General features: G+C 40.9%; 1 protein-coding gene across 2 annotated transcripts; it reads right to left on the bottom strand.

The window, feature by feature from the left end:
• Positions 1 to 36,495: 36,495 nt before the first annotated feature.
• Positions 36,496 to 131,776, bottom strand: adrb2 (adrenoceptor beta 2). Of its 2 annotated transcripts, XR_001729957.2 has the most exons (3): positions 130,135 to 131,776; positions 73,203 to 73,307; positions 36,496 to 38,405 (listed from the first exon to the last, which is right to left on the bottom strand). XR_001729957.2 is itself a non-coding variant. In XM_008104682.2 (2 exons), exons 1-2 carry the CDS (start codon positions 131,336 to 131,338, stop codon positions 38,371 to 38,373), a joined length of 1,239 nt encoding a protein of 412 aa, XP_008102889.1. In that variant the 5' UTR covers positions 131,339 to 131,561; the 3' UTR covers positions 36,496 to 38,370. The 2 variants fall into 2 exon arrangements, 1 of the variants encoding a protein (XP_008102889.1); XM_008104682.2 differs by lacking the exon at positions 73,203 to 73,307 and having other exon boundaries at positions 130,135 to 131,561.
• Positions 131,777 to 144,179: the final 12,403 nt, after the last annotated feature.

Here is a 144,179-nt window from a genome sequence, read left to right as displayed (position 1 = left end):
CAGCTTTTCGGAAAAAAGTTAAAAGATAAAATTGATGAACATGAATTAGATGAATTACTGGTCATGGGTGACTTTAATGGTGTCCTAGACCCAGAATGGGACAAGACAGGAAATAGAACTACAAAAAAAGACCACAAACCCAGGCAAACTGCCAATAAATTTTATAAAAACTTTACAAGATTGGGAACTCAAAGATGCCTGAAGAACACATCACAAGGGAGAAAAAGATTACACCTTTTACTCCAATAGGCACAATTCATGGACAAGAATAGATATGGCCTGGATGACCCCCTCATTGATTTTAAAAGTTTCTAAAATAAATTTTTTACCTAGGTACATTTCAGACCATTGCCCGTTAGAGTTTACAATTAATAAAGTACAAAGAAACCTAAATTGGAGATTAAATGGAAATTTAATAAAAACCGAGGAAGATATTCTAAAAAACAAGAAAATTCTGAGAGAATATTTCGAGATGAACGATACAGAGGAAATCCCAACCCAAGTGATCTGGGATGCAAGTAAGGCGGTCATGCGTAGCCACTTCATTCAGCAAAGCACCCAAAAAAAATAAAATAAAATTCAGAATCATAAACAAAATAAATGAAGAAATTAAAATTAAGGAAAATAGATTAAAATTAGAACCAAATAACAAAAATGTCAAACAAGAACTAGATAATCTGAGAGAACAAAAAACTCACGTGGAATTGGAAGAAATAGCAAAAAAGCTAAAATTTATAAAGCAGCAACAATTTCAGAATGCTAATAAACCGGGCAAATGGTTAGCCTGGAAAATCAGGAAGAAAAAACAAGCTCATACTATTACAGAAATCATCTCAGAAAGGGTAAGCGACACGACTGAACAAGGAATAATGGCACAATTTAAGAATTTTTATAGCAAATTGTATTCAAAAGACCAGATTGGGAAAGAAAAAGTATCTCAATTCATAAGTAATCAAAGATTGGCAAAAATATCAGAGAGACAGAGAGAGATATTAAACAAGGAAATAACAGAGAAAGAAATAAAGGCAGCTATAAATAAGATGGACGGAAATAAAGCCCCTGGGCCCAACGGGCTGAGCGGTATATATTATAAAGTTTTTATGGAGGAAACGACACCATACCTCAAAAAAGTGATGAATAAAATTTTAGAGAATCAAAAAATCCCAGACTCTTGGTGTCAAGCAACAATAACTATGATCCCAAAAGAAGGACAGGATATTAAAAATGTTAGAAATTACAGGCTGATATCCCTGCTAAATTCGGATTATAAAATCTTCACAATTATTTTAGCAGAAAGTATGAAAGAATTCCTGAGAGATTGGATAGGAGAGGATCAAACGGGCTTCCTACCTAAAAGGTATATGAAAGACAATGTAAGAGAAATTATAGACATCATTGAATATTATGAATTTACAAAGAAAGACGAATTGGCCTTATTAACTATTGACATGGAAAAAGCTTTTGACAATCTAAATTGGGATTTTTTAAAAATTATTAATTAAGGAATTGGACATGGGCTATAAATTTACAAACGCGATTAATCAAATTTATGACAAACAAGAAGCAAAGATCAAAATTAATTCAAAATATTGAATTAAAATATTAAAATATTGAATTAAAATTGAGTCAAAATATTTTAATATAAGCAAAGGAACTAGACAAGGATGCCCATTGTCCCCGTTGCTGTTCATCTTCTCGCTGGAAATTCTTCTAAATAATATTAGAGAAGATCCCAAATTGAAAGGAGTAAAAATAAAAAAGTACAACTACAAATTCAGGGCCTTTGCCGATGATCTCATCTGCATAGTAGATGATCCAATAAATACAATTCAGCATTGGCTCTCCAAGATAAGAGAATTTGGGGAAACTTTGGGATTAAAAATAAACATGGACAAGACTATGTTACTTCCAAAGAATATGACAAAAAAGGCAAGAAGAATTAACAAAAATCTCAGGTCTACAGATTAGGAAGAAAATAAAATATCTAGGTATAATATTAACAGCGGAAAATTCCCAATTATTAGAAAACAATTATGATCTTAAATGGAAAGAAATACAAAAGGACATAGAAAGATGGAAACATGCAAAACTATCACTAGTAGGTAGAATTTCAGTAATTAAAATGATTATTTTACCGAAGCTATTGTTCCTATTTCAAAATATCCCGATAATCAGAAGTACGCAAAAATTCAAAAGTTGGAATAAGGAATTGAGTAAATTCATTTGGGAGGGGAAAAAATCTAGAATTAAAAGAATTTACATGATTGATGAGAAGAAAAGAGGAGGACTGGGTCTCCCAGACCTCCAACTCTATCACGACGCAAGCGGTCTTATATGGGTGAAAGATTGGTCCACACTGGGAAATGCAAAAATTATAACATTATAAGGAATTGACTTAAGGGCAGGGTGGCACGCATATTTATGGTACAATAAAAAAGCAACGGGAAAAAAAATTTGGTAACCACTTCATTCGTTCTTCATTAATAAAAATTTGGGAAAAATACAAGAAAAAATTATATTTAAAAACCCCAAGATGGGTCTCTCCCTTAGAGGCATGCCAGAGGAGAGAGATGGGAGGAGAAACTTGGCCAAGATATAAAGATATATTAATTAAAGAAAATGGGACATACTTTATGAAAAGTCAAGAAGAGATTAACCACAAATTTGGTAATGTGGGATGGTTTCAGTATATGCAATTAAAAGAATATTTTAATAAAGATATAAAATTGGGTTTCGAAGAAAAAGAGAATTTCTGGGACAAGATAATGAAATTAGAAAAAAAACACAAATATCCATAATCTACTCAAAACTAATTGAATGGGAGACAGAAACAGTTCCAATAAAGGATAGCATGATTAAATGGGCTAAAAACGTTGGGGGGGGGGGGGGAATTATTTAGAAGAATGGGAAAAGGCATGGAACTTTAGATTAAAAGTCACCTATGCTACAGAATTAAAAGAAAATTTGGATCAAAATGTTTTACCGTTGGTATCTGACCCCTCAAAAGCTATCAAATTACTACAAAAAAAAAAAACCTCAAATAAATGCTGGAAATGTGAAGACCAAGTGGGAACATTTTTCCACTGTTGGTGGACGTGTAAAAAGGCAAAGAAATATTGGAAAGAAATCCACCAAACAATACAAAAGATGTTGCAAATTAAAATAGAATTGGACCCGAAATATTTCCTCCTGGGGATGCTTAACATTGAAAATGATAAAAATAAGGAAACTTTTTAACTATCTAATCACAGCGGCAAGATGCTAAATATTGGAAAAAGAAAGAAATTCCCAATTTAAGTTGTTGGTTAAATAAGGTTTTGTAAATAATGAATATGGATAAACTGACGTATCTATTAAGAAATAATTATGGTATTCCAAAGAGGCAAACGAATTGGGACCTGATAAAAAATTATATGGTAGAAATGCAAATGAAGGTGTTAATTTAATCCTAACAGACGGTTTGTAGGTACAAACCGAAGGTAAAGAAGATGCTGACACCAAAGTAGAAAGAAGAGAAACAAAGAAACAAGGAGAAAAAGTAGAAAAGAAATCTTTTATGAAGTATCTGTGCAAAAGATGGAAGTCAACCCCTTTTTTTAAATTATTTGTGTTGTTTTTATTATTATTATTATTATTATTATTATTATTATTATTATTATTATCCCTTGAGTTGTATGTATTTTTTTTATTTTTCTTCTTTCTTCTCTCTCCTTCTCCCTCTGTTTTACGTTTTTTTCCTTTCCTTTAAGTTCATCTTCTTCACTTCTTTTTCTAGAAACTCAGTTGTTCTCACACTTTCGTTGTAAATTTTAGTTGGAAACTTAATAAAAACTATTTTAAAACAAGAATTTTAGCAGAGATGTTTTACCATTGTCAATGGTGGAACTCAAATACTATTTTGTCAATACTGAATGGCAGTATCTCCAACTGGTTTTGGAATGCGAATCAGGGTTAGCCTGATTAGTACTTGAATGGGAAATTACCAATGAATAACAGGCAAATGGCAAGCCCTGGTGGCTACTGGTTCCCATTTCAGTGTAACAGCAGGGCTGTTCAGGGTTTTGATTAAGAGCTATCCAAGGTGCTGAACTCTATTTCCTATAGGAGTTTCAGCACACTGGAGATTCTTTTGAATTCAAACTAAAAACCAGGGGGATTCACTCTCTGAGACTTATATGCCAAAGCTGAAAGATAAGCACCCACCATCTGACACTTAGTAGTCTGAGGAGCTCACTGTTCTGTCTACATGTGAGCATGTCATCATACTTGGATGAACATTTTCCTCAACATAGGGACTGTCTACATTAGTCTATATGCTTAAATGATTATTGGTCTTTGCTGTTGTGGTTTTGTTTCTTTCTCTCTTTTCTCTTTTTATGTATTTACCTATGTGAATATATAAGTATATTAGTATAAGAGCCAGTATGTATCGTATTTTGAACATAGGGCTGTGATTCTGGAGACCAGGACTACAATCCACACTTGGCCATGGAAACCCACTGGATGATCTTAGGCAACTTACACTTTCTCAGCCTCAGAAGAAGTTAGTGGTAGACACCTTTTAAAGAAATCTTGCCAAGAAAACCCTGTGATAGGTTTGCTTTAGGGTTGTTGTAACCCAGAAATGACTTCAAGGCACACGACAATAACAACCATGTATGTTTGTATTACCTGAATTTGGCAGGAGGTGGTAAAGAAGGGAGGTTTACTTCCTTTATACTGCTATTCAAACAGAAACAAACTACCTCTCAATGATGAAATTTTATTCATGGGATATAGCAAGGATGGTGGTTTCCAAAATGCTGGACATATTCTTATGATTGTCATGTTGGTACAGACAGGAGTACAGAACAGGAGTGGATAAATGTGTTGAGTCCTGATTTTTGCTAGCTTTACATGTATTCACATTCAAATTTAAAAAAGGTAAAGGTTTTCCCCTGACGTTAAGTCCACTCATGTCTGACTCTGGGGGTTGGAGCTCATCTCCATTTCTAAGCCGAAGAGCTGGCATTGTCCGTAGACACCTCCAAGGTCATGTGGCCGGCATGACTGCATGGAGCGCCAAATTAATCCAATCCAAATCTTGCGTTAATCTAATTATATTTAAAAGTGTATAAAATATGCATTAATTTTTCTATACAGCTGTGTCAAACACATGTTTGTGTTTAGTTTTCTGAGCTGAAAATTATATTGTAAAATATAAATTGACAAAGATTAGGTAAAGGTAATATTAGTCCAGGAGATGCAAATTAGGTTGGTTTGGTTAGTGATACAAGTCCATACAAATTCTCTCCCATAAAGAAAAGTGGAAGGCAGTTAGTTTTGGGCAGGATTGTGTGAAGAATAACACATGATGTCTGTAAGAGCTGAGTATTAATAAGGTTTCAATGTTGAGGTTTTCCTATAATTGTTTGTTGTAGGCTAAAAATCCACAGCAAACTTAGTTCTTTCTTCTTCACTTTCATTTCTTTAAAAATATTTTCGGTTCCTCAATTTCCACACTACGCCTTAGCTAAAAGGCTCATTTTGGGGGTTTTTTTTTTTTTTTTGCTGAATTTGATTTTTTGGAGGGCAAATAATAAGTATAACAATTTGTTCCTGTGGCTATTTTGGACAAAATCCACATCCTGACTTCTTCCTGCAGATCTGCATTATGGTTTAAAACTGAAGATTTTGATTCCTTAGCAATCTTCCATAAAAATACTTCTATCTAAATTACCATTTCAATGTCCTAGGAATAAATTTTGATAGCTTGGAAAGCTATAGAACTGACCAGAAGGTAAGGGATACTCCCGTATCTGAAGTGCCAGGCCCCACTTAAGGAAAAATACACAGGGACACTTTGGCTAGGATCCTGCATGGTGAGATATAGGTGTATCATGTAGTAATCCTGTTGTTGTAAGCAGTGCACTATTCCCAACACAACAACTTCTGTGTTGTCAAGTGGAGAGAGTTAGTTGAACCTTGTCCTGCTATTACTCTTTACCAGTATGTACTGCAACAAGCATCAGCAGTGAATCCAAGGAGTCCCTAAAATGTTCAGGCAAATATCATTTTGAAGGGTGTCCAGCTACAGGAAAATAAACAGACATTTCCACAACTGATCCTTCTTCTTTCCAAGAACATGGAAATACCAATACTGAGGATGAAGGTGTGTTGTTTACAAGGAGATTGGGAGGGGTTGGCTTTTTGTGGTAATTCAGAATTCTAACTTCCACAACCCTAAAGTTACTTGTGATGGCATCAGTCTGGCTTACACTATTATAATTTACTAACAGTCTCTATTTGGGTTTTGATAAATAAAATTTCCCACTGCTCTCATATTCCTAGAAGCTGTGCAACAATTTTTCTCACATTTGGTTACCTCACTGTATTCATGGACTAGATCACACAAGATTATATTGTATAGGTCACCGATTACTTAAATCTTTTTGTTAGTCCTGAAAAGAAATCCATAGGATTTATGAATATATTGGCTCACATTTAATAAGTAATTGAATGAATCTAATTAAGACTAATCAACTGCATGTAAGCCTAGATTTTTCAGGTTAAAAGAGTGTTTGCTTCTGCCTCAGTAGGAGAAGATTGGAAAAGTACTTAAGTTTCTTTGGATAAGTACTAGAGGTGTTAGAACACATTCAAGAGATTTTGCTAATTAAAGTGAAGAATAAGATGATAGATTCTTCTCTGCCATTTCCATCCATTATTTTATCCTCAGGGACTAATGAGCCTATAGTTTAATGTCATTTTGATATTAGCAACAGAACAAAATTCTGCACAAAATTAGCTCTAAGAAGCAAAGCAAACCACCCAATCCACGGAATCTGTCTCCATCCCCTCACTCTTCCTGGGTCAGAATTTTCCTTATATTGGTACTACAGTCAGCCTTTCTCACTTGCTGGGGTTAGGGGCAAAAAAAAAAAAACCTGTGAAAGTGAAAAACTGTGAAAAAAATAACATTGTTATTTTTTTTTCCTAAGAAGACCCTTCTGTAGGTCTTCCAGCACAACTCTATGGCCAACTTTGACTGGAAGTTAAGAACAGAATTGTACTGGATGACCTACTACCCCATCAGGTGAGGCGCTTTTAGCATCCTAGGATGCTTTCACCCTGTTTGGGGAATGGAGACCGATGCCGGACATCACACGATGCTGTGTGACATCTGGCTGAGGCCCTCCCCACAACTGAGGTAAAAGTGTCGCTGGATGCTTCCACCCCAACATGGGAAGCTTTCTCCGTTCTTCTGGCTCCAGTGAGGCCTCCCCACAAAGGCAACACTTTCGCCATGTGATGGGGAAAACATCACAAAGTGGGAGCTGTGCGCAGGGTGACAGATTTGGCCCGCTGGTCACTCTTTCCTCGCGGAAGCCTGGGGAAGCAAGACATTTTGCCTGGGCTTTCTGACGAGGTCCCTAGAGAGTCATAGAGAGGTGTTCTGCCTTAGAATCTTTAGGCCCTCCAGTATGAGCAGAGCAGGTTAACCAGAGAGTTGCATTCCTTACAGTACACAACATAATCACAAAGAAGACATGTTGCTGCCCCTCCTCCCTCTAAGGCCTCTTGCCAAATTTTAATTTAATTCTGGATCTGATGAGTGTGCCTTTCTGATGACTGGAACAAATAAGAAACATTACACTTTTAGATTGTGTTTTGGTATCACTCACCGATTAGGTAAAACTAAAGTAAAGGTAAAGGTTTCCCCTGACGTTAAGTCCAGTCATGTCTGACTCTGGGGGTTGGTGCTCATCTCCATTTCTAAGCCGAAGAGCCAGCACTGTCCGTAGACACCTCCAAGGTCATATGGCTGGCATGACTGCATGGAGCGCCGTTACCTTCCCACCGGAGCGGTACCTATTGATCTACTCACATTGGCATGTTTTCGAACTGCTAGATTGGCAGGAGCTGGAGCTAACAGCAGCTGCTCACACTGTTCCTGGGGTTTTAACCTGGGACCTTTCGGTCTCCAGCTCAGTGCTTTAACGCACTTCACCACTGCGGCTTCTCAGGTAAAACTAAAGCGAGAGGTAAATAATGGAAACATGCTAACAGCTGAGTCCGTGGGTCTACGCTAGTTGACACTACCCAGTTATTATTAATATTAATAATAAATAAATGAATCATTATTTATATTCCTTTACTTTATTTATAGCCTGCCTTTCTTCCCGTGGGGGCCCCAGGCAGCAAACTATCCTACACTTTAGTCATAGTTTTAAAAGTGCAATACAAAAATTTAAAACAAATAATGCAGTGTGGATTAAGGTAAAATCAGATTAAAATATATTAAATAAACCCAAAAGGGCCCTTAAAACTCACAACCAGTTGAATTTGGTTGTCATTGCTCACTGATGTGTATGTGCCTTAAAGCCACTGTTGGCTTATGGCCAATGAGGGGTTTCTGGTTTCTTTGACAAGAAATACTCAGAGGTGGTTTGCCAGTTCCTTCTTCCAAAAAATCACTCCAAACACCTGGTATTCATCTGAGTATTAAATAGGGCTAACTCTGCCTAGTTTCCAAGATTAGACAAGATCTGATGCCTTTTGGATATTTAGACAACTGATACTGGGAACAAAATAAGAAATGGAGCATATTAAACAGATGTCAAGGGGATTACATTTCTGCCTATTATACTATTGTACATCTATCCCTCTGGTGCTCTGTTCAGAGGTGGTAGTAATGAAAAATCTTTTATAGAAAGATGCTGAAAAGTTAATGTGATGAATTTCAGAACAAAGTTCATGATGAAAATAAAACATGAAACTAGTCACATGTTGAAGGGGTCTTAAAACTTTTTTTAAAAAAATAGCAGTCCATCCAGGTCCTGGACGAAAAACCATTTGACATTAATTGAATAAATTCCTATTTTCTGCAGAACCTATTTCTGATATGATTTTAAAAGGGGACAAGGAGGGAGATAATTAATTTATCTTCATGGAGAGAATCATCCTTTCCTGCTGCCACACCCCAATAGCTGGAATTCACTGTTTATTGCTTCGGGTCAAAATGTATATCTTGTTCTCAATGCAGTATTGTGACTTATAAAATACATCAGGACCACATTAGGCAAGAACACATCCCCTATTAAATTAGCCTCCTGTTTTACTGGACTTATCATGTGTGAAGTGTTACTTTTTTCAGAAAAAAGATAAAGAAAATGTTTATTGTATTTTTGTCATGTGAAAGAAATTAAAAATGCTTTGAAAAGCCCATGTTCTTATATCATGCACCTCACTATACATACAGAGACACTTATTGTTGCTGTTGATATTGCTATATGTCTTCAAGTCATTTCCAATTGTGATGACCATAAGCTGAAGCTAACATGGAACTTTTATGGCAAGTTTTGTTTAGTGGGAGTTGATTTTCCTCTGAGGCTAGAAGATTGTAACTTGCCCAGGGGTCTCTTGATGGGTTTCCATGGCTGAGTAGGGATTTGAATCCCATTCTCTAGAATCATAGTCCAACACTCACGCCATTATGCCATGCTGACCTTCTATCTATCTATGTATTTAAGGATCATCATTCCACAATCAATAGGGGAGTAGGACATTTTTCTCTTCGATTTCTAGGATCTCAGTCTGGTGGTCCTTTTACAAAATTACAATGCTAAAATTCTTCTTTATCCACCATGGTTTCATCCTATGGAATCCTGGGATTGGCAATTGAGTGAAGAACCTTTAGACTTCTTAGCCTGATAGATCGTCTGGTGCAGGCATAGGCAAACTTCAGTCCTCCAGGTGGTTTGGACTTCAACTCCCACAATTCCTAACAGCCTGTCACCACCTAGAGGGCTGAAGTTTGCCCATGCTTGGTCTGGTGCCTCTCACAAAACTACAAACTGCAGGATTCCACAGGACGTAGCCATGACAGATATAATGGAATCATAGCACTCTGAGTGTGTAGTGTAAATGGGTAGACTAAATCTGTTACAAAATAAAAGCAAGCTCAAGCTGAATTCAAATGTTCAACAAGGATATTTTCCCACTAGTGACTTGGATCAAGCTGTTATTTTAAACAAACAGAATCTTTGCTTCACCCACAAGCAAAATTCACCTTCTGCTCATAGCCATCTGGCATCGCCTTGATGACCATATGCTGAGACACTTATTCTAGTATAGCTCAGACTGCAGTGCAAAAGAAGGGCATAAATCCAATGTGACACTGCTTGAACATCTGCTGGCACAGTGGGATTTTCTCACACTTCCTTCTCCTCCTCTTATCTCCTGTCCACTCTTTTTGCTAGTGTCAGGACCCTGGCTGCAGAGCACCAATAACCTTACACAGAGGCCAGTCTCTATCTAATATCTTTATTAAAGAAATATATAAAATCAATAAAAACAAGCGAAGAATATAGTTCAGAAGCAGACCTTTCAGATGAGGTCAAATATAGTCCAGAAATGTATTGTCCAATATAAGATATTAGAGTTCAAAGTTTTAATCCACTTGACCGAAACACACACTTTGCCAAACAATAGTGTGGGGAAATAACAGAGTCTTTAAAGTCCAATGAAGCTTGACAACAAGGCTGGAAATAAACTTGATTCTTGGCTGGATCCGTGACTGAAGACGAGGCAAACATGAAGCATGAAACAGAGTCCGTGGTAAAACCGTGAGACAGGGCAAGGCTTGAAGCTTGATCCGGGAAGCAAGGAACTGGGATTATGAAGTCCACACACGATCTCTCTCCTCAAGCTGATCAATTGACTCCGCAAAGAATCCCTCGCGCTAAACACCTATATTGGGTCTCGTTTTCCCGCCAACAGAACTCTTTCCCTAGAGAACGGGAAACGAAACCCAACTCTGTCCAGATGTGTGACTCCTTAGAATTTCCCAAGGGAAGCAGACCTAATCAGCTTGATGTTTGGCAGCTAAGCGTAAACTCCTCCGTTGGGCCTCTCTGACTCCCCTTTCTCTGGAGTAAGATTCTTTTCTGGGAAACGGTGGGGAGTTCTGCCCAAGGCCTGTTTGGCTGAATTCTTGAGGGCAAACATCAACATCCTGCAGGTGAAGAGACTCCGGCTCTTGCTGAACCGGCGAAAACCCCATGTTTTCCTCTTTGTCTGCCACAATAGTACTAGGAACAGGACTACAAGGCCCATGAGTCATCACAGCTAGCCACAAACTAATTGCAGAAGGTTTCCCAGCCCATTGGTCTAGGGTAGGTTCTGGGGCCACATTGTGTTGCCTATATGGCCATGCTGTTTGTCACTCATCCCACCTCAAAGTATTAGATTAAAGGTGGTGCTATTTAATGCCAGGTCAGTGAATGGGAAGACATCTTTCATCCAAGATCTCATCTTGGATGAGCATGTAGACCTGGCATGTATTACGGAGACCTGGCTGGACGAGTTGGGAGGGGTTAATCTCACCCAGCTCTGCCCACCAGGTTATTCCATACAGCACCAGCCGAGATCTAGAGGGAGGGGAGGTGGGGTCGCGGTGGTCTATAAGGATTCCATTCCCCTGACCAGGTGCCCCGTCCTGCAGTCGACCATGTTTGAATGTGTCCACCTGAGGGTGGGAGACCGGGACAGATTAGGGATTCTGCTAGTGTACCGACCACCCCGCTGCACTACAGTCTCCCTGCCTGAGCTAGCGGAGGTGGTCTCAGGCCTGGTGTTGGAGTTCTGGTGGCTCATAGTGCTGGGGGACTTCAATGTCCATGCCGAGACCAACCTCTCAGACTTCATGGAAACCATGGGGCTGTCCCAATTAGTAACAGGCCTCACCCACAGTGTGGGACACACACTGGACTTGGTCTTCTGTCAGGGATGGGAGGAAGGTGGCGGTGTGGAGGAGCTTACCATCGCTTCGTTGCCATGAACCAACCATCACCTGATCAGGTTTAGACTTACCGTGCCCCCCAACCTCTGCAGGGGTGGTGAACCAATTAAAATGGTCTGCCCCAGGAGGTTCATGGATCCTGAAGGATTCCTGATGGCTCTTGGGGAATTTCCCGCCTCCTCAGCAGATGATCCTGTTGATGCTCTGGTCTCTCTCTGGAATGGAGAGATGACTAGGGCAATAGACACCATCGCTCTGGAGCGTCCCCTCTCAAGTAACCGAGCTAAACCAGCTCCTTGGTTTACTGAGGAGCTGGCAGCGATGAAGCGAAAGAAGAGGGAACTAGAGGGCGTGTGGCAATCAGAGTATAACGAGTCAGACCGAACACGGCTAGGCTCCTATCTTAGGACATATGCTGCGGCAATCAAAGCCGCAAGGAGAGTCCACCTTGCGGCCAACACTGCGTCGAGAGCACCTGCTTGTCCAGTTTTGTTGGATTCATTTCAATTGGTTGAGCTTGAGGATGTGGACAAGACCCTTGGAGAGGCGAGACCAACCACATGCATCCTGGACCCCTGCCCATCCTGGCTGGTGAGAGAAGCCAGATGGTGAAGGTGGTGGTGAATGCCTCCCTTCGGGAGGGCAAGTTTCCAGCGAGCCTAAAAATGGCTGTGATCAAGCCACTGTTGAAAAAGCCATCACTGGATCCCACTCAATTAGGAAACTTTCGGCCTATTTCCAATCTCCCCTATTTGGGCAAGGTCTTGGAACATGTGGTTGCTTCGCAGCTCCAGGGATTCTTAGTTGACACTGATTTTCTGGATCCGGCACAGTCTGGCTTTAGGCCGGGGCATGGTACTGAGACAGCCTTGGTTGCCTTAGTTGATGATCTTGGCCGGGAACTGGACAGGGGGAGTGTGTCCCTGCTGGTCCTGCTGGACCTCTCAGCGGCCTTCGATCTTGTCGATCACAGTATCCTTCTGGGATGCCTCACGGGAATGGGACTTGGAGGTACTGTTCTGCAGTGGCTCCACTCATTCCTGGAGGGTCGGTCCCAGATGGTGTCATTGGAGGACACCTGCTCGGCCCCACAATTGTTGACTTGTGGGGTCCCGCAGGGCTCTGTGTTGTCTCCCATGTTGTTTAACATCTACATGAAGCCGCTGGGAGAGATCATCAGGAGTTTTGGGGTCCGGTGTCATCTGTACGCAGATGATGTCCAGCTCTGTCACTCCTTCCCACCTGTCACTAAGGAGGCTGTTCAGGTCCTGAACTGGTGCTTGGCCGCTGTGTCGGACTGGATGAGGGCCAACAAATTGAATCCAGACAAGACAGAGGTCCTCCTGGTCAGTCGGAAGGCCGAACAAGGTATAGGGTTACAGCCTGTGCTGGATGGGGTCACACTCCCCCTGAAGGTTCGCAGTCTGGGGGTGATCCTAGACTCATGGAACCCCAGGTCTCAGCGGTGGCTAGGGGAGCCTTCGCACAGTTAAAATTTGTGCACCAGCTGTGACCGTACCTTGGGAAGCCAGACTTGGCCACAGTGGTCCACGCTCTTGTTACATCCCGTTTAGACTACTGCAATGCACTCTACGTGGGGCTGCCTTTGAAGACTGCTCGGAAGCTTCAATTAGTCCAACGGGAAGCTGCCAGGGTAATAACAGGAGCGGCGTTCAGGGAGCGTACTACTACTCCTCTGTTACGCCAGCTCCACTGGCTGCTGATTAGCTACCGAGTACAATCCAATGTGCTGGCTTTAGCCTATAAAGCTCTAAACGGTTCCGGCCCAGCTTATCTGTTCGAATGTGTCTCCCGCTACAACCCACCTCGAAGCTTAAGATCATCAGGTGAGGCCTTGCTCGCGGTCCCGTCAGCCTCACAGGTGCAACTGGCGGGGACGAGAGAAAGGGCCTTTTCAGTAGTGGCTCCCTGCCTATGGAACATCCTCCCCAGTGAAGTCAGGCAGGCTCCCTCCCTTCTATCCTTCCGTAGGAAGGTTAAAACTTGGTTGTGGGGCCAGGCTTTCAAATAACAACTAGCAGCGCTAATTATTATTATGTATGCCAGAACTTAATCGACAGACCCAGTCTTTTGAACTTGAACATGCCCATCTGTATTTTAGAATGTGTTTATGAATGTTGATGCAAGCTAATAATTTTTAATCTGATTTATAATGTACTGTACAGTTTTTATATGTGTGTTTTATTGTAAGCCGCCCTGAGTCCCCTGTTGGGTGAGAAGGGTGGGATATAAATGTTGTAATAAATAAATAAATATAAGTAACCAGTAACAGAGAGGGATAAATATTCTGAACCTACAAATGTTCTGGAACATTAGATTCTTGATGCTCAATAAAACATTCTTCTTAGTAAGCAGTCAGATGACTATCCTGATGGTTTGCACAAGAAGAAAAAAACCACATAAATATTATCTATGTTTTTTGTGGGGGGGGGGGTGGAGATGAGATTTTTAAGCAAAGGTGGAATGTCTTCTCTTCATGATGTCTTCCCTAGATGGCAATTAATGTCATTTAATGTCAATAAATCTGGTCCCCTTTCCTTGCATCCCCTCCTTCCATGATTTTTTCTAATGGGTTTGGCAGAACTATTTTTTCTTTAGCATGGTTTTCTTCATGATGCAAGAGGAAGTTATAACTTCTCACATTTTAATTTCCATGGTAACAAACTCCAACCCCACACAAAGACAGACCATGAGGTAGAAATGTATTCCTCCAACCCCATTACCACAAACACCAAGAACTACTGTCTGCCTTAGAAACACAAAATTATAATAAAATATATAATGACTGGGGATAGATTCCATACTGAGTCCACCTTTCACCATAAGATTTATGAATGTAGAAAAATCTCAGTTTTCAAGCAGATAACAGCCATCTGCAATGATAAAAGATGCATCATGAGTAGAAAACTAACATAATTGGAGATTGCTTCTTCCTTGTGCTAGGAAACCAAATGATGACAATTCCAGCACTGTCAATTCCATTGCAATATAGTTTTTAAGGCTTGTAAAAGTGCAAGCCTTACTGAAGATGATGAAGTATATTGGGCCACATTAAAAGAGAAACTCATGAAATCTAATCACAATATATGGTTATAGCCCTTAATCCCACAGAAGAGTCTTAGACTAAATTGAGAAATATTCTATCTTTATGCTGAACTGACATCTTTGTGTTCATAAAGATTATTACTCCAAAACCATGCTGCAGTTTTATATTAGGATTTCCTAAGTGCCCATCAATTTACTGGATGTTATACTGAAGAGGGGGAAGTTTGTTTTCTACTGCTCTAAAGACACAGAACAATGGCTTCAAACTGCAAGGAAAGAGAGTCCATCTAAACTTTGGGAAGAACTTCCTGATGGTAAGAGCTGTTTGATAATGGAAAATACTCGCTTCTGGAGTGAGAGAATTGGCCGTCTGCAAGGACATTGCCCAGGGGACGCCTGGATGTTTTGATGTCTCCAGAAGCAACTCAAGTTGCTCCTGACACACACAAAAAAAAAGGGGGGAAAGGAAAATACTGCCTTGGGTTGTGATGGAGTCTCCTTTTTTGTTAGATGCTGGAGGACCAACTTTTGGGGGTGCTTTGATTATGAATTCTTGTGTAGCAGAAAGGGATTTGACTGGATGGCCCTTGTAGTCTCTTCCAGCTCTGTGATTCTATGGAGATCTATTCCTTGATGACAAAAGTCACAACAATGTCTGTCAAGGACCTTGTAGGGAGGATTAGGTCCCCTTTGTTACACTGTTTTTTTCTATAGTGTTCACTCGCTGCCTAGTTGATTGCCAATGAGGTCAATAGAGAAATAGAGAAGCTTGGAACGGACTTTTCTACAAAGATATACAGTATTCTTAGAAATATACTCAAGGATCCCAACCATATTTTTAGTTCCAAGTGAAGTAGATCTATTGAATTAATTGATCTCTTCAGCTAACCAAGATGGTATACAACAAGTATAGGCAAACTTCAGCTCTCCAAGTGTTTTGGACTTCAACCTCCAGAAATCCCAGCCAGCTTACCGGCTATTAGGAATTATGGGAGTTGAAGTTCAAAATACCTGGAGGGCCAAAATTTGCCTATACCTGGTATACAATGACAATTAAACAGAGCAAAACAATATAAACACATATTGGGGTAGCTGTGTTGGCCATACAATAAAATACACTGTGGTGGAGGCTCCTTCTTTGGATGCTTTTAAGCAGAGGCTGGATGGCCATCTGTCAGGGGTGCTTTGAATGCGATTTCCTGCTTCTTGGCAGGGGGTTGGACTGGATGGATCATGAGGTCTCTTCCAACTCTACTATTCTATGATTCTATGATTCTATAAAACAAATTCTGCAATAGAGTGATACTTATATTGTTCAAACAAAATGCATAATGCTCCTCATGCAAGCTTTTAAAGCTCCACTGGCTTCTTCATCAGGAAGAAATGTTTAGAAATTCAGAAGAAAAGAAAAGTGATGGTGTTGGAGCAACAGGTTTACATTTTGTATCAGACGTTGTTTCTGTTGTCCAGTTGGTTTGGTGGGATCTCAATGTAGACAGTGGGCACTATCCCTTTTTAAGCCATGTTGGGGACTAAGATGAAGGTCAGTAAAATTTAACTCCATCAATAGCAGTAAAAGAAAAAGGTCATCTATGGGTCCAGGGTGTCTTTGTCTTTTGTAAAGTCAAAGGCCTCTTTCTCGAGCAAATAACATTGCTGTTCTCAAGAAGTCTCTATTTTTACACATGGAAAAATGTTTAAGTCTACATAGGTAAAATTCAGGCTATTAGTTTCCTCTTTGCTGAAGGTAGAAACCTCAAAAAATTAACACCTATTATTTAGTTCCCACTTGCTTTGCCATGTTGTGGAAAAGTCCAGTACCTTCAAATTTAGGAAACATGTTCATGGGTTACTGTGTGGCAGTGTGGCAAAACAAAACAAAACCATAAAGCAATATCTTTATTGTCCAATCAAAATGCACAAATCACTGGCCAGGGCAGGGCAGTTGACACAGTTTGAGTGGGGGCTCTCTATGCTGCTAGATTTTTTGAAAGGTTGGATGTGGAAAAAAAGCTTTTGCCCAACACATTTAAAGTGCTGGCATTAGGTAGGCTTTTATGGGAAAAGCATTTCTTATAAGCCGGACAGCCAAGAGCAACAACACTATTTTTCACATTCATCTAACCTGAGATGGAGAGAGGTGCATGTAAAAAGTCTTCTTCAGTTACTCTTAGAATATTAGCATGTTCATCTCTAGGGACCTCTTCACACTGGGTTTTTGGTGCCCTTTTTTTCTTTGAGACAGGATTGCTGAGTGTCATCAGGCAATGTTGGCTTGGTCCTGTCTACATTCTTCCCAAAGTGGAGGAAAGCATTGCAAGACGCTTCCTCCTCCACCACAGGGAGGAAAACGTATTTTGCCCTTTCTCCCATTTGATGGGGGAAAGGCTAATGCAGCAGTACATGTTGCTACTCTTTCACCCATCTGATGGGGACAGGGCACCTTGTTTCATCCCACCATATGATAAGGGAAGGAGAGAGAGCGCATGGGGCACCACGAGCCACCCTGTGCGCCTTGTTCTTTTGCCGGCGACTGCTGGCTAAGTGGCACAGCCCTGGGGGCATGTGAAGTACATCTTTGGACACCTAAGCCTCAACACCAATATCTAGGAATATCAGAATATGTCATCTCACAGATACCATAATAATGGACTTCATTTAGTGGCTTACCAAAACATGGGACTCCCTGAGACCTACAAATCACATGTAATGACACTGGCCATACCAGGCTCTACACTTCCTAAACACAGATCTCAGTGGCAGAGAAGCTAAAACAGTGCTCAGAATTAAGCTCAGTTCCATTTTTCCCCTTCCAACAGTTTGGAAATACTATATATTAATAATTTTATTCTCTCTCTCTCTCTCTCTCTCTCTCTCTCTCTCTCTCTCTCTCTCTCTCTCTCTATATATATATATATATATATATATATATATATATACACATATATATACATACACATATATATACATTCTTTCAGAGATGTTTTCTGATGAATATTAGATTTTTATATATATGGCAAACTAGTTCTGTTTCCAGTTTTGCCCTTCCACCACAAAATGGATGTGTGATTTTAACATAAACACAAAATCAGAAAATCATAAATCATTAACCTAAAATAGAGCCTTTTATTTGTCTCCTTCATACCACCCAAAATAACACATTGCAGGAAGTAATGTTATTTGTGATGTGTCACTTTCAAGCTGTTTTGTTGTTGTTATTTTAAGTCCTGTAAATCTCAAGCTTATTGCCTGTGCGTCCCTCTTGCGGTGTGACTATTGTGAAGCCAGATAAGTAACAGGGCTCAAAGAAAGAAACTGAAATCATGGAACTGGATAATATAATAAAGAGACATTCATAATTGTAACAGGGCAGTTGTGAACAGTTTGTTGAGAACATGTACAGAAGTATCTCCTATCATCAAGGCTGGAAATGTACAGGTACAGGGTAGCAGTGCTGAGCCAGCCATGGGCAAGCAATGTCTTGGAAAATAATAATCACTCAAAATAATAATCACCCTAACCCTAACCCTAAAGATCATCCATCACCTGCAAAGAGTTCAGAGGGTAATCCAGATACAATCATAGAACCACTTTTGAAAGTCCTGAAATGTTTTTATTTAGACTTCCTCTTGGCAGCATTCACTTCAAGCATTAAAGGGAATTTTGCTTTGGGTTATGTTAGGTCAGTGACAGCCAAGGACAGAGAAAAATAAATGCAGATGTGGAAGGAAATGATTATTCATTTACTTTGCATTGTTTCTTTTAAACGGATTGTTGTTTTCCACTCAGAAAAAAACAAAAAAACAAAGATTGGCACATGAGGGCACATATTAGGCCTCCAAAAGGTCCACTGCCATTCACTAGAACCTGCAGCTTCACAGCTGCTGCTACTTGCTCCTGCTACCCATTCACTGTCATCTCTGAGCAGTAAAACAGGAACAAAAGCAAAGAAAGGGTGTAGCCATCACCTTGTTTACATACTACAGGACCCAGTGAAAGAGTGAGGGAATGGTATCAGCATCTTGGAGAGCATGCAGGAGCATATGCACACAAGAGTGGTCCCTAGTGATAGCTCTTTGTCCATATCTGGAATAGGCACTTATACAGTTGGATTAAATAATCAAAGCAGGCTTTGTTTGTAACTATTTGGAAGAAGTGTTAGGATAACACAGATCTATTTATTCAATGTTCTTTGCTATTATTCAATTGGTAAAATTCTATTTTTTTTAAAAAAAATCTCTTTAAATAAGTGGTGTTAAGGCAATTTGGTAGTACAGAAACAGTAGTCTGTCAAGTGGTATCCCCAGTACACCCTCCACTCTTAGAAGCTGCCAATTCTGGTTGCAAATGAAGAAAATTCTGGATTCCAGACTGAAGATTGTGTCCGGCTTTCAAATCAGATTCCCAAAGTTGTCTTTTCTTGTGGAGCACTTTCATTTAAAGGGTCTTATGGAGACCTGAGAGAGACATTGTGGTGTAGCTGTTTGAGCATTAGATGATGCCTCTGGAGACCAGGATTTAAATCCCTTCTTGCCATGGAAACTTGACATTAGGCAGGTCACATTATTTCAGTGTCAAAGAAATGTGAAAAGAACCCCCCTCTGAATAAACCTTGCCAATAAAACCATGTGATAGGCTTGTTTTTAGGTCAGTTGATGCTGGAAACTACAGTACCCCAAGGCATATAGCAACAACAAGAATAACAACAACAACAATAACAACAATGGGTTGGGACAGAAGAGCTTAGAAAAGATGGTGTGCAACTACAATGATTCTGAAAATTGCAATAAAAAACTTTCTCAGACTCAAATCTTGATAAAATTGCACTCTTTTGATACACTCTCATGGTTTTACATTTCTTCTTCCATTCTTTTTCCTTATGCCAGAAAATCAATGGAAAAGGGGGAAATGGAGCATCTACACAACCTTTCTTTTTAGTATTACTTCTCCATCAGTCAGTAGTTTCCATTTCCATCCCTGGTGTCCTTCCTTGCTTCTCATCATTTTAGGTGTCCCATTTTTAACTTGAGACATTGCTTTCTACTCTGTCTAAACAAATGTTCCTCCCTGCAACAACTCCATTAAGAAGAAATGCTGACACTATGCCACCATGTGTGATGCCTGGAGGAAAAAAACCCATGTGATTATCTTCCATTGAGCTGCTTGCCTGAAGAAGAGAAACAGACAATTGTTAGCTCACGTTAATATTGCTTGGCTTATTATAAGACATTGGCCATTGAATCAGTGATAGCTGGTGCCACTTTCTCAGATTTAGTGCTATGCAAGAAGGTTAATCCTATTTCCCATATAGCTTCAGCACCTTGGAAAGCTCCTGTAAAGTTTGAAATAAACCAGATTCACTGGCTCACAGGCATAGAAGTCTATCATTATTGTAATTTTATTGTTTACCATAGTGGCAACCCCCCCCCCCCCAATACCATCCAGCTCCCTGAATTAAAAAGCTGAGGATGAAGGCAAAAGATACCCTTACAAAGCTTAGAGCCCCTTTGGGAAACTATTGAGCAATCCAACCCCATTGTTCTCAGTGTGTAAATGTGTTGTAAAGAGCTAGAGACCTTGTGAAAAATTAGTAGATTTGGCTTCCAAGTGAACACTATTCTAATCTCTACATCTCTTGGGAAGAAGTTCAGCTCAGTTTTGAGCCAATTCATTGTGATTCATGCCTGTTCTCTTTCTTCATTACACCATTTCTTTAGACTTCAGATGGAAACTCCCAAGACCAAAGGCTTCTTCTTCTATACACAATATTCCCGGCACACATTAGCAGCTTATAAGGTATGATTTTGTAGTCAGGATTTTGCCCTGGCTCACATGATGCCCCAAAATATGGCTTTAAAAAAACAAAGCAAGCTTTCTTTTTTTTCTAGAAAATAAGAGGTATTTGTTTACTATCCGGAAAATCCCAAACCGGCACGTACTTAATATTTTACTTTGGGCAGTGCTGTTTTACAGTTTGTCAGTTTGCCTAAGCATTCTGACCAAAGGGTTTTGTAGAGATTAAACAGAATTTCAATATGTCCCAATATTATATTAGTAAATATTGCCAGGAAAGTGAATTCAATACTTTTTGAAGCACCAATAAACACCAAGTTAGAAAAGAACATGAACTATGTTAGCAGGAGAAATAACTGTCCATGTTTGCAGAAATGAACATCTCAGTGGGAGAGATCTGTAAACTCCACACTCTGCTGCGCAAGATAAAATGTGGCCGTAACAGAGGCATAAAGAGCTCCACAGGCTGTTGTTGGTAGATAAATATGTGGGATCTATAGCAACATTTTGCTTCATAGAGCACCTCCTCTTTTGGATTCAGCCTCTCCATTCCATTCTTTCCCACACACATCAGTTTCCTCCCCCAGACCAATAGTCAGTCAGGATTTCATATTCACTAAGGAAGCCCTGTCCTCATTATATCTACTTGTACAGTTACATTACCTTAGTTACAGAATTCAGATAATTGCCTTTAAAAATAATTTATTATGTGATTCATTACAGCCCTGAAATTATTTTTTATCATGAACATTGTGAAAAAAGTAAGTGATTAATTACTTTTGTTGCTGTCATTTGCTGTCAAGTTGACGTCAACTTGTAGTAACCTTATGAATAGCAGAATTCAAAGAGCCCTAGGCACCAACTCCATCACTCAGGTCTAGCAAACACAGAGCTGTGGGTTCTTTGATTGAATCAATCCCTCTCTTTCCTTACTGAATTCCACTTTCCTTAGTGTTATTGTCTTTTCCGATGATATGTCCGAAGTATAGCAACCTCAGTTTTGTCATCTTTGCTTGTAGTGAGGTTTTCAGGCTTGATTTGCTCTTAAGTTGCTTAACTAAGGCCCATTGATTTGTCTTTTTAGCAGTCCATGATATCCATGGAACTCTTCTCCAGTTGTATATTGCATTTTTTCCCTTTTCCTGCCACATTCATGCACAGAAATTAGAAATACTATAGTTTGGTTTATTCTAACTTTGGCAAAATGATATTTGAAATACTAATTTAATTGATTTACTTTTTCTCACCATTTATAGCATGATGTCCCTTGCGCAAAGACATAGTTTTGGCAGTGTAATAAAGTTTTGCCATGTTTTTATAACAGAACCAATTAGGAAATGACATTTATCAACCAGCCACAGAAATCATAGCACACCAGAGAGGGGTTTTGGGAGCGATGGGTGGCACAGTGCTTCGAGGAGGCTGGGGCCAAACAAACCAAACAAACAGAGGGCTTGAACCCAGAGAAGGATTCAGCTAGTATGCAACATTGCAGCCACTCTCCAGACTTAGGGAGGACAACAGAGAGTGGGGTTTTGGGAACAATGGGTGGCACAGTGCTTTGAGGAGGCTCAGGCCAAACAAACAAAGAAACACAACAGGCAGAGAGGGCTTGAACCAGAAGGATTCAGCTATTTAACGGTCCTGCCACTCCCAAAACCAACCCCTTTCCCCACCCACTTCCAACCCAGCACTTTTGTCTAAAAAAAACAACAAACCTTCTCCTTCCTTCACTCCTTTATTTTCAAAGAAACTGCATCACAGTTTTTAAACAAAAACCCGCCCCTTTCCCATCCCACCCCACTCCAAAATAAATGCCTTCTCTTCTTTGTAAAGCGTTGACTCCTTCTTTTTCTCAATGGCTGCCAGTGCCTGCCTTCCTCTTGCAGCAATCCTTAGGTCCCCCTTCAACAACACGCCAGGCAGCAAGACCAACCAACCTCCCTCCTCCCACTTCCAGGCCAGAATGAGGCTCGAGGCATATGGAAGGGGCCTTTAAGGAGGACGTCCTAGACCTCTCCCCTTACATGAACTTCCACACTGATTGGCCAAGGAGGCAAGCCCAGGCTAGGCTGCTCCTCCCTGCAAACAAAGTTTGGTTGCTTTTAAAATGCTTTGTCATATATCCGACAAACTTACGAGCCCATTAAATCAATGGGTTCAAATGCTTCAAAATTGAAAGTGTATTTTGAACACTTCCGGGAGAGCATGGCGGCGTGAAGACAGCGTCCGAAAGAGGCTGTTTGCAAGGTATTTAGTCAGCTGAATACAGGGCTCTGTATTCTCCCAATTTCTCTCTGGGTTAAGAGAGAATCAGAGGGGCTTCGCACAGCTTTCATCTGGTGTCTATATTTACGACCCTTGGCTCCTAAATCAAGGAGTAATCAGTGAAACTGGAGAGGCTGAGAAGCGTCCAGGGCTAATTACCTTGCTGCCTATATGGCAAAAACGCCGACCACATTTCCCTTTTAAAACAACAAAAAACTTAACAATCTAAATTTAGATACTTGTAAAAGCAAAGAGAGATTTGCTTTACCTGTTAAGAAAGAAGAAAAGAAGAGAAGAGATTAATTAAGGTTTAATAGTGAATCCAGGAGGGGGAGAGGAGTGGAACAGAGACAGCAAACTGTGAGCAAGACAGTGACTTATTACTTTATTGCTTTACCCCTCCGCCCTGAGCAAGGACCTTGTGTAAATAAAATAAAATAAGGAAACATGAATGCAATACCACACTGAATGGACTGAGTAGAAAGAACATTATATCAATTAATATACCACACTTTATTATAGAACACTACTGCTGAGTATCTAGGTCTCTGAATGTAAACAAATACAAACAGAAAAGAGAAGACTGAGTAAAGTAAAGGAAGAATACTCTTAGGGAAGGTAACATTACAGGGAATATTATACTTGTGAATAGAACAACAGGACAATGTCAAAGATGGCAACCCGCTCAAAACAGCCCAAAACACAAGAGGATGAGGCTGAAGATACAAACCAAACAATTTTAGATCAATTGAAATTTCTAACAGAAGCAATTACTAAAATGAATCAAAAATTGGGACAGATTGAAGAAAAGATGGAAACAAGCCAAACAGAAGTAAGGGAGGAACTAAGAAAAATCTCCTCATCCATCTTAGAATTAAAAGACAAACAAGAGAATCAGGGGAAAATAATAACAAAATTGGAAGGAAAACAAAAAGAAATACAAGAAGAATTACTAAGTACAAAAACTCAACTCCAGAAATTTGAAAGAAAACAAAAAGATTTTTCCCTTCGGGTCAGAGGCATCCCGGAGGAGATGACGGAGATTGAACAACTAATATTGGAATTAACAGCAGAGACTAGGGAAAACAGAGGAAGAAGCAGAAAAAGAAATTGACCAGGTGTTTAGGGTAAGATCAACCTATGCATCAAAATATAAACTGCCTAGGGACATAACAGTCACATTTACAAGAAAAAAGATCAGAGACCAAATATATCAAAACCATCTGAATACACCTGTACAATTGGAAGATCACAAAGTAACATTAATTAAAGACCTCCCACCATCAGTTATACAGAAAAGAAAACAGTATTATTTTCTAACTGAGAAGCTTAAACAACATAACATAAGATTTAAATGGCTACCATCTGAAGGAGTAATGACTACTTATAAAGAACAGAAACATTGGATTACGTCAGAAATGAAAGCCCAGGACTTTATGAAGACTATAATTCAAGATCTAGAACCGGTTTTGGACAAGGATGAATGTAGCTCATCAAAAGGAAAACTGCAGAAAATCACCAATCAAAATATTCAAGGAAATCGAAACCCTCAAGATAAGAAAATAAATATGAAACCAGCAACAGAACACCTGGACCAAGAAGAGGAAACAGAAGAACCCAGGGAAGACGATGACCAGGTCATCCGCACACTAGAACCTTCACAATGAGGACTTTAAAAATACTATCACTGAATGCCAACGGTCTTAATTCACCAAAGAAAAGGAAAAAAATCGTTCAATACCTAAGATCAACAGAGGCGGACGTAATAGCTATCCAGGAAACTCACATCAAAAAATCAAATATAGATTTGATCACATTTAAGAAATTAGGCCAAGTCCACATTGCATCAGACAATGTTAAGAAAAGAGGGGTAGCTACATATATAAAAGAAAACCTACTACCTGCTGAAATAAAAGCAGATCAAGAAGGGCGCTTTCAGTTGAGCACAATTGAGCTAGACAACAAAAAAATATTATTAGCCAATATATATGCTCCAAACAATGGACAGTCTGTCTTCTTTACCAAATTGCATAAAGAAATAGAAAATATAAACTATGATGAACTGATTATATTAGGTGACTTCAACGCAGTAGTGGAACACAACATAGACAGAAAATACGTATATATATAGATAGATAGAGAGAGAGAGAGAGAGAGAGAGAGGTCGACTTGTAGGACTGAATTAACACACACACACACACACACACACACACACACACACACACACACACATATATATATATATATATATATATATATATATATATATATATATAATGGGGTGGAGGATGGTGATTCTGAAGATTATTCAAGTGCTATGTGTCAGAGACAGAACGCCACTAGATAAGATTCAACACAGTTTATTAAGGATACAGAACCAAAAATGCCCGTAAAAGACAAAGGGCTAGGCAAACACTCGCCTTCAATACGAAAAGATACTAAAAAACAGTTCAAAAGATAAACCGGATTAAACGGGAGTTTAATCCGGGTTAAACCAAAAATGCTTACTTCAGCCTGGCACTTAAAACAAACAAAAACTGGTAAACAAAGATACAATAAAACGTAAATAACTGGCAGCAGATTTCTCTCTGCTACTCAACAGCTGTGGTTGATTAACTAAGTTGCTACTCCTCCGTGTAGCAAGCGAACTCCGGGTTCAAACACATCAATCAGGGCAGAAGCAGTCAGCGGGGTCCCAATCCGGTCCAAGGTCGAAGGCCAGGTACAGACGTCTTAGTTCACCAGTTCCACCGATAATCACAGAAGGGATAGTCCGAGGTCGCAGTCAGTCAGTCAGTCCAGCGTCAATCCAGAGTAGGCAATTAATGTCCGTCAAAAAGACGACGGAGGTCCAAGCTATTAAGATTAAACACAAGTTGCACAGGAAAAGCCCACACAGTTCCTCCCGCCGTCTATGCCCAGTGTCCTTGGTAACTTACGTATTCAGCAAACGAATCACACCCGTCTTCAGGAAATTCCCAATAAGAGCCCAAGCGTTCGTCCAGATTACCTTGCCCAACGCAATTAGCCCTGGATTCTAGACCCCATTTTATGCCAGTTTACAACTCCTCATCGCTGTCAGCTGTTACCCTAATTCCAGGTGCCTCATCATCATCCTCCTCATTAGAGCTAAAACACCTTTGACTAAGCCCCACAGCATCCCCAGCTGTGGATCCTGTCCCATCCCTCCAGCTCGTCCACGGGTCTAATCCTGCAACCCCCCAGTCGCCTCCCATACTATCATTGCCGGTGGCACCCAAATCCTCCCTCACACGAGTCCATTCCATATCATCCTCCTCTGAGCTAACCATCTCTTCCTCCATTCCCTCGGTAAAACCTTCGAAGGAGTCTTCATCAGTTGGTTCTGCAAATAAATCCCGCAGCCGCTTCCTTTCTCGCTCCTCAAGAGAGTCTGACTCCCGAGGAGTCTTACGACCACGTCTCCCAGAATCGGAGCCATAAGGCTCAACCATAACACTATGTGGATGAATAAGAGCTGTTTGCCTTTTGTGAAGATTATATATACAGATTAATATAAGATTAATAAAATAACTCCACTCAAGCAGCATTGTTTCCAAGTGCTGTCTGCTTCATCTACCTAACAAAAGCTACATAAAGTAATTTTACATGCTCCTATCAAGACCATTTAAACTGCTATAACTCACATTTGCACATCTAGCCATGAAAGGATGAAGCTTTATTGCAGCAGTTTGCCTAAGAAAAACTAAGTGCTGCAACTATTTTCAGCGACCAACCCCAAGGAGTGCTTACCATGGTTCCACTTCATCCTGGAAAGAAGTGACTAGTGGAGTGCCGCAGGGTCAGTTCTGGACCCAGTACTGTTCAACATTTTTATTAATGACTCGCATGAAGGTTTAGAGGGCATGCTTATCAAGTGCCACCAAATTGGGAGGCTAATACTCCAGAGGACAGGATCAGAAATAAAAAAATTACCTTAACAGATTAGAGAGCTAGGCCAAAACTAATAAAATGAATTTCAACATGGAGAAATGTAAGATACTACACTTAAGCAGAAAAAAATGAAATTCAAAAGGTACAGACTGGGTAATGCCTGGCTTGACAATAGTCCATGTGAAAAAGATATTGGAGTCTTTGTGGACAAGTTGAACATGAGCCAACATTGTGATGCAGCAACTAAAAAAACCAATGGGATTTCAGGCTGCATCAAAAGGAGTATTGTGTCTAGACTGAGGGGAGTAATGGTGCCTTTCTATTCTGTTTTGGTTAGACCTCACCTGGAATACTATGTCCAGTTCTGGGCACCATCGTTTAAGGACCTCTTCACACGGGGCTTTTTTTGCTCTGTTCTTCCATTTGTTGCTAGGGCCTGCCAAGCGTCATCAGATGATGCTGGTTTGGGCCTGCCCACATTCCTACCAAAGTGGAAGGAGCATCTTGCAATGCTTCTTCCTCCATGATGGAGAGGAAAGTGTTTTTCAGGGAGCTCCAACTGAGCACTTTCCTCTCCATTTCCTCATATGATGGGGGAAAGGATATTGTTTAATTAACATCATAAAATTAGTTCTGAATGTGTAGCTTGGTGTTATGTGTTTGTGGTTGGGAGATTGCTAGTGTAACGAATGAGAGTGGCAACATCAGTCAGTTGCTTCCTGATCAACAGGGGAAGAGACCTCATTGATCACAATGGTGCTGCCTGATAAGTGGAGACTGGTAGGACTGGAAGACAGTGGGGGTTCTGGGAGACATTATGTAGCTATGCAACTACAAGGATTATGCATTCATTAAGTAAGTACTCAAATGAATTCTAGTCCTTTTTTTCTTCAATACCTTCATTCATTCTATAAGGGCTGCTATACCAGTGACTTCTATTATTTTGCTGGCCCTGCAAGAATGAGCATAATTTAAATCTATCTTCTTTCTACCTTAAAGAAAAAAAACCCTGGTTAGGTCTAGTAGGACAGTGAACAAACACTTCATTAATTGGTGTCTGTACACATATTGATTACTGCATGATTTTTTACCAAATGATTATTTGTCTGGCAGACTAGCATTTGTGTTAAGATTGAAAAAAAAACCCATATGGAGCCAGTTTATTCAGGTTATTCCCTCATGAGCCCTCAACTCTTTACTTTATAGTTGTTTCTGTGATTGCCAGTCTCTTACCTTATTTTTAAACTCAATTTTAGACAAAGTAGACAACTGAGAGAAATCAAAGCTGGATGACTGATAGGGCACCATACAAGGAGTTGCCCTTTGTCAAAATCATAGGGAAAGCAGAGGTCCAATTTCTTCATTGGGGTTGTACAGTACAAACCTCTCCTCAGGGTGATATATTAATTGTGCTGTGTAACCTATGTGCTGAATGATGGCTTCATGCAACTGAGGACACAATCAAGTGTGCATGTACACCCATGTGTACCCATAGTCATGTGCATCTAGACCAGGCATGGGCAAACTTTGGCCCTCCAGGCGTTTTGGATTTCAGCTCCCACAATTCCTAACACAATTCCTACCAACTGTTAGGAATTGTGGGAGTTGAAGTCCAAAACACCCGGAGGGCCAAAGTTTGCCCATGCCTGGTCTAGGCATGTACAATCCTATTTCTACAAATGGAAATTTAAAATGGAATTTGCTTGCTGGACAAAAATGTCCTATCACATCGGCAGAAAAATGTTCACAAATGAAAGACATTAACAGAATTCCAGACACATCCGTCTGTCTCTTGCTTGCTTCTTTCCTTCCTATGCTCCTCCTTTTCTCATGTATCTGGCACCATTGTTTCTTTATCATGGAAATAGAAATGTAGTAAATCCTGTTTCCTTGTGAGTGTGTGCACTTGTGCTTTCATATATGATTCACTCCTATCTCTTACAAATGTGCTTTCATGTTTGACTCACTCTTATTTCTTTCAAAAACCTAATTATCCACTGGCAGGAGCTCTTCATCTGAGTTTCTGGAAACAGTCTGTTCTAGATCCTTCTTTTCCTTGGGCATGTCACTGCTTTGCCAAAAGCCTATTTCCTTCTTTGAAATCCTTGCTTGTTTCCTACGAATGGTCCATGAGTTCCTCGTGCTTTTGTTTTCCAAATTAACTTACAGAGATGGCTTGATGTTATAATAGGCATTGCCATTTGCCCTTTGAATGACTTTGTGTGTTTGACTGGAGAAAGGGTGCTTGGTTGGAAGTTATGTTGATGCTACAATACAACTGAAGATCATATTTGCCCAGATATACAGGCTACTGATAGCATTCTTGAATTCAGAAAAGTTACCTTTTGGGATTTGGCCAGTGGCTATGCTAGCTGAGAAAGTCTGGGAAAGGGGAAATGCAGTGAAGTGTCTATTGATGTCTGCCATTAGGCTCTTTTTTCAAATATTATCATTTTACTTTTGAGGTTTGAAAGAAGTTAGATTATGATAAAACTAGTACAATATTAAATTGTGGTTAGTGGGGAACACATCGATTTTTAAATGTTGCATGGCAGTTCTGAAACCATCCTGATACCACCTTGAGGCTGTCGTGGACAGATCATTTTCTGGTCTGGTGAATAGTATCACAACTCTAACCTACTTCTGCAGGGGTGGAGGACCTATTAAAATGGTTAACCTATTTTTTAAAAAAGGCTAATGGATCATTTGAGATTCCAGGAGGCCTTTGAGGGTTCTATGGCTAGTATCATGAATGATCCTGTTGAATCCCTACTCAATAATTGGAATAAAAATCTAACCAGGGCTCTTGACATGATAGCTCCCAGACATCCTCTCCAACCTGTTACTAACCAGGGTCCCTGATATACAAGATTCTCAGGGCAAGGATGACAACTAGAGTGCAGATGGTAGAAAATTTGACTTCTATGCAACCAGACATGACATAGAGGGCATCTTCATTTCAGTAAGGTAGCAATATGTACAGCAAAGAAAACTCTCTTTTTTGCACACATTGCATTTGTAGATTCACAATCATCTGAGCTGTTCGGAGTGGTAAGAGGTTTAACCCAGGTACCCTCCCCTCTGAATCCATTGCTATAACCTTCAGCAGCTCACTATGATGTCTTTAATAACCATTTTACAAATAAAACCTCTCACATAAGAGATACTATCATTGCAGCAGAAGTTGATAATTCTGTGTGTGGGATTATACTGGATCAGTTTCACTGGATGAGTACTATCGATGTGGACAAGCTGCTGAAGCAAGCAAGGAGGACAACCTGCTTTCTTGATCCCTGCTCTTCTTGCCTGGTCATCCAGGGAGGAGATGCAATTAGATTTCAAACAAATCAAATGATTGATGCATCTCTTAAGGAAGGAAAATGTCTATCCTGTTTAAAAGAAGCAGTAGTGAGGCCACTGCTGAAAAAAATGCTTCCCTGGATTCCCTGGACTTGAATAATTACAGACTAGTAATTGGGAGCCCCGGTGGCGAAGTGTGTGAAAGCACTGAGCTGCTGAACTTGCAGACCAAAAGGTTGCAGGTTCAAATCCTGGGAGCGGAGTGAGCACCCGCTGTTAGCTCCAGCTTCTACCAACTTAGCAGTTCAAAAACATGCAAATATGAGTAGATTAATAGGCACCACTCTGGCGGGAAGGTAACGGCGCTCCATGCAGTCATGCCAGCCACATGACCTTGGAGGTGTCTCCGGACAACGCCAGCTCTTCGGCTTAGAAATGGCGATAAGCACCAAGCCTCAGAGTCAGACATGACTGGACTTAACGTCAGGGGAAACCTTTATCTTTAATTGGGCAAAGTAATTGAGAAGGCAGTGTCTCTGCAGTCTCAGGAAGTTTTGGATGAAACACACTTCCTTAACTCATTTCAAACCAGCTTCAGGGCAAGACTTGGAGCTGAGATTGGTATGGTTGCCCAAGTGGATGATTTCCTGTCAAGGGGTGTGTCCCTGTTGGTGCTTCTATACTGCTTAGTGGCTTTCAATACCATCAACCATGGTATCTTTATAGAACACCTGGGGGGTTTGGGAATTGGAGACACTATGCTGCAGTGTTTTCAGTCATACCTGTCAAGCAGGTTCCAGAGGGTGAAGCTTGGGGAATAGCTGCTCCTCAAAAAAGGAGCTGTTATGTGGCATTCCACAAGAAGCTACTCAATCCTGAATGGTTTTTTTTATGTTTACATGGGAGATATCATCTGGAGGCATGGGGCAGGATGTTATCAGTATGCTGATGACACCCAGATATATTTCTCCATGCCTTAAAAAGCCACTTTAGCTAAGGATAGTGTGTCTCCTCTGAATGAGGAGGTAATGGGCTAGATGAAGAAAAAAAATTGAAACTGAATCTATACAAGACAGAGGTGCTTGCCATTAAGGGTCCTAACCTAGGGATGGAGCTGTGTCAACCAGTTCTGGATGATGTTACACTCCCCTGAAAGACTGTTTTCACAGTTTGGGAGTTCTCCTAGATCCATCTCTCCAAATGTCAACCCAGGTATATGTGACAGCCAGGAGTGCTTATTATCAGCTTCAGCTGATACTCCAGCTGCATCCCTTCCCAAAATTGAAGGATTGAAAGATGGCAGTGCACAAGATGGTAATTTCAAGTTTGGGCTTCTGCAATGCACTTTACATTGAGCTGTCTCTGTACCAATTAGTTCAAAACAGTTGCAAGAACATCCAGAAATGAACAAATTACACATATACAAAAGTCAGTCTACTGATTGTAAATTAGTTTCCAGGCAAAGTACAAAGTGTTGACTTTGATCTTTAAAGCCCTACAGTGTTTGAGTCCAGGGTACCTACAGGACTGCCTTATCCCATTCAATCCGTTCTGCACACTTAGGTTCTCTGGTGGACACTTACTCCAACTAGCCAGAACCTGACTGGCAATCATCATCCAGAGGACCTTTCCATAGGTCCTTTCTAAGACTATAGAATGACCTGTCAGAAAAAATCCAACAGCTAAACCAGCTGTCAGAACTTAAGACACAAACCTATCCCTTCTGGCAGGCCTGCCCAGTCAATTTTAACTTGTGAATTTTAATCTGCATTTTATAGGTAAATTTTAATTTGCATTTTCTCCATGTGTATTTGTTAAATGTATTTTAATAGTGCTTTGTCTTACCTTGCTGTTTTAACTATGTTGTACCCCACCTCAAGTTACAAGGAGGGGAAAGAAGTGGGTAAATAAATACATAAATAAATATTATTTTTCTCCTCTCTGAGACCAACTGCTTCTCCTTTGGCAGTTTTAGCTCCACTTTCCTCCCCATTCAGCGAATAAGAAGCACCTGAAGCCATTTCTTCAGTACTTGACAACTATGGGATGGTGGAGGACATGGAACAGCACAAACAAATTAGAAGTGTCTGTCTGCTTGAAGTAGAGCCTTGTCTATCATGTACACACAGCATTTTATACAAATATCAGAAAAGCCATGTGATTGCGACTTCCATAGCATGTGCTCCACAGTATTCGAATGTTGCGTGGATACTTTAATGGTTTCTTCATTAGTGTTCCTAATGACAGCTACATCATGTTCTATGACCTAAAAGCTACTCAGTAGGCACCTGTCTTACCACCTTATCACATTGAGCAATTTCTTAGTTGTAGGACACCTCAGCCTCTATTCAAACATGGAGAGGCACTGAGCTCACCATATGAGTAGAACTACTTGTGGCAGTCATGCATACCCCTCCATGGTTGAAAAGGGGCAGAAGTATCCTGAAAGGAGGGAACTCTGGCAATTAAACTTGGCAGAACCATGGTGAGGAGGACCTTCCAGAGAGAGGACTCTTACAGACTTGATGCCATTAGCACAGAATGTTTGACCTGATTTTTGTGATGATTACATGGTAAGGACTCAATGAAAGAGGTATCCAAATTTAAAAGAGCAAAGGTAGTTTTTAAGGTTCAGAATCCTGAAGAATAATATCTCTTTAGGTAAACACTATTTCCAGTTAAAGTAAACTTTGCACAAACAGTCAAATAGAACCTTTGAACAGGGTAATTGCATTTTTTGTGTTTCAGGGAGAAAAATACTTGATTTGATTTGGGTGCAGCAAAGAAAGATGTATGTTATGCATAAAATGATCATAAGTATGTACAGTCATTGCAAATCAGGGATATTTCTAGTTGTTGCTGGGTCCTTTTCAAATGGGGTTACCATATGTACAAAATTACTGATGTTTCTAAACTTGCATGACAACATTCTTGAGTTATCACTCAGGCAGCTCACTACAGCACAGCAAACAAGATATTTCTAAAAGTGTAGCTTTGCTTTAAGTGTGGTCCATGCTAACTGCTTTGTCTTACCTCAAACAAAAGCTGCATCATAGGATAGATGTAGAATTTTGTCCAGGCAGAACAACTCCCTGTCCCTGTTCTTACTTGCCTTAAAATCCATGTCTCTTGCTGGTCAGGTTGCTGGTCTACTTGGCCATGTTGCAGCTGAAAGTGGTTGGGGGATGAGAAGTGTCTGGCTATGTCTCTACTAGTGTTGTGCTTTTGTATGGAATTACTGTTTGTTTTGTGTAGTTTCATTCGTGTCATCTCATTTTTGTATTTGGTTCCTGCTGATAAAAATGGGCCACCTATATGACACAAATGTTCATTTGACTAACGAAAAACACGAACATGTTTGTGTTATTGGCAGCAATGGGAGGGCTTCCGAGGCTCACCCCCCCCCTCAGGTTTTGGACTAAGGGGGTGAAAATCACCACACACAGAGTGTATTTCAACCCCTTTTAGCCCACTAACTTTAAAAGTGCTTGGGTTTTCCCCAGAGTACTTATTATTATTATTATTATTATTATTATTATTATTATTAACAGCCATTGGCACACATGGGGGGGCAATCCCCTCTCAGACTCAGCTTAGGGTCCCAGAGTAGATATATATATAATCCATAAGACCCATTGGCACACATCAGATGTAATGGAGAGAAACTCCCCTCCCAGACTCAGCTTAGGGTCCCAGAGTAGCTATCTTCATTCATATATATATATATATATATATATATATATATATATATATATATATATATATATATATAAAATCATTAAGACCCATTGGACACATCAGATGTAATGGGGAGGCAGAATAACTATTGTTATTTATATTAACATTATTATTAACAGCTGTAATGGGAAAGCAGCCCTCTGTCAGTACTTGCTTATTGTTACAGGGCCAATACAAAAGGAAAATGAAAGCAAGCACGATGACTGTGTAGCTTTCATTTTTGTCTCACCTTTCATTTCCTACGAAAACATCATCATTCGTTTTGTGTAGACAAATGGTCGAAATGAAACAATAGCATGAAGAAAATGAGGGAAAACATTTTGTGCACATCTCTAGACTCTACAGGCAAATTCACAATGGTGATATAATTCTCCGTGGTCCACACAGACACGATTATTGTTGTGTATCTGTCTATAGACCTATATAGGCTCATCCATTGCACTTCGGGTGTGCTGGCCCCTGCAATTTCTCCAAATGCAAGAAACTCACCTGCTTTTATCCTCTCCCCCTCCACATTCACACACTTCACTAGCTACTACATAGCTGAGTCAGGGAGAGAGAGAGAGCTGTGCCAGCATTATACTATGAAGATCATAGCCAATTTCTCTTGATGGGCATAAGAACAGCCCTTGTTCTGTTTCTCCAACACACAAAAGTGAATTTTTGGTTTTTCCCTTGTTATGTTGTAATCATCATCATACCTCACTCTAGCATTATCAATGTGTTGTGTGTGTGTGTTGTATCTTTATGTGGAAGGAGAAAGTGAAGACAAGGGTGCAAACTCTGCTCCCTCTTTGTTCGTTATTTTTATTCTTCACAAAAGCTGGCATCTGTTTGCAGAAGTTCTTCTGTCCTTGTAGAATCTTGAGATGTTTCAATCCTGCTTTCACAAGGTTCCAAAGTCTTGAAATGTATCTCCACAGATAGGCAAAGCTGTCAGACATAAACCCTATATATGTAAAGGGTGATTAAAAGTGGGGAAAGAGAGAGAATAGTGTGTTTGTCCATTTTTTCCTTGTGTTTGTAGCTTATACTATACATGAGAATGTCTCAGTCAAGCTTCTAAAAGCCATTATCCTATTTTTCTTTAACATGAAAGCTCAATTTGATACAAAGCTTTGAGTTATTTTGGGTTGTGCATTGATGAAGGCATGGTACAGTATGTTTTGTTACAATAATTTTAAATACTTACACAGACCAAAACAAAGAATTCTTGGCATATTGGTTACTTGTGGCACTCCTTCAGAAAATTGCATTTGATAGACCACATGAGTTCTAGTTTCTTAAATATGATCAAGATTTTCTATGTGTGAAAAGTTGATAACTGGAAGATTGCATATGTTTTGTATTTCAAAAACTAGAGCTGATTACGGAAAACTGGTGCCATATTTTTTTGAATTAGCAGGTCAAATATACCCAGAAATAGGGCTAACATTTGAGACACCAAAATGTGTGTTGGCCAGTGTTATCATTTATCCCAAAATAATTTGAACAGAAGCCTTTATTCTGAGTTTTAGTTAAAATCCCATTGTTGAATAAGTGGCCATATTGACTGGTGGTGATGGGAGTTGTATTCTAATACAAGTGGGAGCTACCAGATTGGAGAAGGTTTCTCAAAAGAGAATCATATTGTTTTATTTGTTAATATTGTCTCCACAATACAGGTGCTAATACTGTAGCCAAATTAAAGCAAATGAGATATTCTTTAAGCAGGGTCTCCTGAGCTGTATGCATTTTTATTTAAAAGCTGCCTAAAGTGTGAGTGTAGATTTTGGCTTAGGAAACCTGTACTAGGGCAATGGGATTCACTCTCCTGTGTATATAATTTATCCAAGTTAATTATGCCACATTTACACAGCCTTGATTCTACTAGAAGACAAGCTGAAACAATTTAATTCTGCCTGAGTCTACTAGGGAGGGCAACATTCCACTCACTCCTTTCTTCTCCTCCTTGCCAAGTTAACTTGAGTACACAATACTTCTTCACTTTGAACTAAGTTTGCAGAATGGAAATAAGGGGAAAATGGGAGGGGAAGAGAGAAACTGGGATGTTTTAAAAGCAGCTGTAAAAGTAGGACAGCAGAGGATGAATTGTGATTGTCCCTGACCAAACAGAACTGTTGGAATATATGGCTTGGAATACATGTTATCTGTAAACTGTCATCACTTTTTCAGCTTCTCTCTTTCAGATGGTCCCTATGGATTATTTTTGTCCTGCCTAGTTCTTCCCTAATGGATCATGGCTGAGTGCCAGTGTAGTCAATGGAAATGTTTGCTTGTAGAGCTCCTTCGCAACTGGCTTGTGATGTAAGACAGCAAGGTGCAATGGAAAGCTTCAGCTGGAGAATATATCATAGATAAACATTGCAATGGTAACAAAATCAGCCTGGTTTATATCCTCTTGGCCCACTGATGGTACACAATAGTGGCATTGTAATGGGTTGTTTCTCTCTAAGTGTGGTTTGCATTCCATGCAAGGCATGGCATTATTGAGAAAGCAGGAAATAAGAAAAAAAGAAGAAGAAAAGAAGGCATTTAGCAGGAGGAAGCCAGCTAATTCCCTGTATTTGATCCTGTTTTTGGATCTCTGCAGTAAGAAAGTCCTTCTGTTTCTCTATGAATATTGGACATTGTCATAGAATGTAATAAAGTCTCAATTTTATTTTGATGGAATCAGTGGCTCTGGGAGATTTGTTGTTGCCTCTGCATTAGCAAGGAAGAAACTCTGCAAACACATCTTACATCCTCAGGATTGTTGTCACCATCCTCAACCAATAAATCATAAATAAATACATAAATAACAGTTCCAACTCTAGAGCAACTCTTGATTCCACATCAGAATGCCTTGCAGATGTTTGGATCCTTTCTTCTGTTTTCGCCAATACCCACTGTAACATACAGGGATTCAGGAATTAAAAATGTCCAAGGAACATAAGTTTATACATGTGCATAGTCCATGACAATAAGCAGCCATACAATTATTTCTTGTCCTGAGCAACAAGAACACCAGTTTCTCTGTTGATTGATGAGTTTTCCTGCAGCTGAGAGCTCACGATTCTCCTTTATTGTAGCCACAAATGATGATGGCTGAAAAGTCATTTGATTCTAGGCAATGTTGGATTTCATCACATAGAAGTGATGGGAAATTGTATCTTCATAATTCACGGGAAAGCTCAAGGCATCTTTTATGTTTTACAGGACATTAAAACAAAGGGCCTTTTCTTCTGCATCATAAAGCTCAGTGTTAGCTTCTAGGCTTTAAAAATGTACAACATAAAGCAGTGTTTTAAATGCTTCAGAGTTCTTAGAAGACCAGGCATGCAAGTTTGCTATAAAACCACATCTCTAAAGAGTCTCCCATAACCAGAGCTATTCAACTCCAAATTCCTCCCATAAGCCCCGCATAGCACTTGTCTGTTCCTCCCAGATGTTCTCCCTAGACTCTTTTTCCTTTTAAAAAAGATCTGGAATTGCCAGATTTTATGCTAGCAAAATAATATGCGATATTTTTCAGCACCTGATGTGAGTTGAGTAAACAAGTCAAGGTTTCTCAGCCAGAGAAAGTGTTTGGTCACACCATAATATCTTTAGGCTCCTGCATGTAAACTTACTTCAAGAAATGGATATGAAAGAGGGGTAGTTAGTAGGAGAACGAGAAAAAAACAAGAAGCTGCCTCCAGATTCTGACCTCTTGCCATTTTAAATGAAATTGTACAAAGGTCAACCTCAGGACAAACTGTATCTGAAAAATAACCTAGTAAATACTGAAGAATTGTGTTTTTAAGAGGAAAATACTGAGTATTTTTTTAAAATCCTACTGTAGGACAGTGACTTCTTTTTGTCTGTATGGTGCCACATGACTTCTAGGAGAAGACATCTTTGTTTCAAAAGAGTTGGCCAAAGATAATTAAAAATGATTTTGACAATGTATTGTGAATCCAACTGGTTTTAATACTGCTTCTCAGTGCATTCTTCCCAAGTTTCATTTTACCTCTACATTGCATGGTTTCCATTGTGATCCAGTCCCAAGCTGAATAATCTGCAGGCTTCTCTAGGAAGCCTGATGCTTGGTGTCCTTTCTACTAGTAGACTAACCCTCATATGGGAAAATTTTATTCCCAAACCTTTTTCAGCTCCTTATATCTTCTGGAGACAGTATGGGTAAGAAACATTGTGTTAATGTTTCCCCTGCTGTTGGGAACTCATACTGTTCAGCTCCAAGAACACCTTTCATTCCTGCACTGCAGAGACTCCACCAATCCAATCTCAAACAGCAGAATTACAGGATGAATTTGATCTCTCAAAGTTGGGACCCTGGTGTGATTCATTCACTGCCGATCTCCATGTGCATCACAGTCCACTGTCTCAGCATACTTTCTGCCTTTAAAAAAAATCCTTCCGCAAAGGGACATATCATTTCCCCAATGTGACAGAACTATAGCTGAACTTGATCTCGACTTCCCACAAGCTTCTGGCCAGTTGCAAATGATGAAGAGGACAGCTTTGCCCATTCAGCTTTCAACCATTCCAGGATACCCAGGAATCTCTGTGGAGAGAGATAAAATAGTTTGGTCAAACGTCATAGTCTGGAGTTTAGGTATAGGGGGAAAATGTAATCAGTCCTCTAATCAGAATTCTATCCCCTAGAAATTATAATAATTATTATTTATTCATTTATATCCCACTTTTCTCCCCCATTGGGGATTCAAAGTGACTAACAACAAGGTATAAGACATACAGGTTACATTGGGATAAAAGAAGTAAACATAATTTAAAAATAACAATGGAAACATTATAAAGCAGTTAGACCATAATAGAAAATGAAAATTTCCTTCAATTCCCACATTTCCAGGATTTCAGTTCTGACTTCACCGGGGCATTGAGTAATGCAGTTTAGGCATCCACAGAAAAAGATTAAGCAAAATTCTCAAGGAAATAGGAACAAATAAGTACTGAAGTCGTAAATGTGGATGATTTTCCATTTCCATACTGCTATTGAGATAGTAAAATAACTGAAATAATAACAAAAAATAATAATATTCATCAAGGAATTAAAATAATCTCATTAAACAGCCGATGCCAGTAAATAGCACATAGTGCAGAATTGTGGGTGGGTATGTGAGGTTTCAGCTTCCATACAGTTTTGAACATGATTTTCTGAGAAGCCAACAACCTCTGTTTTAACTTGTGGGTCAATGGCTCAAGCAGGAGGGACCCCATCCCATTACAACTTTTGGTTTTCCATAATATCTATGCAATATAAATAAGCTTGTCACATTTGCATAGGTGATTAAGATATTCCCTGCAGCAGTTCAACAACTCTGCATGTTACATTTTATCTCTGTGTACATTTTAATTAAGAATATTTCTAGGCTGAATCAGTCAAACACAAGTGTAGCTCAGGCCTGAGTCACATAATACAACCACTATCTATAACACTCTTTCCTCCTTGGCCTACTAATAATTCTATAAAGTCTCATAATGAAAGTCACAACATATTACCCTTCTTTGTCAGAATTTCTAAAGGCATTTACAGTTATTATCATCGTCACAGTGTCTACAGCATATTTTGGTGGAAGGATAGGTAGGTAAGAGATGGGGAGATTTTGAGTCACTGAAAACTACTTAATAGGCTTGCTCAAATAATTCGATTTCCCCGTTACCCGTTATTAATTCGTTATTTTCGTTTGTTTTGAAGCAATATACGGCCTTGATTGTCCACACGTCTGGATATCGCGGTTTCGAATCGCGAGAGGCCGTTTTTTCTTATTTCGTCGTTTTTTTCGTTAGGAAAAAAAAGCTTTTGCAAATCACCCAAACTCCCACCATTCAGGCCCTTTCCTTTTGCCCCTCAGCAAAAGGGGCGTCACGGGCTCAGCCAATGGGAGGGGGCGAGGGGGAAGGAGGCCGAGGAGGAGGAGGAGGAAGACGGAGGGGGGAAATGGCCGCCGCCGCCGCCTCGCCTCAGCTCAGGCCTGGTGTCTCTCTGTGAGGCGGGAAGGCGGCGGATGGAGCCGGGAATGGAGAGACCAAGAGAGACAGAGAGGGGCCCGGCGGTGAGGAGGAAGAGGCCCGGGATGTGAGGGGGTGTGGGCCAGGCCCGTCCTCGGCTGCTCCCGGGGAGGGAGGGAGGGAGGACTACGACTCCCAGGGGCCCAGATTCGCACCCTCCCTCCCCCCAATACAGGTCTCTCCATACCACGCTACATGAACTTGAATGGATACTGTGGTTGTGTTGTCGAAAGCTTTCATGGCCGGGATCACACTGTTGTGGTATGTATTCCGGGCTTTATGGCCATGTGCCAGAAGCATTCTCTCCTGACGTTTCACCCACATCTGTGGCAGACATACTCAGAGGTTTTGACGTCTGTGCGAAGCTAGGCAAGTGGGGTTTATATATCTGTGGAAGGTCCAGGGTGGGAGAAAGAACTCTTGTCTGTGGGAGGCAAGTGTGAATGTTGCAATTGGTCACCTTGATTAGCATTGAATAGCCTTGCAGCTTCAAAGCCTGGCTGCTTCCTACCTGGGGGAATCCTTTGTTGGGAGGTATTAGCTGGCCCTGATTGTTTCCTGTCTGGAATTCCCATTTTCTGGGTGTTGTTCTTTTACTGTCCTGATTTTAGCTTTTCTGTAGCTAAAAATGCATATAAAATTGATTCTATAGGGAGGATAAATGATTGGATTTCAACTCCTACAGCTTGGCTTTCTCTGCCAATAATGGTACCATACCAAACTAAACCTCCCAAGATTCTGTAGCAGTGAGCCATCTTGGATATTGTAAGGGATTTATTATTATTATTATTATTATTATTATTATTATTATTATTATTATTATTAGACCTTGCTCCCAGGAAGGTGCCTTCGCTGTGGCTCCCAACTTATCTATCTATCTACCTTTCCACATATTCTCCACATTGTGTGTATGTGTATGTATATTATATATACATGAGCCCCGATGGCGAAGTGTGTTAAAGCACTGAGCTGCTGAACTTGCAGACCAAAAGGTCCCAGGTTCAAATCCCGGGAGCAGAGTGAGTGCCCGCTGTTAGCTCCAGCTTCTGCCAACCTAGCAGCTTGAAAACATGCCAATGTGAGTAGATCAATAGGTACCGCTCTGGCGGGAAGGTAATGGCACTCCATGTAGTCATGCCAGCCACATGACCTTGGAGGTGTCTATGGACAACACAGGCTCTTGGGCTTAGAAATGGAGATGAGCACCAACCCCCAGAGTCAGACATGACTGAACTTAACGTCAAGGGATACCTTTACCTTTACCTATATACACACACACACAAACACACACACACATATGCAGGGACTATATATACACAGTATATATCACACACACACCAATTTAACAAAGTTTCAGCCACAAAAACAAAGTTTCTGAAGTAGAACAATGACTTTCACAGTAAAGACAACCCAATTTAACAGGAAATAAGACTTTCAAACCAGGAACAGATTTCTGCAATTATTAAAAAATGGTTTATTATAAAAGCTATGAAAATTCGCCAAAAATCAGAGGATAAGGGAAACGTTCCAAATTTTGGTGAGCTATCAGTGTTAAATGTGTTCTACCACTGTACCAAGTTTGAAGAAGATCACTCAAAAAATGAGGGTGGGAGAGTCCTGTAAAGTCCTCTCCCTCTGTGCTGTTTTTGGGAATTGCGCATACGCGTCCGCCATTAACGAATTAATTTTGAAGATAACGAATTTTCGTTAATTTCGAATTTTTTGGGGGGCAAAATTTGGAAATACCTTCAGAAACGAAACGCTGCCCCCCTCTAGTTTTGAAACGAGTTTAGAATCAAATTTTTCGTGGATCGATCAAGCCTACTACTTAACCCTATCATTGCTGCTCTCTCATGGGCCCTTCTACACTGCCATATAAACCAGTTCAAAGCAGATAATTGTATATGGCAGTGTAGAAGGGGCCTAAAGCATTTTTAATTCTTTAAGCATGAGCATTGTTGTATTTCTAACACAAGAACATAGATGCAAAATGTGAAATAGTCAGACCTAATACGCATTTTCTCTCACATGGAAAATGAAGTAAGAATCTCTAATGGACAACTATTGGTAATCTCAGCACCTGGAAGATATGAGTGTTAAAAAGATTATAAAGTTATGTAAGTTTGTCATGTAGCTTTCTGTGCCCTCACAGGGAACCTACTTCCACTACAGGAAACCTAGAAACTCCTGGCTACACAGTGAGTGAGAGGATTCGCTTTCATGATCTCTGGCCATCCTTGCTGACAACATGAATTAAAATTAGCCAAATCCATTAATCAAGCTGGAAATAACAGCAAACTCATGAAATAAATTCTCACTAGGCTTAATTGTAGTTCAGCACTGGTTGCCCTAAATGCAAACATGTCTTTGTTCTTGTCCCATTTGATGGTTCTTTATTTTGGGAAGCTATCAGCAGGTTTTATAAAATAGAGATGTTGCATTAAGATAATCAGATGAAGGTAAAAAGGTAAAGATTTCCCCTGACATTAAGTCTAGTCATGTTCGACTCTGGGGGTTGGTGCCCATCTCCATTTCTAAGCCGAAAAGCCGGCGTTGTCTGTAGACACCTCCAAGGTCATGTGGCCGGCATGACTGAATGGAGCGCTGTTAACTTCCTGTCGGAACGGTACCTATTGATCTACTCACATTGGCATGTTTTTGAACTGCTAGGTTGGCAGAAGCTGGGGCTCACAGCAGGAATTCATCCCACTTCCCGGATTCGAACCACCAACCTTTCAGTCAGCAAGTTCAGCAGCTCAGCGGTTTAACCCACTGTGCCACTGGGGGCTCCGGCCAGATGAAACCTTCTGCAAAATATCTAAAAGAGCTTATTCATAAGCACACTATTTATTATACTCATTTTACTTTTCCTGAGCCTCCATTCCTCCCTGTACACACATTTATACTGATACTACATAGTTCCTTCTGTCTTTAGAATCAGTGCTGTTCATTGTGTGGAGTGCTTGTCATTGTCATCTTTCCTTTCTATAGCCTTTCCTACCTCCTACCATCAAATTCCTTTGTCCAGCCCATTTCCTAATCCATCCCAGTCACTATGTCAGGGCTGGGGAAACTCTTGCTTCCAGGTGTGTTGAATTTTAGCCCCCATAAGCCTCAGCCAGCATGACTGATGACATTATAGAAGATGGAATCCAAACATTCTGGATACCTGCAAATTTCTGTCTTCCAGCTTCTGATTCTCCAGTGGTTCTTTAGCACATAGTTTCCTATCTCTTTTCTACTTCTCTGTCCTTTTTAACAGCAGCAAACTATATGTTAATTCTCTCTCATCTCATACAACCATGTATTCATTCTTGCCAAAATAAAGTTGCATTATCCATGACCATTCCACTGTTTATGCTATCACCTTGAGTAGTTAGTGCTTGAATGGTATATCATAGAATCACAGAATAGTAGAGTTTGGAAGAGACCTCATGGGCCATCCAATCCAACCCCCTGCCAAGAAGCAGGAAATTGCATTCAAAACACCCCCGACAGATGGCCATCCAGCGTCTGCTTAAAAGCCTCCAAAGAAGGAGCCTCCACCACAGTCTGGGGCAGAGAGTTCCACTGCCGAACAGCTCTCACAGTGAGGAAGTTCTTCCTGATGTTCAGGTGGAATCTCCTTTCCTGTAGTTTGAAGCCATTGTTCTGTGTCCTAGTCTGCAGGGCAGCAGCAAACAAGCTCGCTCCCTCCTCCCTATGACTTCCCCTCACATATTTGTCCATGGCTATCATGTCTCCTCTCAGCCTTCTCTTTTGCAGGCTAAACATGCCCAGTTCTTTAAGCCGCTCCTCACAGGGCCTGTTCTCCAGACCCTTGATCATTTTAGTTGCCCTCCTCTGGACAAATTCCAGCTTGTCGATATCCCACTTAAATCACGGTGCCCAAAATTGGACACAGTATTCCAGGCGTGGTCTGACCAAGGCAGAATAGATGGGTAGCATGACTTCCCTGGATCTAGACGCGATACCCCTATTGATACAGGCCAAAATCCCGTTGGTTTTTTTAGCCGCCGCCTCACATTGTTGGCTCATGTTTAACTTGTTGTCCACGAGGACTCCAAGATCTTTTTCACATGTACTGCTGTCGAGCCAGGCGTCCTCCATTCTGTATCTTTGCATTCCATTTTTTCTGCTGAAGTGAAGTATCTTGCATTTGTCCCTGTTGAACTTCATTTTGTTAGTTTCAGCCCATCTCTATTCTGTTAAGATCGTTTTGAATTCTGCTCCTGTCTTCTGGAATGTTAACTATCCCTCCCAGTTTGGTGTCGTCTGCAAACTTGATGGTTGTGCCTTCTAACCCTTCGTCTAAGTCGTTAATAAAGATGTTGAACAGAACTGGGCCCAGGACGGAACACTGCGGCACTCCACTCGTGACTTCTTTCCAAGATTTAGCTTGTAAATCGCCTAGAACATCTTGGATGGAGGGCGATTAATAAGTAATTAAATGATGAATGAATGATGATGCATTGGTGAGCACCCTTTGGGTTCGTTCACTTAGCCAATTACAGATCCACCTAACTGTAGTTTTATCTAGCCCATATTTTACTAGTTTGTTTGCCAGAAGGTCGTGGGGGACTTTGTTGAAGGCCTTACTGAAATCCAGGTACGCTACATCCACGGCGTTCCCTGTATCGACCCAACTCATAACTCTATCGAAAAAAGAGATCAGTTTAGTCTGGCATGACTTGCTTTTGGTAAATCAGTGTTGATTGACTATTAGCAATGACCGCATTTGTTTCTAAGTGTTTGCAGACCACTTCCTTAATTATCTTTTCCAGAATCTTGCCTGGTATCGATCTGAGGCTGACCGGACGGTAATTGTTTGGGTCGTTCTTTTTTCCCTTCTTGAAGATAGGGACCACATTTGCCCTTCTCCAATCTGCTGGGACTCTTCTGTTCTCCAAGAACTCTCAAAGATGATTGCCAGTGGTTCTGAAATAATTTCAGCCAGTTCCTTCAATACTCTTGGATGTAGCTGATCTGGCCCTGGGGACCTGAATTCGTTTAGAGCAGCCAGGTGTTCCTGGACAACTTGTTTCCCTATTTGGGGTTGGATTTCCCCTAATCTTTCGTCCATTCCATGTTGCTGAGGTTGAAGACAGCTTTCTTTTTGTGAGAAGACCAAGACAAAGAAGGCATTAAGTAGTTCGGCCTTTTCCCTGTCCCTTGTCACCATCACCCCATCTTCTCCATGCAGAGGCCCTATTGCCTCCTTGTTCCTTTTTCTACCAAAATAAGCAAAAAAGCCTTTTTTGTTGTTTTTAATGTCTCTGGCAAGCCTGAGCTCATTTTGCGTTTTAGCCTTGCAAACCTTTTCCCTACAGGAGTTGGCTATTTGTTTGAATTCTTCTTTGGTGATTTCTCCCCTTTTCCATTTCTTGTACATGTCCCTTTTACATTTTAGCTTAGTTGAAAGTTCTTGTATATCCAGTCTGGTTTCTTTAGACTTCTCATGTTTCTCTCTCTCCTTGTTTCTACTGTATAGTGCCTTCAGTATCTTTTCTATTATTTCTTTCTGACTGTGACAGAAATTGGAATCTGTTTAAGAAACATAGTATTTCTTCTCCCCCATTCCTATTGTTATTTTGTTCTATCAGTCAGTTATATTCCCAATGGTTTTGAAGTTTAAAGGGCTGCAATCATTTATATTGTCCATTTACACAATTACTGACTCTAATGACCATCTTTCAGGAACTCAGTTAGACATGTCCTTCAAAGCCACACAATGGCAGGAATCCTGTTAGTAACTTATGCTGGTGTGGTCACTACTTAAATCAATGTATGTATTTGAAAAACTTTATACAGGGAGGCCTTCTGCACCTCCCTCTGCAAAACCTTTGTTTTAAGGGCCATATCACACAGCCATATAACCCAGAATATAAAGGCAAAAAATCCCACAATATCGGCTTTGAACTGGGTTATCTGAGTATACACCACCATATATTCCAGGTCAATACAGATAATGTGGAATTTTATTCAGCTGTGTGGAAGGGGCCTAAGTCTGCAAAGACAGCTGCTGGCTACCCAGTGCAGCTCTTCTCTCCTGCCAACAACTGGCTAAGGGGACATTTGAGAGCAGCAGTTGTCTACTCTTTCTGGGGGGGGGGGGGGAAGAAGTTGCATTGGCTTTTATTCAAAGAACAGCTTTTTCTCCTTCTCTGGATACACACTGATAAGCAGAAGGTGTCCAGGCACATCTTGCAACCAAGGAATGATCAGAGAGAGAAGCTGTGCTTGGAAGTCCACAGCTGCCCTGCCACCAGCCAATGTATTCCTCCTGCCCCTGCAGCAGTGTAAGTATAGTGAGAGCCATTTAGGCTTCACCAGGGGGCCAATCCCATTAAAAAGGGGATTCATAGAAAGAAATACTAGAAAAGATACTGAAGGCACTATACAGTAGAAACAAGGAGAGAGAGAAACATGAGAAGTCTAAAGAAACCAGACTGGATATACAAGAACTTTCAACTAAGCTAAAATGTAAAAGGGACATGTACAAGAAATGGAAAAGGGGAGAAATTACCAAAGAGGAATTCAAACAAATAACTAGTATATTTAGGAAAAAGGTCCGAAAGGCTAAAGTGCAAAATGAGCTTAAGCTTGCCAGAGAGATTAAAAACAAATTAAAATAGGTTATTTGGTTATGTCAGTAGAAAGGGAAGAACAAGGAAATAGTAGGGCCTCTGCATGGAGAAGGTGGTGAAATGCTAACAGGGGATAAGGAAAAGGCAGAACTGCTCAACGCCTTTTTTGCCCCAGTCTCCTCCCAAAAGGAAATCAGTGTTCAACTTGGTCAATGTAGTCAATCTGATTTCCCTCAGGCAACATCAGTAGAATGTAAAAATAAACCCTCTCTGAGCAAATTATGCCAAGGAAACCCTGAGATGGAGATCACCAAAAGGTCAGAAATAACTTGAAAACTCAACAACAGCATCATCAACAACACTTTAGCAAAGCTGTAAATCAATACACTAGCCTGGCATGAGAGTGGGTGTGCAATACAATATCACTTCTATTAGCAAGGTCATGGGATGAATGCTGACAAATATAGCCAAAATGGCACCATCTGTGCACAAGAAGGAAGTATCAACACTAAGTACAATCTGCAAAAGCACAAAGCTACTTTAGTGTGGAAAAAAAAACATGGTCAAAATAGACCAGTAAAGAGAACCATGTTCTATGGGCATAGAAAGCTGTCTGTCTTGTGCATATATGTGAAGAAGAGGAAATCAGAAAACCAAAAGGTTCAAAATGGAGTGAAATATTCTAGAGGAGAGCATAAGTGGTTGGTTGGCTATTACCCTGAACAGTGAGAGGCTCATCCTTCCGAGAGGTGGCACTGCAATAATGCATTTATGATTGACTGCACAGTTGCACAGCAAAGGCAATAGCTATAGGTCAGGCATGGACAAACTTCAGCTCTCCAGATGTTTTGAACTTCAACTCCCACAATTCCTAACAGCCAGTAAGCTGGCTCGGAATTGTGGGAGTTGAAGTCCAAAACACCTGGAGGGTCGAAGTTTTCCCATGCTTGCTATAGGCAGACTAGACAATAATTGTGAATCCATCCGTTTCAAAGAAAAATTGTTACTGCAGGAAGGAACAGTACCTCCTCCTTTTATTCACGGCTTCAAATAAAAAAAAGGCCTATCAAAAGGGCAAGCTCTACTCAGCTGCATTCTTAAATCAGTTAAGCTGAATGAAAACATGGGTAGAGGTTCAGGATCCACCATTATAACTGAGTCACAGTCCACACACTCAGTTATCCCTACATAGATGTAATCATAACCAATCATTTGTGTGAACTTCATGATACATAGACAACATTTTTTCCATGGTAAATGAAGAAAGTACTTTAGGAAAAGTACTTTCTTTCTTAAACAAACATTGGCTTCCTATATAAAATTCCTATTTATCTGCACTCATTCCAACAGTTCTGTGGTAGAGAACAAGAAAGAGCTTGTGCTCTGTCAGCTCTGCTCACTTTGTAGGACTGGCATCATGTTTTGAAAGCTATGCATGAAAAAGTAATTTCTTTAACCCCTTCTAGAAAACATATCCAGGTTGTATATTCATGTATGACAGTTTTGGTTGCACATTCCTGCATGGCAGAGGGTTGGGCTGGATGGCCCTTGTAGTTATCTTCCAACTCTATGATTCTATGGTACGCATGTTAGCCATGCAGCAAAATGGCAAAGAAGGAGAATGGCTTTTGCATACAATGTGATCCCTCCATATTAACTGACCACAGAAGCAACATTTGAAAATAATGTAGGTTTGTGAATAATGTAGTTTGACTGGTGAAGAAGTCAATAAAGCTTCAAAAGCTTGCATGATATATTTTAGGCACTTTGGCTAATAAAGATAAAAATCATTGTTTTGTGGATTTTCTCATATTTAACTCTTTCTAGTCATTTAGCATGAATTGTACAGCAGAATAGAACATCACCACTTGGTGGTGCCACTATGCCAGGAAAACACACCCACATATAACAAATGGACATAGTGCCAAGGAGGTGAGAGAAGTTTTTCCTTTACAGATCGTCATTATTGGAAGCGCATTGTCCTCTTCCACAATACCCTCAGAAATGAATAATTTTTCAGCTTAACTAAACTGTGGAATAAGACAGCAAGAACTGACAAAACAAAGTTATGAAATCCCTCGTTTTCTTGTTCCTAGCAAAAAATAAAGCAACCTTGTGGTATGTTAACAGTGGCATAAACTGAAGAAGTGCATTCAGAGTTTATACCCCAATAAAATGGTTGGTTTTAAAGATCCCACAAGACTTAAGTAGTTGTGACAGTTGCTGTTGTAAGCCCTCTTTTCTTCCTTACCAACAATATTGAATTAATGTTTAAACACTGTAGCAGTCTTGTTCTTATACATCAATGGATACATTATGTTGCAAATGACTGATGTTTTTCATGTCATTACAGTGATGAATCTATTCCAGACTTTCATCAAGCATTAAAGGAGCTATCCAATAAGAATTCAAATGAACACAGATATTCAGGTTTAGTTACTGTATTAGTACCTAATCTGAGCTCTGAAAAAGTCCTTGTTGCAGGGTTGTACCACAAGAGATTGGAAGAATTTGCTTGCAATCATGGCTGCCCAGCCTTAATTTAATGTTTATTCCAGCCCTGGCCCTATTGCTCTGTGTTTTGCACAACTCTTGCCCTTCCCTCTGATACCTGAATATGCCCACTTTTCCAGTTATGCTGTGATTGATGTATTTTTATGATGTTTTTACTTTCTGGTTTTAATTGTTTTAATTATATATTTTATTTATTATATGTTTTTAATTACCGTATGTAACTTTGAATTGCTTGTTTATGTTGGGCTTGGTCCCCATGTAAGCTGCCCCGAGTCTCTTCGGGGAGATGGTGGCAGGTTATAAGAATAAAGCCATTATTATTATTATTATTATTATTATTATTATTATTATTATTATTATTATTACTATTAGGGGCTCTCAGTGGTGCAGTGGGTCAAACCACTGAGTTGCTAAACTTGCTGACCGAAAGGTTGGTGTTTCAAATCCGGGGAGTGGATGAGCTCCCGCTGTTCGCACTAGCTTCTGCCAACCTAGCAGTTCGAAAACATGCAAATGTGAGTTGATGGATACTGCTCTGGCGGGAAGGTAACGGCGCTCCATGCAGTCATGCTGGCCACATGACCTTGGAGGTGTCTACAGACAATGCCGGCTCTTTGGCTTAAAAATAGAGATGAGCACCAACCCCCAGAGTCAGACACAGACTTAATGTCAGGGAAAAACCTTTACCTAATTATTATTATTATTATTATTATTATTATTATTATTATTATTATTATTATTTGTGGAAGGGGGTATTAAAACAATATCCTTCAAAATACTAATTGATACAATTAGGAAATAGTGAGGAAATCCATTTTTCTTTTATTTGATATTTAATCAAACGGGTCTCTTTGAACCTGCCAGCTCACCTCCCACCTATGAAGCAATGAGATTTGACCCTGAGAGGGAAAGGGAGGGATGCAAAGCAATTGATTAAATCAGTAAGGTCATGGGGATTAAATGCATTACTTTCAACAACTGATGAGCACTGGGCTTGGAAATATTGTTCTTCACTGTTGTGGCTCATTTACTGGAGGCTAATTGCTTCCATCTCCTCCTGCCATGGTGACACAGCCAGTCATTAAGTGTCAATTGTCACATTTAATTTCTCTCCCAAATGCTTCCCCTTTGATAACTGTGCAAGCAACCCTTTGCCATCTCATCTCCAGGCAGGCACTCAATCTGAACCTGAGGTACTTATAGCATATCACAGTGCTCTTGAAACTGGGTGGGTGTGATTGTTGTGCAAGAATACTCAAAAGGGCCTGAATTCAATTCTCTGCCAAGGGCAAATGTTGTTCTTAATAAAGCTGCAGCAGCATTAGCCAGCCTCATTCAGAATGAAGTGGGAGTACTGGAGCTCTGTGGCTCAGTTTCTGTTCCCTCCTTTAAATCCTTGAAATTTATTTCTTATAAAGACCACACAGTAGAATATATGCAGTTTGACACCATTTTAACTATCATGGTTCAATGCTATGGAATCATGGGAGCTGTAGTTTTAGTCTTTAGCCTTTTTTGCAAAAAGTGCTCAAGCATGATTCATGGCGTTGAGCTATAACAATTAAAGTTGTGCCAAATGAGATAAATTGTCCAGTATGGATATGTTCATAATCACAGATTAGGTGGTCTTTTGATGCAATTCTGTGCCTGGCCAGTATGGTAGCATAGTTAGTAGCAAAGTTAGTCACTCATAATGCCCACACAAATGCTCAAATGTCTATGGGGAGAGCTCACTCCACCACTTCCTAAAGCAGTTTGTCCTACTGTTACAGTGATAGGAGGTTCATACTTAATTTGTAAGTCCATGGTTCTGATGTTAAAACACTGGCCTAGATCTAACATTGCATTAGAACCCAAGGGTTACAACAGCAGGATGTTGTTTTCTCCTCCCCACGCTGTACAAAAAAACTACCTTGGAGAGCATCCCAACCAAATGGAACACACATAGAGGAGACGTAGGGATTGTATGGAAAGGGAAATTGCCCCTGCCCTCCCAGCTCAATGAATGGAAAGGAAATAGTGTATGTGCACATCTGTCTATAAATCCTAAATTGTTGTTTGGCAGTAAACAAGACAACTTGAGACATTTAATCTCTAAACAAGCAAATGAGATTTGGCCTGCTTCCTTGGCTCTTGAAGGAAAATTGTGCCTTCATGTATAGATTTTGTGGGTTTGGGCCATTTCTATAAGTTTCAGATTCTGAAAATTCAGTGGCTGTTCTTTGAAGTATATAGTAGCTCTGGAGAATAGGTTTTCTATGTGTTCAGTCAACCTGCTATTCTTTTGTGATCAATAAGCAGGGCTGTAGCCAGAAATTTCTTTTGGGAGGGGTTTTGAAATTTGGGGGGGGGGGGTTTGAACCCCTAGCACCCCCGCCCCACTACAAACCTGTCAACGTCTGCTTGAGATAGTGCCTGGAGGGACTCTTAATGTTTTGCGTCTCATAGACTTAGCATGGGGATTTGGTTAACCAGTTAAAATTCATGAGTAAACCAAGTTTTTTTTATAACCTGGAAAATTTCGGGGGGGAGGGGGGTTTGAACCCCTAACCCCCCCCCCCTCGCTACAGGCCTGTCAATCAGCCTGTTGTACTTGTTTTCCCTCTGGACATTTCAGATATATAGACACTCCACTGGCCTCATTTCCAATAGACCTCTGAAGATGCTGTACACAGATGCAAGAAAACCATCAGGAGGGAATGCTACTGGAACATGGCCATACAGCCCAAAAAACTCACAGCAACCTCTGTTTTCCCTCTCTTCCTCTCTCTGTTTTCCCATGTCTCTGGGTCTCCTTAGCTTTACAAACAGAAAGAAACACAAATAGGTTTTCCACAGAGAGAAGAGCACAGTGCAAAGTATTGTTCTTAACTGCCATCACATTGACTTATGATGACCCTATGATGACCTCCAAGGCATATTTGTGCCATTTCAGAAATCTTGAGACACAGGCAGCTAATCTGACGTCTAAGTCTCACACTGGCACTTGGATTGATTGAGAAGCTGCTCAGTTGAGAAACTCAGAGGTATGTCTTGCTTTCACAAGACAGCCAAAATCAATTTGAATCTCAACAATGATGGGATTTCTTTCCTCCTCTCCTGCTTTTTCATTGCTGGAGAAGACCAAGGTATTCTATCACTCTTCTTATCTATTGGCTTCAGGGAAGAAGTGCCTTTATTAAGAGATGGAAATTTAGTATGGAATCTAGACTAGCGTAGAACCTTCTGTACTAAGTGAAACAGTATTAACAAGATCTTTAAATTTAGGCATGGATACTATTTTACAATTAATTTTAAGATCTACTTTAAAATTATGCATGGGATGGAAACCTGAAAATATATGCAAAATCTTTAAGTTTCTAAAGATCCAGACTTTGGTGACATTTTGAATGTCACTGAAGTGACATTTCAGACTGATAGTTCTGAAACATAAAGATGGTTGTGGTGGGGTCAATATGCTGAATCCCTCGTTATATAGCAAACATAGCATATTAAAATCAAGACTTCTTTCTGAATACTTAGGCCAGGTTTATCTTATCTGAGATATGACAGAAAGGACAATGGTAATGAAAACAAAGAAATCAAAGGTTACAAAATAGGGTCACAAGAGCTTCCTTTGCTAGCCTGTGAACATTTTAATGGCAATAAATTATTTTTAAAATGTTTCAGATGAAAATGGGTCCAGATTTTTAACGAGGAAACCTTTGTGGCCACTTGGCTCCATCGGATGGAAATATTATCCAGATGCAAGGCAAATGCTTGTGGAATTTGAAAAAACTGTGATTCCCACCAACTAACTAGCTGTGTTGACTATTTCTGGGAAATGTTATTTCCCCATAATCAAACTCCTGGGTTTCTTTCTGATGACAAGTTTATGAGATGCTGACAACCACCAGGATGTCTATGTAAAGTCTATAGAGGGTTACAATATGCTTCCTAGAGTCATGATATCTGTCAGAGGATGCATGGCTGTCTGTCTGCATAGGCCTGTGCTACAATCACTCTTCCCATTTACACCCTACAGGCAGCTCTAGTGATACTTAAAAGCTGTCTGTGACATGTAGCCAATTTCTCAGCTTTTCTTCTCTGCCATGTATGGTGCATACTGAATCCTCACTGAGAGGATTTCTTTCATTCTATACAAGTATATGCTAGCAAGAGTATGGTAAGATAATATTTTAATAATAGTCAATAAATGGAAAGCATCACTGTAGACCCTTCCACATTAACCCTTATAGCACTTATGTAGGTAAAGGTATTCCTCTGACATTACCAACTCTGGGGGTTGGTGCTCATCTCCATTTCTAAGCCGAAGAGCTGGCGTGGTCCAAAGACACCTCCAAGGTCATGTGGCCGGCATGACTGCATGGAGTGCCGTTACTATCCCGCCGGAGCAGTACTTATTGGTCTATTCACATTTGCATGTTTTCGAACATTTATCAGCTCTGTCAAGAAAGGGTGTTGGGGAGCTTGGAATGAGATTGAAATGCAGGCCAACTTTTAGTTCCTTCATTTATAAGGAAGGAAAATATCAAGATACTTATGGGCATAAATCAATTTCTTTTGGTCCCAGTTAGAGTTGATCCACTGAACCAAAGAGAAGTTGGTAAATCAACATACCTATTCCGTTAATTCAATGGCTTGGAACTAGCAACAGTGATACTGAGTAGGGATGAGGAAAATATGTGACTGGGCAGCAGTGAGAAGTGTGCATTTTTATCTTACCCATGCATTTAATTTAAATTTATATCCCACTTTTCACCCTTATACAGGCAGTCCCCAAGTTAGAAACAAGATAAATTCTGTAGATTTGTTCTTTAGCTGAATCTGTATGTAAGTTGGAACAGGTACATTTTTAAAGTGTAACTCCAGCCATAAATATAGTGACTAAGGAAGGGCTAACACCCCTGTAGTGTTTATTTTCCTGTCTGTGTCCCAGTTCAGTAGATTTCACCTCACTTTCTGTCCCTGTGATAATTGGATTTTGAAAAAAAATAGCTCATTTTGGAAACAAGGATTGGTGAGAAAACTTCAGTTGAGTCGCTTTTTCTCCATGATAACTCTTTCAAGTGTGAATTTTCCTTCTAAGAGGACGATTTTCTCACTTTCTATTATTTCACCCTGGGTCTTAACTATGAGTTACTAGTAAGTCAGATGTTTGTAACTCAAGGACTGCCTATAGTGCACAAAGTACCACAAAGCTTCCAACATAAACCTGTTTCCCTTTAACAAAGGAACAAAAATTAGCATGAAATATGCATGGAAGAAGAGTGTAAACAGACAATACATCTTGGGGTGAGATTTGATGGCATATTTCTCTTAATAAATGACATGAGACCAAGCTGGAAAAAGTATAAATGGGGTCAGAAAAAAAAACAACCAAAACACTCAAGCAATGCCAAAGCCTTGACAGCTAACAACTGGTAAGTAGTGTAAAGACGTGTGATTGATGGATGATGTGACAGGGATGGAATCCTTTTTAATCCCACCACTGCCACCAAATTGTAAAGATGTCTTGATGATGATTACATTTTTTCTTATAACCGCTGCCACCAATTATGGAGATGTCAGGCAGAGGATAATATATTCTTTTTTAAGCTTTCTTTGTTTATTTCACTTTTGATGGTATCGTGACTTAGTTTGAATATGAGTGTGACAGAGACTTCGATGGTTTAAAGAACAAAAACAAGTTTATTTCATGTACAAAGCTTATGGTTGCAGGTTGGTTAATTAACTTATGTAACTTCAAATAAACAAGTGGTTTTATAACTCTATAACCACAACACAGTAGTCTTTGTTGTAAATCCACTCTTACTCTCCTACTGGTGTTGCCAATTGTAGTGAACCCTAACCTCAGCTTGAGCTCTTTAATGGACAATGTCCTAACTACTATAAACTATTAATTTGATCCAATACCGATCAAATCTTTGATCACTAGTCTTCTCTCAACTAGTGGTCTTACTAGATTCCCTTTAGTCTATCCTGACTAAAGATTTCAGGCCAGTCAGCCCTTCCTGACTCAAAAGCCTCCAACCATGCTCACACACTTTCTCCTTCTCTCCCACACCCTCAAAACTGGCTTCTCTTTTTAAAACAGCTCTTTTTCCTTCCCCTGGCTCCGCCTACTTCTCTCTCTCATAAGCTAGCCAGCTTCGTTTCCATGGTAACCAAACCACTGTGGAATTGAAACAAAATGGCTGCTGTTTCATTCATGTTACAAAATGGCTACTGTCAACTAAAACACAAATACATATTCCAACAGACATAATTTAAACACAATAGCTATGACTTCTCTACAGTAGGGTTATGTAAAACAGTTTCATTTTTACAGTGACCAAATGCTAGTGTCATGTCAGCATGAGGAAAAATGTTGCAGAATCTGACTTTGTTGATATGAATTATTTCATGCGGCTGGAGTGAGCAGTCGCACTCTAATCTCTCTCCCCGAAGAAAACAAGTAATTAAGCCCTAAAAAAAAACAAGGAGTGTCAAAAAAACTGAGGAGTGAACATACTTCAAAAGTAAGTGAAGATAAGACTCTCCAGAGAAACCCGAAGAGGAAAAAACATAGATATAAGCCTTAAAAAGGCTCATTAGCTAAAAAATAATGTCTCCGAAAGAGCCTCCATTAACCCGAGCTGACTTGGAGGGGAACAAAAAAGCTATAGAAGAAATGAAAAACATGTTACTGGATAACTTCAAAATTATGAATGAGACTTTGAGTAAAATGGAGGAGAGAATGTGTGTTCTTGAAAATAAATTAATTGCTACAGAAAAACAATCAAAAAACAATATGAAAGAGATACAGAAATTAAAAGAAAAAATCTCAGGCTTAGAAGATAGAAGCAGAAGGGCAAATCTGAGACTGGGAAACTGGCCAGAGAAAGAAAAACAAAAACCGGAAGATCTAAAAGAAGAGATTGTAAAATGGTTTCAAGATAATCAAATAGAAGTGTCATCAGTGGATATAGATAGATTGCACAGGACTTCAAAAAAAAGAGGCACAAGATCACCTCTATCTACAACGCCAAGGCAAGTGATTATTAAGTTTGCTACTGAAAACAAAAAGGAAGAGGTCTTTAGAGATTTAAAGAAGAAGAAACCACTATATAGAAACATGCAGATTACAGTGAGACAGGACTTGTCTAAAGAAACTCTGAAAATTAAACAAGATTTACAACCCTATGCCGAAGCATTGTATTCAGGTGGAGTACAATTTACCTGGGGGTTCCCAATGTCTATTATTCACTTTAGACAAGGGAAAAGATACATTGCCAGAACACCAGAACAAGCAGAGGATCTCCTGAAAACACTTGGAGTAAGGAACACTGCAAGCAGAGGCAAGAAGAAAAAAGATACAAACATTTCCTCAAGGAGTAAAGAGAGTAAATTCCCAGCAGAAAGTCAAGAAGTGGAAGAAGAGGAGGAAGAGGAGGAAGAAGAGGAAGTTGAATAAATAAAATTGAACAATTCAAACTTATTTTGAAAATAACTGTTTACTTTTCCTCCTCCTCTCTGAACGCACAAGGACTGAAATGGCTGCTGTAATATCATTTGAGACTTTGGTCATTATTATTATTACTTACCCACCTTTACCCTAATTCAGGGCTGGACAAAGGTACAAAGTATGATGTATCTTATTTATGTTTTGTTAAAAAAATAAGTAGTACAATTTATGATTTGTTAAAACATAATAGCACAATTGGTTCCCGGGTATGACTAGTGAATATCTAAGGACTAGTTTAATTTGTACAGATTGGGAGTGGGGGGTGAGCCTCTTATTTATGTAGCTATAAGGGTAAAAGCTTAGAACTGGAGGCATAGTTGTTAACATTGCAAAAGGGGGCAATTAAAGAATAATGTTAGAGGGCATGCTAATAAAGGTTAAACAGGGAAGGGAGAGAGTTATAGGGAACACAGAGGACACAAAAGACCCAATGGAGGGGAGGGAACTAAATTCCTCACCCAGGCCACATTGGGGGATTGGGGGGTTGACAACAAATTAGAAAAAAAGGAAGAACGGTAAAAAGGAGCCTAGTAAAATTACCAAGGAAAAAAAACATAATCCAATGGGTTTATCACTAAAATGTGTTAGTTTGAACATCAATGGTTTAGCAACAAACTATAAGAGAACAAGACTAAGAAGGTTTATCGAAACAAATAACTTTGGCTGTATAATGCTACAGGAAACACACAGATCGGCAAGGGACCCAGAAAAACTATTAAATATTTCAGGCTGGCATACACTGGCAGAGGCAAGAGCAAACAACAAAACAAAAGGAGTTGCTATCTTGATAAAAAATAATATAGAGGTGGTACAAACAGATTTAATGGCAGACACTAAAGGGAGATGGGTAATATTTAAAGGAGAAATATGTGGGGTAAAAATGACAATCCTAAATATCTATGTGCCTAATAAAGGCCAGGGAAAATATATAGAAAAGACATTTAAGAAGCTAGAGGACTTCTATGAAGGGGAAGTACTTATAGCAGGAGACTTCAATTTCGATATGATAAAAAATAAGTGTAGACTGCTGGACAAATGGAAATTGAAGGATTGCTTTCAAAAGGTAAAAACACAACCAAAACCAACTTATTATTCTGGAAGACATAAAAAATTTACCCGCATAGACTATATATTAAAGAGAGACTCTAATCAATCTGAGATATTAAAAGCAGAAACTGGTCTGATAGAAATCTCAGACCATGCACCACTCCAAGTAACACTACAATTAACAGAGGAGAAACCCCACTATAGATGGAGATACAAGGAATTACTACTGATGAAGGAAAAAGATAGGGAAGAGTTGGGAAAAGAAATTAAAAACTTCTTCCAAGTTAATAGAAATACGGCAAAAGAAGGGATTATTTGGGATACAGCGAAAGCCTTCATAAGAGGATTATTAATAAAGAATGAAATAGCCAAGAAGAAATTTATGAATCAGGAGAGAAATACAATAATCAAGCAATTGGAAGTTAAGTACAGGGACCTTCAGAGTAGGTATGAAAAAAGAACAAAAAAAGAAATAGATAAGTTGAAAGGGGAGTTGGAGGAGATAGATAAATTTAATATATGGAAAAAAGAAATAATGTTGAAAAACGATTTCCAAAGGGCAAATATTAATTCAGTAAGGCGCTTGGCAAACTATTTAAAAAAAAGAAAGGAAAAGCAAAGGGTGAAAGAAATATTTGATGAAAAAAATAATTTGGTAAAGGACAATAAAAGTATAAGGGATACATTTGCTGATTTCTACCAGAAATTATATAAAGGCGAAAATAATTTGCAAGGCGATTACTGGGTCCAAGAAAAATTGGCAGAAGAGGACAGAAATCTTTTACAAAGGGTTATTTCATATCAGGAAATTGATGAAGTAATAGGAAACTTAAAAAAAGCAAAATCACCCGGAGCTGATGGTTATACAGCAGAGTTTTACAAACAAATGAAGGAAGAACTAATACCGGAATTGGCAATAGTTTTTAATAATATAATAAGAGGAGGTGAAGTACCTGAGTCTTGGAGGGAGGCAGAAATAATAACAATTATCAAACCAGGGAAGAACCCTAGAGAAGTAAATTCTTATAGACCAATTAGTTTAATGAACGAGGATTACAAAATATTTGCGAAAATATTAGCAAATAGACTAAAGGATTTATTACCAAAAGTGATAGGGGAAGACCAATATGGATTTATAAAGGGGAGAAATATCAGCCATCCAATTAGGAATTTGCTTAATATTACTGCACAGAAAAGTAAAAGAAAAATAGTATTTATTAAATTGGATGTATATAAAGCATTCGACACAGTGAATCATAACTTTTTATTTGAAAGGATGGAGAATTTGGGATTGGGACAAGAATTCATAGAGGTTATAAGAGAAATGTATAAAAAAGGAGTAGCAAAATTAAAAGTTTTTTTTTAATAATAGTTTTTATTGTGCTTTTATCTATTATTACAGTGAAAGGGAGGAAAACAATTGTGTGTAGACAGTGGGGTGAAAGTAGAGACCAGAGACCAAAAAAGCAAAGAAGATAACACCAGCAAAGGAAAGATAAATAAATAATAAACTTAAAAAAATAGGTGTAAAAAAAAATAAAAAAGAGAAAAAATGATAATAATAATAAAAAACAAAAAAAATGTGGATGACTTCCCATTGACCTCTAGAGGGTTTCAAAATCTTGTAGTCTGTTTTCATCTCAGGTATTAACAGTCTTGTAGTTTTGATGTATATCACATACCAAATAAATCTATTGTTAAATTATATCCTTCTTTCTGAATGAAGTCTCTGAAGCCCAGCCAGTCTGTTTTTTCTTTGACTTCTCTTAGTCTTTGAGTTAACATATCCATTTGTATTATATCAAACAATTTTAGAATCCAATCGTTGATGGACGGTACCTCCTTTTGCTTCCATATTCTAGCTACAACTAGTCTTGCTGCGGTTCCAATAAGAAATAGTAATTTGTCTTGATTCTTGTTTGTTTTTACATTTGATATTCCTAATAGATAAGTCTCTGGTGATAGAGGGAACTTGAGTCCTAGTATTGATTGTGATGCCTTGTGGACTTTTTTCCAGTATTCTTTGATTTTCTTACATTTCCACCATTGGTGTAAGAAGGTTCCTACTTCTTTGTTACATTTCCAGCATTTATTCGTATTGTGTTTGTTAAAATTTGCTAGTTTGACAGGGGTGAGGTACCATCTAAAAAACATCTTATACCAATTTTCTTGGATTTCTGTGGCTATGGTGTATTTTATTTTTTTATTCCAGATTTCCTCCCACTGGTTTATGTTTATGCTGTGGCCTATATCTTGGGCCCACTTTACCTGACAGTGTTTAATTTGTTCCTCCTCTGTTGACCATTCTAATAACATCTGGTATAATATCCTAATAATTTTTTTTCCTTTTTGCATTATAGTTTCCCAAGGGCCTTGATTTTGTGAAAATCCCTTTTCTGTATCCTCTTTATAGCACTGTTTTATTTGATAGTATTGAAACCATGTTATTTTTGGAAATTCTTTTTTAAGTTCATCATGTGTCTTTATATTAAAGTTTTGGTTGTCTGATTTTCTCAAAATTTGTTTGTATGTTAGCCAATTTTCTGTTGCTAATTCTCTTTTGTGTTTGGCTTCTATTGGGGATATCCAACATGGAGTTCTTGCGTACAGTCTGTCTTTATATTTTTCCCACACCCTTATTAGAGATGCTCGAATATAATGATTACCGAAATTTTTCTCAGTTTTCCTTTTGTTGTACCATAAATAATTGTGCCATCCTGAGCGCAGGTCATGGCCCTCTAATTCCAGTAGTTTTACATTCTTTAGTGTGGCCCATTCCTTTACCCAAGACAGGGTACAGGCTTCGTAATATGTTTGAAAGTCAGGTAGGCCTAGCCCTCCCCTTTTTTTGTCATCTGTCAATATTTTTAGCCTAATTCTTGGTTTTTTGTTTTGCCATATAAATTTTGTGATTTCCCTATTCCATTTTTTAAAAAGGAAGTTATTTCTAATTATTGGAATTGTCTGGTAAAGAAACAGTATTTGTGGCAGGATTGACATTTTAATAATAGCTATTCGTCCTAGTATCGAGAAGTTTTTATATTTCCATTTCTACAAATCTCTTTTTATTTTTAGCCAAAGTTGCTCATAGTTGTTTTTTAGCAGTTTTGCATTACTCGGTGTTAATGTCACCCCTAGATATTTCACTTTATTTTCTATTCTTATTCCTGTTTTTAGCTGTATCGATTCTTTTGTGTTTCTGTCCACGTTTTTAGTTAATATTTTTGTTTTTTGTTTATTTAGTTTAAAGCCAGCTACTTTGCCGAAATTTTCTATTTCATCTATCCAATTGGTTATGCTATCTTTTGGGTTTTCAATAATGCATACTACATCGTCCGCAATTAAAAGTTAATGAAGGATATTCCAGAAAAATAGACATTGAAAGAGGTGTTAAACAGGGATGTCCTATATCACCAATGTTATTCACAATGACTATAGAATATCTAGCAGACAGAATTAAAAATAATGGTAGAATAACAGGATTTAGGACAGGAAAGGAGGAAGTGAAAGTGAATCTGTTTGCGGACGATTTTTTAATAATCACAGAAAATCCATTGGATACCTTGAAAGAATTGGAAGTAATATTGGAAGATTATTATAAAATCTCAGGTTTACGGATAAATATGACAAAATCAGAGCTGTTGGGGTTTAACCTGGGGAAAGGAATTTTAGAAGAGATCCGGAAAAGAAAAGATATACAGATTGTAAAAAAACAAAATTAAATATTTGGGAATTTACTTAACTAATAAACCAACAAGGATTTGGGATTATAACTATAAGAAGACTTGGAATAGGATACAGCTGCAAATGATTAATTGGAAGGATAAGAACTTAAGTATTTCAATGAGAATTAGATCAATTAAAATGTGTATACTCCCCAAATTATTGTATTTGTTTCAAACTCTACCATTGGAGATTTCACAACAAAAATTTAAAAAATGGGATGGAGAAATAAGGAAGTGGATATTTGGAGGGAAAAAATCAAGAATAAGTAATAAGGAGCTGTATAGATCCAATAAAGAAATAGGATGGGGAATACCGAAGTTACAAGAATACTACGAAGCATTCCAGCTGAAAGCGTTGTTGGAATTAGTAGAGGAGAAGCAAGAGAAGTGGATAAGAATAGAGAATGAAGTAAATAAAAATAAAGGAGACAATGGAATATTTACAATAAAATCTAAAAGAGGGAATAGAAAAAACAATAGGCCCAAGGAAAATAGCATTAAAAATATGGGGGAAATGGAAAGAGAAATGGATGCCATACTTATCAAAAGAAGCCCCGATAGGTAGTTTAAGAAATAATGAGGACAGGAGTATTATAAAAAAAATTGAAACAGATGGGATATAGTAAAATTAAAGATTTATATAATGAAAATAAGGAATTAATGGAATGGAACCAATTGGAAAGATTAGGGGGTGGGATAAATTGGGTAACACTAAGAGGTATCTGGGAACAAATCAAGAAGGAAGAAAGTAATGAGGGAGAAAATATAATAGACAAGATATTAAAAGAGAGACTTGGTGGTAAAAAAGGATTAAATAAAATATATGGAAGAATGATAGAAGATAAGGAGTCTATGTATAGAATAATAGAAAACAAGTGGGAAAAGGAAGAGGGCCTAGGAAAAGAAAAGATAGAAAAGATAGTCAATGGTTTAAATAAAATAAAAATAGACAAATATAAGGAATTAGAACTGAAAATAATTACAAAATGGTACAGAACACCAATTCAGCTGGCACACATGATTCAGGGTTGAAATCCCAAATGTTGGCATTGTGGGAGTAGGGAGTCATGGTACTCTCATCTATGGTGGGAATGTGAAGAGATAAAAAAATTCTGGAAACAAATTCTAACCCAGGTTGAATTACATACTAAAACCAAATTTGATATAAATATGCAAATTCTGTTAATAGGGATATATGGGGATAGAAGAATTAAGGACCAAGACCAAGACTTAATGATGATAATGTTTAGAGCCGCACACGCAGTAATAGCGTGGGGGTGGAAGGATAAAAAGAAATGGACACTTGAAAAATGGCATGAATATATATGGGATCAAATACAACTGGATATTATGGACATTATAAAAAACAAAAAAACATGGTCAGACAAACAGAAGAAAATTAAAGAAATATGGACTCCATTTAGCAGATGGTTACAGATTGTTAAACCATATGACGAAAGTTGGAAGAAAAAATTGGAAAGAATGGAAAGAAGGCTCATGTAACAAGAAAATAAGGTTTACGTTGTCAACAGGGAGGGGGGTGGGGTGGGTGTGGGGGAGGGAGAAGGGAATGGAAAAGGAAAATGTAATTATGATTATGTATTATAAAATAATGATTAATAAAAATTCCCTCTGGGGAGGGGAAAAAAAACAAAAAAAAAACACAAATACATATTCCAACAGACATAATTTAAACACAATAGCTATGACTTCTCTACAGTAGGGTTATGTAAAACAGTTTCATTTTTACAGTGACCAAATGCTAGTGTCATGTCAGCATGAGGAAAAATGTTGCAGAATCTGACTTTGTTGATATGAATTATAAAACAGCCACTTAAACCACAGAGCACCCACATAAAACAACACAAACCACATTGATAGGATATACCAACTAGAAACTTAATAACCAATAACACATTTATTTGAACTGATGCCAGTAACGAGGAATAACTTTTTCCCTTTGGACAATGGCTTTAAAGCTTTTCTGTCATCGGTACATGCAGGCATTATTTCATACTATAGTTTACAATATTAAAGAACTTTGCAAGTAACTGAAGCACTTATTCAAGACACATTTGGCCACCCAAAGACACAGTTTTAAATGGGATCCTTTGAAAAATATACCAGGCTCCCAAGGAGAAAGCATTTTAGCTCCCCAATTTGATTGTCATTAATTAAAGCAGTTAGAAAAATCCAGGGTGGCCTCAATAAACAAGACATTTCAATAAAATGCCCTCTCACGGGATTTCATGTGACTCTAGCCTGAATCGGGTATTTTTAAAACATAGTACAGGGTGTGTGAAAAAGAACTTCCTATTCACCATTTAAATTAAATGGTGAATAGGGAGTTCTTTTTCAAACACCCTGTATTTTGGATTGAAAATATTCAGCTCAGCTAATAAAAACAGTGTTTCAGATTTATTTATTTATTTATTTATTTATTGGAGCAGGGGAACAAAGACAATACACACTTAGCATTCTTTTCATGTAGTGATCCTGCTATTTGTGGAACCATAGCTAATGGATTTTCTAGAGTTTGAATCTGCAACCTCCAATTCTCCATCTCTTACAGATGAAAGGATACAATTTAGCTAAAACTGCTGAACTATTCTGCCACAAAGAAACTTCTCAGCAGGCTCTTTCTCTACGCGACTCCCCTACCCACCCAATGCTCAGTACATTCTTTATCCTTCTTCCTACAATTCCCACAGGCTACAGCCACTAGTTTCAAGATCAAGAGTGCAGGAAAATAGTTTCCAAAGGGCAACGTTGTCAATACTGTAGCAATGAAAACAATCTTTGTCGTCTGAAGAACTACCAGGTTTGTTGCAGCAGAAGCTTTTGTAGGCTATAGCCAGGGTGGTTCAACCATCAGGCAAAGTAAGTGGTTGCTGAAGGTGCCATCCTCTAGGGGGCACCTAGGGGCATCTAGGAGGCCCTGTTGAAGCACTTCCACCCAGACATGGCCTTCCTGCGTCTGCGGCCGCGGCCTGGCCTACACGGCGGCCAGGCCATCATGGCAGTTAAAAGTGGCACCGAGGTGCCTTCACTTTAAAGCAGAGGTGCAGAGTCACTTCCTTCAAGAGCTTCCCAAGCTTCAGTGGTAACCCAGGTGTTTTGGACTCCAGTTCCCACCAACCCCGAGCATCAGCCAAAGCAGTGAGGCTGTTGGGAGTTGAAGTCTCCTCCCTGGGGACGTGGTCTGAGGAGGAGGCAACTCAAGTTCAGGCGTGGCGGCCGCAGCTTGCTCCCAGCACTGGTGAGGAATGGAGGGTGGTGGCAGGGAAAGCAGGGGCCAGGGCAACGGGGGTGCCTATGGAGCGGCCAAGGCGGGCAGCCCCTTCGACCCGTGGTGCTTCCTGCAGCAGCCCCAAGTCCTCGCCTGACTCCCGGGGTGGGAGGGGTTCGGGAGGGGGTTGAAGGAACTCTCTGAGTGCTCCTGGGAGGGCTGAGTTGCGGCCTCCTGATTGGTTGCTTCAGATACCTGGGCTTGAGGGAGGAGAGAAGAAGTGGCTGGAACAGAGCCAGCCTTGCGCTGCCCACTGCTGGACCTGTGCCCGGTCACCCTAGCGTATCCCCACCTCTGCACCGCAGAATTATTGCAGTTTCACACCACATTAACTGTCACGTCTAAATGCCATGGAATTCCAGGAAGTGCAGTTTGGTAAAGCACCAGACTGAAGACTTTCTGAAACTCCCAGGATTTTATAGCATTGACTATGGCAGTTAAAAGTACTGCCAAGTTGCATTTGTTTACTTTACAACAGGCATAGGCAAACTTCTGCCCTCCGGTTGTTTTGGACATCAACTCCCACAATTCCTAACAGTGAGGGGCAACCATGTAAACTATTTGCTCAACTATCTATGGCAGGCATGGGGCAAACTTCGGCCCTCCGGGTGTTTGGACTGCAACTCCCAAAATTCCTAACAGCCAGTAGGAGTCCAAAACACCCAGAGGGCCAAAGTTTGCCCCATGCCTGATCTAAGGCAAACAATTGGCATAATAAAGCATACTGGGTTCAAGTTAACTAGTAAAGAAAGTGGGATGATGGTCATATGGGGAGTCAAGGTTCTTCTGGACTCTTGGACCGGTTCTTAAACACGCTTCATGTATTCCAAGTAGACTGAAACGTACTTGTGGATTATCTGCCTTGATATTCTGGGTGATATGACTGTGTGGAAGGACCCTCAGGGCTCTTCCTGTGATGACTCATGGGCCTTGTAGTCCTGTTCCTAGTACTATTGTGGCAGACGAAGAGGAAAACATGGGGTTTTCGCCGGTTCAGCAAGAGCCGGAGTCTCTTCACCTGCAGGATGTTGATGTTTGCCCTCAAGAATTCAGCCAAACAGGCCTTGGGCAGAACTCCCCCCCCCCCCCGTTTTCCAGGAGGGAAAATTATTCTAAAGACAGGGGAGTCAGGGAGGCTAATCGGAGAAACCTGAGAATCGCTGCCAAACAAATGGCTGATTAGGTCTGCTTCCCTTGGGAAATTCTAAGGAGTCATGCATCTGGACAGAGTTGGGTTTCGCTTCTCATTCTCTAGGGAAAGAGTTCTGTTGGCGGGAAAACGAGACCCAATATAGGTGTTTGGCGCGAGGGATTCTTTGCGGAGTCAATTGATCAGCTTGAGGAGAGAGATCGTGTGTGGACTTCGTAATCCCAGTTCCTTGCTTCCCGGATCAAGCTTCAAGCCTTGCCTTGTCTCACGGTTTTACCACGGACTCTGTTCATGCTTCATGTTCGTCTTGCCTCCAGTCACGAATCTAGTCAAGAATCAAGTTTATTTCCAGCCTTGTTGTCAAGTTTCATTGGACTTTAAAGACTCCGTTATTTCCCCACACTATTGCTTGGCAAAGTGTGTGTTTCGGTCAAGTGGATTAAAACTTTGAACTCTAATATTTTATATTGGACAATACATTTCTGGACTATATTTGACCTCATTTGAAAGGTCTGCTTCTGAACTATATTCTTCACTTGTTTTTATTGATTTTATATATTTCTTTAATAAAGATATTAGATAGAGACTGGCCTCTGTGAAAGGTTATTGGTGCTCTGCAGCCAGGGTCCTGACACTTCCACACAGCCACATAACCCAGAATATCAAGGCAGAATAACCCACAATATCTGCTTTGAGCTGGGTTATCTGAGTCCACACGGCCCTATATCCCAGTTCAATGTTTGGTGCTAAATTTGCAAATATAGTAATTCCTACATAACATTACCATGTATTGCAATGCTTTTTCTGTTGATTTGTTGTAAAACATGATGTTTTGGTGCTTAATTTGTAAAATCATAATGTAATTTGATGTTTAATAAGCTTTTCCTTAATCCCTCCTTATTATCCAACATTTTCGTTTATCCAACGCTTTTATTTTTCAGTGATTGGTTGGGGGGGGGCAAAATTCTGTTCACTTACACTTGAAAATTACTTAGGGCTGTCCCTGGCTATAGCCTACTTCACATGTGTTATATGATATCCAAATTTTAAAATACGAAATACAGTAACTTCCTTATCCACAGATTCAATAACCACTTTTACCCATACTCCAGCCCCCCCAAATGTGTATGTTTCCAATGAAAGCATAGTTCAAAGTATGGTCCATGATTTCAGGTATCCATCAGTGTCCTGGAAAGTATCCCCCATGGAAACAGGAGCTGTACAGTTGGCATCAAAAATAACTGCAGAAAAATTAAGACTAGGGGACATCGTTTCTTAATGAAACAATGACTTTTGAATTTTTTGTGGAGCTAGAAGGAAAGTAAATGTTCATGGATTTTCTTATGAATCTCTTCCTGATCCCTAGATTGTTCTAAACTTTGGATGCCAGATCTCTCCTGCTCTCAGGCCTGTAGTGAGGGGGGGGGGGGTTAGGGGTTCAACCCCCCCCCCCAAATTTCCAGGTTAAAAAAAAACCTGGTTTACTCATGAATTTTAACTGGTTAACCAAATCCCCTTGCTAAGTCTATGAGACGTAAAACATTAAGAGTCCCTCCAGGCACTATCTCAAGCAGATATTGACAGGTCTGAACCCGGGGGGAGGGTGGATCAGGGGTTCAACCCCCCCCCCCCCCGAAATTTTCAAAACCCCTCCCGAATTTTTTTTCTGGTTACGGCCCTGCCTGCTCTGCACAGGTATTCAGAGACAAATGAGTAAAGAAGGAGAGCCTCGAAGGAAGAAGTTGTGAGTGGCAGGAAGAAGTAGCCTTCTTCCACTAGAACAGGTCTTTAAAGAGAGCAGGTTCCCATCTTTTACAGGTTACAATAAGCCCAAGACTAGAACGTCCAAGCAGAAAGTTAGAAGTACTTTGTTCTTTCAATCAAATGAACTGATGTACCTATGCCTTGCGGGAGGGGGGGGGGTAATATCAGAGAACAATGCGCCCAGAGATTGGAAATGTTACATTTTGATAATACAGCTTTTAGAATGCCTGGCCCACCATGGTCACTGGCTACAGTTGGGAGAAACTGAGGAGCTTGACTGGCTGACAGTACAGAACAAGAGCATACCACACTGCACTTTCTTTGTGGGGATACAGGTTCTATTTGTCATAAGTGGGAGGGGGGTGGAAACAAAGGTAGGAATTCTGCATTTGGGAACAATGCTACAAGAATCTGAATTTTAACCTCACAATTCAGATTGCCACAACCTGGCCATTTCCTGGTTGGTGGAAAGTAAGGGAAGTAATAAACAAATGTTCAGCTGTTTTCTTATAATCAGATGCAGGATTTTTTTGAGTTCCTTTGGGGTGACTGGCACAGAGCTTTTACTCTCAGTAAAACAACTGGACTCCTCTTTCCTCCTATCAGGAAAAGGCCAGGTTGATGGGGTGGTTGGGGCTTCCGCTAAGAAAAATTGAATTGGGGTGGGATTGGGTCATTGCATGGTTAGTAGATAATTCCACAATGACTAAAAAAGTTTAATCTTAACAATCAGGATGTCAATTCACTACAGGATGTCATTCAGATCATTAGTTGCACTTCAGTTCTCTGTCATCTTTTAATGTTTCCCCAGAACTTCATGGGAGCCATCTTAAATTATGTTAATTCAAGATGAGAAAATGTTTTTAAATATATTTTACTAGGAAAAGAATTGGTAGATAATGTGTTCACTTTGTGATTTTTCTTCCCTTACATATTGTCCTTCTCTGGCACACCTCCCAGTCTTACAACCTGCTCAGGTTGTCTCTATTTCTCTTGGTCAAGCTACTACCCTGTTTCCCCTAAAATAAGACATCCCCAGAAAATAAGACCTAGTAGAAATTTTGCTGAATTGCTAAATATAAGGCCTCCCCCGAAAGTAAGACCTAGCAAAGGTTTTGTTTGGGATCGGTAAATGTATGTACCATAGAGTGTTGTACATGGAAATAGTGGTAGTAACAAGAAATTCTTGATAGGATTCACAGTTTGTCTGGCTATGCTGGATTGTGATTACAACTACTGTACAGTATATAATAAATGTTCATTTTTTTGGTTCAACAATAAATGTGAATTCTTTTTCATGGAAAAATAAGACATCTCCTGAAAATAAGACCTAGAGCATCTTTGGGAGCAAAAATTAATATAAGACACTGTCATATTTTCAGGGAAACACGGTATTTTGGGTGTCTGACATCAAGTTATCTCATAACAGGCATGCCTTCCATTTGATCTCTACCACCCAGTACCAGGAAGTGGAGCAAAAGAGCAAAAAGCCCCATGATTCTAATAGGGCAGGAAGCCTAAGTCTTGTCTCATGCAGAGGAAATGTGGATTTATCTTCTCTAATGCTGCATGTGAATTTCCAACATGATCTAACTCCAAGAATGTCTCTGGGTGACATATATGTGCTGGAGGAAGAGGCAAAGCAATTAAAATACTGATTCTGATGCATAATAATAGCACTATTAATTCAGACGTTTCCAGGTAATTGGTGTAAAAAGATGTTATTGTTTCATTTATGAGTACTTATGCAAGAGACAACATGGTAAGTAGTTGATCTAATATATTAAGACTTCAGCACTGAAGAGGCCATTATTTGTTAATCAAATAATCTGTACCTAAGATATTCTCTGTGGCTTCTATTGTCTGTTGAAGAAATCTAATAGGACAGCAAAAAATAAAAATTACAATTAAAGAGTTATTAGTGATTGGCAGCAAGGAAACTGATATCTGTTTTTCAAATACAGTAAAGACATTTACCATGGTACCATAGAAAACACTGTACCAGACTAGAAAGCAGAACCAGATTTCTACCAATAACAAAAATTGCACAATGTAAATGCACCCAGAGTAACATATGTGAGAAATCCTTTCTACCTAAATATTAAGAAATGTTGATCTTTTCTCTTCCATATTTTTCTTGATGTTGATTCTTCCCAATAAAAAATCGGATCTTTTAAAAAATGGACCCATACTGGAACAACCACTCACACATTCTAGTGGTGTTACAATTACATAATTGTTAAATTACATGTCTAGCTCTACCTGAAATTCTCTAGCCACGGAGAATGCAAAATCAAGCTTCAAGGAATGGTTGCTAATATAAAGTAGCTCATTAAAATTTTACTTTTTGTTTTTTTAATGTTGTGAACTGCTTTGCATCTCAATCAGGCAATAAAAGTAGTTGTTGTAGTTGTAGTTGTTGTTGTTGTAGTAGTAGTAGTAGTAGTAGTTGTTGTTGTTGTCGTTGTCCTTGATTGAGAGTTCTGGGAGTTGTAATCTAAAAAGGTAATTTCCCATTGTTTGACACAAACAGAATTTTAAAGCATGATGTGTGCACTAGGACCGATGTAGTAATGAGTTAATTATTGAAATGAAAGTAGGAGGCCTGCCTGCTCTCCAGGTCCAATGACTACTTGTTACAGAAAGGCGGTTGCTATTATTAGGTATTTATTTGTCCCAACATTAGTGTCTGTTGCATTTCTGTTCTCTCCTATCCCTATGTTGATGGGTATGAAAAACAACTATAATCTCACCTCCAAATGATCAATCACCACTCCCTTCATTTAACAATTTTAGGTGGGGATGTGTACAATATTAGCTGCCCACACTCTTGCTTCAGAATAGTAGAAACAAATCTTGACTAAAGTTTTGACAAACAAAAGCATTTAGAGAACATTGTCTAGAGCCAGAATTGGATGTAGTACCAAGCCTCTCCAAGGGTTCTCACCTAGCTTCATAGCTTTTCCAGCCTCAAATTGCCAAGCTAATATAAAAGGAATCCAAGAAGTTCTATTATTGTTTGCTTTTACATCATTCCCAAGGTGTATTTATTAATCACCCAGTGAGTTTCCATACCTGGACAGGAAATCAAACCTTGGTCCCCAGAGCCATAGTGCAATGCTAAAACCACTACACCACACTGGGTCTTTCCAAAAAGTGCACTCATATACAGTGACTCTTTCACACCACTAGACAACTGTTAACATCTAGGCATGATGCTAACAAAGACTCCAAAACCCACTTGCCTGGTGGCAGAGACTCAACTCAGTACTGAGACTTATCTATGAACCTGACTGTGTGCTCCTTTAAATTTCACTCTGTTCAAAGCCTCAAAACTGTGGGCATTTTCAGAGAGAAGGGTCCTTATATTAGCAAAGATAAGGCTCTGCTGTTATTTTGTCATTTTCTCCATGATAGATTTTTCACTGTAAGAAAAAAGATGGAAGAAGTGGTGGAAAACAAGAATGGGTTGCAAGGGGAGAAAGACAAAAGTCTGAAGCCCTTCTAACATTCAGTTACTGAAATTATGTTGATGAGATAAAATCCTCCCTTAGCCTTGAATACAGGTTTAGTTTCTGCCATTATCACTGAGCTGGAAAAATAAATGTCTTTTGATGTTAAGATTACAGCGTTTCACTTCTGTATTATATCTATCTTCTTCACATCCATGCTCTGTTGTCACTGAAAGAAGAAACTCAGAAAAATGAACTCTTTCAAACTCTAGCCTATGGCTTCCTGTTTCTGATCAGAGATCATACTTTCTGAAACTATATAGGCATATGCACATACATGCACACATTCACATTTCTCCCCCTCCCTGTCTGCTGTGCTGTAATACAGGGAGAACTGGAGATTGACGTGATGTGAACTGTTTCCCTCTCCTCCAGCAATCTCCACTAACTTTCTGGTAGTGAGACTGAGGCAAAAGCAGGTGAGGTGGGGGAAAACTCTTCAGCTTCTGTGAGTTTGAGCAGAACTATGAAAAAACAAACACTTCTTCCCCATTAATAACTTTCTCTACCTTGACCACACAAATGTTGCTTGGTCACATGTGTCCCAGACTGCATCTGTGAAATATTACAACTATGCAATTTAATCTTTAAAAATATACCTCCCTACACATCTACAGATATTATTATTTTATGGATTGCTGCATTTGTTGCTGCCCCAATTGCTGCCCAATACATGATCAAAAATATGTTATCTAGGCATTTCTAGGTTCTTCTACTTGACTCAACGTATGACCTACAAATGACTCACCAGTAGAAAAGTGTTATCTCTAGTAAACAAACAAGCAAACAAACAAACAAATAGTGGGTCTATATGTAGGACTATTGTATGGGTCCTGCACCCAAATCCCACAAATGTGGAGGTCTGACTATAGTCTCAACTCTCTGTCAGAGTGGTCATCATAATCTGTGAAAAAAATGAGCTGAAAGGTCTACTGTATTTCATGAGGACCTTCCCAAGACTGTATAAGAAATACCATCACAATATAGTAAGCTTGATCACATTTTTCATTCAGACATTACAGTACGCCATGCAACCAGGTTGACCTTCAAATTCTAGGCATCACCTGTTACATAATAAACTGAAGGTAGCATGATGCAACACCTTGCCGAGAGCCCATTTTCTAAAATATAAGTGCGAGATAGTAATAACCTAGAATTCCAGTAGGCAGAGCCCATGTAATACCCAGACTGAGGATTCTCTTTGGCTAGACTGAGGACTATAATTCCACCATATTATTCCCACAACCTTTTTTTGGCAGAGACATTGCTTCACAGGGTTGAGAAAAATTGGATTTTGTTTTGGCCAAGAATTTTGACTGCTTCAAAAGTCACATTTTTTTAAAACTGTTTGTCTGACACTGGGAAACAGAGTTCAGCAAATATTTTATTGATTGTTATGGTAATACCAGAAAGTATGATCTCTGGTTAGCTTGAATCAGTCAAGGAAGGAAGAAAAAAGTCAAAATTGACTAGGAGGGAAGAGAGAATTTTTAACAGCAACATCCAGTTGCTTTAAAAAAAGAAAATATTTCAATGTCTCTAAATCATTACTGTTGTTTTAAACCTGAAATGATCAAACATTCAGTGAATCACAATTTAAGAAGAACCATTTGTTTAATTTCTGCATCCCTCTATTTTGTAAAAATAAAGCATTATTTCAACCAAGACACCATTTTAGTGAAATAAAGAATCAAGACAAAGGAGAAGGAACAATAATATTCTTCCTTCCTCTGTTTCTGGAAACCATTATTATCAATAAGAGGTATATTATTTTTATACAACAGGTGATGCTTAGCATTTTAAAAGTCAACTTGATTGCATGGCTTACTGTAATGTCAGATGAAAAATAATGTCAAGTTTACCATATTGTGGTGGCATTTCTTATATATTTCTTATATTATTGTGTAATAATAATATATAGTATTATATAATAATCCACTATATGAATAAGAACTATAATATTGAAGATTTACTGATAGAAAGCATAATGTGCTTTTTTTCAATTACAACATCTTCAGGAACAAAAGAATATAAACTGGAGGACTTCAATAGGAGGACATTATGACTCAGTTGTTCCAGGTCGGAGGATTTCTACTTAATCTTCTAGTACTTGTTTTTAACCATCTTCTTCTCTCTTCAACATTATGATCATAAAATCAAACTTTGTGGCAGAATAAAGGCATACAGACAACTTTTGGCTAAAAACTAAACTTTCTAAGAGCAGTAAAGGCTTGACCTGTCTTGGAGCAGAAAGAAGTACTTGACATCTTGCCTGATGAAAATCCATTCTCTCAATTGCTAAAGATCAAGGAGAATTGGCCTTCGATAGATTGGCTGTTTCCTAAAAAATGGAGAGGCAGAGGAGGAAGTAATGCTGGTACCAGAAATAAAAGGAAGAGGGGAAGCTGCTGTTCTCTATGATTGCATGAACAACTCTGCTTTGAGTAAGATCTACAGCAGTTCCCACAATTATGCTCACATATATATACAGTAGAGTCTCACTTATCCAAGCCTCGCTTATCCAAGCCTCTGGATTATCCAAGCCATTTTTGTAGTTAATGTTTTCAATATATTGTGATATTTTGGTGCTAAATTCGTAAATACAGTAATAACAATATAACATTACTGCGTATTGAACTACTTTTTCTGTCAAATTTGTTGTATAACATGTTTTGGTGCTTAATTTGTAAAATCATAACCTAATTTGATGTTTAATAGGCTTTTCCTTAATCCCTCCTTATTATCCAAGATATTCGCTTATCTATGCTTCTGCTGGCCCGTTTAGCTTGGATAAGTGAGACTCTATTGTATATCAAACCCGTTTCCATTAAGAACATTATTTGGCTATACTCACAGCATATGTGGAGAACAAAATGCTTCTTATCTCCCCCTTAAGCAGATTTGAAGTACAGGCAGTTCCCGAGTTACAAACATCTGGTTTACAAACAACTCATAGTTAAGAACGGAGGTGAGACAACAGGAAGTGTGATCAACCCCTCAGAAGGGAAATTCATTCCTGAAAGAGTTATCATACGGAAAAGATGTTGCCATTGAAGCTTTATCACAATCCTAGTTTCCATAACAAGCCAATTTTTCAAAATTCAATTATTACAGGAACAGAAAGTGAGGCGAAATCTTCTGAACAGGGGCACAGACAGCATAACAAACCCCACAGGGGTGTTAACCCTTCCCTGTGCTATCCAAAGCTTAAAAGTATCTATATTTGGCTGGAGTTACATATAAAAATGTACTTGTTCTCACTTATATACAAATTCAACTTAAGAACAAACCTATAGAACCAATCTTGTTTGTAACTTGGAGATCAATCTGACTAACCAGAGCTTGCCATTGAGAATGTCCCAAGGAGCCTCAAGCTATAAAATAGCCATTTATGAAACACCGCTTCATAATCAATGGCCATTCTGCCACAATCAACTTGTGAAGCCAGAGCATTCTCACACTGCCAGCCTTAATTGGATAAGCAGCTTGAACCATCTATATATAAAAGGTGTAACCAACCAGCTATTGAAATAGTGTTCTGCCTCTTCCTTATTTTACGCTTTTACCCCCTTCATCCTGAATTTCAGGTTTAAACTAAGATAAGATATCCACACTTCGCTCATCTAAGATTTACTCCTGTTGTCCTATGAGCCTTTTATTCTTTATTGTCAAAAGTATTCTCAAAAGTAGAGGTGATGGATCATAAGTGCTTTCCAGTATAGAATCTTAGTCAAAGGTTTGGCCATTCATCTGGTTCTCCTTTTCAGGGTCTAAATCAGCCAACCAGGACATGTGGCCCCAGCTTTCATCAATCCTCAGCTACAGATGAGAACTCTTCCCAGGAGGTGTCACCAGAAACTCCACTGTCACCTGAGCATGTCCTTTTGAGAGCTTTTGCTGCTTATGATGCTGCATTATTCTTCTGGCAGCAAGCAGAAGCTTTTGCCATGATAGAATCTCTCATGGTTTCCTGAGGTTGGGACATGCTCTGTACTTGTCTCAACTTGTTTGCTTGGCTCATACATCCTTTGGGCCATATAGGGAGATGCTGCTGTTGCACTCTAGTATGATTTTAGTATGCTTGAACTGTATACTATCATGAAATTCCTGTGACATATGATAGGATATATAAAAATAATTTTGAAAATATTAAGAGAGGAGAAAGTATGTTAATTCGACAATTAAAAAACCCAGTCCTTTTGACAAATCTTGAAAGGATAAGCTTGGGTTCTAATGTGTATAGAGTGTGCTCTACCATGGTTGGAAAGTTCTTTTGTGAAAGATTTATTTACTGTCATGTCCTGGTCTTTTGACTGCATGCAATAAATGTATTTATTAATAACAAGGAGTATTTGGTTAGTCACAAGAGTTTTAGCTAAAATGTATGATCTTCCAAAGTCACGCAGCCTAAAAAGTTACCACTGCCTCAGATAATGAAAGAAAATCAGAACAGAGAAGAGAGGCTGTGCCTGATGGAGATGCCACTTTAGCCTTGAAGCCGGTTCTCTCTCCCTGGATGATGTTTGACACAATGTTATGGATCAGGAGTGCCAATGGCTTGTGGGCATTTAAGCTCTTGCCCACTTTCCAGTGGAAGACTCTACAGCACGTAGGCCAAGTGCCTGTTTCTTGCCAGGATGAAGCTTTGGTTGGAGCGGGAACTTTAGTTCAACACAAGTCCTGGCCAGATTACCTCATTTAACATGAGCACAAAGAGGGAATACATGCCACTGCTGCCTGGATCATGATGTCTATTTGAATTATGTATTTTAAACTGCCTTGCCTTCAGAGAAAGAAGGGAGGGAGGGAGGGAGGATCAGCCTCAAATGGGGGTGTGACTATTCAAAATTACTATTTTTGGCACCCAAGAAAAGGCATGCAACTATTATGAAGTGACAACTATTATGCAATGAAATATGGTATTTCTATTGAACCTTCTTTATTATTATCAGAAGTCACAGCTAAAGTGCTAAAGCACTATAGCAATATCCACTCATTAAACATTAGGATCATTTTGTTTTGGTGCAAACATTCCTTTCTTCCTCTCTTGATCTCTATTCTGTAAACAATAGATGTTTATTAGTGGTGCCATCTAAACTATTTTCAGAATACAATCAGATAGTATTCATTTCATAAAATACTGGGTCAATGTAAACTATGAAACAGAAGAAAAAATGTGTTGTCGAAGGCTTTCATGGCCGGGATCACAGGGTTGTTGTATGTCTTTCGGGCTATGTGGCCATGTTCCAGAAGTATTCTCTCCTGATGTTTCGCCCACATCTATGGCAGGCATCCTCAGAGACTGTGAGGAATGGATAAACTGGACAAGGAAGGAAAAATATATATCTGTGGAGAGTCCAGGGTGTGACAAGAGTCCTTTGTCAGTTGGAAGCCAGTGTTAATGTTTCAGTTAATCACCCTAATTAGCATTGGAAAGGTTTGTTTCTTGCCAGGGGGGCATCCTTTGTTAAGAGGCAGTAGCTGTCCTTGGGGCTCTTCTGCCCTCAGAGTGTTGCTTCCCATCTACTGTTTTGATTATTGAGTTTTTTAATACTGGTAGCCAGATTTTGTTCATTTTCATTGTTTCCTCCTCCTTTCTGTTGAAGTTGTCCACATGCTTGTGGATTTCAATGGCTTCTCTGTGTACTCTGACATGATAGTTGTTGGAGTGGTCAAGCATTTCTGTGTTCTCAAATAATATACTGTGTCCAGGTTGGTTCATCAAGTGCTCTGCTATGGCTGATTTCTCTGGTTGAATTAGTCTGCAGTGCCTTTCATGTTCTTTGACTCGTGTTTGTGCGCTGCGTTTGGTGGTCCCTATGTATACATGTCCACAGCTGCATGGTATCCGGTAGACTCCTGCAGAGGAGCCCCAAGGACGGCTAATGCCTTTTAACAAAGGATGCCCCCCTGGCAAGAGACAAACCTTTCCAATGCTAATTAGGGTGATTAACTGAAACATTAACACTGGCTTCCAACTGACAAAGGACTCTTGTCACACTCTGGACTCTCCACAGATATATATTTTTTCCTTCCTTGCCCAGTTTATCCATGCCTCACAGCCTCTGAGGATGCCTGTCATAGATGTGGGCGAAACGTCAGGAGAGAATACTTCTGGAACATGGCCACACAGTCCGAAAGACATACAACAACCCAGAAGAAAAAATCCTCAGTAATGTTGAGAGTTGCTAGGAAATAGTGTAGGGTAAAGAAAATAACATGTGGAGGGTCTCCAAAGTATAATCAGTTTGAACAAGACAAAACCTGGGACTTTCATAGACTTTTTTTTCCATATGTGGAGAGCCTCATAGTCATTTTTTTCTTCCCAATTACAATTACAGATGTTAGGAGATTCCTTTATCTTTTTTATGCTGAAAAGACTAACATAGTGGTCTCATTTGGGCCCCATCTACACTGCCATTATAATGCAGATTGAACTGGATTATAAAGAAGTGTTCAATACAGTTCAATCTGCATTATATGAGTTTACACAGATCATACAATGCAGTTCAAACTGCCTTACGTGGCAGTGTAGATGGGCCTTAGACATATATTCAGAAATCTAAAAAAAAAGGAGTCGTTTTTGTGTTGTTTTCAAGCACATTTCATTGACAGGCAAGGGTTAACACACAACAAACTGCAAGAAATTTTCTAGCAACCATGAGAAACGACCCTATCATTTTATAAAATATTGTTGCCACAATCCCATGATGACTCAAGAGTCTGAGCCGAACCTCTTGTTACAATCTGAGATCAAACTATAGCTAAGCAGAAAGCAAAGGTGATCCCAAAGGATTTAGCTTGACAGTGTGAGTCAGTACATACGAACCAGCTTTGCTAACATAATAGAATTACACAGATTTAAAATATTGAACTCAAGTTACCAAGACAGGTTTCAGCATTTGCATGCATAAATGAGTGCTCAGGAATATGAAAAAAGCCCAAAGGGAACTCTTCACGATTACAACTTGCAATGCATGAGATGAAAGATTAAAGAGGTGGTAATAATGATGTGATTGATAATACTGGGGTCTATTACAGAAAGCATAATTTGCTATGTAAGCTTTCAATTCCGTCAAATGTATAAGAAAGTTTTGACTGCAGTTCACCTAGAGAGAAAACTCAGTAAGATCTATAGAACTGTGGTAGTATGTTTTAGAAAGCTTTAAATATTGGAATATTTCTTAAAAATCAAGCTATGGGTAGCTGAAAAAGTGAATACAGAGCCTGTGAATATGGAGAATATCTTCTTCTGGTCTTGTTCTATCCAAAATAATGAATTACGTATCATCATTTGAACGACTTGTCTGGAAGGTTGACACACTAGACAACATAATTTTTACTCCCCTTTGCTTAATTTTCTCTTATTCCTGGCTTTCTAATTTGTACTTGTAGACAGTTCTGTTAGCTATGAAATAGATGTGAGATTTCTTTTGGCCTGGTAAGGCTCTTGATTCCACCCTCCCTGTAGTCAATCACTTTACTGTCATGGCAGTCTGTCCCTTCTGACAGCTATCTCTGGGACCTTCCAGTCAGCCTCTTAATCTGGGACAAAGAAATGGGGCAAAATATCATGGTACCTTAAGGAAAGTCCAAACACAAAGCACTCAATCCCGGGAAATGGTCCTCGGGCATCCTGAAAAGCTTGGTTATAGCAGATTTTGCAAAATTGATGTAGGACATCCACCAGAAAAATTTCTTTTAATTTTTTTCTTATTGACTCTCTGAAATGTGTTGGACCTCATAAGCTCTGGTGCAGATATAAGAATGTGCACACAAACAGATTTTTTTTGTCATGATCTTTCCTCACCCTCCCTCCACCTTTAAGTTTGCCCTCTTGAACCCTGTTTCCCTTGGGGTCACTTGCCTGCCATGCTGCTGCCCACTATGCAATTTAAAGATCTGCTTAATTTCATAAACATGAGAACAAAGAAATGGTTGGAGAGAGTTCTCATGGTAATTTTTGTCCTCTCGTGCTTCCATTTAGCCACCTGTGTGTTTTTGGCTTCATTTGTTTATACCTCTCATCAGCTGTTTGAGAATAATAAAATGAGGATAAGAGCAGTCTACACCAGTGTATGGCAACCAAGTCTCGTGGCTTTGACTGCAGGGATATACAGTCCTCTGTAGCAACACATTTTCAGCCAATTGCAAATTTAAAGAGGACTTTTAAAACTTTTGTTTTCATCCAATTCAGCGTGCATTTTTTGTGAGCGTCATCTTGCCACCCCTTTTATCCCAGGTTCTTGCTGATTTTAAGACCTCTACTTCCTCTACTTTGCACAAGAACTGTGGGATCTGTAGTTTTTGAGATATGTTGCATTAAGTACAAATTTCTCCATTTCTTAAACAGCAAGTCTTAAATTAACAGCACAGATGAGCTCCCAAGCATGACATAAGAACCTAGATCAGTAACTTTTCTAAATCCCATGAATTCTTTACAATATATCCTAAACCCAACTGTTGGTTCCAATGAAAACAGACCGGTTTCATCAATGGAGGTTATGTAAGAACCAATTTATCAAATTCCTATTGATTCAGTGGGTCTCCTTTAGCTGGATTGTTTAACCAAACATTTATAAGGAACAAGACTTCCCAAAATATCCTCTAGCAAATGACTAACGATTTAGTCCTATATCCCCAGAGCCTTCATCAAATGTATCTGTTCTCCTCTGCCATATTGGGCTCTGTGGCTGACAGGCTATTCAAACACAATGCAAAAAGGAGTAAACAAAGGACATGATAAAAGGATATCAAATGTTTTCAATTGCATATACAATAATTCAACGTGAGAGCCAGAATTTGTTGGCAGTAGAATTCTGGAAGTTGTAGTTCAAAAAAGTAGTTTTCCCAAATTCTGGCTTGTACTTGAGAGTCCTTCATTAAATGAAAGGAAGGACATCCATTAAAAATAAATAAAGTGGGATCAAAACACACATCTTAAGAAATTATGTTTCTCTCTTAGAGTCTGCTTTGTGTCTTTCTCCTCCCCCTGCCCTTTGCGATGGGGCCTTTGCTTTGTCATTATGAGTTGCATGACAGCAGACACCAAATTCATGATGCTTTAGCAGATCAAGGTCACCATATATCTATGCAAGGAAAAGTTTTTGACTTACTATATCAAAGCAGCTGTCCCCTTGTAAGAGGAAGAAGAGAATCTGGTTGGGTGGGGGAAGAGAGAGAGAGAGAGAGAGCAGCAGCAGCAGCAGCAATAGCACTCTCATCCCCAGCCCAGTATAGCTTCTTTTAAAGAAACTGGTTTAAAAGAAAATTTGATCTCAACATTGATATATGGCTGGAATTCTGTTCATGTCGTATGAATGCACAACCTTGTCTTACACATGTGCATGCCTTTTTAGAGATGTTGTGCAGGAACCTATTTAGAGCCTTATTGTACCTCCTTGTACGATATCCAAAGCCCTGCCCCAAGACAGTTTTCAGTCCCTGCAAGCACCCCTATTTACTAGCCTGGGAAAATCAATTCCTTTTTAGAGTTCTACTTGTGAGTACCAACAATGCTTTCCTCAGAGTGGAGCTTTAACTTACCAAAACAAAATAGAGTTCTAGACAGGGCCGGTCCAACAATGGAGGCCGTTTAAGCGGCCGCTTCGGGCGCACGTCAAGGGGGGCGCTGTTGAGGCTCCCTCTCGCACTCCTCGGCCCACTCGCGCATCTCTCGCACTCGTCCCACTCGCGGCCCTCTCGCACTCTGCTCAATCGCGCCCCTCTCGCACTCGGCCCACTCACGCCTCTCTCACACTCGGCCCACTCACGCATCTCTCTCACTCGGCCCACTCGCGCCCCTCTCGCACTCGGCCCACTCACGCATCTCTCTCACTCGGCCCACTCACGCCCCTCTCGCACTTGGCCCACTCACGCCTCTCTCGCACTCAGCCCACTCGCACCTCTCTCTCACTCGGCCCACTCGCGCCTCTCTCTCACTCGGCCCACTCACACCCCTCTTGCACTCGGCCCACTCACGCCTCTCTCTCACTCGTCCCACTCATGCCCCTCTCGCACTCGGCCCACTCACGCCTCTCTCGCACTCGGCCCACTCACTCCCCTCTCGCACTCGGCCCACTCACGCATCTCTCTCACTCGGCCCACTCACGCCCCTCTCGCACTCGGCCCACTCACGCCTCTCTCGCACTCGGCCCACTCACGCCCCTCTCGCACTCGGCCCACTCGCGCCTCTCTCTCACTCGGCCCACTCACTCCCCTCTCGCACTCGGCCCACTCACGCATCTCTCTCACTCGGCCCACTCACGCCCCTCTCGCACTCGGCCCACTCACGCCTCTCTCGCACTCGGCCCACTCACGCCCCTCTCGCACTCGGCCCACTCACGCATCTCTCTCACTCGGCCCACTCACGCCCCTCTCGCACTCGGCCCACTCGCGCCTCTCTCTCACTCGGCCCACTTGCGCCTCTCTCTCACTCGGCCCACTCACGCCCCTCTCGCACTCGGCCCACTCACGCCTCTCTCGCACTCGGCCCACTCGCACCTCTCTCTCACTCGGCCCACTCGTGCCTCTCTCTCACTCGGCCCACTCACACCCCTCTTGCACTCGGCCCACTCACGCATCTCTCTCACTCGGCCCACTCACGCCCCTCTCGCACTCGGCCCAGTCACGCCTCTCTCGCACTCGGCCCACTCACGCCCCTCTCGCACTCGGCCCACTCACGCCTCTCTCGCACTCGGCCCTCTCGCCCTTGCAGCCCTCTTGCCCCTGAACAAGACCTGAGGCCAGGCCTCTGGGCCTGCTGCTCCACCTGCACCCTTCCTGGATTCCTCCCGCAACGCCCGGCAGCCCTCCATGGCTGGAAGGAGCTCTGGCAGGTCGAGCAGGCCTGTGCCCCTGCCATGCACCTCCTTGGGGACCCTCTCAGCCATGAAGACGGGGCAGGTAGGAACCCGTCCCTGTTCCCAGCATTTCGCCAGGCATGTCTCCAGGGCAGGCCTGGGCCAACTTGGCAACTGAGGGGGAAATGGAGGGGCCTGAGGCTGGGTTGCTGCAGGTTTTTCAGCTGCCTGGCCATGTTCCAGAAGCTGGAACATGTGGGCCTACTCCTAGGATTTATAGTTTCCTAAGGCCCCTTCTTCACAGCCATAGAAGACAGATTATCAAGGCAGATAATCCACATTTTCTGCTTTGAACCAGATTATATGCATCCACACAGCCATATAATCCAGTTCAGAGCAGATAGTCTGGATTTTATATGGCAGGATATGGGTTCTTCTACATAACCATATAATTGAGATTATGAAGGCAGATAATCCAGGTCATATGCACTGAACCGGATTACATGCATCCATACAGCCATATAATCCAGTTCAGAGCAGATAGTCTGGATTTTATATGGCAGGGTATGGGTTCTTCTACATAACCATATAATTCAGATTATCAACGCAGATAATCCACATTATCTGCCTTGAACTGGGTTATCTGAGTCTACACTCCCATATAATCCAGTTCAAAGCAGATAACCTGCATTTTATATGGCAATACAGAAAGGGCCTAAGAGTATATTGTAGTGTATATTGTAGTGGTGTACTTCAGAGGGATGCATATATCTCACCAAAGGGCAGCTGCACTTTGGAATTAATGCAGTTTGACTCCAATTTCATTGCCATGGCTCAATGCTATGAAACCCTGGGAATTGTAGTTTTATAAGGTCTTTAAACCTTCTCTGCCAAATAGTTTAGATGCCTCACCGAACTATAACTCCCAGGATTCCATAGCATTGAGCCGTGGCAGTGAAAGTGGAGTCAAACTATGTTAATTCCACGGTGCCTCACTTCTTCCAATGGAGAAATAAAGATACAAGTGCCAGTTAAGTCCAGTGGATTTCTTTATTCATACCAGGGGTCCCCAAACTTTTTAAACAGGGGGCCAGTTCACGATCCTTCGGACCGTTGGAGGGCCAGACTATAGTTGGCCACCGAGCAATAATAAATAAATATCTAAATAAATAAATAAATAATAACAATAACAATAAAAAAGAGGGTTGGAAGACACCCTTTGGGCCATTGAGTCCAATCCCCTTCTGCTTTGTGCATCGAAAGCACAAACAAAGCACCCCTGACAGATGACCACCCAGCGTCAATGTGAAGAAGAAGAAGAAGAAGAAGAAGAAGAAGAAGAAGAAGAAGAAGAAGAAAGAGGTTTGGAAGAGACCCCTTGGGCCATTTAGTCCAACCCCCTTCTGCCTGTGTGCACCAAAAGCACAAGCAAAGCATCCCTGATAGATGGCCACCCAGCCTCAATAATAATAATAATAATAATAATAATAATAATAATAATAATAATAGGATTGGAAGAGACCCCTTGGGCCATTTAGTTCAACCCCCTTCTGCCTGTGTGCACCAAAAGCACAAGCAAAGCATCCCTGATAGATGGCCACCCAGCCTTAATAATAATAATAATAATAATAATAATAATAGGATTGGAAGAGACCCCTTGGGCCATTTAGTCCAACTACCTTCTGTCTCTGTGCACCAAAAGCACAAGCAAAGCATCCCTGATAGATGGCCACCCAGCCTCAATATTAATAATAATAATAATAATAATAATAATAATAATAATAATAATAATAATGGTTGTAAGAGAAGAAGAGACCCCTTGGGTTACTTAGCCCAACCCCCTTCTGCCCTTGTGCCGTGGGGCTGGATAAATGGCTTCGATGGGCCGCATCCGGCCCCCGGGCCTTAGTTTGGGGACCCCTGATTCATATCATATGGAGAGGGGCAGATTTCTCGCCCTTTTCATGATATTGTTTAAACTTCCACTCTATGTCTAATTTTTGTTTTGTGTAAGGTAAAGGTAAAGGTTTCCCCTGACGTTAAGTCCAGTCATGTCTGACTCTGGGGGTTGGTGCTCATCTCCATTTCTAAGCCAAAGAGCCAGTGTTGTCCGTAGACACCTCCAAGGTCATGTGGCCAGCATGACTGCATGGAGCACCGTTACCTTCCCGCCGGAAGTGGTACCTATTGATCTACTCACATTGGCATGTTTTCGAACTACTAGGTTGGCAAAAGCTGGAGCTAACAGCGGGCGCTCATTTCGCTCCCGGGATTTGAACCTGGGACCTTTCGGTCTGCAAGTTCAGCAGCTCAGTGCTTTAACACACTTTGCTACCGGGGCTCCTTTTTGTTTTGTGTATTTTATGGAAATATGTTTCCATATGTATATTTTACGGAGTGTTTTTAAATTATTATGTGTTCTAGCAATGTTGTCAACCGTCTTGAGCGGGTAAGAAATAAAATTATCATTATCATTATTGAGTTGCTGTGCATTTTCTGGGCTGTCTGGCCATGCTCCAGAAGCATTCTCTCCTGACATTTCACCCACATCTATGGCAGGCATCCTCAGAGGTTGTGAGGTTGAGGCAAGTGTGAATGTTGCAGTTGGCCACCTTGATTAGCATTGAATGTCCCTCACATATTCATAGCTGGCTGCTTCCTGCCTGAGGGAATCTTTGTTGGGTGGTGTTAGCTGGCCCTGATTGTTTCATGTCTGGAATTCCCCTGTTTTTGAGTGTTCTTTTTTTACTGTCCTGGTTTTATTTATTTATTTATTTATTTCCCATACTTGTGTCCCGCCCTTCTCACCCTGAAGAGGACTCAGGGTAGCCTCACAACTGCCAACAATTCGATATCCGATTGTTTTGGGGGGGGCGCCAAAATTCTGTTCACTTACACTTGAAAATTACCTTGGGCCGGCCCTGGTTCTAGATTATACGCAAAAGTCACATTACACAAAGGATCCTGGAATAGACCTTTCGTGTAATATGCAACCTATACTATAACCAATTTTGTCCAGGATCCTGTAAGTACTATTTACTATTAGTTAAGTATTTTCACAAGGTTACACAGCAGTGGTGAAGGAAAACAGACAGTGGTGAGAGGAGGTAGTCTATTTCTCCATGGCCTCATTTCTTTCATGGCCCTGGCATCTATGCCTTTTTCCTCCCTGCCACCATCACCTAATCTAGCAAAGTAGTGCCAGCAGGATGCCTTCCAACAGTGAATTATTTTATTCCAATGATGAATTATTTTCAGAATCTTGACTATAAAGAAATCCAGGCAGACATGTCCTTTGAAGTGGCCAACTCAGAGTTGAGAGAGTTGCCAGGCTTCCAGACATACATTTGTTTTGCTCTGTGTGTGTGTGAGAAAGAGATTTACAAGGAAACTCTACGTCCCTTCTTTTTAAGGCTGCTTTTTCTTTGATCCTGTAACTAGTCATAGAGCATAAAATTTCCCCAGTCCATTAATTAAAAGAGAATTAAACCTAGTTCTGAAAGGTTACAAATGTATTGACTAATCAGGGCTGGGCTATATTTGATTGTTTGATTTCCAGTTATTTCCACTGGGATATAATATATCACTATTGCAAATTATCTTAAAATACTTGGGAATATTGCTGTTACCACTACTACTAATCTAGTTAGGAAATCAGGAGCCAAGCCATGACAAGGCTTCATCACAGCTTAGAAAAGTTGCTAGTTTGGGCATGGCAGCTCCCAGCATTTTCAAATCAACTAACTTTCCCAGACTCTGGGACCAGCTAAAAGCCTCCAGGGATCTTTCCCTCATTTTAAACTCTTAATTGGTTTGAAGGGTTTTAACCATTAAAATACTGTTAATATTGAATTCTATTTTAATGTTGGCATATTTTTAGGCTTTAAAATGTATTTTATTGGTTTTATTGTAAGCTGCTTTGAGTCTTTTTTAGAGAGAGAAAGCAGGATAATACGAATATAGTAATAATACTAATATTAATATATTTTCAGAGTCAGGGACCTCTCCCTCTAGTATCTTTTCAGAGAATGTATTCCATAAACCCTGTCTCTGTTGTTTGCTCAGTGTTGGTGAGGAAAGGAAAACACTTTGCCAGATTGGGGGCATAGTTTTATTTGTTTAAGCTTTTTGTTCATCACTGGAAAGGTAGTTAACAAATGCTTTCAATAACTGATACACAAGTCTGTGTTTGAATGGATAGAAAAAGGATCATAAGATTATTGTAGATGGCATAATTCTGTAGATCTGACAGCAGTGACATAAATCCTGCTCTGACAGCAGTTACATAAATCACTTTATCAGTGAACATGCCCAGCTCATTTCCCTCCTTCCACACACCACAGCATTACTCCAATTCATTCTCTAATCAACAGGTAGTTTTCTCAGAAAGCAGTTAGAAGTGTTGCTGTAGGGCCATTTTTTCAGCATGAAGAATGTCTGGCAAGTATAACAAAGGGCAGCATTTTCTTTTCATCACTGAACACTGCCGTAACACTGACAGACGACAACAGCACCACGCCCAAGGTGAGCATGCCCTTGCAAACAAGTAAGAGCAGCCTCAGCAATTTGTCATACTTCTCAATGGAGCAAAACAAAACAAATAATAGACTGAAGCTTCATCTGAGGAACTGAGAAAACTGATGGGACAACTATGCCTTACAAGAGATAAGACCTAATACTCGGTCTGGTCTAAAAACATTTTCTAAAAGCACATGAAGTTATGTTCACCACTCCATTTCCACCATCTCTCCATCTCTCCCCCAAAAGTATTTTACATAGTGAGTTATTTTCTGGAATAAGAAGCACAAACTTACAATTGAGCAAGGAATTAAAACAGCAAATGCAGACAAGAACTGTCACATAGCATTGTGCTCAGAGCCGGCCCTAGGTATTTTTCAAGTGTAGGCGAACAGAATTTTGGCGCCCCCCCAAACCAATCACTGAAAAATAAAAGCGTTGGATAAGCGAAAATGTTGGATAATAAGGAAGTATAAAGGAAAAGCCTATAAAACATCAAATTACATTATTATTTTAAAAATTAAGCACCAAAACATCATGTTTTACAACAAATCAATAGAAAAAGCAGTTCAATACATGGTAATGTTATGTAGGAATTACTATATTTGCAAATTTAGCACTAAACATTGAACAGGGATATAGGGCAGTGTGGACTTAGATAACCCAGATATCCCTCAGTATTTAAAAAAAACCTCTAAAATCAGGACAATAAATAAAGAACAACACTCTGAAAACAGAAGAAATCCAGACAGTAAACAATCAGGGACAGCTAACTCCTCCCAAAAAAAAAGATTCTCCCAGGCAAGAAAAAGCCAGGCCTTGAAACCACAGGGCCATTAAATGCTAATCAAGGTGATTAATTACAACATTCACACCTGCTTCAAAGAAAAGTTCTTTCTCCCACCCTGGACCTTCTACAGATATATAAACCCCACATACCTAGCTTCCAAGTTCCTACAGACCTCACAATCTGAAGGCCCCAAAGGTGGGCTTGTGTGGTGCGAAGGTGGGTTTGCACCGGCCGGAAGGCCCGAAAGAGAAGGAGGTGGAGAGTGGTGCCCTCCTCCCAGGACGATGGTGCCCCCGGGACGATGGCGCCACAGGCAAATGCCTATTTCGTCTTATGGTCGGACCGCCTCTGATTGTGCTGAAATGAAGACCAGAAGTGTTCACTGAAAGTTGGGCATAGATAGCCTATGGATATTCAAAGCACATTGACTTTATACATGTGATATTCACTGTGCTATAATGATGGGGGCAGACTGCATCTAACTGGCCCAGTGTCAGCTCAGTGAGTGCCACTCTCAAGGAAGCTGAACTTGGAATTCCCAAGCCCGGTCTAATGTCTTGTGAATATTTGAGCAGTGCTGTTTTTTTCAGATACTGTTAAGTCAAAAGTCATAACTGCAAATGATTACACCCACACTACTTAAAAGTTGCAATATGCTAAGTAAAGATAAAGGTTTGTGTGTGTATGGGGGTATGAATTTACTTGCCCTTTTTCTATTTGGTCATGTTTCTAGTATTCGCTTCAAGACAGCAAATCTCTCACATGCAGAAAATGAGAACCCAATGGAAAAAAGAGAATCACATGGTCAGACAGATAACTGTGCAATTTGTCTGAAGCAACACAAAATGCCTGAGTAGTTCTTCATACGAGACAGCATGTATCGGTCAGTGAGGTGAAAATCACAGACAAAGGAACAGAAAAGAGAAACAGACAAACACGTTTATAACAAGACCTTCTTGCTTTCTGCAGCAGAAGTGAAGAAATCCAAATTCTTTGGTTTCTCTGGTGTTAAAATGTCTGCACAAAACTGGACAGTGTATTGCTAGAACATGAAGTTTATCTAGACTGTGGTGCTTTCCCATAAAGGAGTATGTTCACTGAACACAGGGAAAACATGGATCGCAAAATATATTGCTGACCCTGTATATTTTTGCAAATACAAGTAAATGGCTTAATTATTGTGTTAAACAGAAGGGACAAAATATGGTGTATTTGATACAATCTCAGATAGAGCAGAAGATTTTAAAATGGCTGTAAAATGCTATACAGATTATTTTTGCCTCCAAACAAGCAGTGACATTGAAATTATTAAGGGAAAAGTACATGTGTCATTGAGTTTCCAGAATGTTTTGTCTATTTCTTTAAAACAAACTAAAGCAGCCACGGATGGCCCAAATCTAGAGTAGATGCTTACCTGGTTACTTGCTATGCTACCAACACGAATATTCACTTTAGATTGTAGGAGCCTCTGGTGGCACAGTGGGTAAAACCCTTCTGCCAGCAGGACTGATGACTTGAAGGTTGGGTTGCTGACCTGAAGGTTGCCGGTTCAAATCCAACCTGGGGAGAGCGCAGATGAGCTCCCTCTATCAGCTCCATTTGGAGACATGAGAGAAGCCTCCCACAAGGATGGTAAAAGCATTAAAAAACCATCCTGGCATCCCCTGGGCAACGCCCTTGCAGAAGGCCAATTCTCTCACACCAGAAGCGACTTGACACACACACAAAAACTTTAGAATGTCACTTCTCTTGGTTGCTCAGGCTTTTTAGTTATTATTTTTTACTAAAGGGAGAAAAAGCATTAACACACATGGCCCTCAATTTTCTCAAGTAACTATGGGGAAAAACTGTGGGGAAAACTGAGGACTACTGCAATTAGCAATGAACTGGCCATACAATCAGTGAAATAAATGATTGAATTCCAGATTATGCAGCACTGTGTTTAAAGATGGCCAAGAAAGAGCAGGCTCAGTGATTGTGGTAATTATACCAACAGAATGGCTTGTTCTTGCATAGTTCAGAAATATTTTAAATTCAAATAGCAAGCATGAAAAAGAAACGAAGAAAAAAATATGTCAACAACCACAAGTTCTAAAAGAGATAAAACTGAGAAGCCTAAATCTGAGTCAGTTAGCATGTTACTACTACAGAAGCAGTAACAAAATAAATACTGGATTGTTGTGAAGAAAGGAATATTTGGGAAAGGCTGGCTGCAGATTAACACAAAAATTGAGCAAATAAACAAAAGATCTTGGTAAATATGAGGACTTTAAAATAGTAGTCAAGATTTTATTTTTGTAATAAAGACATATATGACATAACCTGAAACCATATTCCTGAGATGTTTAAGCTCTAAGGAAAACAATGCTAATTTTTAAAACATGCTTCTGAGTGCACACATATGGATCAAAGAAGAAGGTTCAAAGTAAAGGTAAACGTACTATTTAGACAGACAGGGCCACAGCCTTCTGTGCAGCTGGAAAGAATTTAGACTATTAGACTATGAAATAGCCACTGATCAAAATATTTTGAAAGGCTCTCATTAAGGTAAAGGTTTGCATGGCTGACACACTGCACAGAAATAAAGCCACTCAGGATAGATGCAGTATCTCAAAGGTCATTAGAAATGTGTGCAGATTTGGGTGAGCCTTTTCTATCAGGAGAATACCTGTGTGTTTCTCCTGATGTGTATACTATGGATGAAGGGATTGTGAAATTCCCCAATACAATGGGAATCATCTGGGGGGGGGGGGGGGGGGGGACCACACAATATTTTCTAACAGTTGGCATCCCAGGGGTTCTCAAGACAAGTAGTGGCTTATCTTTCAAAAAGAAAAATGTTAATTTTTTGGTAATTTATACAACATCCAGAGAATTGCAAATGATATTTAAGAGGAATGAGTATAATGACATGGTGCATCTACCTAAAACTGAAGATGGATAAGAAATGATTTTTTGCTGTGATGCACAACACTATATTTAGCACTGCTTAGTTACAAATGGCCCAATATTCTCAAAAGGAGCTTCAGCATTTTTTCAAGTGAAAATAAATTATGTTTAGTAAACATAAATATTCACAAAACCCATAAGAAAGTTCAAAATTTCAAAAGCTAATAGGAAAAACTGGGGGGGGGGGGAGATTTGTAATGTGGCTACTGTGGATAGGGTGATCAGAAAATATCACCATATCCACAATAGTTCAGGAAATCACATCCTCCAGCTCTTTCAACCAATTCTCTCTCATCCCACCATTTCAGTTGCTTTTAAATTGTCCTAGTTTTAACTCTTCCCTCCTACTTTCTCCCTTTGTCTTTGGCTTACTGAAACATGAATTCAAGTGGTAAAATATTTTACATCCAATCAATGGGGGAGGGGAGGATTTAGCCATTTTTTGCTCTTTTCTGTAGATTCAGGCAAAAGCAAACTGCTGCAGCCTCTCATAGTTTGTCTTTTCTTTATCATTAATATTTTTGCCAGTGTGAGTGCATTCTGATTTGCTCAGCTACATATGTTCCAATTTTTTATCTGTGAGAGATTGGAAGATATGGGACATTCTCCTTTCCATTAGTAAAGCCTCTTCTCACCCACTCCTCCTGCCCTGAAAATAAATCAGGATGAAGCAATTGCCTAGCTGAAAGACTTAGCAGTTATTCACCTGAATGAATGGAGGACTACATGGGTTAAACCTGCCCTCAACGATCTCCACACATTCAGAGAAATACCTCTACATGGGGCACTGTAACTCTGATCCCAGGAATGTTGTAATCATATTTAGTGAACTACTGGAGATTTGGAGAGAGTGACCTCAGTTCTCCCGTCCTAGCCTCAGAATTACAGCCATAATATGTATTTCCTAGTTGTGTTTCTGCTCATCTCTTTTGACCATAAAACTGGGCTTGAAGACTACCTCCCTATGACTGTTACACTGGGAACTTTAGTGAATACCTCCTAGTGCAACATCTAATAAAAACATTTTTGTGTGTATCACATGTTAGTTATGCTTTATATATCACCAATGTAATCCGGTTACTGTTTTATATCACTTAAAATACACGAACATATAACATAGTGCAATATTATATTTTCAATGCATACCACTGATGATTAGAGGAAAGAAATATGTACCAGTATATAGAAAGCCATCTATCTCTGCTTTGGTTTCTCCTTTGCCTGAGGCCAGGTGACTAAATGTATTTGAAATTAAATGGTGCCACACCTTTTGTTTTGTTTTTTCAATCCAAACCCTTCCCACTGCTTTCCACTTTGTTTTCCTGTAATCCACATGCACAAGCCTCATATGGTAGCTAGCTAGTAGAAATGGGTCACTAGTCTACTTTTTCACCTTGTTACCATTTTGAGAGATGAGGACAGCCAATGCAACTTCTTTATTTTCATAATATCAAATTTATATTGACAATAGTAATAATATCCTCAGAACAACAAGCAAAATGTTAGCTGTTCTAAAAATGGGGGGGGGGATAACCATTAATTCACCATAATTAGTAATATTATGGGATTCCCTTTCACTTTTTTTTGAAGCAAAGCATGGTTGAGTCAAACTGGCTTACACAATTGAGTGATTTGGATAATGCTTACTTATAACTCTTTTAAATAGGTTATGAACGCAAAAACATTTGACAAAATAAGGCAACACCATTGCAAATTTTATCTCTGTGAGATCACTGTTTTTACCAACAATTGCCGGACAAAACTATTCAGTACAATCCTGAAAGAAAAAAACTGAACCGTTTATCACGAGTGTGAAATGAAGCCTACGGCAGAAAAGCTCCAAAAAGAAGTCTATTTGGCTTAGATCAGTGATGAACAAGGCTACTTCTTATGAACATTCCCAGAATGAAGTCAAGAGAGAATCCAGCTTGACACTACTCCCAGCAAGTGGTGGTTGTTGGAAGATTAACTTATCAGTGAGGCATGTCACAGTCTTGGGGTGCAAGAAAAGTGCATTGGAGTGTGTTGAGAAGATTGGATGGCAAAAACAGCTCAGAATACTCAGTCTGGAATCTTATGATGGTTGTCTACATGTAACATATGGCTGAAAAGATACACACAGGAGTGAAATGGGAAAGCAGTTCTGGAGAATACTGATAAAATTTCAAACTTAAGTGCTTTGTGCAAACTGTATTCAGAAGAAAAATAATGAAAACCTATCTCTCTCTCTCTCACTCTCTCTCTCTCACACACACACAAAACTCAAGAGATTTTACTTCCCAAAATGTGGAACAAGATAGAATTCTGCCTACTGAAAGAGCTAACCCTAAACACCAATGCCATACACTTCAATAGTTGTGACTGTATGTTTTCAGGTTTTCTTGGCAGGATTTGTTCAGAGGGGGGTATATCATTGCCCCCTCCTGAAGCTGAGAGAGTGTGATTGCCCAATGCGTTTCATGGCTAAGCAGGGATTCAAACCCTGGTTTCCTGAGCTGTACTCAAACCACTACCCATGGTTAGCTTATTAGTGACTAAAACCATGAATAATGTAATGAATCAGCACCTCATGTCTCCTAGAAATGAAAATTTACCCTATCTGCTTCTAACCAAGAAGGAGCTTAGTTGATGAAGGGCAGTTGGTCCAGTGGATTATTTTTTTTATTTTCTGTATTTTTACCTCACTGTATCTCAACCCTGAAGGGGACTCAGAGCGGCTTCTAAATTGGAAATAATTCAATGCTGCATTACAATGCTCCCTCCTGATCCCCTGTAAGAGAGTAAAAACGTGGCTCTGTCGTCAAGCCTTCAGAGAACCTTTGCAATAATCAGATTTGAAACAACTTGTTATGACTATAGGAACAGCCTAGTTTATGCTGCTGGATTATGTGATTTAACTGTGATTGTATGGTTTTTAAATGTTTCTTAGTGTTTTAACTGTATTTTATAATTTTTTAAAAAACTGTCATTTTATTTTGTATGGTTGTTAAAGCATCAAATAGCTACCAATTTGTAAAGCCGCCTTGAGTCTCCCTTTGGGGTTGAGAAAGGCTGGATAGAAATATCATAAATAAATAAATAAATAATAAAACATATAAACCACAAATATAGTATAAATTACAATCATAAAAACAATAACATATACTGTAATTACATTTACAGTTTTGGCTTACTATTTCAGAACTTCTTATGAAACACTTGTTGACCAGAATCCAGATTGAGCAGAGTCTTTCTTTCACCAGAATCACACAAAGGGGAGGAAGTAGCAGTGGCGGCAGCAGTAAGAGAAGAAAACTACTGGCTCTGATCTCCCATTTCTCGTCAATGTTTTTTTTTTTTTTTGGGGGGGGGGGAGTCTTTTTCAGATCCACTTTACTTTGGAAGCGTTAGTTTGAATCATTGCCTGTGTCAGGGAGCATATAACAAATCAACTTCAGTAGGCTTTGTTTCCAGAGCAATTTGAGTCCTTCATAGTTTCTTCTCACTAAATGATAGCATCTCAAGTTTCATTAAATGCATACAGGGCCGGTTGATTATACGAGGCCGCTGACGCGGCCGCCTCGGGCGCTGGCCGCTAGGGGCGCTGTCGAGGCGTCGACAGCGGCCCGTAGCGCCACCGACGCCTCCGGTGTTGGCGCGGCCGCGCGGGGCTTCAATCCCCACGCCCGCGCCAAACCGCTGAAAACAGATATGTCATTTTGCCCTTAGTCGACAAACTAAGGGCAAAATGGCCTATCTGGCTGTGCGCATGCGCACTGCCAGATAAGCCATTTTGCCCTTAGTTTGTCGACTAAGGGCAAAATGGCCTATCTAGCAGTGCGCATGCGCACAGCACAGATAGCCCATTTGGCCCTTACCTCCTGGTCGCGGCCACCGATCGCCCGGGCGATCGGCGGCCGCGACCAGGAAGTAAGGGCCAAATGGCCTATCTGTGCTGTGCGCATGCGCACTGCCAGATAGGCCATTTTGCCCTTAGTCGACAAACTAAGGGCAAAATGGCCTATCTGGCAGTGCGCATGCGCACAGCACAGATAGGCCATTTGGCCTTAGTTCCTGGTCGCGGCCGCCGATCGCCCGGGCGATCGGCGGCCGCGACCAGGAAGTAAGGGCAAAAAGGCCTATCTGGCTGTGCGCATGCGCACAGCACAGATAGGCCATTTTGCCCTTACTTCCTGGTCGCGGCCAGGGCACGCTGGACGGGGGGCGGGGCCAACTCTGGCCTCGCCCCCAGCACTATTCGCCCTGGCCCCGCCTCCCACGCAGCGTGGGAGGCGGGGCCAGGGCATGCTGGGCGGGGCCAGGGTGTGGGAGGCGGGGCCGGTGGCGGGGGCGCTTTTTAGCACCCCCGCTTAACATTTAAAAATATCTCCGGCCGGCCCTGAATGCATACACACATCATAACCTCTTATTAATATAGCAAACCACCTGAGCACACTAGGAATCTCCACATAAAGGCAGAATAGAAACCTGCTTGACCCCTGAGAGAGGTACTGCCATTCAGAGTTGACAATATTGGGTTAAATGGATCAGTGATCTGACTCTGGACTTTATCACACCAGCCTATTGAATCATTGCAATCGTGTTGTTTAAACACATGCAAACATACCTGTTGGGGTTATTTCTTTCACACCTCAACACAAATACAAATGCTGTCACTTTGTTGATGTAAATTACCTCTGTCAGTATTTACAGTTGCCGCACATTCAGGTGACATTGTGAGAGCACCAGAATTAATGACAGCAAATAATATATCACTGTGGAGGAAAGATGTACAGTATGTACTCAAACATTTGGCTCAAGATTGCTGACACACACTTTTTTCCAGTGACTAAATTCCACTCCACTTTAATGACAACATCCTATGGAATTCTGGGATCTACAGTTTAGGAAATAATATTTAGAATTCTCAGCCAGAGAGAAAGAGTGCCGCAACAGGATTTCATAGGATGCAGTGGAATCATAGTGTTATAATAGCAAAGGGTGATGAAGCACCTAGTGCTTTGCTCCATATTCATTGTGTATTTGGGGACATCAATCTCCTCATCACATTAAAAACACCTGTCATAACCAATCCATGTGTCAGTGATGTTCCATATAAGCAGAAAGCAGTTTAGACTGATTATCATTTGTTTCATTGATGATAGTATAATCCTTCTCAAATGAAAGTGAACTGAATGCTTAACCACCATTCATTTTACAATGTTTCTTCTCGCTTTCTTTTGATAGGATCATACATTATGTAGCATACGAAACCTGTAACTGGGTCTTCCAATGTCTCTTCCCTCTCCCCCCAAAAACCTTATCACTACTGCAATTTGATGGTTTTTTAAAATCACCTCCCCATAGCATCTCCTCAGGGAAAACAATGTGTGCCCTCCCACAGCTGTTATTTGCTGCAGAGGTGAAAACATACACTTTTATTAGGCCTGTATGTTTGTAGCTTAGTCACTAATAACACATTTTGGATGATATTTCCGGGAACAAAAACATGTTTTCTATGCAGTGATTCATGCAAAAAAAAATACTGCTTTTTGCATGCAACATGTTGTACATTTGCACTGTCTCCATAATGTACATGTGTTTTCTCCCATGTTTGTGTGCAGATTACATGTATGCAAAATGAAGTCCCAAAACACAAAGAATCTTGAGGCTGGTCTATTTTTTTCACTCAATTGTCTTTACATGTCAATATACTTTTCTTTCATCAAGTATCTGAATTTAATATTCCTCATCCTGTGTGGACTCTTCCTTCCCTGCCTTCAAGTTGCTTAGGTTAGATGGGTACATTCTAGTTAGATAATCCTGTGCTGTTATTTCTCATTTTTAAGTTTATTTTTTTTCTGCATTCTCTCTGATCGAGTCTTCAATAAATGTATTCATTTAGAATCTGGAGTTGATTTTCATTCTCTGGTCCAGCTTGTAAATTGGCTTCCATTATTAGTTGCATTGCTGGGAGAACACACTGCACTGGAATTTAAAAGAAGATCTGGAAAATGAACATAGCATTTTTCAAATACAAAGTCATAAACTTTTAACTCCCAAATGTTCTGATGAAAGATTATTAAATGTAAAATAAGATATATCATTAATAGCATGTGGGTAGCAGGATTCACGATACGCACTGTCAATATTTCTCAAAAATATTGACAGGATATCTTGGATCCTATTCCACTTCACAAGGTTGATGGTGACATCATCCCATTTGTCATGCAATCCCACCCAGCCCATGATCAGCTGGCAGTGGCAGAAAAAACCTAATCTAGAATTTGCAAAATGTATTTTTGGAGCTGTGATCCACAAAATGCATTGGCCATGCTGGCTGGAGGATGTTGTTAGCTATAGCCCAAAGTCATATCATTTCCAAGAGTTCAACCAACATGCCACTGTGTGTTTTCATAAAATCAAACAAGGTTTTGGAAGACTTTGCCTGATTGTCAAGAATGTTTCATTAGTAAACTGAAATACAGTTAGCTCTCCGTACCCATGGATTGTGTATCCACAGATTCAACCATACATGATTTGAAAACACCCCTCTACTATATCAAAAATAAATCTTGATTTTGACTTTTTATATGTGGAACATCATTTTATTATCGATCTTGGTATCCACAGAGAGTCCCGGAACCAAACTCCAGTGGTTACAAGGGCCCTGTATTCTGAAAACCTACTGCCAAATGCTGCCTATCGTTAAGCTGCTTCTGAAGAATGAAAAAAGACAAATATTGAACTACAAATGATCCAGTTTAATATATCTGTCAAGACAAAGAGTTTCCTTCCTACTGAAGAGAAGCATTTGTTATCAAGGATGGGGGCAGAAAATAATAAAAAAAGGATTTGAGGGGCCCATAACTTGGCCTACTGGTGATATGCCTGTTTGGCTGGGTTTTAGCTGGATTCTTGACAGATCACCAAGGGCACATTTGGACCATAATTTGGCCTGGATTAGAAGCTTTCATTTAAAAATGTCCTAATAGAAGCTGCCATATACAACACAGTGTGCAGAAACCTTTATGTGAAACTATTCTACAAGAAACAGGCACAAGGGAAGAGAAAGTAAGCTGTGCAAGCGTGGAAGGATACATTAGTGAAGGCATGAGGGAATAGGAGGACTACGAGGGAGGGAAGAGTGAGGAACATGAAGAGCATAAGTAGCAGAATGCAAGAAGAAAGGCGGCATATGCTGTGAGGGTGCAAAGTGAAGACAGAAGCAGGAGGTAAGGTAAAGTGAATAATGTGAGTGGCAGAGTGGTGTTAGTGAAAAAAAGAAGAGAGGCTTGCTGAGAGGTAGTGGTGGCCCATGGTGATATGGTTAATTCCATGACTGAGTAGAAATTTGAACTTGGGTCCCTGTGTTCCAAATCCAGCACTTTAAATATTACTCTATATACCAATTCTCTCATATCAGCAGCTTATACTAAATATGGAAAGGAGATTAAAATAGATTGGAAGGAAAAAATGAATATTTTGTGCACTAAATTTGTGTAATTGTAATATAAATTATAGAATTATCTCTATAATGTGAAAAATTGGCATGATATACAAGTTACATGCCCAGTTTTGAGGCAGTGAAATGTGACAACCCTTGGTATGGCCTTTATTAGGCAGCAGAGGCTGGTGGGCAGGGAATAGCAGGAAGGTGTTGGACAAGTTCAAGGGAAATAATGGCAAGGCACAAGAGCCAGGGGCGGTTCACCCCCCAGGCCAACTAGGCATTTGCCTGTGGCGCCATCTTGTTGGGGGTGCCGTTCAGGCAAATTCTGGCTCCGGAAGGAAGGCCTCGCCAGGAAGGCGTTCTGCGCTTCTCTCCTCAGCAAAGCTCCCAGGAACGTCTTCCTGGTGAGAAGGAAAACGTTCCCGGCACTTTGCTGAGGAGAGAAGCGGGTGCCACTTCTCTCCTCAGCAAAGCACCCAGGAATGTCTTCCTTCCTGCCCTGCACGGCCACGCCTCCCACCCCGCGCGGCCATGCCTCCTGCCCCACGCAGCCTCACCTCCCGCCCCACGCAGCCCCACCTCCCGGAGGCACCAAAATTCTGTTTGCCTACTCCAGAAAATTATCTAAGGACAGCTCTGAGCCACCTGCTTTCAGTCTTAGTGGAGGGAGATGCCTCTCCATTGATAGTAGAATAAAGGCTCAATATCCAGCCCATTTGGCTTCACCCTGTCAAATGGGGAGAGAGGCTACTTTGATCTTAGCATCAGGCAACAAAATACCTGGATGGCCATCATGTTCCTTCTTTTTTCACTCTTCTGCTTGTAGCTTTAACAAAACTAGCCCAGGGAAATTGACTAAAAGATCACTGTATAGCCATTTATACCAGGTGAGCCATAAGCCCTGCAGACACACTATAACCACATAGGACGAATTTGTGAAATGGGAAAACAGAATCTAATTACCAAAGAAACCTTATAGTGTTGTTGATAAAAGTGCAAGACATCTCCAAGGAACGACACAGTAAGGAGTGGCAGTCCTCCAGGATTTCCCTCTACTGGCAATTGCCAATACACATCCATATATACCTCTAAAAACAAATTTGACCATCTCTGACATTTCTTGTTACACAAAGATTCTAAGCAAAACTTTATAGAAAAACAACAGTAAATATCATGTCCTTGTTCCTTGGTTTTAAAAAAACCTAGGAAATGACACTCTCATGGAATCTCCCCATGCATCATCCAAATAGCAATTTCCCCTTCCATGAGAAAGACCTGAGCACACATAAATAGCTCTCTAAAAGATGCAAAGAATCTAAGACCTCGCTCCTACTCTATGTATGTGGTCTATACCAAAAGCAATGAGAATGATTTTTTGCACAGTGTAGAAAGGCTAAGAAAGGAAAGGGGGTAAAGGAACTGGGCGGGCAACCCAGGTGTACAATTTGACCTTCCTCAGTTGAGTCCATGCCTTGGTAGCAGCTGGAACTTTAGCAAAGTGTGTAGTTGTTTTGCGTGTTGTCACAAAAATGCAGAAGAGTCTGAAGCAGCACCCTTCAACTTCAAAAACAAAGGGAAAATGTGGCTCATCATGTGAAGGCTGTTCTGAATGCTCCAACTTTGATTTTTTTCAGCATTTTTCTGACAACACGCAAAACAAGTCTAATTTAGATTTCCCAAAATCATTTTGTTGTTGTTATTGTTAAACTACTTGGAGGCAGAAACCCTTCATGATATCCTGCAAATCTTTACTTCTTTTGTTTTCATGTACAATAATGAATGATTTCTGCTGCTGAGCACAGTACAAACTTCGGGACATTGTTCAGGACAATCTTTGGTGCAGAAAAATATGTGGTGGTAGATAGCTGAAAATATTGCTTTTAAAATAAAATCCACTCTTGCCTGCAGAGAAAGTTTGCGCAGAAAACCATATGTATTTCTGCAGAGATTGTACTGAAGATACCTAAAACTATGAAGAATCTTGATTTTCTGCTTTTTCTTAGTTGCTTTTCCAAATACCATTTTGTCTGAATATATGAAAAATAATATTGCTTGCATCCCTACTGTTGATAGATCCCTATATACTAGGTATGTGTGATCCAGAAAAAAAATGGTTCTAAACTCTGTTCGAAAGTAGGGGGCGCAGGCACTTTGTTTCTAAGGTCATTTCCAAAATTTGAAGGTAAAAAGTTTGAAACTTTCAGAAATTTCTGAATATTAGTAATTACTTCATTAATTGCAGACACACATGCGCAATAGGGAAAAACAGCACTGACTGGAGAGGGGGGACTTTAGAGGATTCTCCCGCCCTCATTTTTTAAGCTATCCTGATGAAACTGAAGAAACTTGCTACAGTGGTCGAACACATTTACTAGCTGGTGGCCAAACACACACAACAGGCTGAGGGCTTGAACCCAGAGAAGGATCAGTAACGTGGCCGTGCTCCCCAGACAAAGAGAGAATAGCGTTCTCTTTATTTACACAGAGAGGGGTCCGGGAATGATGGGAGACACACTGCTTTGGTGCAGCTGGTGGCCAAACACACACAACAGGCTGAGGGCTTGAACCCAGAGAACGAGATGCAGTACTTTGCCAGGCAGGCACAGGCAGGGCTTGTGGCCAAACGTTGCTGTATTCCCCAAAATGGAGGGAGAGAACAGCCTTTTCTTTATGCAGAGGATGGGAGATGCAGTACTACTTTGCCAGGCAAGCAGCACGTGGCTTGTGTGTGGCCTGGCCAGTGCACAGGCAGAGCAAAGAAACTGCATCAGATTTTAAAAACAAACAACCCCTTTCCCCAAAAAATCCCACCCAGCCCTTTTGTCTCCCAAAATAAATGTCTTCTCTTTCTTTATTTCACTTCTTTCTTCTTTTTTTTCAATGGCTCCCTGCCTTCCTAAGTCCCATGCAACAGCAGGCCAGGCAGGCAGCAGCAGCAAAAAGCCATCGCCCTCTCCCTCCCCAAATGAAGCTCAAAGGCTGCGGGAGTTGTTAAGCACAAAATAAATGCCTTCTCTTTGTTTCACTCCTTTCTTCTTTCTTTTTGCAAAGGCTCCCTCCTCTCTAACACATGCAAGCAGCAGCAGCAACAAAAAACCACCCTCATCCCTTCCCCGGTCGGAATGAGGCTCAAAGGCATGCGAGAGTTGTCTTAAGCAGGACGTCCAACCCACCCCCACCCCCCTTACACAAACATCAGCACTGATTGGGCAGGGAGGCAAGCCCAGGCTAGGCTGCTCCTCCCTGCAAACAAAGTTTGGCTGCATTAAAAACGCTTTCTCATATATCTCATATATCCGAGGTACTTCCGAGTCCATTAAATCAATGAGCTCAAACACGTCAAATTTGAAAGTTAATTCACGTCAGAACCCCAATCAAGATATAAACAACTATCTAAGCGCTACAATCTCCTGTTAAAATTACACACAGAAGATGAATATATCAAGGAGTGTATGGTAAAATGGGCCAAAAACATTGGCCGCTCGCTCAGCTTAGATGAATGGGAATACCTCTGGAAAGTAACAATAAAAATCTTCAGAAGCTATTCCCTTCTAGAAAATTTCTACAAAATGTTTTATCAGTCTTATATGACACCTGTTAAATTAGCCAAAATGCAACCACAATTAAAAAAAACACTTGCTGGAAATGTAAACAAGCAACAGGATCATTTTTCCACATGTGGTGGACTTGTAAGAAGGCAAAAAACTTTTGGATTGAGATCCATAAAACTATTGAAAAAATATTAAAGCTAAAAATACCCATGCACCCAGAAATATTCCTACTAGGAATAACAGACACATCACTGCTGAAGCCACACAATAAACTCTTCACTTTGATGACAACTGCTACGAGAATAGTTTATGCACGAGCCTGGAAATTGGAGAAAACACCAGAAATGGAGGAATGGATCGTTAAAGTGACGGAGGTGGCTGAGATGGACATTCTGACAGGGTATCTCCAGTCAAAAGACCCTTCTGAGTTTAGGAAAGACTGGGAGCCCTTCAAAAGGTTTTTAGAAGGAAAGACCATTTCAACGTGGGGGTTTCAAATTTGACTAGGAATATCTGAATAAGCATAGAGATCTCTGTGATATCTTACTGGAAAAGCAGGGGGCTAGACTGTTTAATTGATGACCTCTGGAACAATAGATAGTATAATTAGAACAGGATGGATTCAACATTGGTATTTTCATTAAGACATCCTAGTCTATATATTTGTAGAAATGCTCTGACTCACTGCGTACATATTATAATTTATTATCCGTTATTTTATATAATAAAAGAACATTCCTAAAATAAAAAGTGATACAACAGACCATAGGATAATTCTGCCTGAAATGCAGGCATTTATATTCTAATGTAATTTATATTTTTAATGTACTAAAAAGCAAAAATATACTATTCTAGAAGTAAGAACAAGATTTATTACTAGCCTTAATGAAATGCTCTGTTAACTCTCTGTTATCATATCTCTCTGTTAACCAAATGATGACATACTGCTTGGAAATCCTGATTATTATTATTATTATTATTATTATTATTATTATTATTATATTTTCCAACTGTGGTACTGGAACAACAATGGCTGTTTAGTTTAACTTTAACAGTTTTTGGCAGTTCTTTGTTAGAACATTACCAATGTCAGCTGCTTCTAACCTAGCGATTTTACGCAAAGTGTTTAAAGCTAGTGCTAATGCTTTTTTGCTTTTTGGTGTGTTTCTTTGCCAAGTACTTTTGCATTTTTATATCGCCATTTGTTCAGAGATATATTTATTATTTATTTATTTACAACATTTCTACCCCACCCTTCTCACCCAAGGGGACTCAGGGCGGCTTACAACAACCGGCAAAATTCAATGCCAAACAGATCAATAAAACAGCAACACATTTAAAACCATTAACAACTATTAATAAAATACAACACATAAAATACATAAAATACATTAGTCAGCTAAAACATATAGTTACTTAAAACCACTTTTCCACGGAACCATTGCACATAAACCTAAATTCGGATCATGTCAATATATTGCTTATTCATTAAATGCTTGCACACAAAGCTATGTCTTAACATTCTTCCTGAAGCCCAGGAGAGTTGGGGCCTGCCAGATGTTACTGGGGAGGGAGTTCCACAACCGAGGAGACACCATCGAGAAGGCCCTGTCTCTCGTTCCCACCAGCCGCGCCTGTGAAGCAGGTGGGACTGAGACCAGAGCCTCTCCAGACGATCTTAGTGTTCTTGATGGTTCATAGGAGGAGATACGTTCGGACAGGTAAGTTGGACCAGAACCGTTTAGGGCTTTGTAGGTCAAAACCAGCACTTTGAATTGGACTCGGTAGCATATCGGCAGCCAGTGGAGCTGGCTTAGCAGGGGGGTGGTACGCTCCCTGTATGCCGCCCCAGTTATTAATCTGGCTGCCGCCCGTTGTACTAGTTGGAGCTTCCGGGCCATCTTCAAAGGCAGCCCCACGTAGAGCGCGTTGCAGTAATCCAAACGGGATGTAACCAGAGCGTGGACCACCTTGGCCAAGTCAGACCGCCCAAGGAACGGGCGCAGCTGGCGCACAAATCTTAGTTGTGCAAATGCTCCCCTGGCCACCGCCAAGACCTGGGGCTCCAGGCTCAGCGATGAGCCCAGGAGAACCCCCAGACTGCGAACCTGTGTCTTCAGGGGGAGTGTGACCCCGTCCAACACAGGCTGTAACCCTATTCCCTTTTCAGCTTTACGACTGACCAAGAGGACCTCTGTCTTGTCTGGATTCAATTTCAATTTGTTCGCCCTCATCCAGTCCGACACAGCGGCCAGACACCAGTTCAGGACCTGGACAGCCTCCTTAGTGACAGATGGGAAGGAGTGACAGAGCTGGACATCATCTGCGTACAGATGACACCGCACCCCGAAACTCCGGATGATCTCTCCCAGCAGCTTCATGTATATGTTGAACAACACGGGGGACAGTACTGAACCCTGCAGGACCCCACAAGACAACGGTTATGGGGCCGAGCAGGTGTCCCCCAATGACACCATCTGGGAATGACCCTCCAGGAATGAGTGGAGCCACTGCAGAACAGTACCTCCAAGTCCCATCCCCACGAGGCGCCCCAGAAGGATACCGTGATCGACGGTATCGAAGGCCGCTGAGAGGTCCAGCAGAACCAGCAGGGACACACTCCCCCTGTCCAGTTCCCAGCGAAGATCATCGACTAAGGCGACCAAGGCTGTCTCGGTACCATGCCCCGGCCTAAAGCCAGACTGTGCCGGATCCAGAAAATCAGTGTCAACCAAAAATCCCTGGAGCTGCGAAGCAACCACATGTTCCAAGACCTTGCCCAAATAGGGGAGATTGGAAATAGGCCTGAAACCAGACTGCGCCAGATATATATATATAGATAGATAGATAGATAGATAGATAGATAGATAGATATCAAAATATGGATACTTTAGCTTGGTTTTTTGTTTTTAGGTTTTTCTCTCTCTCTCCCTTTTTGATCCTTTTGTAATCGCAGTTTTCCTACTTTCTATACAATCAAATGTCCTCACTCTTTTGATGTTAATTTACTCTATCTTATAAGGTAAAACTTCAATAAAAAATATATTAAAAAAGAACCCCGTTTGGAATCCAAAAAAGATCCGAATTAATTCCAAGTTACAATAATTCCAAAGAAATTGCACAGGCCTACTATATACTTCTGTACATCCATATTTAAGAATCAGTGCCAGCATTTCTATTTTTTCGCAGCAGCCAATGAAAAGAGTTCATATGGTGTAGTGATTCGAGTATTTAACTACGGTTCTGAGAGACTAAAGTTGTCATGACTCTGAAACCGTCATTGATCTCTTGCTCTTCTCCCTTTCAGAAACCTTGAGCAAACCATACTCTCCCAGCCTCCTAAGAAAAAGGCAGTGGCAAACTCATTCTTGAGTAACTCATGCCAAGGAAACCTTAAGATAGGGTCACTTTAGGGATGTCATAAGTCAGAAATACCTTGAAGGCACAAAGAGGTCTTGAAGATATTTTGAAAGCAACTCTTGTTTTCAGCTGCCTGTTACATGTATAAACATATCTGCACTTGGATTTGGATGAATTTCTGTTGCACCAGACACAAAGCAATGGATTCAAACTACAGGGGGAAATTCATTAGGAGGAACTTCATGATGGTAGGGGTTTTTTGACAATAGAGTATGTTTCCTCAGTTTTCACTTGCAATCCTGGTGTGCATATTTTGGGGTCAGTATCAGCTGCTGCAATGGTTCTCAACCTGCTGCCTTCTTGGTCTTCAATATTTGGCTTTTTCTTTTTTGCCATGAACTCAAAAATGCTCAGTTGCTTTGATAGATATTCAGGCATTTTCTAGAGTCAGATGGATGAAAGGAAACACTGACAGCAACTAACAGGGTTTTAAATCTCAGAACAGCAACTCAAGCTAGCAGACAACTACACAGTAAGACAGCTGTGTTTGGAATGATACACAGCTGCTTTCATGCCTTCCTTTTATACCTCAGTGGGAGGAACAAGAAGGTGGACATAAGAGGAAGCTCTGAAAGGGGGAAGAGCAAGAGAGGAGTAACACGACTATTTTCAGGTGTTCTTTTATAGTATTTCAAAAACTATTAAAGATAATTACATGGTGTAAAAACAAATGAAATGCCAGGAGAAATGCTGCCAGAACACAGCCATACAACCTGAAAATCACACAACAAACCAAATGAAACCACATAATAAAATATATAACTGTGTTCAAATTTCACAAAAATGTTGATTAGTATCAGAGATTCAGCATTTTGAAAAATCTCTTATGCATATATTTTCACTTTAAATTGGAATATCTACAAATCAAGACCTATGAGCCACACATACTATTACATTTTTAGAAGCTACATAAAATACCTTTAATCTGGAAAGTATTTACTCACAAAATACTTGATATCTTAAGAGAAATTAACGTATACACTTTTAAAACAAGCACAAATTAGCATAGTTGTTGTATACCTGGTAACACCGTAAATTGTAGTTAAACTTTCGTGTTTTTTTTTTTAAAGGGATTTAACCTGGGGAGTCAGATTCTGATGTCAGTTTTGGTGGAACACATCATCTTTCCATTGAATATGTTGATTAAACATTAGTGACATCAAAACTTGGTCACTATGTCGGTTATTGCTGTTATTGCAATGTAAATTGGCAGAAAGGTAGGTAATGATCAAATTATCAAAATATGGTTGAGATAGTGCTTGCAGTTCTGGAGAAGTTCTAATTTTTGCTTCTCGCAGACTTAGCATGGGGAATTGGTTAACCAGTTAAAATTCATGAGTAAACCAGTGTTGTTGTTTTTTCTTTTACTTGAAATTTTTCGGGGGGGGGGGGGGGTAAATATGTACCCCTGCCTCCCGGCTATGAGCTTTCAATAAAAGTCTTAGATGTAAATGTAGCAAATGTGGGTTTTTTTTAAAAAAAAATCCCACTTGGACCTTAGCAAAGCTGAATGTTTATGAGCTTGGCAGTTACAAAAGCCAGAGTTTTCTCTTGGCAGATGTATGTTTTCTTTTCTTCATTTTTGCCTTTCAAAGTCAAAGCAAACTTGGTCGTACTGAAAAACTGTGTTACTTCCTGCGATATAGGCTACTGCTCTCAAGTTGGAAGCCGCTCAGTGTCTCTTCATGAGCTAAGTACGTTCCTGACCTTAATTATGCAGCTTTGCTGATGTAAAGTACAGTGGAGTTGCACGCCCACTCTTCCTCGTTCCCTCATTGCTCAGCATGGGGCTGCACAGTTTGTCATCACTTGGTCTTGCGAGTGAGATCTGGCCACAGCTGCCACTTAGTGTCTCCTAAGATTTCAGCTGCAGGCTTGAAAGGAAAGACTGCCTTCCACAAAGGACTGTTTGTCTGCTGTTCTGACTGCAGGAAATCATTCCCCACTATCTTTCTCCTGTTTGTGGGAAATCATAACTCCCATAAAAGGATTTAACTTGCTGGAAGTACAACACTTTTGTAAGTGGACTAACACCCAATCTATATTACCAATAGAGCACAGAAAGACTGTAGTAGTCACACTGATTCAGTTGTCACACTAATTCTTTGACCTGATTATTTAATTCACAAAAGTACACAAAAGCCAAAAAAAAAAAAACTTGGCTGTGAAGATGAGCATCATATTAAGGGAAAAAATAACAATTTTAAAATCAATGGTCTTGAGATATTATGAAGTCATATTTCAATACTGGTGGCACAAATCTGAAACTGTTTTGCTCTATAAATACATATGTGTTGTATTAGATTCAATTTTTTACAGTGAGAATCCTTGCTGTTTTCCAAACTGTTTCTAAACAAACAAATGCATTTCTGTAAAAATGAGAGGTTATGATGTACATGATGGCGAAATTTTCAAGCCTTTCTAGTTGGAAATGTGCCAACAATATTTTAAGAGGGACATTAAGAAGCAAAGATAGCAAATGATCCATATTTCTATACTTTGATTTTTCTACACATCACAGATATGATTCTATAATTCTAGATCATATTCTACTGAGTTTCCACTCAATCAAAGTTATTTATTTATTTTTGTTATTTTCTTCTTTGGCCGCTTCTACAATGCCATATAAAATCCAGAGGCCCCCTCTACATAGCCATATAACCCACATTATCAAAGCAGAGAGTCTGGATTTTATATGGCAGTGTAGAAGGGGCCAGAGACTCTATTCAGAAATTGAACCAATATACAGGGTGTTTGATAAAGAACTCCCTATTCACCATTTAATTTAAATGGTGAATAGGGAGTGCTTTTTCAAACACCCTGTACTGCTACATGCTTAGAAGCACACACACATTAGCTTCTCTACAGACTACAAAAAACCATTACATCTTCAGTTGGAGAAATGGGTTATGGACATGTCATGATCAAGCAGAAATTATCCAACAGGTTCCAGAGTACTGGCAAACTCTATAATTTGGAAAGTTCCCTCTCCACCCAGGACAAAATGAAACATTTTCTCTTGGCATGGAGGCAAAACACTGCTAAGAATTCATATGCTTCATAAAATGAAGGAACAGGTTAAGTCGGAAACTGCTCCTAGCAAGAAGATTCTTGAAAATCTAATTTCATATTTCTTTTTCCTTACATCATTTCAGTGGCTGAAATTACACTATGGCTGTCGATGTTTCTTGATTTGCGCACTTCAAAACAAGAAATAGTAACCTCTAATATGTCAAAGATGAAAATGCAGACAGATGTGGCCCAATAGCAGCAGAGTGGAATCAAGATGGCAAATGAATGAAGATGAACCACACATGCTGGAAGGAGCTGCAGCAGTTTGCTTTTTCCCTCAGAAGGAAAAACAGGCCTGTTAAATACAACCAGACACTGTTTCCTATAAAACAGTGTCTGGCTGTATTTAACAGGCCTGTTTTTCTCTCCCAAGATACCCGAAAGAATCTACACTGGCCCTAGATCTTCCGAAGTGATTGTTGAAACAACTTTCAAGGAATGTTGGTCTTTAATGCTGAGTAAACAGAGTTAAACAAGTTTAAAAAAGTTGAAGGGAGATGCAAGATACTTCACTTCGGCAGAAAAAATGAAATGCAAAGATACAGAATGAGAGACGCCTGGCTCAACAGATGTTTGTGTGAAAAAGATCTTGGAGTCCTTGTGGACAACAAGTTAAACATGAGCCTACAATGTGATGCGGTGGCGAAAAAAGCCAATGGGATTCTGGCCTGCATAAATAGGGGTATAGCATCTAGATCCAGGGAAGTCATGCTACCCCTCTATTCTACCTTGGTCAGAATACACCTGGAATACTGTGTCCAATTCTGGGCACCACAGTTGAAGGGAGATGTTGACAAGCTGGAAAGCATCCAGAGGAGGCCAACTAAAATGATCAAGGGTCTGAAGAACAAACCCTATGAGGAGCAGCTTAAAGAGCTGGGTATGTTTAGCCTGCAAAAGAGAAGGCTGAGAGAAGACATGATAGCCATGTACAAATATGTGAGGGGAAGTCATAGGGAGGAGGGAGCAAGCTTGTTTGCTGCTGTCCTGGAGACTAGGTCACAGAACAATGGCTTCAAACTACAGGAAAGGAGATTCCACCTGAACATCAGGAAGAACTTCCTCACTGTGAGAGCTGTTCGGCAGTGGAACTCTCTGCCCCGGACTGTGGTGGAGGCTCCTTCTTTGGAGGTTTTTAAGCAGAGGCTGGATGGCCATCTGTCGGGGGTGCTTTAAATGAGATTTTCCTGCTCCTTGCAGGGGGTTGGACTGGATGGCCCATGAGGTGTCTTCCAACTTTACGATTCTATGATTCTATGATTCTATGAACACCATGTTAAACAAAGTCCAGAGTTTCAACAAACCACTGGTATCAGCAAAAGCAGCAAACAATGGCCAGGAGCTCATTTGGAGCTCTGTGACCATCCAGAAGTGGCAAAAGGGATAGAAAAAAGTAAGGTTTAACAGGACCTAACTAGCCCATCTGGACTTCACCCTGCCCTTGTTGTGGGACAGACAGAGAGTTTTGCCACCTTCGGGGCCAATCCAGAGTATTGCTACTTTGGGCTAACCCCAGGTTTTGTGGTATGTCTAGATTAAGCCCTGAAACCTAGACCTAAATGTGAGACCCAAACTAGAGAAGGCTCAGTAGAAATTTTAAAAATCAATACTTGAGCAAGTTCTTGTGAGTCAATGACTGTTCTAGTTGAGACTAACAATTAAATTTAGGCCCATATTGCTGGAACATCCACATTCAAATTCCATGATTCATCTGATATTAAAAAGTTGGTGAAGAATCAGAATGGAGTACAGCAGAGAAAACTGACACGGGGAAAGGTTTATTTACTATAGGAAACCAAAATTCGAGAACCTCTGCCTTTGAAAAGGCTTTTGCATGCCAAATCTAACCCAGATAATCAATTAGGTAATCAAGTTATATGCTACCTTTTAAAATTTGTGCTCTGCAATGTAATTAGATTACCGTGGTGATTTCTACATTTCTGCTAGCACAAAAAGTATATTAATTATATTAATTTCTTTAATGCCCTCATCCATAGTACTTCTGTGAGGCTGTTTATTTTAAAATGAAATCACTCCTTTGGGCATTTGATACTGGCTTAGCCAAACACCCGCTGACAATCCTTGGCTAAACAGGAGGGATTTGAACTCCATGTACCATAATGACATGGTCTTGAATGATCACTTTGACTTTCAAGATCCATGTTCAAAGATCAACTCTGGATTCATGTTTATGGGCTGATCCTGGGAGTTGCTAAGTGCTCTCTTTCCCATGTACAGTTGGCCTCTGATCCGAGAGCACTCTGCAGAAAACCAGCAGTCAAAAATGCAAACAGATATAATTAGAATTTTGCCAGTTGTATGGCTTTCATACCACCTAATTTAAATCCTTGTGGGTTTATGCATGTGTGTGTAAGAAAAGAAAGGGGATAAAATGTGCAAAAGATGAAGTGTCCAGAACATAAAATAAACTTTTTCTCCTTCAGGCAACCCTTAAGTCTATTTGCAGGTGGTGCAAAGAATTGAAATGGCTTCATTGCAATGTTCAGAAATAGGATTCCAGGGAGCAATCTAGCTTTATAATAATATACCCTATACATGATGCTGTCGAAATAACTTTATTTGGCAAATTTCAGAAGATGAAATAGAGGGTTTTTTAACCATGAGGGAAAATGCCAAGGGTCCTCTATGACAAATGAGGAACAAAATAAATGATGAACAAAGGCAAACCATTTATGGTGCAGCAACATAAACAAATTTTGTGCAAATGCCTGAATTTTGTTCAGTGTGGTAGACATTGGATCCAAGGATACGAAAGTTTCCTGTAGAGTCCAGGTCATCTTGGAATGGTTATTCAATCATTGACTGGCCTTTGATACTAAAACAATGAACTTCTGAAGTTAGAAGAGCTAGGGAGAGTGAAAGGGAAGGCACCTGAAAGTAAAGTTCATTTTCAAATTTTGATGTTGATTGTGCTTTGTGCTTTTACTGTGCTTTGTGCTTTTACTGTGCATGGCAAGGGGTTGGGTTGGACTGGTTGGGTCTTGTGTTATCTTCCAGCTCTGTGGTTCTGTGACTTTATGATCCTATGACTTATATCCAAGAGGGTGCCAGAAACAACACTTTATTGGAAAACATCTCAAACAAATTAGATATTTACTATACAATTAGGAAATTCTCTCTATCCACTGATAATATGTAATTGACAAGGAAAATTTGATTTTTACAATTAGGTTTCATCATCCCCAATGAAAATAACATAACTAAAATCATAAATAAGAAAATAATTTTATTTAAATACATTTGGCCGATTCCCAATAATAACCACTCAATAATAATTTGCTTCTACTGAGAGGGTTTAATTTGAGTAAGTGTCTTAATTTGAGTAAGGTTTTTAATAGTGCCAATTTATTCTTTTAAATCATAATTCTCATCCATCCAGAAAGAATATGGTCAATTCATTGCTTTGAGCTGTATTCCTTCTGACTTTTCTCAAATTATTCTTTCAAATGCTTATAGGACAACTTGAGTTTATTGTCCCATAGAGCTATTCTTGGAAAAATGGCATCTTCAAATTGGCATATTCTAATTCCCATAGTTCATTACAATGTGAGTTTATTAGTTTTATAAAGACCAATTACTAGTCCCATCAAAGGTAGGCCTGAGGAATTGAAAGTGGATTCTGATGAAATCCTGAACCTGATGAAAATGACATTGAGTCAATAGATATATTGTATTTGGGAGTATTGGATTGAAGCTGTACGTCCAAGTTTTTGGCCACTCAAGGTCTGCTATAGTATGCCATTGCAGACTCCATTGTGAGCAAACAAAAATGAGTTCAAGTCACTCAAGGTACTATCTTAGGACCATTAGGGATGGAAAAGAAACAGCATTTTTAAGCACCCCAATATCTAAGTTAGAATAGAGGACCTCTACTACCCACCGGATGGGATGGCATAATCACCACAGGTATCGATCTCTGGTAATAATTAAAATGATTACCATTTTTGATTTACCAAAGACTGAAAAGTTAAACGCTATCATGATCAGGAAACAGTATTGGCCCTACTATTAGGCAGTGATAGTCAATGCTGCTTCTATGCATAAAATCTGTTGACTGCCACAGGAGCAAACCAGAATTTCCTTGAAATGTTTGTTTACAAGAGATGTCAGTTTATATAGCTTTAGATTTCCAGGGCTGACTACTTTTCTCTAGAAAGAATTATACCTTGTTCCAAAAGGTTTATGATGACTGTGAGGCTCCAACTCATGACAATGTGTTTCTCTGGTCCTGCAGAAATGCTGTCTGGAAGACCAGTTGAAAGAATTGATAGCGGATATTGCTTTGATCAAATATTTCGGGAAACGCAGCAAATGTTTGTCCCATTGTATGGAAGGCCCTGTCTTTTGTACATGTCTGTTCCTTCACAAGACAGAGCCCTGGCCTTAATAGTAAAAGTTGGGTAGGTCTACACAGAAGTTGGTAGTTCTTGTATGCCTGAACATTTTCTATGACTCCAGAAAATCATTCTTGATGAATTGCCAAAATGTGTTGAGACCATTCAAGCTTCATCTGGAAGTCAAGAAATCCAAGTAGTTGACAGAATTGCTTCTTTTCAGCAATATGGGACTTGAATTAGAGACAGACAGCTCAAAAAGACTCCATCTTAATGTAAACACTGACAATTGGCATTTAATATGCTGACATTACTTATTTTTTTTCCTGAAGTGTCAGCTGATAGATTTCTAAACTTCCCCTATCTTGGGAACATTTTCAAACTCTAACATGTAGGCACAAACTCATATAGCGCAACAGCTTGGTGGGGGAAAAGGTACTCTTGCTGGTAAAGTCAGTGTCGGCGGTGGCCGGGAGGGCCTTTGCACAACTAAAACTTGTGCGCCAGCTGTGACCATACCTCGTGAAGTCTGATCTGGCTACGGTGGTCCATGCCTTAGTTACCTCTAGATTGGATTATTGCAACGCACTCTACGTGGGGCTGCCTTTGAAGACGGCCCGGAAACTCCAACTAGTTCAGCAGGCGGCAGCCAGGTTCCTAACAGGAGCGAATTACAGGGAGCAGTCTACTCCCCTGTTCAAGGAGCTCCACTGGCTGCCGTTCATCTTCCGGACCCAATTCAAGGTGCAGGTGCTGACCTACAAAGCCCTAAACGGTTTGGGACCCACTTACCTTTCTGACCGCATCTCCCCCTACGAACCCGTACGATCTCTTCATTCATCGGGGGAGGCCCTCCTCTCGCTTCCGCCTCCGTCACAAGCGCGGTTGGTGGGGACGAGGGAGAGGGCCTTCTCTGTGGCGGCCCCCCGGCTCGGGGACGCGTTCCCCAGGGAAATTAGGCAAGCTGCCACCTTGGAAGTGTTCAGGAAGAGCCTGAAAACCTGGCTCTTCAAACAGGCCTTTGAAGAAGTACCGCCCACTGTATACTAAACCCTGGTACTAGCGGGTTCTTCTGACCAGTTGTACCTCTTGGTTAACTCCTTGACATAGCCTCAGTGTTCACCCCAGTCTAAGGCTCATCCCATGACCTTGTAGCACCTTAACTTCCTTCTTGTTTACAAGTTCCACTCAGTGCACTTTGCCTAGATCATTTTATGTTTTTATTGCTGTGTTTCTCAAGTGTTTTATAATGACTGTGATTTTGAATGCCTTTTACATTTATTTGTGTGTTTTTGTATTTGATATTATTGTATGTTGGTTTTATATCTATAAGCCGCCCCGAGTCCCTCTGGGGAGATGGTGGCGGGGTACAAAAATAAAATTATTATTATTATTATTATTATTATTATTATTATTCAGAAAAACCTGACTTAGGAAATTGTGTGCCTTGAACTGCAAATCTTGATTTATCAACAGTAAGAAGGCACCATTTCCATGAAATATTTGCAGAGTGTTATGGAGAGATTTATGTAATCCCAATTCATAGCAAAAGATGAAAAGAACTAAATATAGATTCCACCCAAACAATCTGTGCAATCACCCACAACTGTATAGCTCCAAACCACAGCTGTGGGTAGTTAATTAGACTAGAAATGTATACATGAGATTGCTAGAAGAACCACAGGACTCTCCAGTCTACCATTTTCTTGCTATAGTGACCAAACAGATGCCTCTTGGAGGTCTACAAGTAGGGCATCTTCCCACTTATGTTCTCTAGCCTTTCTCCCACATAAACCCACATAATTCAGATTTCAGATTGATGGACAGCTTGAACCACCATTTTGAATTGTCTGTGGGGCTCTGGATGGCCGTCTGTCAGAGTACTTTAATTGTGATTCCTGCATGGTAGAATGGAGTGGACTGGGTGGCCTTTAGAATCTTTTCCAACTCTAGGATCCAAAAAGCTGGCACACTGTCTCTGTGCCTGACTGCACGTGACATGCCAGTGTCCTGTATCCAACTAATTCTGTTGTGTAAAACAGGCTTGGTTAACAAAGAACACCTGATTTTTCCCTAGTCCACAGAGGTTTTAACCTGTGTCAGGTTTCACTGTGCTAGGACAGCCTGTTAATATTTATCTGAAGAGAAAAAAAAATTTCTAGACTCCTCCTGGTTGTGTACTCTTCCAGCATCATGATTCCACGTATCGCCCTGAGATGGGGACAGACCCTGTACTGACGGGGGAAAGTATCCTGGGGCTGCTTAGGACATTATAAGAAGGGGAGGGAGACTAATCAACATTGCTTTTAAAATGCTTGCTGGTTAAGTGTGATTGTTACCCAGAAAGTAGCAGTAACACCTGATATTACAAAGAAGACTCAATTTTTGTTTAATATATTGAAATATTTACTCATTTTATGCTTCTTGCAAAATCCAGTTGGAGAGCTAATCTGTACTTTATTGAAAGAAGGCTCTAAGGATGGTGTTTTCATTGTCCATCCCGTCACTGCTTCTTTTCCTCCAATACCTTGTTTTTGTTTAGATTATGCCAACTGACTAACCTTCTGCAATTAGATTATCAAAATTAGCTGTCTTCCTCTTGATTCCTGATAGCCCCCTTTCCTTCATGTCATCCTCTGTGCTACGAAGAATAATTTCAACAAGGACTGCAACAAAAGATGCATCTCAAATAGAGTGCACAAAAAACATAAAATACTACATTCCACAGTGTGCCCAAGGAAGATTTTGTTTGAAAAAATTGGACTTGACATCTCTGGGATTTTTCTCTTTTCTTATTTCTCTCTTTAACAGTGGCATGCCCATTTTTAAATTGACTTTCATTCCAGCTTTTAGTCCCAGACATACTTGCTTGTGAAAGCCAATGTGGCCTAAAGCTTGGAATTATGAATTTGCTCTGTTATGGTCTCCACTGAGCATAAAGAAAAGTGGACAACTTTGGGACAGTTTTTTTTTAAGCCTGATATACAAATTTACAAACGGTTCAGGACCTGCCTATCTCCGTGATCGCCTCCTCTCCTACGAACCAACGCAAACCCTAAGATCATCCGGGGAGGCGCTCGTCTCGCTCCCGCCTTTATCTCAAATGCGGCTGGTGGGGACGAGGGAGAGGGCCTTCTCGGCAGTGGCCCCTCGGCTCTGGAACTCTCTCCCTAAGGAGATCAGGTTAGCGTTTGAATGAATAGGCCCAATAGAGCTGTCATTAGAATACTTCTTTCTGTTTTAAAAGCATATGGCACTTTATCACTGTTACTTATTTCCATGATACAGCACTTTATGAAACCTGTCCCCGCTGGTTTGCTTTTAATTATTCTGATTTTATGTGCTTGGATTTTAATGTATTGTCCATTTTATTTTGTATATCGTTGGAATGTTTTACGTTTTTGTCAAATATGTTGTGTTGTTGTTTCGGGTTTGTCCCTGTTGTGAGCCACCCCGAGTCCCTTCGGGGAGATGGGGCGGGATATAAAAATAAAGTTTATTATTATTATTATTATTAAATTTGTGGTGATGGTAAAGCAGGATAAGGAGAAGCATGTAGGTTTTCTTGAGCCCAATGGAGGAAATACAGAGTACTAATGTAACTAACAAATGCATAAAATGTAACTAACCAATACATAAAATATATTCAGCAATAGCCATGTGTCCCATACAGCAAAGTACAAAGAATACAAAATCCACACAGAGTAACATCCGAGACTAAACAGGGGCTCCTGGCTGTAACCAGGGCCGGCCGGAGATATTTTTTAATGTGAAGCGGGGGTGCTGAAAAGCGCCCCCGCCACCGCCCCCGCCTCCCGCGCCCTGGCCCCGCCCAGCGTGCCCTGGCCCCGCCTCCCACGCTGCGTGGGAGGCGGGGCCAGGGCGAATAGTGAGGGGGGCGGGGCCAGAGTTCAGGCCGCAATCGCGGCCTGAAGGGACCTCCGCTGCAGTCTGGCCAGCTAGAAAAGGCCAGACGGGCGAGCGGGAGTAGCGTGGGAGGCGGGGCCAGCTCTGCCCCACCCCGCCCAGCGTGCCCTGGCCCCGCCTCCCACGCTGCGTGGGAGGCAGGGCCAAGGCACGCTGGGCGGGGGGGGGGGGCGGCGTCAGAGCTGGCTCCGCCTCCCACGCTACTCCCGCTCGCCTGTCTGGCCTTTTCTAGCTGGCCAGACTGCAGCGGAGGTCCCTGCAGGCCGCGATTGCGGCCTGCAGGGACCTCCGTGGCAGTCTGGCCAGCTAGAAAAGGCCAGACGGGCCAGGGCGCACTGGGCGGGAGGCAGGGCACCGTCAGGGCGGTGCCCTGCCTCCCGCCCAGCCTGACGGCGCCCCCCCGGGCCTGCGCCCGAGGCAGCGGCGTCAGGTGCCTCTATAGTGGGGCCGGCCCTGGCTGTAACTTTAGTCCCCCCCCCTTCTGTGGGCCCTTCTATACATGAGTAAAACCTGGAAGTAATCAGGATAAAGGGGAGGTGGCTAAAAGACATTTGGGGAAAGTGTGGGCAGAATCAGCTGAAAAGCACGTGCTAAAAACCCAATTCTGTCCAAAAAATGTGCACTTTCACATAACTGTATATCCCTGCAGTCATGGAAAACCCTTGGGAAAATCTCATGAAGGACTTACTACAAGGACTTTTCTCAAAACACATTTGTTTTGTCATTGTTTATCTTACAAGTATAAGACAATACAGAAAAGTGAATTCTGACAGTTTGAACTACCTCCATAAGGAGTATACAAATTACATACGGGATTTAAATACTACACGTATGAGTGAAATAAACATTCTGATTATATGTATAATTGTACTATTGCATATTGTACCATTATATTTCTTTGTTCAGCTATTCATTTCTAGATTAAAATTGTCTCATATGTTTGAGTACTGTATAACACTATTGTGTATAACAGTTGACTACTTGTTGTTTTGCTATTTTATATAGATATCTGTGTTTCTTGGATATCAAAAAATTGGGCCGCGGACACACAGGTGGATAAAGGGAAGCTGAATTGGAAAGCAATTAGAACTCTCTGCAATCATTCCTTTCTTCTGGTTTTTATAATATTAGACAGATCTTAAATTAACAGTTGAGTGAGAGAGAGATAAGAAATCTGCTTGTGTATACACTAAGGCCCCTTCTGCACCACCATATAAATCTAGATTATCTGCTTTGAACTGGATTACATGGCAGTGTAGAAGGAGCCTAAGATCTCTGCATGAGTGCATATGAGGTCCCGCACATCTCAGAGATATTTTTTGTTTTAAAATAATTCCGCTGGATGTCTCCTGTCTGCCCTCCATCTTAATCCGCTTCAAAGGAAAGCATGAGGATGGCAGGACAACATTTCCCAGGACTGAAAGGTGTTTGTGTGTGAACTTACTTTCAGGTCCTGGGATTTTTTGCCCCAGTTTTAACCCTTATTTTGATGCTGTCTGGAAGCTCTGCCCATCATTTAATATCTTTGCCTGATGCAGACCCCTTCTACACTGCCATATAACATCCACTTTATCTACTTTGAACTGGATTATATGGCAGTGTAGATTTAGATAATCCAGTTCAAATCAGATAATGTGAATTATCTGCTTTTATTATTTATTTATTTACAGTATTTATATTCCGCCTTTCTCACCCCGAAGGCGACTCAGGGCGGACCACATTATATACATATAGGGCAAACATTCAATGCCCATATACACATAGAACCGAGACAGAGACAGATGCAGAGGCAATTTAACCTTCTCCTGAGGGGATGACTGATTCTGGCCACAGGGGGGAGCAGCTGCTTCATCATCCACTGTGACTGCACTTCCTCATTCCAATGTCATAAATTAGTTAAATTTGCCTCCCCACTTTATAAGTGGTACCTTATTTCCTACTTGATAGATGCAACTATCTTTCGGGTTGCTAGGTCAGCATCAAGCAGGGGCTATTTTTTATTTTTTAATTGACGGGTGCTCACCCTGCCACGGGCTGGCCTCGAACTCATGACCTCATGGTCACAGTGATTTTTTGCAGTAGGCTGCTCACCAGCCTGCGCCACAGCCCAGCCCTGGATTATATAGCAGATTATCTAGATTATATAGCAGAAGAAGGAGCTGCAAGAAGCTGTTAAAGCTTTGAAAGCTTGCATGGTGCAATTCAGCCTTTGGCTAGCTAAAAATGGTATCAGTCTTTTGTGAATTTTGAGTTATGTTCTGTTTTGCTATATGGTCAATATGTATGGATTCTGCATATACTTTTTAGCTTTGAACATACCAAATGTTGGCCCTTTCTACACTGCCATATAATCCAGATTATCAAAACAGATAATCCACATTATCTGCTTTGAACTGGATTATATCAGTCTACACTGCCATATAATTCAGTTCAAAGCAAATAATCTGGATTTTATATGGCAGTGTAGAAGGGAAAATAGCAGAAACTTTAACAAAAGGGAGAAATAGACTGGAATATAATTCTTTAGGTTTTTTTTTACCTCCAATAAAGATGAAACTATCTCATTGAACTGCAGTTTTAACTAAACACATTGAGAGATTTACTGTTCTCTGTCTAAGGCCCCATCTACACTTTCATTTAAAATCCAGATTAACTGCTTTGAAATAGATTATATAGCAGTGTAGACTCATATAATCCAGTTCAAAGCAGACAATCTGGGTCAGATCCTAAGATAATAAGGCAGTGTAGATCCAGCCTAATAAAGGGGTAGTTAGCTTTGCAGGGGACAGAGACAGCTAGATCTCAAGCAAAATTACTTTTCTGTTGGTAAAGGAGTTGAAATGTTATTACCTGTCTTTTATTGCCATTTATCCCTCTCATGGCCAAGAAGGGAACTGACATCTTGTGCATCAAAATCCTCCAATATTATTTTAATTGGCAACACCAATAACATCTCAGACAAAATAAAAAGTAAGGTAAAGGTTTTCCCCTGATGTTAAGTCCAGTCATGACCGACTCTGGGGGTTGGTGCTCATCTCCATTTCTAAGCCAAAGAGCCAGCATTGTCCATAGACACCTCCAAGGTCATGCGGCCGGCATGACTGCATGGAGTGCCATTACCTTCCTGCCGGAGCGGTACATATTGATCTACTCACATTTGCATGTTTTCGAACTGCTAGGTTGGCAGGAGCGGGGGCTAACAGCGGGCGCTCATTTGAACCTGGGACCTTTTGGTCTGCAAGTTCAGGATCTCAGCGCTTTAACACACTGTGCCACCAGGGGCCCCCGAGTCAGACAAAATATATGCCTGTAATTCTAACATTTTCATAGCTTTTTCTCTAGTATGATTTTTAACATTTTTGCCTGATAAAAGCTTGTGAAGCACTGAAAAAAAGAATTTTCTGCATTTTAGTTTACCAGTGTTATTGCTCTTTTTGTGGATTTTGGAATTTGTAATACTGTTGTATTAAGTAAATACATGCAAAGTCTCTCTCTGAGTTAATACATTTTGGATCAAAATTGCTTATCTTGCAACTACTGTGCAAACCAAAATATATTACTTAAGAAACAGTTCCCAATTTATTGACTCTTCTTTACCCCTGCTAAATATATTTAGAATTGCAGCTTGAGGGTAAATGAGGAAATGCAAAACAAAAAACTTGATTGCTATGAATCAGCTTAAAGTACACTTGACAGCTATTTCAAAACCAGAGAGCTGTGAGTTTCTGTCCTTCCTTCCTCTCCTCCACACAAAGTTTGAAGCAATGTCCCCTTCCTATTACACTCATCTTCAGGAAGGGCAGTGCTGCATAAAAACAAACCAGCACAGTGTGAGCTAAAAGTTTACATAGGGACATTGTGGTACAGGAAATATAATTGTGAAGAAGGTGCTTGCAAAGAGCTTAGAGAGGATAGAAGATGCTTATGAAAGAAGCAAACACTCCCTTGTTCTCCAGACAGCCGCTTTCCATGGACTCAGCAACTCTTCTCCTGGTTCACCCCAAGGAAGAATGCAGGCAGGAGTCCTATGCTGCATTTTCAAAAATATGATTATCCCCATCAGGCATGTGTCTTATCAAGCTGTATCTGTCAACTTTAATGAAAGTATGTTTGTTGTGGCATTTTACTCAGCAAACATGGGAGTGTAAAACCACAGAATGTACAATCGTGCTTGAATACGTACAAAACAAATGTTCCACATAGAATTTGAGCACAAATAACTCTTCATCAGAGAATACATTAATCGATACTATACAGAGTATGTATTCTTGGAAATACTTTAATAATTCTGTATAGACTGAGTATCTTGTTTTGAAAAATACTGCAGCCCTTTCTCCCACTGCCTCCAGCCTCCCTGTTCCTTTTCATTGAGCTGTCCTGCCTACAGATATCACAAATTGCAAAATAGCATACCTTTGCATTTTTTTAATAAATAGGCATGTGATATTTAATCCCCAAAGGATTAAGACAATAAACAAAACAAAATAAAATAGAATAGAATATAAACAAAATAAAATAATCTCTCTGTGTGTACATAAAGTGATTGGGCTTTATTCGGATGAAGCTAAGTGACAAGTGCTTATAAACAGCTTTTTGAAAAAACAAAAGATTATTTTCTTCCCCAATGTTTTTCCCATTAAGGCACTATTCTAGGAAAATTATTATTAGAATCCTTAAGGAGTAATCCAAATGTTCTTAACTGGCTACCCGCAGCATGAGATACACCATTAATAGACAGTAGCTTCAAGCAAATAAAAATGGTGCAGATACAAATGAATTCAACACATTCAGCGCAGACTGATTGTTAACAAAAGAGCTGAGTAAAGGTATCTTAGGGCTCTTCCACACAGCCATATAACCCAGAATATCAAGGCAGATAATCCACAATATCTGCTTTGAACTGGATTATCTGAGTCCACACTGCCATATAATTCAGTTCAATGTGGATTTTATATGGCTGTGTGGAAGGGGCCTTGGATGTGTCGCGGCTGTTGGCTTTTATTTTAGAGGAGGTGATTACCAAACTGTTTTGGATTTTAGCTTGAATTTGAGTGATCAAGAGTGCTGAATGAGAAACAACAATCAGAAAATGAAAGTAGATATATGGGGGAAGATTACAACCTGCAAGAAAGCTGGGGCAGACAAATAAAAAGACTAAGAGAAAAATCCTCTAAAGATTACATAACTCAAATGGACACGGCAATGGCAAACTTGGATCTGGATAATGATAAAGATTTAGAAAAAGATGGCGTTACAGAAAATTTAAGTATTCTCTAATAATGTTAATGGGCTAAATAGCCCTAGTAAAAGAAAGAGATTATGGCATCAACTTAAGAAAGGCCATTTTGACGTTATTTCTCTACAAGAAATGCACATTGCACATAAACACATAGCACATCTAGAACAGAAAAAAATACGTAAAACATATTATGCATCAAGTGCAGAAAAAAAAGAGGGGTAGTAACTTACGTAAATGAGAAAATCCCATCTAAATTGGTATTCAAAGACCAGGAAGGTAGAATGTTAGGAATTAACTTAGAATGGGGAGGCAGGAAATTACTAATATGTAATATATATGTCCCCAATGGGGCAAAAATTAAATTTATTAAACAACTAAATGAAAAAAATTGGGGGACAAGAATACGATGATTTACTTATTATGGGAGACTTCAGTGGTGTAGTAGAAGGAACCCTAGATAGAACAAAAATAATTAAAAAAGGCAAGGGTACCATCAGCAGGTGAACTACCTAGGAATTTTAAACAACTGAAGGAGGATCTAGGGCTTGAAGATATCTGGAGACACTATCACATAAATGAGAAAGACTATACATTCTTTTCTGATCGGCACCAATCATGGTCTACAATAGATAAGGTTTGGGGTATGAAAGAAATAACCACAAAAGTAACTAAAGTAAAAATACGCCCGAGAACAATTTCTGACCATGCACCATTAGAAATAACAATAGAGAAAATGGGAGACAAAAATATACCATTCAGATGGCAATTAAATGATCAACTTATAAAAAGACAAACAGATCAAAATAACTACAAACAATTTTTGAGTGAATATTTTAAAATTAATACAGAGAAGGATACTTCAATTGAAACAATTTGGGATGCTGGTAAGGCCTAGATGAGAGGGCAATTTATTCAGCAAAATAGTATACAAAATAGAAGGGAAAAAAATAGAAATTAAAAGGATAGAAGAAATCGCAGAAAAGGAAAAAAAATTGAAGAGGAATCCTAAAGATAAAAAAAACACGGTTGCACTTAGAAATACCTAAAAAACAAATAGATACAATACAGTTGGAGGAAATAGAGAAAAAACTTAAATACATAAGGCAGCAACACTTCGAGAACGCGAACAAAATAGGCAGATGGCTAGCCTGGAAAGTCGCTAAAAGGAAACAACAACAATACATAAATAGAATTGAAGAGGAAGGGAAATTTATTATAAACAATGTGAGATAGAAAAACAATTTGTGAAGTATTATAATCAATTATATGCTGACAAGAAAATTCCAAAAGAGAAAATAATACAATACATAGAGAAACAAAACATTATCAAGATTACCGAAGGGCAAAGGGAGCGATTAAACCAAAAGATAACCGAGGAGGAAATACAGAAAAAAAATTAGAGACCTACCATCCAACAAAACACCAGGGCCAGATGGGTTCACGACTCTATACTATAAAACTTTCATGGATATAACATTGAAGAAAGTAATGGATATAGCATTAGAGAGTAAAATAATACCAAATTCATGAAAAACAGCGAACATATCATTCATACCAAAAGAAAATGCAGTCAACACAAAGGTTAAGAACGTTAGGTCTATCTCACTCCTCAATACTGATTACAAAATATTTACTACCATATTGGCATCAAGATTACGAGACGTACTCAATGAAAGGATAGGACAGGATCAGACGGGCTTTTTACCAGGACGCTATATTAAAGATAATATCAGGACCATTCTAAATGTAATTGAGTATTATGAAAGAAATATACAAAAGGAGGCTGGACTTTTATTCCTTGATGCCGAAAAAGCCTTTGATAAGGTCAACTGGAATTTTATAATAGAACTACTAAAGGAGATGGATGCCGGGTATTATTTCATAAATGCTATTAGAGCAATTTACTCGCAATAATTTGCCAACATCATAGTAAATGGACAAATAACTAATGAAATCAAATTACATAAAGGGACAAGGCAGGGATGCCCTCTATCCCCCTTAATTTTCATTATGACTTTGGAGACATTGTTAGAAAGAATAAGAAAGGATGAAGACTTAATAATAATAATAATAATAATAATAATAATAATAATAATAATAATAATAATAACTTTATTCTTATACCCCGCCCCATCTCCCCAAAGGGACTCGGGGCGGCTTACATGGGGCCATGCCCGGACATAACAATATAAAAGCAAACAATGCAATAAAACAAATCAATCAACAATAAAAACAGCAATATTGATAAAAACAGTCATAAAAATCAGCATACAAATTAGGTATTAAAAACATGAGTTGAATTCACGGATCTGGGCCAAAGTGCAAAATATGTCGAGGTCATCAGGGAGGGATAGTCACCCAGCTGACATAGTCGTTAAAGTGCTGAGTGTAATACTGAGGAGGCATACCTATGGGTCTATGCTCAGTGGGCAAATAGGTCGAACCTACCAAAGTCAATCATCAAAGGCCTTCTGGAAGAGCCAAGTTTTCAGGTTCCTCCAAAAGGAGAGGAGGGTGGGGGCCTGCCTGATCTCCCTGGGGTGTAAGTTCCAAAGCCGGGGGGCCACGACGGAGAAGGCCCTCTCCCTCCTCCCCACCAACCGCGACTGCGAGGGTGGTGGAAACGAGAGGAGGGCCTCCCCCGACGAGCGAAGAGATAGTGCGGGTTCATAGAGGGAGATGCGGTCTCTAAGGTAGGTGGGTCCCAAACCATTTAGGGCTTTGTAGGTGATAACCTGCACCTTGAATTGGGCTCGGAAAATAAACGGCAGCCAGTGGAGCTCCTTAAACAGTAGGGTTGAACGCGCCCTGTAGTTTGCTCCAGTTAGGAACCTGGCTGCCGAATGTTGTACTAATTGTAGTTTCCGGGCCGTCTTCAAAGGCAGCCCCATGTAGAGCGCATTGCAATAATCCAGTCTAGAGGTAACTAAGGAGGACCCCCAAGCTGCGGACCTGCGCCTTTAGGGGGAGTGCGACCCCGTCAAGCACAGGTTGCCACCCAATATCTTGATCAGACGTACGACTGACCTGGAGGACCTCTGTCTTGTCAGGATTAAGTCTCAACTTGTTCGCCCTCATCCAGGCCAATACAGCGGCCAGACACTGGTCCAGTATCTGAGGGGCTTCCATGGATTTTGGTGGGAAAGAGTAGTAGAGTTGGGTGTCATCCGCGTAGAGATGGCACCGCACTCCAAAACTCCAGATGACCTCACCCAGCGGTTTCATGTAGATATTAAAAAGCATGGGGGACAGAATGGAACCTTGCGGGACCCCACAGGTCAATGGCCAGGAGTCCGAGCAGGAGTCCCCCAGCTTCACCAACTGGGAACGGCCCTCCAGGAAGGACTGGAGCCACTGCAGAGCAGTACCTCTAAGGCCCAACTCGGAGAGCCGTCCCAGAAGGATACCATGGTCGATGGTATCGAAAGCCGCTGAGATGTCTAAGAGAACCAACAGGGTCACACTCCCCCTGTCCAGCTCTCTGCGGAGGTCATCCACCAAGGTGACCAAAGCCGTCTCGGTACCGAAACCAGGCCTGAAGCCAGACTGCGATTGGTCTAGAAAATCCGTATCTTCCAAGAATCCCTGAAGCTAGGAAGCAACCACCCGCTCCAAGACCTTGCCCAAAAATGGAAGGTTAGAGATTGGTCTGTAATTACAAAGGTTGGTCGAATCCAAAGAGGCTTTCTTCAAAACAGGCCTCACCACAGCTTGTTTTAAGCAAGATGGGCAAAGGTCAAGGGCACAGGTGGTCGCCCTCACCGCTCCAAGAATCTTGTCCACATCATCAGGCTGCACAAGCTGAAACGACTTAAAAAGATTAAGAGTAAAAAAGAATAGTTACAAAACCTGTGCATTGGCAGATGATGTGGTCTGCCTAATAGAGGATCCTATAAATCAGTGGGCCAAGTGGTGGTACGAGCGGGAGACCTTTGGAGAGGTGGCAGGCTTCAAAATAAATAAAGAAAAGACCAAAATGTTAACAAAAACATCTCAAAGGAAAATAAAGATGAATTGGAAAAACAGACAGGTATCAAAATAGTTAGAAAACTAAAATACTTAGGAATTGAGATAGCAACAAGTAACGCCCAGTTGCTAAAGAATAATTATGAAAAAAAATGGACGGAGATAAAGGAGAAATTGAAACGATGGGACAAGTTAAACCTCTCTCTGCTTGGTAGAATAGCAGTGGTGAAAATGAACATTTTGCCAGAAGTATTATACTTGTTCCAAACCATCCCAATTATCAGATCAAAAATGATGTTCACAAAATGGGAGAAAGATATAAAAAAGTTCATATGGCGAAACAAAAAAAGCAAAGACATAAGCCCAAAATTTAAAAGATGATAGGAAAAGAGGGGAACTAGCCTTCCCGGATCTGCAATTATATTACGAGGCGGCCACATTGGCCTGGGTGAAAGACTGGGCCTCCCTAGAGAAGAAGAAAATTCTGGCTTTAGAAGGGGAAGACTTACAATGGGGGTGGCACAGCAATTTATGGAAAGGGAAATTTTTTACAGATAGACAAAAAATTAATAAAAATATTATACAGACAATTACTTATTTGGGCAACAGAAGAAGAGCAAGTAAAGGACATGATGGTAAAATGGGCCAGAATAGTTGGACACACTATCAGCATGAGTCAATGGGAGGAGTTATGGATAAAGAAATTAGGGTATGCATATTCAGGACACGTATGAGGAGAGCCAAAGATTTTCCGGCCATTTTTCATTTCATTCAAATCCAAACATATTGTAAATCACCTTAGCTAAGGCTAAACTGAAATGTACCCCTTTCAAACAATGAACTACGAAGCTGCCTTGTTTCAGCAAACCAGAGATAGAAATAATTTTAGATCAAAATGGGCATTATTTAGTGAGCCACAGAAAGCCCCCCAGTTTGCATTTTCCTGGCCACAATCCCCTTCAGACTCATTCTCTAACCCCTCCCCTGCAGAAAAATTGCAGAAAACAGTTTCTGCAATTTTATGCTTAAAACACATTATCCTGCCTGTGCAGCTTGCCCCTGGCAGCCCAAAGGGAAAATTACTAACCCGGTCAATAGATTTAAAGTCACTCCTGGACTTTTCTTCCTTTCTGTAGTTCTCTCAAACTGGTATGGCTAACCCTGAGGTATTTTGAGCTTCCCTTTCAACCCTCAGTTCAGACAGCAGGACACAGCACAAGGCCACACAGCTAATTGAACACTGAATTGAAAGCTTCCAGTTTCCTCTGCAGACCAGAAGCAAGATCAGGAAAACACAAGGAAAAGTTTTGTTCTTGTCACAATAAGTCATACTGATATCTGAAGTGGTAGTCAGTGAACTAGCACCACTTAAAGTGCTGAAGGGGTCAAAGCTATATCATGACCTTTAAAAAAAATATCAAATGAGACACATCAGTGAAAAAGTGCTTTCTTCTTTTTGGATTACAGAGAACTAAGTGTTCCGTGAAGCTCAAAATAGCTTTTCACCCTAGAAAGGCCGGGAAGCTTAGCATGCCAGATTTTCATTAGAAAGACAATAATAATGATCGTGATAATGAGAATATTAGCACAGATATTGAAATGAAAAATGTTTTCCTGATGCAGAAAGCACCATGTTCTCTATTTTAGCAATTTTCCATTCCCTTGTCACTCATATTCTAAAAAAGAATAGAGACAAAAGATCTGGGGGAAGTGAACTTTACACCTTGCAAAAATCATCAATGAAGATGTGGGTCATTTGAAAGTTTGTTTTGCATTGTGCTCCAACTAAAAATCCTGACTTCAAAGCTTAGCCTTTCTCACTGTTGGTGTCTCTCTTTTGCAAGCCTGCAAGAGTGTTGGCCTTCCTCTACATACATCTCACACTCCATCATCCCCTCTTTTCCTGCACCTGTTGACCCATGTCTGAATATCATTTTCCGCTTTGGCAGCCCTTAAAAACTGGCTACTCGCATAAAGCCCACCCATAAGAAAGGAAAAGTGACAGTCAAAGAGTCTATGAAACAAGCCAAATGGTAAACAAATAATGACTGGACAGGGCTGCAGCCAATCTTTCAGTTTTGCCAGAGAACACATGGAGTTTTTCCTCCATAGACCAAATAATAATAATCAAATGTTATTTTGAAAGGTTGGAATGACCTCTCACATTAAGCTCTGACAGAGGCAGTTCTCTGGAACATTTCCAAAGTTTGGTTGGGTTCTTTCACCTTTCTCTTCTGATCTGGTCAGCCAAAGTACACAACTTAAAAAGTACCCCCACCCTGGCCATTCCTCAGACAGTACTAGAAATGTCACATAAAAATACATTTTGCCTACTAAATCTCCTGGGATAGTTTCAGAAGTGTCTATAAAAATACCGATTGCCTTGAAATGCATACTTAATGAATCATCGACTTTGTTACAACAAGTCTTCCTCATTGGGGAAAAGGCACCTCTTTTCTTTTCATCTCTTTCTGTTTCACTCCCTTCCCCTCCCATGACCAAAAATGGAAGTTAAACTTTGACTGCCAGGTGAGGGAGCTCTGTGCCAAGATCACAAACACGCTGTTTTCAAACATAGGATTGTGAATGACAGAGAGCTGCATCCAAAGCTGCAATCAGGAGTGGGAGAAGTGGAGGAGGGTGCCCATAGTCATATGGCTGACTGGTTTTCTTTCCTAGGTCTGTCAACATGCACTTGGGCATCTCTCTCTCTCTCTCTCTCTCTCTCACACACACACACACACACACACAAAGTTGGATGGCCTCACAGAGATAACGCTACAGCCCTTCAAGTGCTGTGACGACTCCTTAGTAAATCTTAGATTTAAATAGAGATGCAAAGAGTTTTCAAGAATGATTGAATTTCTGCAGTATCCTAATAGCTCCAGCAACATTTTCTTTTGAGATGTTTATTTAACTTTAATTTAAGCAGAGGCAACATATATGCCTAGTCAGAGCAGAGAATTACTTTCATAGCTACCAGGAGTGGCACCAGGACTGTTAAGACACAACACTTTTTCATCTTTGGTAATCAGGGCAAGTTTCCTGAATGGTGCCAACACTGATGATTTTTGAATGTTCTTACATAGTTTATGACAGACTGATTTCATACAGGTCCAGCAGTGTTCCCAAAGAGCAGCGGAAAAAGACAGCTGTAAGGACAGAGACTAATAGGACATACCCTGTTTCCCCTAAAATAAGACATCCCCAGAAAGTAAGACCTAGTAGAGGTTTTGCTGAATTGCTAAATATAAGGCCTCCCCCAAAAGTAAGACCTAGCAAAGTTTTTGTTTGGAAGCATGCTCGGCACCCGCCAAACAAAACACCAGAACTTGCAGGATCGGTAAATGTACATATCAGTTGTACATGGAAATAATGGTAATAATATATTAAAATGTTATATTATTTATATTTATACAGTAGTAATAAGAAATTCTTGACAGGAGTCATAGCTTGTCTGGTTTGGTTATGTTGGTTTGTGATGACAACTACTGTACAGTATATAATAAATGTTCATTTTTTTGTTCAACAATAAATGTGAATTCTTCTTCATGGAAAAATAAGACATCCCCTGAAAATAAGACCTAGAGCATCTTTGGGAGCAAAAATTAATATAAGACACTGTCTTATTTTCGGGGAAACACGGTAGTTAGGAAGGAAAATAGCTATGCCCCTCAATGAATATAAATTGTTAACAAAAATATAAGCTCTTAATAAAGGTTAAACACCTTCAGGCAGGGGTAAGCACACTATGTACTAGTTTAGCAATATGATACAAGGAACCCAGATCAATCCCATGTTTATTCCAGAATTCATGACTTCCAGGCTGCTGTGGACTGCCGTTTTGAAGAAGAAGAAGAAGTAGTAGTAGTAGTAGTGGTGGTGGTGGTGGCGGCATTTCTGGGAAGGGAGTGGAGTTTTTTCCTCTGTCATTATAGTGTCATGCCTTTAGAATCACTTACTGAACTGAAGTTGTTAGCCAAGGTCCCTTAAATTGAAATGACTTGCTGGTCCAAGACTATCAAAGCACTGCTTGGAGTAACGATTACTTTTGCTTTCCTGTCATGCCTCACTGGGAAGTCACAGAAGGGGAAATGAAAGCATAGGCACAACAGGTTGCTGAGCTAAACCCTCAACAGAATCAAAACTTTATTTTATATTATCACAGAAATTGGACTTTAAAAAACTTCTAGAGTTCAGTAAATCATCATCTGGATCACAGCAACAGCTACAAAACATTTTGCTTCATGATTTTAAAATAAGGGCTCACTATTTAAGATTATGCCTTGTATTTGCCAAGAATCTAAATATGGAACAATGAGCCCTGATTGCAGGAAACCCATGAATATTACTACTGGTGCAATATGATAAATGGGCAATGAGTGTGGGCTAGTTACACTACAAGGCAACTCTCAGCTTCTCAACTACATAAGCCTGTAGGATTTTAATACTGTCAGTTAAAAACAAAATTCAAAGTGGGATTTCACCGGGTGAAAATACATTTAAAAAAACCTAAAAGAATGAGGTGCTAAAGGCATGTTTGTTGTATTTGTATCAGCAGTAATTTATAAAGATTTTGGAAGTTCCTCTTGAACAGATTCCGATACAATGTATAGAACATGACACATTCAAATAACTTTAATTTTGTTTTTTAGAAAAGGTAAACACTTTACAGTATTCCTAAAAAATATCAGATTGAGCTTAATGTCTTTGCCTTAAAGGAATCCTTAGAGACATCATCTTCTAAGGAGGGGTTGGTTCATCAATAGCACCAAATTCTTTCTCAAGTGCAGGGACTTCATATCTAGGAACAACAGCTCGGCTCAGTGCAATTCCTACACTTATGAGGTAGATGAATATGGTGACACTACACCACAACCAAGATGTTCCTTGGAAGACTAGGCCCAGCAGTGCATTTAAGTCTTGGTGGAAGAAGGAGCTCTAATTAGTATATAAGCAAATCCAGTCATGCCCTTCCTTAAATATCGATATAGCCATAAAATACAGTTCTCCTCCTGCATTTGGGACCACTGTAATTGTCCAAACAGCTGTTCTATTTCCCATTTTACATGTCATTACCATCAATTGCCATGGTCATCAACCATGCCCCATCCCCTGCAAATTAATGTTACCATGCAACACAGTACCTTTGCAATGTAAATGCTCTTCCCCAGTAGGAAGGCTGTCTTCTTCACACAGCAATTCGCAGGCCCTTTCTCGCCCCACATGAAAGCTATTGTGATCCCCAATAAAGTCATTTTTTCCAGTGCTATTGGAATATCCGTTGATGTACATTTTCAGGGCAGACCTCCGGAAGCAGAGGATCTCCTGGAAAGCATACCTAAAGTCTGGGCTCCGGCAGTAAATTAAGGGGTTGAAGGCGGAATTGACATATCCCAGCCAGTTCAAGATCACGTACAGGGATTTGGGGATCACATCTTCGTTGATGGCGTGCACAAAGTGGACAATGAAGAACGGGAGCCAACACAGTGTGAAAGTGCCCATGATAATGCCCAGGGTTTTGAGAGCTTTATGTTCCTTCAAGCAAAACTTGGACACTCTCCTGTTACCGGCTCTTCCTGCATTTTGTTCCTGTTGGTTGCTCTGCTGGTGGAACCGACCCTCGCACTTGTCTATCTTCTTGAGCTGCTTCCGGGCAACCTGGAAGACCCTCCCGTAGACAAAAACCATGACCACCAGCGGCAGGTAGAAGGAGATGACGGAAGAAATGATGGCATACCCTCCGTTGATGAAGAAATCGCAACAGTTCTCATCCTTGTAGCACTTCTTAGCCTCGGGGATGTCAGCTTTGTCCCAGTCCATCTGGATGGGCAAGAAGGAAGTCAAGATGGAGATGACCCAAACCAACAAGATGATCACCCGGGCTTTATTCTTGGTCAGGTGGCTTTGATACTTGAAAGGGGAGGTAATGGCAAAGTAGCGGTCCATGGCGATGACGCAGAGGGTCTCGATGCTGGCCGTGACACACAGCACGTCAATGGAGGTCCACAGCTTGCACCAGATGTTCCCAAACTTCCAGGTGCGCTGGATGATGTGGCTGGCCCCAAAGGGGATCACGCCCAGGCCCATCAGGAGGTCGGCGCAGGCCAGGGAGGTGATGAAGTAGTTGGTGACCGTCTGGAGCCGCTGGAACTTGGCGATGGCGGTGATCACCAGCACGTTGCCAAAGACGATGGCCAGCACGATCAGGGACATGAGGATGCCCATGCCCACCACCCAGGATTCCTCTGAGGCGGTGGCGTTGCCCGAAGTGGGCCCACCAGAGGGGCTGTCGTTCAGGCTCAGGGCGAAGGGCAGGAGCGGGCTGGCGGGGGAGCTGGCCGCTTCCATGGCGCCTCCAGGAGCCCCAGCGTCTTCAGCCTCGGGCAGCTCTGGGTCCCCGGGCCGCGGGGAGGGAGGCCGGGCTCCGCATGTGGCCCCCGCCTTCCAGTCCTTCCGCCTTCCTCCTGCTCGCAGAGCCCTCGCCCGCCGAAGAACTTGTCCCGGCGCCCGTTAGGTTTAGGGGAGTTTATAGGAACTCCGAAATGTGACGTCAAGCCGCCCCCAGCCAATGGGCTGCCGGCGCACGGCCACCCTCCGAGCGAGCGACACCCGCGCAGCCACGCTCCGGGATTTGTGTCCCGCCCGTCAATGGGCTGCCCGCCTGCCCGCCGGACTGACTGACTACCTGTCTTCTTTCTTGCTTTCTTTCTGCGGCGGAGGCTTCGGACAGGGATCGCCGAGGGAAGGGAGGCTGAGGGAAATGGGTGGCTTGGCCATTAGGAAGGGGAAGACACCTTCCTTCCTTCCTTCCTTCCTTCGGCACCTGATCCGAAGCGGGAGCAGCCTGGGCTCCCCCGACAGAGCAGGAGGAAGAAGCCCGTGGCGGGGAGGCAGGAAGGAGGGGGCCGGGGCGCTTTGAGGAAACCTGGAGCCTGCCAGCCCGGACTTCTCACTCCTCGTCCATTCCTACTCGGCGCCCTTCCCTCCATATGTGTTGTCGAAAGCTTTCATGGCCGGAATCACTGGGTTGCGGTGCATTTTCCGGCCTGTTTGGCCATGTTCCAGAAGCATTCTCTCCTGACGTTTCGCCCACATCTATGGCAGGCATCCTCAGAGGTTGTGAGGTCAGTTGGAAACTAGGCAAGTGGGGTTTAGATATCTGTGGAAGGTCCGGGGTGGGAGAAAGAACTCTTGTCTGTTTGAGGCAAATGTAAATGTTTCAATTGGCTACCTTGATTAGCAATAAATGGCCTTTCAGCTTCAAGGTCTGGCTGCTTCCTGTCAGGGGAATCCTTTTTTGGGATGTGTTAGATGGCCTTGATTGATTCATGTCTGGAATTCCTCTGTTTTATTAGTGTTGTTCTTTATTTACTGTCCTGTTCTTGTCAATCAGACAAGAGTTCTTTCCCCCACCCAGGACACTCCACAGATATATAAACCCCAATTGCATAGTTTTCCAACAGACCTCACAACCTCTGAGGATGCCTGCCATAGATGTGGGAAAAATGTCAGGAGAGAATGCTTCTGGAACATTTATTTATTTATTTATTTACAACATTTTTAGCCCGCCTTTCTCACCTGAGGGGACTCATGGCCATACAGCCCAGAAAACCTACAGCAACCCAGTGATTCCAGCCATGAAAGCTGGTAAACTGGCTGGGATTTCTGGGAGTTGTAGGCCAAAACACCTGGGGACCACAGGTTGAGAACCACTCTACACGATAATCTCTATAAGGAACCACTTTTTCCTGTGGTTGTTCCCACAAACTGCTTGTTTTTCTCTTTTGTCTCACGGCACATCTACACTGGCCACTTCAGTCAGCTTCAAACTGGTGTTGAAGAAAATGTTCTCCCTGTACAGATGATCACTTAGGAAATCCTGAAACCAGAGGGAGGCCAGGATAGCGATTACACAAACCAGAGAGCACTGTTGCACATTGAGGATTTCTTCGTTTTGGGTGCTTTCGGAGAGGGAGACAATCAGCGCTCAGTTGGTACTCATGAATGTAATAAGAATGGTTTCTAAAATAATAGTTACTGGACTTTTGGTTTGCTACATTTGAGGTCCTTACTTGAATAAGATGCCGAGGCTTTTCAGATAGTAAATGCAGTACAACCCCAGTATCAGCTGAGGATAGATGATGATGATGTTGATGATAGCTAACCCTATTGAAATGAAGATTTTTTTTGGCCCAAGAATACCATAGAATCTTTCCAGATGACCTAGCAAATGGCTAGAGAGGACATATTTTGTCAGAGATGGATAAATGAAACAGCGGGAAGTCATACTTACTGTACCTAATGTTTTTCAATAGCTGCTATTAACAAGAAGTACAATGAGATTATGTTTTTCCTTTTCTAAAGTGTAATGATCAATTCATTAACAATAAAGTAATGAGGACTATATATTACCTCTTGTGTGCTTTTATGTTTGGGAGATTTTCTGTTCACTTGCCTGGGGTCTTTTAGCAAGCAATGCCTCTATCTGGTTGGCAACTGTGGAAAACATTGGCTCCCTAGATGTGCCATTTTGGTCTTGATCCAGCCTGCCCCTTCTTATAGCCTAAACTGTTTATCTCTCATCCATTGCAGTTATTATTGATTCCTTTCTATAACATCCCTCCTGCCTAATCAAAATCCATGAATTCAGTCATTCAAGCTTTCTCTTAATCAAGTTGTAATTGTTTTAACATTCCTTTCTTCCATCATATACTAGCTCCTGACTGATATTTGAATCCAAGCAGGGCCAGCCTTGGTTAGCACTTGGATGGGAGGCTGCCAATGAAAACCAGAAGCTGCAGGCCATATTTCAGAGGAAAGAATAGGGAAAAAATGCCTCTGAGTATTCCTTGTCTAAGAAAATCCCAAGGAATTAATGGGATTGCAATAAGTCAACTAGTGAAGTGGACACACACACATCACAAATTTAACACTCACACTATCCCCCATCTCCCCCATCCTGGTACATCCTCCTGATAATAAACTGCCACTACAGAATGGAAAATTCAAAAGAGAACATAGGAGCTTTTAAAGGTCACTACAGAATATGAGTTCATTTTGCAGCTACACAAAAGCAGAGTCTCTATTATTCTAGACTTTTGGGATTTGTTAGAGAAAGGAAAGAATAACTTAACAATCCGGAAAATATGAGTAGTTCACTAGAAAGTACTTTACTTTGATATACATTTTGTTTATTCATTTATTATATTTATTTATATCCCACATTTTCTCTCCATGTGGAGACTCAAAAGTGGATCACAACTAAAACCACTTCAATGCAACTTAAAATACACAAATATTAAAACAGTATTAAACAACATTAATACTAAAGCAATCCAGGTTAAAACCATAAAAGCATATAAAATCACATCACCAAATCATAGCAGCCCTTGATGGTCTTAAGGTCTTAAACACCTTAATCTTTAAAAGCCTGCCTTAATAAGAAGGTTTTAACCTCCTGCTGGAAGGTTAGCAAGGAGGGGGCCATTCTGGCTTCCCTGGAAGAAGGGAGTTCCAGAGTCAAGGGGCAGCCACCGAGAAGGAAGGCCCGCTCTCTCGTTCCCACCAACCAAACTTAAAATGCAGGTGGGACCGAGAGAAGGGCCTCTCCTGAAAATCTGAGGGTCCAAGACCACCTTGGCTAGCTTAGGAAGGAAGACTGTTGAGCAGTGAGGTGGACGGTACACCAACAGAATCTCTATTCTGTCCCGGTCACATACATCTCTCCTGCCTGGCCAAAATCCATGTATTCAGCCATTCAAGGTTTCTCTTAACCAAGTTCTAATTGTTTTCCTGTTCCTTTTTTCCATCGTAGATATTACACACACACACACACACATACTTCTATGTTAAGATCAGTTGACATGTTACACAATATTTACATGGTGTTCCAAGTAGGGGAAAAGAACCTTTATTAATTTATCATATCTTTTCAAAGATCAACATGAGAGACTGAGATGCAAAATGCATCTTGGATTGCTTGCACATAAAATAGATGGGTATGATATTGCATAAAAGTTACTATATCTGACTTCATGCTTTCAAAGAGTACATTTACGAAGTAAGTTTTTTGAAAAGTTCTATGCAATAGAGTTTGCCTTGCCAATATGAAATGAACAAGACATTTTGACTTTTCCAGTTCTGTGCAGTGATCAGTTAGGAAGAAAAAATAATCAGATCCTTGTCTGATAGACACTCACTAGAAACAAGATACCTAAAGTAAGAGACAGTTCCATGATAGCCATGTATAAATACGTGAGAGAGCAGGCTTGTTTTCTGATGCCCTGGAAACTGGAACTTGGAGCAAGGGTTTCAAATTACAGGAATGGAGATTCCACCTGGACATTAGGAAGTACTTCCTGACTGCAAGAGCTGTTCAGCAGTGGAACTCTCTTCCTCAGAGTGTTGTGGAAGCTCCTTTCTTTGAAGATTTCAAACAGAGGTTGGCCATCTGTCAGGGGTACTTTGTGCTTTTCCTGAGTGACAGGGAGTTGGACAAGATGGCCCATGTGGTCTCTTCCAACTCTAGTCTATATTTTGGTTATTATTTCTACTTTGATGAAACCTTGAACCAGAACTGGAGTGTCGGGACACCAAATATAGCTATAGGTCCCCATTAAATCTGTGTTTCATGAGTGCAGAGAGGCATAAAATGCAGATATGATATTTAATTAGTAAATCTAACTGGAACAAGCTATTTTACAGTGTATTAAGGATCTGTTTAATTTGAAAACTAAAAAGAAATCAGAGCAATTATTGACCTTGATTTCTCTCAATCCTATAGATGAGAGACCTCCACCTAACTCTTTCATCACCAAGCCTATCAGCAAATATTATACAGAAGGCTTTATTCAAATATACTGTATTTCAATTAAAGTAATTGATTCTCTGAATTTAGCATCCTTGCTTTGCAACCACATTATTCAAAGCAAGTAAGATAAAAATATCCCTAAAATAAGTAATGCACCTTCTTTCAAGAAGAACAATAGAGACAGTGCAAATTGCTGAATAGTGGGAGAACAAAATATGAATTAAGTGGCAGACATATAGGAACTCAGGAACAAGAGTGAGATCAATTAAACAGGGGTGTGGTGCAGGCGGGAGAGCAAGCCAGCTGCAATTAGCTGCAATGAATCACTCTGACCAGGAGGTCATGAGTTTGAGGCCCGCTTGGAGCCTATGTTTGTCTTGTCTTTGTTCTATGTTAAAAGGCATTGAATGTTTGCCTATATGTGTAATGTGATCCGCCCTGAGTCCCCTTCGGGGTGAGAAGGGTGGAATATAAATGCTGTAAATAAATAAATAAATAAATTCAAAAGCCTCCCAAAATATATTTAATTGGTATTGTTATATATCTGACAACCTCTGAGGATGCCTGCCATAGATGTGGGTGAAACATCAGGAGAGAATGCTTCTGGAACATGGCCATACAGCCTGGAAAACATACAACAACCCTGTGATTCCGACCATGAAAGCCTTTGACAACACAGTATTCTTAGTGTTACACATCAGTTATACACATTACTTGGACCATGCAGATATCTAACACAGGCAAAACTAGACAATAACATGTTTCAATTGCTGTAATGTGCTATGACATAGTCAGATCTGTGGAGGATCCATTGGGATTAACAACTGAAGTGTTGGAAATTAAAGTCTAATCAAATCATTAAAACTTTACAGAAAATACATAATCTTTGAAAACCATGGAAGATCTCTAAACCACCCGATGACTGTTCTGAATTACTGGGATGTGCAAGTTAGGTAATATTATATCACATGTCTGCATGTTCAGCCTGCAAGAGTAGTAGTATAATATATAATTGTCCCAGGTAGTCCCAATTCTGTCTAAAGCAGAAGGAAGTATTGGTGTATGTTTTGATAGTTATTTCTTTATATTTTAATCCTGTGCACACATAATAGGGAATGAATGCCAACAAAAACAGTGGGGCATATCCTTGAGTAAGCATGCATGCGATTGCACTGTCAAAAATTACATCAAAGCAAGTGTTGGTATTCCCATCATCCACAGCTCTAGGTTGATACAACAAAAAGAAAAGAAAAATAAAGTCCTAATGAGAGAGAGAGGAATAATAGTTTTTATCCAATTGCTGCCAGATACAAGGTTAAGTTCCGCCCACTTGGTCTCCTAGCAACCTACTCAGCCCAGGGGACAGGCACAGTTAGGCCTCACTTAGGCCTCTTCCACAGATTATCTAATTTGCACTGGATTATATGGCAGTGTAGACTCAAGGCCCTTCCACACAGCTATATAACCCATTTATAATCTTATATTATCTGCTTGGCACTGGATTATCTTGATTCCACACTGCCATATAATCCACTTCAGAAGGGGCCTCATATAATCCAGTTCTAAGCAGATAATATAAGATTATAAATATACAGTAGAGTCTCACTTATCCAACATAAACAGGCCGGCAGAACGTTGGATAAGTGAATATGTTGGATAATAAGGAGGGATTCAGGAAAAGTCTATTAAACATCAAATTAGGTAATCATTATACAAATTAAGTACCAAAACATCATGTTATACAACAAATTGGATAGAAAAAGTAGTTCAATGCGCATTAATGCTATGTAGTAATTACTGTATTTACAAATTTAGTACCAAAATATCACAATGAATTTAAAACATTGACTACAAAAACATCGACTACTAAAAGGCAGACTGCGTTGGATAATCCAGAACACTGGATAAGCGAATGTTGGATAAGTGAGATTCTACTGTAATATGAAATAATTACTGTGGTAATCCAGTCCAACCCAATTCTGCCATGGAGGACACAATCCAAGCACGCCCAACATATGGCCACCCAGCCTCTGAAGAAGAAGAAGAAGAAGAAGAAGAAGAAGGGGAAGATGATGATCATACAATCATAAGGTTAGGAGACACCCCTAAGGATCATCCAATTCAACTTCCTTCTACCATACAGGACGACACAAACCAAGCACTCCTGACAGATGGCCATCCAAGATCTGCACAATAATAATACAAATCGAATCATAGAATCAGACAGTTAGGAGAGACCCCAAAGGCCATCCAGTCCAACCCAACTCTGCCATTGGACAATACAATCCAAGCACTCCCAACAGATGGCCAGCCAGCCTCTCAATAATAATAATAATAATAATAATAATAATAATAATAAGAAGAAGAAGAAGAAGAAGAAGAAGAAGAATATCATACAATCCTAAGGTTAGCAGATACTCCTAAGGATCATCCAGTTCAACTTCCTTATATCATGCAGGAGGACACAATCCAGTCACTCCTGACAGACGGCCATCCAATATCTTCGCAATAATAATACACATCGAATCATAGCATCAGACAGTTAGGAGACACCCCTAAAGGCCATCCAGCCCAACCCAATTCTGCCATGCAGGACACAAGCCAAGCACTCCCAACAGATGGCCACCCAGCCTCTCAATACTAGTACTAATAATAATAACAACAACATCATCATACAATCCTAAGGTTTGGAGTGACCCCTAAGGATCATCCAGATCAACTTCCTTCTACCATGCAGGAGGACACAATCCAAGCACTCCTGACAGATGGCCATCCAGCCTCTACATAATAATGATGATGATGAAGATGATGATGATGATGATGATGATGATGATGATTATTATTATTATATAATATATATATAATATATTATTATAATATATAATTATATAATAATAATAATAATAATAATAATAATAATAATAATAATAATAATAATAAACACACAAAGATACTGTGGGACTTCCGAATCCAGACTGACAAAGTTCTGGAACACAACACACCAGACATCACAGTTGTGGAAAAGAACAAGGTTTGGATAATTGATGTTGCCATCCCAGGTGACAGTCGCATTGATGAAAAACAACAGGAAAAACTCAGCCGCTATCAGGACCTCAAGATTGAACTTCAAAGACTCTGGCAGAAACCAGTGCAGGTGGTCCCGGTGGTGATGGGCACTGTCAGGACCCATGTTTCCCGGGCCTTCACATTGGCGCCGGGAATCAGGCCCCTGACATTCCCGCACATTCCTGGACTGATAAGCAGGCCGGGGCCGGCCTTGAGACACCAACGGACAAAGGGGGTTTTTGGCGGGCACTATGCGCGGGTTTTTCACTGAGCGGGAATTGCATGTTTGAATGTGGGAGGAGGGTATATAAAGGGACCCGAGGGCACCACCCAGCACTCTTGGCTTCTTATGCGTCAGTTATCCTTCAGTAAACGTTCACCTTGTTTACGCACTGGTCTCGCGTCTTCATTCCCGAGCGGCTGGAGTGAGCTGACAGGCAAGCCAAGAGTACTGGCGCCATCCTGTGTTACAGTGAGGCATGGAAATGGACGAAGAGGAAGAAACTTTGATCGGAGCAGAGGGGGGCATGTCCCTCTCCGAACAGTTCGAGGGGTTTGCCGCCGTGGCGGCCTCTACCGCATATGCGCACCCCAACGGGGTCACCCGCAGACGAGAGAGGGCGCGGAGGGACGACGCGGAGCCCAGAAGCGATTTGAGCTTCGTATCCCCACAAAGACTAGAGTTCCTGGAGGAGAGAATGGGCGCCCTCGAAACCACGCTTGATGTCATGTCAAAAGCGATGGAGCGCCTCGCCCCTCTCCTCGCGGCAAGCTGGGAGGGAACGGCCCGGGCCGAGTCCAGGCAGACGACGGGCGAGGAATGGGCCCAGGGGACCCAGAGAGACATGGGGGCCCGCGTCAAAACCCAAACGGGACTCGCGAGGACGGAGGGGGGCGACGACGGCGGTAGCGAGGACAAAGGAAGACCCCAGAGAGAGCTGTCGGATTTCCCCCCCCCCCCGGCGCCCCCGGCACACGCCGGGCGCGGCACTAGCCATCGAGGGGAAGTGGCGGGGCATCATCACCGAGCCCCAGGGGACATGCAACGCGCCGGGCTGTGGGGACCGCCTGCCCCATTCCCACAGCAGAGAAGGGAGGAGTTGAGAATCGAGTACGAGGGGGAACCCTCTGAGCTGGACTTTTTCATGACCACCGTCAGAGGCTTCATGGAGGACAACGGACAGACTTTTACATCTGAAGCCAGTCGGGTTAGGGCCATAGGAGCCGCCTTGAGGAAAGCAGCTGCGGGTTGGTATGTGCAACTACATGCCAGGCGCGACCCCTGCCTGAACTCTGTACGGCAGTTCCTGGCAGCTCTGGAAGGCCGTTTCCGCGATCCGCTGGAGCAACTCCGAGCGAAGGAGGGGCTGAGAACCATCCTCCAGGGGCAGAGGTCAGTCTCCCAGTACGCGGAAGAATTCCAGAGCCTGGCAGAAAAGGTTAGAGACTGGAGCGACGTGACGAAACTGGAGTGCTTTAAGGAGGGGCTGAGACCTGAGCTCCTCTCCTGGGCGGCACACAGAGATGACCCAGGGACGCTACAAGGCTGGATTCAGCTGGCAGGGCGCGTCGAGACAACGCTAGCTAAAGTGAGGAGACAACGAGGAGGCGGAAGACCACAACGACAGCAACCCCAGCCGAGCGGAGGGACCAGGAGGCCGGAGAGACCCCCCCCCCCGGGAAACAAACCGAGGGAAGAGGAAATAACAACAAGGCACGGAGCGGATGTTTCGTGTGCGGGCGTGTAGGGCACCGGGCTGCTGAATGTTGGCAGCGAAAAGGGGAAGGGGGCAACCAGCCCAAACCCAAGACTGCGGCTGGAAAGCGGGCAGAGGAGGAAACTCCGGGAGGAAGCCGACCCGATGAGCTAGTAAGTCATGACAAAAGAATGCTAGTAATGCCAATTAGAATAGAGGGGAAGGACAAACGCGCCACATGTAAAGCCTTTATCGACTGCGGGTGCTCAAGGAACATCGTTACACCCGAACTAGCAGGGGAATTGGGATGCGAGACGGTGGCACTTGAGACACCGCTTGCGTTCTCGCAGCTCGATGGATTCCTGGCCTCAGGAGGGGTGGCAAAGCACTCCATAGAGAAGGTCAAATGCCAGATAGGAACCTGGGGAGGAGAGGTGTCGTTTGTCATATCTCCAATGGCGACCTATAACGTAATATTGGGCATGCCATGGTTGGAACAGGCCAATCCACTTGTTGATTGGGAGGCTAGGAGCCTACTCTTCAAAAAGATAGAGAAGGAGATAGACAACAAGGGGGAGGAAGAACTTGGCAGGTTGGAAGAACTGGCTAGGCAATTACCCGAGGAATATCGTGACTTTGTTGATGTTTTTGACGAAAAGGGAGCCAATAAATTCCCGCCCAAAAGGAGAGTAGAAGTAGGGATCGAACTAGTGCCAGGGGCAGAACTCCCCAAAGCCAAAATCTACCCGATGTCTGCGCAGGAAAAGGAAGAACTGAGGAAGTATATTGACAAAAACTTGGCGCGGGGTTTCATAGAACCATCGAATTCCCCCCTGGGGGCCCCAGTGTTGTTCAGGCGTAAAAAGGACAATTCGCTTAGACTATGTATTGATTATAGAAATCTTAACGCAATCAGCACAGATAACAAATACCCATTACCCCTAATGAAGGATTTATTGTCCCAACTGTCAGAGGGGAAAATATTCACGAAATTGGACTTAATTGAGGCTTACCACAAATTAAGGATCAAACCAGAAGACAGGTGGAAGACTGCTTTCTCCTGTACTTATGGATTATTCAACTACCGAGTGTGCCCTTTTGGTTTAAAAAATGCAGGAAGCGTATTTATGCAGCTAATTAACGAAGTACTCCACCCGTTGTTACACAGGGGAGTCTATGTCTTCCTAGATGACATATTAATAAGAGGGGAAAACAAACAGCAGCATGTTCAATTAGTGAGGGAAGTACTCCAAAAGCTAAGAGAAGCAAAACTCTATGCCAAGATAGCTAAATGCGAATTCAACAAAGACCAAATAGACTTCCTGGGATACAGAATTTCATCCCAAGGGATAGCCATGGATCCCGCAAAGGTGGAGGATGTAAAAGGGTGGGAGGCCCCTAAAACCCGTAAACAACTGCAGTCCTTCCTTGGGTTTGCGAATTTCTACCGGACGTTTGTGAAAGACTTTGCGCAACTGACACTACCACTGACAGATCTACTAAAGACAAAAGGGAGGGGGGAAACGACCAGAGTAAAGGCCCCGGGGGCCAAGCTGGCGTGGACAAGGGAATGCCAAGAGGCCTTTGAAGCCCTTAAGGAAAAATTTACAGAGGAACCGGTGTTGCAACACCCTGATATGTCCAAGCAATTTGTTGTACATTGCGACGCCTCCGATTGTGCGTATGGGGTGGTCCTGTTGCAAAAGGACCGGGAGGGTAACCTAAAACCATGTGGGTACCTGTCGCGAAAATTCAATGATGTAGAGAAGCGCTGGCCAATTTGGGAAAGGGAAGCACTAGCCATCTTGAGAGCACTGGAATGCTGGAGGCACCTTTTGGAAGGAAGCGGGACCCCTTTTGAGGTGTGGTCTGACCATAAAAACTTACAATACCTGAGGTCCCCTCGCAAACTGTCCCCCAAACAAATGAGATGGGCCCAATATTTCAGTAGATTCGACTTCCAATTGAAATTTTTCCAGGGGAAACATAATGTACTGGCTGACGCGCTCTCACGCATGCCTCAGCATGAGGTGGGGCCCCAAGACTCCGAGGGAGGGATATTTTCAGACAAACAGTGGAGCCTAGCGGTCACAACCAGAGCACAAGCTGAAAGAGAAAATAAACTCACGGCCGTCAAGGCGGAGGGGGAAACATGGGAGAAGGAATTAAAGCAAGCGTATCAGGGGGATGCCTGGTTGATTTCCAATGAGGGGAAGGGGGAACTGCTAGGAGGTTTGATGTTTGTCAACAAAAAGCTGTACATTCCTGAAAGGTTGCGGCCAGAAATGTTGAAACGGTATCATGACAGCAAAGGGGCAGGCCATCTGGGGCTTACAAAAACCATAAAGCTATTAGCAAGGCAATGTTGGTGGCCGGGGATGAGGGGGGATGTGAAGTCACACATCGCCAAATGTGACCTGTGTGCAGAAAACAAAACAACCCCAGGGAAACCACAAGGGCTGTTACAAACTGTAGTAGAACCCACGAGACCGTGGGAATGCATAGCGATGGATTTTGTGGGCGAACTACCCCCTAGCCGGGGGTGTCGATACATTTGGACTGTTTTGGACCTGTTTTCCAAACAAGCCCACTTTGTGCCGCTGCAGAAACTCCCCTCGGCTGAGAAACTTGCTGAGCTGTATATTAAACACATTTATCGCCTGCATGGGTGCCCCGAGAAGGTGATTAGCGATAGGGGGGTCCAGTTCACGGCGAGATTTTGGGGGAAGTTCTTACAGATGCTGGGGGCGGAGAGGAGCCTGAGCTCAGCGTTCCACCCTATGACCAACGGGGGGGTCGAACGCACGCAGCAGACGCTGGGGCAGTTCCTGAGAATATATTCCAACCGCAGGCAAAACGACTGGGCTGAACTGTTACCGTTCGCTGAGGTAGTCTTTAACGGGGTGACGCACTCCGCCACGGGGAGATTCCCCTTTGAGATTGTATACGGCCAAGAAGTGGCGCCATTCCCAAAGCTGCCTGAGTGGAAAGAGGAGGGGGAGTTCGAAGGCAGGGAATGGCAAACGAGGATCAGAGCTGGGTGGCAGGATGTGGCGGCGGCACTGAGGGAAACGCAGCGAAAGTACAAACTATTTGCCGACCGAAAGCGCAGGGAGGGGGAGACAATTGAGGAGGAGGACTTGGTTTGGCTGAGTACAAAAAACTTGAGTCTGGGGTTCCCCTCCAAAAAGTTGAGCCCGCGTTACATAGGCCCCTTCAGAGTCTCAAAGAGGATCAACGAGGTCACCTACCAACTGAAACTACCAAAGGATCTAGGGAAGTTACACCCGGTATTCCATTGTAGCTTGCTCAAGAAATACAGGGGTACGTTGGACAACGGAGAATCGTAGATGTGTTGGTTGTTTCTTTCCAGGAGGAGGAGGAAGAAGAGGAGGAGGACACCATGTCAGGACCCATGTTTCCCGGGCCTTCACATTGGCGCCGGGAATCAGGCCCCTGACATTCCCGCACATTCCTGGACTGATAAGCAGGCCGGGGCCGGCCTTGAGACACCAACGGACAAAGGGGTTTTTTGGCGGGCACTATGCGCGGGTTTTTCACTGAGCGGGAATTGCATGTTTGAATGTGGGAGGAGGGTATATAAAGGGACCCGAGG

Source organism: Anolis carolinensis, chromosome 2 (assembly GCF_035594765.1).
Source record: "Anolis carolinensis isolate JA03-04 chromosome 2, rAnoCar3.1.pri, whole genome shotgun sequence".
Classification (NCBI taxonomy): Eukaryota; Metazoa; Chordata; class Lepidosauria; order Squamata; family Dactyloidae; genus Anolis; species Anolis carolinensis.
The sequence above is the reverse complement of the archived record's forward strand: the minus strand, read 5'-3'. Positions and strand labels throughout refer to the sequence as shown.

Bases quoted from the DNA above. Each gene is read 5' to 3' on its own strand.
- adrb2 (XM_008104682.2), bottom strand. From the start codon at position 131,338: ATGGAAGCGGCCAGCTCCCCCGCCAGCCCGCTCCTGCCCTTCGCCCTG. The intron at 38,406-130,134 runs GTACTGTGTTGC...CTCTCTCCACAG, and splicing joins AGAGCATTTACATTGCAAAG to AGATTCCTGGGTATCCTGGA.